At 43.2% G+C, this 144,179-nt stretch overlaps 8 protein-coding genes and 4 pseudogenes across 14 annotated transcripts; 4 read left to right on the top strand and 8 right to left on the bottom strand.

Annotated features, from left to right (window-relative positions):
• The first annotated feature begins 5,473 nt into the window (after nt 1–5,473).
• Nucleotides 5,474–6,422, top strand: LOC140662645 (olfactory receptor 4D1-like). Its single transcript, XM_072886214.1, is given in 2 exon segments — nt 5,474–6,031; nt 6,033–6,422. Coding segments are annotated over 2 exon segments (948 nt in total).
• Nucleotides 6,423–11,020: 4,598 nt separating this feature from the next.
• Nucleotides 11,021–11,968, bottom strand: LOC140662646 (olfactory receptor 4D1-like). Its single transcript, XM_072886215.1, is given in 3 exon segments — nt 11,021–11,152; nt 11,154–11,446; nt 11,449–11,968. Coding segments are annotated over 3 exon segments (945 nt in total).
• Nucleotides 11,969–25,995: 14,027 nt separating this feature from the next.
• Nucleotides 25,996–26,931, top strand: LOC140662598 (olfactory receptor 4M1-like). Its single transcript, XM_072886147.1, has one exon. It carries the CDS (start codon nt 25,996–25,998, stop codon nt 26,929–26,931), a length of 936 nt encoding a protein of 311 aa, XP_072742248.1.
• Nucleotides 26,932–31,985: 5,054 nt separating this feature from the next.
• Nucleotides 31,986–33,169, bottom strand: LOC140662360 (olfactory receptor 4D2-like; annotated as a pseudogene).
• Nucleotides 33,170–37,065: 3,896 nt separating this feature from the next.
• Nucleotides 37,066–58,351, bottom strand: SDR39U1 (short chain dehydrogenase/reductase family 39U member 1). 7 transcript variants are annotated; one of them, XR_012046037.1, is made up of 7 exons: nt 58,316–58,351; nt 57,683–57,789; nt 57,268–57,350; nt 56,509–56,630; nt 55,687–55,830; nt 54,267–55,467; nt 37,066–37,915 (listed from the first exon to the last, which is right to left on the bottom strand). XR_012046037.1 is itself a non-coding variant. In XM_072885496.1 (7 exons), the coding sequence occupies exons 1-7, from the start codon at nt 58,329–58,331 to the stop codon at nt 37,812–37,814; spliced, it is 726 nt and encodes a 241-aa protein (XP_072741597.1). In that variant the 5' UTR covers nt 58,332–58,351; the 3' UTR covers nt 37,066–37,811. The 7 variants fall into 7 exon arrangements, 4 of the variants coding, with proteins under 4 accessions (XP_072741597.1, XP_072741596.1, XP_072741598.1 ...); XM_072885496.1 differs by having other exon boundaries at nt 55,318–55,467; XM_072885495.1 differs by having other exon boundaries at nt 55,303–55,467.
• A 9,374-nt stretch (nt 58,352–67,725) lies between these two features.
• LOC140662647 (olfactory receptor 4D9-like) lies at nt 67,726–68,403 on the top strand (annotated as a pseudogene).
• A 4,642-nt stretch (nt 68,404–73,045) lies between these two features.
• LOC140662648 (olfactory receptor 6B9-like) lies at nt 73,046–78,671 on the bottom strand. Its single transcript, XM_072886217.1, has 3 exons — nt 77,760–78,671; nt 73,465–73,520; nt 73,046–73,151 (listed from the first exon to the last, which is right to left on the bottom strand). The coding sequence occupies exons 1-3, from the start codon at nt 78,669–78,671 to the stop codon at nt 73,046–73,048; spliced, it is 1,074 nt and encodes a 357-aa protein (XP_072742318.1).
• An 8,639-nt stretch (nt 78,672–87,310) lies between these two features.
• On the bottom strand, nt 87,311–88,211 carry LOC140662649 (olfactory receptor 5AP2-like; annotated as a pseudogene).
• Nucleotides 88,212–89,259: 1,048 nt separating this feature from the next.
• On the top strand, nt 89,260–99,683 carry LOC140662650 (olfactory receptor 6B1-like). Its single transcript, XM_072886218.1, has 3 exons — nt 89,260–89,286; nt 91,212–92,163; nt 99,640–99,683. The coding sequence occupies exons 1-3, from the start codon at nt 89,260–89,262 to the stop codon at nt 99,681–99,683; spliced, it is 1,023 nt and encodes a 340-aa protein (XP_072742319.1).
• Nucleotides 99,684–102,576: 2,893 nt separating this feature from the next.
• LOC140662439 (olfactory receptor 9S13-like) lies at nt 102,577–103,512 on the bottom strand. The gene has a single exon (XM_072885886.1). The coding sequence runs from the start codon at nt 103,504–103,506 to the stop codon at nt 102,577–102,579; it is 930 nt and encodes a 309-aa protein (XP_072741987.1). The 5' UTR covers nt 103,507–103,512.
• A 9,518-nt stretch (nt 103,513–113,030) lies between these two features.
• On the bottom strand, nt 113,031–113,966 carry LOC140662651 (olfactory receptor 6Y1-like). Its single transcript, XM_072886219.1, has one exon. The coding sequence runs from the start codon at nt 113,964–113,966 to the stop codon at nt 113,031–113,033; it is 936 nt and encodes a 311-aa protein (XP_072742320.1).
• A 17,938-nt stretch (nt 113,967–131,904) lies between these two features.
• On the bottom strand, nt 131,905–135,039 carry LOC140662652 (olfactory receptor 6B9-like; annotated as a pseudogene).
• Nucleotides 135,040–144,179: the final 9,140 nt, after the last annotated feature.

Consider the following 144,179-nt stretch of genomic DNA (forward strand, 5'->3'; position numbering starts at 1 on the left):
GGAGGTTGAAGTGGTATGCATAACCATTTTCTGTTACTGTACACACAGCAATTTCTTTTTGCCACCCTAAGTTTATTGGTTTTCTGCCACTTTAGCAGGCAGGAGCACTCTTTTCATAATGTACCCAATCCAACACGGCATATAGATGCACTTCAGTCCATTCATGGGTCTCCATGTTCCAGCATGAGTAGCTCATGGGTCATAGTCCTGTCACAGGTTCTACACGCTGTGGTCTGGCTTATCAACTGACTGCTGTCCGTTCAGGGTACATATACCCCTTTGCATGTAGCATCCTCTCCCACCCTCCACCCACCAAAAGTGTATCTCCATCCTGTATTGGCTGCTAGCTCTTATTTTATACATGTTTGACCAGGAACACCACGTGCTTCTCTGAATGTGTAAAGGTTTGGTGTGCAATTCCTGTGTCCCTGACCCACATACACCTGGTTGTTTGCATTGGTTTCAGAGCTGCGTGAATCAGATTTTGACTGACACTTACCTCCTTTCATAGAGGTTCATTACCTCCTCCCATAGAGATCACCCTTGCAGACAACTACAGATTAAACCAATTTATGCCCATTAGAAAGACAGGCTGCTATTCAGAAAGATTTGGATGGGCCAGAGAAATGCTCTGAAAGAAATCTTCGCCAGTTTAAAAACATGCAAACACAGTCTTCTATCTGGGATACAGTAACACTATGTAACAATGCTGGCTTGGGCGTGGGGGGGTGGGGGGGTGGTTAGGGCTACAAATAGTATCCAGCTTTGTAGAAAAAGATCTGTGTGTCCTGGTGCACATTAGCTGTACGTCTACAGTGTGTCCTTGCAGCAAGGAAGTCCAACTGCATTCTGAGCTGTAATAGCGAGAGTAGTGAGCATGTCTAGGGAAGTGATCCTTCTCTTCTGTTCGACACTTGTGGGAGCTCATTGGAGTAATTTCCCCATTTTTGGCCTCCCCATTACAGCATTAGGATGAGGAGCATAAGACACAAATTGTACCATGACAAAACCCAACTCAGTTTAAAAAAAAGACCTTTCTTTTACCAAGAGTGGATAGACATTGGAATAGGAGCCCAGAAAGGCTGTGGCATTGCAACAGAGATACTAAGAGATACTCCAAACTTGACTGGATAGGTCCCTGAGCAATTTGCTTTAAACAGGAGGCTGGACTGGAAACTTCCAGAGGTCCCTTCCTCCTACATGACTCTGTAATTTGCTGATTCTGTAGCTGTGAACTGACAAATGGATTATTTTTTACTAAAGTGCACTTACCATTAATCAGCACAATTAATGAGCCAAAAATTTATTGATTAGCCAGGTTTTACTGGTGACCATGATCCTGGTATCTAAGTCAGTACTGTAGGGAGTCACATAAAGTATTCAGGCTCATGGAGCTTAGCACAGAAGGAGATTTGCTGAGCCTCTTGTGCTTGTGGGATTACCATCTACAGAATAAAATAAACCATGAACTTTTTAATTCATTCCCTTTTGACACAATCCCTAAATCTCCCAAACAATACTGTTCTGGTTTGCTTTTTTTCTTGATCCTGTTAGCAAACCTCACAGGTGTTTCAGAGAGAGGGTCTGAGATTAACAGCTGGCACAGTGCAGTCCTCAGAAAACATAACAGAAAGAAGATTGAGAGGACAAACAACTCTTTTTACAGTATTTTCTCTCCAGGCTTTTCTCCATAGTTTATGTCACAACTTGTCTGGGGAACTTCACCATCGTCATGGTCATCATGACACCATCATGTCATGGGGTTTTATAACCCCATGTACTTTCTGCTGGCCAGCTTGGCCTTTCTAGATGTCAGGGACTCCTCAGCCAATGCTCCCAACTTACTCATGATGACTTTCTCAGACTTGATGAGACTCTGGGTGCAGTAACAGGCTTTAAGTGCCCTGACCTGCCTGTAACATCCTTCTTTGTAATCCTTCTCTGCTGTCTCTTCTCTCCTTTCCCCAAGGGTTTAGCTGCCTGTGTTCAAGGTCAGCACTGATATAATGGGGTTGTTTAACCTTGTATTAATCTGCCGTGAAACATCTAAGTTATGAGAAAGCTGTGGGAAACCTCATCTGGAAACTCCATTCTGCAAATTAGGTCAGGAGTTAAGTGTTTAAGCTTAGGTCACCTTCTTGTTTCTTGCCCTAGCTATGCTGCAGGTATGCTGTGCTTGGCCTTGTATCTGGTTGTTTTTACCTCACCTTAACTACTTGAGTTCCTGGCCTAAATTTCAACCTGCTTCACTACTATGGACTTGTCTAGCTAACACGGGAGTATCATGGCCTTGTTTTGTCCAAGAGCCAAGTTACAGTGCAAACAGGAGCTGAATGACGTCAACAACCTTGGAACAAGAAGTGACAAGAGAACAACGTCTGAAACTGCTGGAATGACGCCACTGTGGACTTTCTGATTGGTGGCCTGCACTGATATCTGCTGTAGTAAATATAGGAGAGTAACATTGCTACAGCATGCAGATGCAGGGCACCTGAGAAGCTTTCACATGTTGGTGCCAACCTGCCACCCAAGAACCCAGTCCTGAGACTGGCTAGAGAGTGTTCATCTTCCTATGGACTTGACTATGCTGGCTCACTGGAACGGTAATTTTGGGAATTCTCAGTTAATTGTGTGTTTGCATATGTGTGTGAGTGTAAAACTTTCCCTCACACAGCTTATCCTTCACTTGGTCCACTTGTCACATTGAGCTTAGTGGTGTCATATTCCCTGGCATCCCTTTCCCTCTGGCAATCACTGGGCTGTTGGCTGACTGGTTACTGTGAATGATTCTGCTCTGCTCTTTTTTTGTGTGTACTGTGGGACTGCTGCCTTTGCTGGTGAGGTGGGCTGCTCCTGTCTGCCTTGCCGTCACTCTCAGCCCCTGGCTTGCCTTCCCTTGTGGACCAGGCAACTATTCCTGCTCCCTGACATCTCTGTTTTCAGGAAACATAGCACACAAACTGTGACCAGCAAATTAAACAGGTATTGCTAGTCAGAGCATCTATGAGCAGAAGTTTATTGTTTCAAATGAAAATCCAAATAGGATAAGCGAGGAATAGATTACTCTAAATTCTTTATTGACACAACCACAGCACAAGCCCAAATTCTCTGGCAATCCGTGATGTGGCTTATGCTGTGGTTTCTCTCCGAGTTGAACATCCAACTCTCCAGGCCAGGGGATGCATACACAAAGAGGAAATGTCCCAGATTCAGGCTTTGTCCATTCCAACCATTCACACAAACTGAGTCAAACCAACTGACTCTGAAAACTTCAGCCCCTAGAAAAGAAAGCAAGCAGCAGCAAGCAAGGCTTATTGTCCATACCATAAAAGAATCTGTCATCTGATCAGTACAGACAGGAACTGAGGTAAAAATGAAACATTTTATGAGGACAAGAAGAGTTCACAGGGATTCTGAGGAAGTGTGGGAGGAGCATAAAGGATGCCTGGAGAAATGCACACCACCTCACATTTTCAGATGGGAGAAATTAAGATTTCACATGTTTTGGGCAGGTAATTGGCACACACAGAGAAAATGGAATGGGCACGAGGAACTTCTGCCTTCTGGTGGGTTGGAAACAGACTTGGTAAATGGCAAAGTATACGAAGGTTTTGGCATGTGAGTCACTGAATTTAAGACAAAGAAAGAAATAGGGGCTAGAGTGCAGGATCCCTGGAGTGAGACTGAATGGCAAAAGGAATCAGAGAGAAGAGAGTCTGATGTGAAAATGAAAGCTCTGAGATGTGACAGGGAGTCCTTACAGACACAGGGGGAACAGGGTGAACTAGAGCAGGTAGGGCAGAATAGAAGACTTTCTTGTCCTGGAATGAGCGCTGGGCACCTAAAGGCTGTCAAAAGTGCCTCTTTGTAGGGTTAGGGGGTAGAATACTGGTCACATATCTTTAGATTACCTGTAGGATAGGAATCCAAATATAAGCTAGCCTTTTGGCTTCATTAGAGTCAGTGGTGAGAAACAGGCACTCCCAGAGCATAGTTTCTCTCATCCTAGGGTAGGTATCAGGACTAGGACAAATTGATCACATTCTGCAGCTGCCATTTCCTCAACCTTGACTTCAACAGGACTGCACAACTAGTTCATGTACAGAGATTTAGGATGCTGAGAGCTGAGGTCGAGAGATGCTGAGAGCTGAGGTCGAGAGAGGTGGAGTCCAATATATCTATCTGAAAGACATTGCAGGTGGGATCCAGGTTCCTAAACAGAAATGTCTAAAGCATGCCATCTGACTTCCAGCTGCCATACCTCAAGGGCATGTGTCACCCATAAATCATATATGAGAGTTGCCAACCCAGTGTAAACGTCTTGGGTATTTTAGGACACCTGAAATTACTTTGAACTTTTACTTTTAGAAAGACAGTCCCACTTTTGTGATTGAGCTAATCATCAAGGTCTGCTTAGAACCAACAACAAGAACTAGACACACTCAGAGGATGACTGAAATAATCTTAATTCAGGTATCTGAGATAAGTAGAATGAAGTGCCTGTGCCTCTATAAGTGAAATGAACTGCAGTCTGCATACCCCGGGTCCTCTCTGAAAGTAAAGTCCAGGGCACACTCCCCTGCAGGATGTGATGAAGAGCCCAGTGGGCCTTGTAACAGCTTCTTTTCTCATTCTTCAGATTGCTTGTCTTACAGTATTGGAGAGAAATTCAAGAAACTAGGCATTCTTTTGCTTGCTGAAATGTTCTTTTTTTTTTCTCCAGATTGCCTCTGTTTGCCCTGAAACAGACATGCCTGCAAAGTAAAGAATGTACAATACATCCTGTTTCCCTTTGGCTAGCACAGGAGTAGCACAGTAAACAGTCCTACATCATAAAATACTCTAAAGTATTTATTTTCTTAATGATTGCCAGAGCAGGAATCCCTTAGTGGCTATAACAAAACCATTTTTGTTCAGATACAGGAAAGTTCGTGTAGATTTCATAGTAGTAACTTTGTTCCTAGCATCTACTTTGATGCTTAGATAGAATGATGTATGAGTGGGTTTTTTGTTTATTTTGTTTTCTCTTTGAAGTCCTTTGTGGAGGAGAGGAATCAGGCAACTCTGAGACTGCAGACAAAGCAGTCCTATGTGGAATAAGGGCTCTTGATGTGTGAATGGAAAAATGGAAATATTAGAGATAGCACAGTTTCACTGAGGAAGGGCCAAAGCCTGCACTGCTGGGGAAACAGAAGTCTATTTATGAAGATAGCAACCAGTTATAAAATTACATTTTAAGGGTATAGATGCAGAGGAGCCAAACTGAAGATAAAAAAACACAGTTCCTAACACTGAGACTACCTCCACTGAACAAAATTTCCACTGTATAGTGCAAGGATATAATGAGGTTTCTAGGATGGGGGTTTCTGAGCCAGGGGAGGGAAAAGATTATCTCTCTTGGTATTGAAAAGCTTACTTTCCTTAGCCTCCCTTCTACATTGTTTCTCTCCTAGGCATGCTCAGATGTTAACGAATGAAGCCACAGAATGTAACCAGTTCTGTGATGGAATTTGTCCTTCTGGGCTTCAACCACAGTCTTAAGATTCAGCAATTCCTCTTCACCGACTTCATAATTGTCTACCTGATGACCTGCTTGGGAAACATCACCATCCTCACCACTATTATCACTGACTACCACTTCCACACATCCATGTACTTCTTCCTGGCCAACTTAGCATTCACAGATATCACCAAATCATCAGTAAATACTCCCATTCTATTGTCAGCTCTCCTCTCCCAGCACAAAACTGTTCCATTCAAGGAATGCATCCTTCACATGTTTTTCTTCCACTTCATTGGTGGTGCTCATAGCTGCCTTCTTGCAGTGAAGGCAGCTGATCGGTATGTGGCTATCCATAAGCCCTTGCAGTACTTGACAATCATGAAAATTATGTGTGTAAGTCTAGCGGCAGGGTCATGGGCAGGTGGATTCATTCACTCTGCAACACAGATTGCTCTGCTTCTCCTTTTACCTTACTGTGGTCCTAACACCCTGAACAATTTCCACTGTGATGTTCCACAAGTACTGAAAGGGGACACTTACTGACATTGACACCTACCTGACGGAGCTGCTGATGGTCTCAAATGGTGGACTGCTCTTCATAGTAATTTTTGTCTTGCTCCTCATTTCATACACTGTAATTTTAGTCAAGATAGGGAGGCAAGTCACTGAAGGAAAGCACAAAGCTTTGCCTACCTGCATAGCCCAGATAATGGCAATAAGCATAACATTCATTTCAGGAATATTCATCTATGCTCGGCCCTTCAAGACATTTGAACTGGACAAAGTGACTTCCATCTTTTTCACTGTGCTTGTTCCAGTGCTGAATCCCATGGTCTACAACCTGAGAAATACTGAAATGAAAGTATCTCCTATCAGGAGACTTGTTTCTAGGGTCATAAGAGATTCTTCCTGGGTTTAAAAATGCATCTTCCTATGCTTTCTCTCTTGCCTATGAGAAGTTTGTTCTTCCTGCCTTATTTGTTTTAAAGAGTCATATATATTTTTCCCCTTTCCATTTTTTCCCAAGTAAGATTTTAGTAGTGTGTGATGACAGTGTTTCCCAAAGAATGTCTGTGCCTCTAATTTGTGCCATTAATAGCCACCTGAAAGCCTTCCTTCAGATATTGAATAATACTTCCACATTTGGATGACTTTATTAAGATACCCAGGAAATTTTTGATTCTCATAAGTATATTGTGACTGATTATCTACTAATTTTTTGTTTACACTTCCTCTTTACTCTGTACAGTTATATTCCAAAGGAGCAATTAATTCAATTTGACAGACTGTATCTGTCTTATTTGTTTGTTCACACTTCGAATGTTATACTCCTGTAGACTGGGTTTGTCTGTATCAGATGAACCACTAAGAAGATAAGATCAGTCTTCTTAAAGCAACTGGGCATGCTTGAGGAGACATGTTTATGGTCTACAGGTTAAGGAACGTGAGGGTTTTAGGGTCACAGAAAAGATCTGGAAGGCCATAGCTCCCTGACATACTGTCAAGACTGCTGGGATGAGTCAGTACCACACAGCTATCACAGAGAAATCACTGAGTTGACTGAAACCAATCCTGTAATCAAGAAGTACAATGAGAAGGACAGAATTATTTTTTTTAAATTATATTTTTTGATCATTGCTTTTCTATCTTAGGTAACCACTCTGAGGCATCTTTACTTTAAAAGTTAGTTCATCTAATTTATATTTCAGTAAAAATTAACTCCGGAAATTTTAAAGATTTTGATCTTTAGGGAGTAACCACAAGTAATATGTTTGTGCATATCCACCAAAAAAAAAAGAGCTTTTATTTTCTTTAGGTTCCACCACATCAACTAGACTCACCAAGAAATTTTAGGTGAATATATCTTATTTATGCTCTCTGTGCCACGACACGTGTCATCTTGACCAGAGTGACAGTTTATGAGGCAATAAGGACACATGAAGATGTCTACTTGTGAGTTAACTCTCTACACTGACATATAGTCAAGGACACTACTGGGTTTTCGTTCCTTTCCTTCTTTAAGATAGGCATTTATTGTCAATTGAGGTACTCCGAAGTCTCTGAGATGTCCAGGTGTGAGAAAATACTTAAAGGAGATCTGCATCCTTCTGAGCTAGCAGTTGAAGACTAGGCTGAAGGCTTATGAGCTGGCAAATGAATCAGACCAATGAGTGCCACTCAGTGTGATCACTGTATTTGATTTCCCAGTTTTTGTTGTAAAATTATAGTTGTTTCTCCTTTGTATTAGAAAAGAATGTTCAAAAATATGAACAATGAGCTCTGCAAAAGGCAACATTTCAAAATAAAGAAAAGCATACAGTGGAAATCGAGTTCATTAAAGAAGATAAAATACTACACTGTTATTGAAAAAGAATAGTGTTCACAAATATATCATTCAGTTAAGTCAAGAATCATCACTGAAATACTGAGGACCTATGGTTTGGTATTCAATTTATCTAATTTTGCAGGTCCAAACTGTAGATAGCTCCACTAGTCATAGAGACTCCCTTTAAAATAAATGTAATGACATAACTATTTCTAGGGTAAGCATCCTAAGGTAAATATTTGAAATGCCTAGAGAAATCCCTTCCAAAAAGTGACTATTTGTCTGCCTTGACTCAGAAAAGCGATATAGAATGACTAGTTCAGGCACAGACATATTAAACTACAGTAGTTTTGAAATTCAGACTGCAGACTCCACAGACCACAGAATCATAGAAGCACAGAAATGTTGGTGACATAGTACCTCTGTAGGTCTCTCATCCAAATCTCCCCCTCAGAGGAATACTGATAATTGAGATTAGATCAGGTCAGCCATGGGCTGTTTAGATGAGTCTTGGAAACTCCAGGGATGGATATCCGACATTCTTGGCAATCTTTTCTAGTGGCATACTACTCTGCTACTGAAAAAGTTCTTCCTAATGTCCAGGCTAAAGTTCCCAAGCCAAAACCTGTGCTCGTTGTCCCCTATTACATTGTCTACCTCTAGCAAGAAGAGTTTGACTCCATCATCTTTGTAACACTTCTTCAAGAAGTTGAAGGCTGCTGTTAGACCTCGCTTAATCTTTTCTTCGTTGGTTTAAACAAACCCAAGTCCTTCAACCTCTCCTGAGAGGTCATGTGATCTAGAACTGTGACAGTCTCAGTAGACTTTTGCTGATATTAACTAGATACCATTTGATTGGTTAGGTTAACCAACCATTGACAGGTTAGACACATATTTCATGCATACATATCTACCTTTAAGCACAGAAATTAAGGAGGATTCAGTTGTGCAAACATAGATATCTCAGTTTCATTTCAGAGGTGTTAAGGTATCCAAGGTATCCAAGACATCCACACAACATTAGCAGATCTGACGCAAAGTCTACTAGAGACTTACTTCTATCTGTAGAGTCTGCTGAAGATTAGGAAAGATAATCTATAGTGCCTAAAATGACATGTTAAGTCATGCTAAGAAAACATCTCGCTCACACCGACATTTCAGACACTGTTGAGTGCTCTATCTGTCCTTGAGCTGTCAGTTCGTTTGAAAAAGAGGACTCCCACAGGTCTTCTGCCACATCAGCCAGGGCCAATTGCACTACATTGATATCCAAGGGTACCTCAAAGAGATTAAGGCACTTACGTATAGGCAATTGAATCCCATTCTAAATGTTTTAATCTAGAGCTAACACCCACACATAAAGTTAAGTGATCTTTCCTGCTGTCCTCAGCTGGGTCTGGTTGGGATGGACTTAATTTTTTTCATAGCAGCTTGCATGGTGCTGTGTTTTGGGAGGGCAAAAATGAGGAAAAAACTCTTGGGTTGAGATAGGCAATAAGTGAAGAAAAACAAGAAAAAAACATGTGATGCAAAAGCAGTCTCTCACCACCAGCAGAACAATGACCAGCCGCTTTCAGAGCAATGGCTACTTTTGAAAAACTCCCTCCAGTTTTATTGCTGAGCATGATGTCATACAGTATGGGATATCCCTTTGGAGAATTTGGGTCAGCTGTCCTGGCTGTGTCTCTTCCCAATATCTTGCCCACCCCAAGCCTACTTGTCGGGGAATGGGGGCAGCATGAGAAACAGAAAAGGCCTTGACACTGTGTAAGAACTGTTCAGCAATAACTATAACACAGGTCTGTCACCAATGATGTTTTGGTCACCAGTCTAAAACATAGCACCATAGGGGTTGCTATGAAGAAAGTTAATTCCATCCCAACCACACCCAATACACCCAATACACCCAATGCAGTCTTAACTCTTGAGAATTTTGTGTTTTGAAGCAATAATTAAATTTTTATATTTTATTAGTAAATTGAAATTCAGTAGAAATATTAGAAGAAAGAAAGAAAGAAAGAAAGAAAGGAAGGAAGGAAGGAAGGAAGGAAGGAAGGAAGGAAGGAAGGAAGGAAGGAAGGAAGGAAGGAAGGAAGGAAGGAAGGAAGGAAGGAAGGAAGGAAGGAAAGAAAGAAAGAAAGAAAGAAAGAAAGAAAGAAAGAAAGAAAGAAAGAAAGAAAGAAAGAAAGAAAGAAAGAAAGAAAGAAAAGAAAGAAAAGAAAGAAAGAAAGAAAAAGAAATGGAGGAAGGGAGGAAGGGAGGAAAGGGAGGGAGGAAGGAAGGAAGGAAGGAAGCAAGCAAGCAAGCAATGCCTTAAGGAGAATTCTTTCTCTCAGTAAAAATAAAACACAGTAAAAATGTGTTTTCTGGCTGACTTCCCACTCCATATCTATCCCATTTACCTTGCAAATATGAATGATGTGACAAAATTGCAAGAATAGGCTGTCCAGGTCTCCATATACTCAATAAGGAATGCTAAATTCTGAGTAAGTCAGTGATGAACCTTTGTCTGTCCTACCTTGGGCTATGTTTGCATCAATTAAGAAATAAAATAACTGGAAATTAACTGAATAAGACCTCTATTCTTGTGCAGTGGACTTGCATTCTATTCACTGCTGCTTTATTTCCTGGAACACATTTTTATTGTAATAATGATAAATGATCAGTATTTCATTGCAATGCATTTATCTGAACAAAGAATATTTCTTATAAGAAAGAGGAAAATTTTAAATAGAATATGTACTTACATTCTTCAAGAAACAATAAAAAATATCTTCATGTATATTGTGAAGTTGTATGATGTTCTGCATTTTTTCACCCAATCATGAATATTGCACATGAAAACATGAAAACCAGAAACATCCATACATAAATTCTCTAGAATATATTAGAAATCAGAAACTTAGAAATTAACTGAACCCTTAGTAGTGTGAGCTGCCATAATAGACAAAAGAAGCCTTTTTGTTGTTGCTATTGCTGTTGATTTTCTTTATAATGCATGTTCACTGTCTTATTAGTCAGCAACCACTTTGGTTCCCAGGAAGTTATTATACTGAGAGACAGCATTGTCATTTCAGTCACATGCTTGTTATTGTTATTTAAATTTCCTTCTTTGTCTAAAGCAAAAGTCAATTATTAAGTTGACAGTATCTGCTTTGTTTTTACATTTCTCTGTAAAAGAAAACAACCACCTAAGAAAAGAAGGACAGCTGTGAATTTCTCATTCTGAAAAAGATGTTGAGTAATCTGTTGATGGCATTCTTCATCTCTGTGTTGCTCAGTGTGTAGATTATGGGATTAAGCATTGGAGTGATGACTGTATAGAGACAACGTGGCCTTGTCCACCACAAGTTTTTTGAATGGACATGCATAGATGAAGATGCAGGGTACAAAATGGATGCTCACAATTGCAACTTGAGCTCCACAAGTGGAAAAGGCTTTGTGCTTCCCCTCTGTGATATGTGTCCTGATTTCGACCAGGATGACAGCATATGACACAATCAGGACAATGAAGATGAGAATTATAAGCAGTCCGCTATTGGACACCATGAGTAGCTCAACCACATAGATATCTGTACAGGCCAGTTTGATTACCTGTGGGACATCACAGTAAAATTGTCTAGAAAATTTGGTCCACAGAATGGCAACTGAATGACCAGTGCTACCTGCACAATAGAATGAACAAACCCCACTAGCCATGCTCCTGCTACCAGCCCTAGGAGAATGTTGTGATTCATAATGTTTAGGTACTGCAAAGGTTTATGGAGAGCCACATACCGATCCAGAGCCATCACTATGAGGAGGATGGCCACAGCACCTCCTGTGAAATGGAAGAAAAACATCTGTGTAATGTGACAACTAGTGGTCTTAACCTCAGACAGCAGGTCCCATAGCATCTTGGGCAGAGTCACTGAGGATTCACTGAGGTCTATGAAGGCTAAATTTCCCAACAAAAAGTACATAGGCTTGTGGACCTGTTGATCTGTGATTACTGTGGTGATGATGGTGACATTTCCAAGCCAAGACATTGCGTAGATTATGAGGGAAGTTGTAAAGAGAATATACTGCAGCATGGTACTTTCAGTAAAACCAACAAGGTAAAATTTTTTCACAGTGGTTGTAGAATTCTTCTGCTCCATTGGTACCCTGTAGCATGCAATCAAAAGAAATAACACTAGGTGAACTAGTTATTACTCATTGACATTTTTATTCAGAAGAGACTACTTGATCTTCTATTGTTATTCATCAAATACAATAGTCCATTGAATTTATTCAGCTCCTTTTCTTGCATAAGTTTGCGCCTGTAGAAATCTTCTTTGCACAAAGTCTTCCAGTATGTACTTGAAAACAGTCAGCCATAAGATTCAGCTCATCTGACTCTAAACAGGAGGATTCAATTCAGAATTTCCACACCTAAATTTACATATCTGCACTCTAGGTGTCTTCATGTAAGCAATGCTTCTAATCTTTGATTATAGTCAAAACAGGTGAGCATAATTTGACTAAATGTAGATGCCCAGTACCTTTTTAGATGTCCATTCATAATCCATCTATAATCCCACTATAGAGCTGAGAGATGTGACACAGCATCTGTGGAAAACCTTTGTATCATGCTCGTCTGGAGCAGCAGCTGGAGTCAGTTGGCATGTATCACCACAAAATCTCATATGGCATTACACATCTGTGTTTAGTCAGCTGACCCATTCTGGGGATTTGTCAATAAAGTCAAGCAAAGACTAGATCATGATGCTCTCCCTAAAATAAACCACAGTCTCAGTTCCAGCACATATTCAGTCTATGGAATGCATTCAACTGGAATTTCCATAGAGATGTCCTGTATCTTCCCTCCTTCCTTCCTTCCTTCCTTCCTTCCACTTCCTCATTTATTCATTCATTCTAATGATTCTCCATGCAACTGCAGACCTACTCAATTTATTTTCCATCTTGTAACATAGCTACCTTTTTAATCACACCAAGAACACCTCAGAAGGGCCAGAGAACTATTTTGATCCTTGCATTTATGTCAGTGGGAAGGCTGAAATGACATACCTAGCAGATTCTGGAGTTTCTTCTTCTCTGAAACTGGACTAGTTCCTTGCCTGTGATATGGATGATGAAGAGCTATTGTGGGAAACCTTCTCTTGGGAAAGCTAGCTTTGAAATCACCAAAGATGACGTGAGGTATGGATTCTTCAGATACAAAAAAGACATTTGTGTTCTAGAGATGTTTGTTATTCCTTGCAGAATTTTTGGGAGGCTCAAATTTCCTGCTGATTGCTAAAAAGATTGTGTTGCAGATAACATTTCACTTTTATGTAACACTTTAGACACTAAAATCAACAATAGTTTATCTTCAAGGAGTTTATAAATATTGTGGAAGCTGCAAAGTATCTGTCCTCAGTGTTAGTTGTTCTTATTGGAAAATCAGAAGTGTTTCTTTGGTCTCCATGCTCAATATAAATATTTATATTTTTATAAATATAAAAACTTGGGTTTTTACCCCCATCTTTAATGATGCAATTTGCCTGTCAATATTTTGATATTTGTAATGCACAAGCCTCACCTTAGCTAGCTGCCTAAGCTGCTTTCACACTGAACACAAGGAAACAATCATTTTCACAGAACAATGTTTTAAATATCTTTTTGGTGTTTACCCCAGAGTAATATGAAATCAAGCTCAGTAAGTATTGCTTTCTCCTCAGACCAAATAATCCCACCTGAGGACTTGTCAAAGATTGCAGAGGTGCAACAGGTAGCTGACTTGCTTAGTAAAACTGTCAGAATTAATATGTGATTGGCTGGTTTAAGGCAACAGGGAAAGGGGTGCATGCCACATAACTTTAAGCCCTTAGCCACTTTAATTAGGGGTGCAGAGGGTGAGCGAGTGAGCAAGTATACAACCAAGCAAGCAAGCAAGGTTGTTCACTGATTTTTTTTTCAGGCAATGAGATCTGTTAGGTAGCACATTTGAATGCAGAGAGAGAGGATTCATCTCACTTACTTAAAAGTATCTGCTTAAAATTTAGTTGACAAGTCTACCTACATTGTCCAGACCCTATCTGTACTCAATGGGATAAGATAGCTATCTGCAAGGAGAATTCACCTTATGACAGTTGTCCAAGACAGGTCAGATGAATCACCACAGCTGCTGACAGAATTTCAAAAAGGGGAGTAACATCCATTTATCAGAGAAGGAATAAGGGGGCTGGAGCTCAGATTTCTCTAGACCTGGTCTAGGAGATGAGCTATTCTTTGTCTAGTGCACAGGACAGCAAATATTTGATCTATCTTGCCTTGAGATTTTTTAATGTTTGTCAACTTAGACAATATCTACAATTTGCCAACTGAATTACCTGTGTGACTTGCCTCCAATGCCTCTTCCCAGGGATTACTCATGCTTCATGATCCAATTCCCTTCTCAGGTGGGATTCTGTGAAGCCTAGTGCAGTTCTGAGGAAAGTTCATTCCACTTTCAGTTTTGTACTGGCAGTAAGGTTGACACCACACAACCTTTGACTCTTTTCCCCAGAAACGATCTTGCAAAGTTATCCCAGCTTTTGCTGCACTCTCCAACGCTCCTAGATGCCCTTGCAATATGCCTTGGACAATGGCACATTTGTATTCAACATCATGTCTGAAACATATTTCGCAGTTGTGGTTCATACACTTTGAGCCAAAAAAATCCCAAAACAATAAACAAGCCAAATTTGAGCATATAACAATAATTATTATGCTTTAAGATGCTATATAGGGCTCAGAGGAAGATCTAGCTTAACTGGAGGTAACATGAATACAGAACAGTGAGCATGAGCTGCACTGCCACATTTGTTTAGAGGGAAAAAAAATAACCCCTTAGGACACATCTTTATGTTAGAGGTAAATACATCATGCTGGATCTGACAGCCCAAGTGAGGTGAGGATGATGTGTCCCTTTCCAGAAGATTTCACCTTGTAGAGTGCTGCATAAATTGCTTATATCCCAAGGTCACATACATGCACCTCCCCTCATATCAGTGAAATTTCCACACATTGGAGAAAATTTCCTCCAAATCACCAAATGTATGAAGGGTTTTAAAGCTTATTCCACATGGAACAGGTACCTTGGCTTGGTTAATAGCCTGGGCCTAACCCTGCAACATTCAAACTACAGTTTCCATATTGAGGTCAAGCAAAAGAAATCTTCACTACCGATGTGGTTATGCTGATCTTTGAAAGCTGTCTCTGTTAGGAAACAGTACAGGTTTCATCTGACTTAGTTAACTAACAGTAAAGGCAGTAAAAATGGGGGGGATGACGTTTTTCAGAATAATGTTCATTTTTTTTAGTTTGCTTATTAAAGAGAAAGTCAATGTAAGTAATCTCAGGATAAAATCATTGCCCGACTTCAGAAACTTCACAACAACTAGTTAACGGCAAAGTGGTTAATTACATTTTGCAATGCTATGTTTGTTTAGACCCCTCCAGGGAATTTATCTTATCTATGTATCATTGGAACCCTTTTTTCTTCATAATTAAAACACTGGAGAACCAGAGTTAAGGAAATTTCATTTAAGCTTCTACTGACTTTGCTTCTGGGAACTGATCTACTTTTACCTCCGTGAAAAGAGTTAGAGAATTAATTTTTTATTGTTTTATTCCTTGAAAAGGCAGGACTGAAAGAAGCCTTTCTTTACAAAAAAGCTTAATTACTCTAATACAATAACAGTAGTGTAATTAGCCTGAATCACTTTAAGGGACATTGCTTTTCAAATGGTTAAAGCTTTTAAATTCATGCCTCTTTTAAAGATGTTTCAGACTGTGCTCCAAGAAGAAAGAGGAATCCAATATCATTCATCCATTTAGAATAAACCTTTTTTATAACTGCTGTAGGGCCCTCCCATCAAACACTATCAGCAACATACTGTGTTCCCTGAATTTATCCCTTCTGCTCCCTGTTTCCATATGCCACACGTGCATGAAAGATACTCCAACAGAAGAGCTGACACAAACAGGAACTGGTGTTGTAGACAGCGAGTCACATCTTCAGCTAGTGTAAATCAGAATTTCACCTCTAGGAAGGAGCACTGATTTTTGATATCTAAGAAACACAGCCATTGATTTTTCTAGAGCCTAGATCACTTACACTTATGCCATCCTGTCTCCTCTATAAAGAAGGGGAGTTCTAGGTAAATTATGCCATTTAGTGGATCACAGTTTCACAGGCTGTAGCCAAAATAGACCAAGGCAGCAGTTTGTGGCTGGATTCATCTCCCGAACCCCAATAGGTGAACTATTGATTCTAACATGCCTAACCTGATTTCACGCTGGTATTAATTTTATATGTTTTTCCTCTGCCTCGAAGAGAAAATCATTGGACTCTGTAGGGGACATTCTCTTCATACATGTAAGGTTGATCCAAACTCCAGCATACAGTATTGAGATCACATGAGGAAGACAGAGAGATTTTGGTGAATATGTAACAGAATGCAATATGGGCATTACCCTTGTGTAGCCCTCCCCAGAACCATCATGGCACAGACCTTGAAAAGGTGGGTATTTTTCATTGGGTGCTGCTGTCCCACAGATAGTCTTAGGCTCTCATAAACTGAGACAGTGCCCATATCTAGTTCCTTAGGTGCCTATCAGGAATTAATTTAAACCAATAGCTTCAGAGTTCATGATAAGCTGTAACAGAGCCAAATTCATGCTATGGAAAAGAGTAAAGAAGAAACACAAGTTGTAAAGGCATTTTGTTGGCTCTTCCCCATCCTTCAAATATTAACGCATATATATGCGTGTATGTATGTGCATCTGTGTATGTGCACACACACAAAAACAAGCACAGCACACTACCTGAAGTAAATAAATGTACTGTATTTCTGATATGTTATATAATGCTTGTAATGAATGCAGTATCACATTTTGGTTTAAAGGGAGGCTTAATAAAAGTAAAAAAAAAAAAAATTTATAAAAGGCAAGGAAGTCAATTTCCTTTTGTTACTGAAGACCATATCTAAAAAATCTTTCACTTACTGTGAATGCATTTTTATGGAAGAATGCATTTTAACTCAAGAATACATTTTAACATTTCTTTCCATTAATTATTTTCAGAAGTGTGTGAGAAATTATATTTAATATCTAATTAGTTATCTTTTTCTGACAATAATTGGTACTGATCTAAATTATATGGTCTTGGGGTAAGAGAATAGATTAATATTTTTCTCAGGTTTCCTGCTAGATAACTTTTCCAATGACTGCACACATCTTCTTCTGATTGTTTTTTTGTCTGTAATTTCTTTGAGTCCATGTATAGGCAGTGCAGAAAGGTTAGTAGAAAAGGGCAATTCTTTCTACCATGTAATATAGAAGAGTTGAAGCATAGCGTGGAGGTGTACATCTCTCTCTACTGAGGTTCTGACTGCTCTCCTGGGATCCAGTTGAACTTAGTAGGATTTAACCTGTTCCAGGCAAACTTTACACCTGTGTGTGCACAACCAACGCCAAGTACATTGAGATCCTGTTCCCATGATTCCTTTTAAATATTAGTACTAGTGTTGGCACTATAATATGGATCAGTAATAATTCACCAGTAATAATTTACATTAATAAGGAAAATGTGTGCTTTTATAAATAGATAACAATGTTTGGCATCCAATCTTAATTGTAGTGGGATATCTGACAAGCTGATTTAAGCTTTTTTTTTTGTCCAGCCTTCTCATAATACCTCATTGTCATCATCATGTTGTTTTTCTTCTATAGGCAGTAGATAAGTAAAGTTTCCTGTGCCACAAAAATATTTCTGGTTTTAAGTACTCCCCTACTATATATAGACACAAAACCTATGTGTAAGTGTGTATATGTATGTATAATACACTTGTTTAATAAGAGATAATGAAATAGTTACAGTTTAAACGTGAATAAAAAAAGAAACAAGTTGGGGACCACTGCTTTACATGTCTGCTGAACAAGTCCTAATGTGTTTGTGGGGATGGGGAGGGAGCTTAAAAAGGCCGGGCGAGCACTGAACAGGGTGGGGGTACATGAAGAAGACTGAACGCGTCTGCAGGGCAAGGGACCAACCCTCTGAGGATAATCAAGAGACCCCCACCTCACGCAAGGAAGAGTTCAGGCCTGAGTCTGATCAAGAGGCTCCCTAACAAGACCTCAGACTAAAAGGAGGACCATGCAGTAATGCATGGGGCATGCATGGGGCAACCCTTGGTCTTAGTGCTGTGCTGCAAGGTACAAGCATCACTGCCCACCCAAATTGAAGGCCAGGAAAAAAAGTGAACTTCACAGGAATACGTACATGGAGACAACAAGGAGTGTTATTCTATTCTAGGGAACACCAGGTGCCCACGAGGGCTCTTCTTTCATCATTGTAGGTGCGGAGGGCCTGGCAGGTTTCAGCGAAAGTGCAGCAAAAGGGAAAGAATAGATTGGTGTTTACCACTACGGGAAGGATGGGGGGAAAGAGTGCTTGAGAGGAGTACGCTTTTATTTTGGCCATGCCAAAGTGGGCCATAAGGCTGTGAAAATTCAAAGATTCGGGGTGTCAAAGAGGGTATTGGATTTTTTTTGTAGATGAAGGGATAGAGACTAGTAAAGTCATCGTAATGTGCCTTTTCATTGAAGGATGTTAGTAGTATAAATAAATGACATAAAGCCTGCTGACAAAAAGAGCACATCTGGGTAGCAGAGGCAATGTACAGTTCCTCACTAAGAACTCTGTGAACTCCCCATCTGACTTTTTTCATAGTGACATCCTCATGCTCCCATATAGACCTGATATTAAATCCTGCTATTGTCATGTGGTCTACCTTTTGCTGTGTCATCTAATAAAAATACCCAAAGACTGCCTGAGTCAGAGGGTTCTTTCTTCTTTTTTTATGGTAGCATTTGTCCATTTGAGCGTCATTGTCTTATAACTCATGATGGAGTAGAATATTTTACTTTTCAGCTGTGAATGTAATCCACTAAGAAAAGGGTGTCAACGATCTCTTTTTCCTCTAGTGATGATGATTTGGGGGAAATTGTGCTACAGTGTTACATTTAAGAAACAACAACCGCTGTGTGGCCATGCAAGTAGAAGCTAGCACACTATGCTGAAAGGCATCTAAGTTACACACATTTACATTTTCATCACCCTCTCTCTCATAGAATGTGAGACAAGTCATCACCATAATCTCATTCACAGAATCACAGAATATCTCAAGTTGGAAGGACCCATAAGGATCATCGAGTCCAACTCCCTGCTCCTCCTGTATGATATGCAAGGCTCCCTCAAAATTTTGGCAATAGTAAAAGACAAAAATCTTCTAACTGATTGTATGTTATAGCAAAAATTTCTCCTCAAGCACCATGCCATTCACCATGTAATATTCTGGTTTTGTATAAGGTTCTACATAATTCTGATTTTTAGCAGTGTTGAAAGAAATGGAAGAAATAATATTTGCAACCCACAAATCCCAGTGCTTGGGGAAAGCTGATTAGTTTCATGGGAAAAAAAAAAATTAAAGCATCTATGAAATACATATTCAGGCTGAGACTCTGTATACATGTACACTTTCCACCTTGGGTGATTAACATGTCCATTCTTTCATTTGGAAGCTATGAAGTAGCCATCATAACCTTTTCCATTATTACAACAATGTTAGCCAGGAGGAAAGTCTGGACAGAACACAGGGGAATTACTTTTTAGGAGATAAATGACCCATTCTAAAAGTTTCCCTATATTCATATTGCTTACATTAACAGTGGGACAATATAAGGAGTTGTGCATACTGACAGCTTCAAGAATAATCTGAAAACAATCACTATGTCCAAACAGCGGGTGTATATGGTCAAAAAATCCATCTACACCACAAACAAAAGTTTTATGTAATGGTACTTGGTCGAGATTAACAAATCTATACTCTTCTACATATCTCCTAACCCCAGACCTCTGGATCTGCCACTCCATCTGCCACACATTTCCATGGAAGCCATAGGCTATGGTCCTCCTCCTCTACCTTCCCTGCTGCATTTGAGGGAAGGGGTAAATCTAGAATTTCAAAATCCCCATCAGGGCTATGGAGTGCCAGAAGTGGCCCTTCCTGGGAAAGATTCATGTTGTGATCTTCTGGAAGCACAGTCTCTTGCTCAGTACAGGAATGCAGTGCCCTGAAAGCCCTGTACATGTGTTTTCTTATTATTCACATTTAAACTTTAATGCTGTCATGGTTTAACCCCAGCTGGCAACCAAGCACCACAGAGCCACTCGCTCACTCCCCCCCACCCCCCACTCCATGGCAGAGAATCAGAAGAGTAAAAGTGAGAAAACTCGTGGGTTGAGATAAAGACAGTTGAATAGGGAAAGCAAAAGCCACGCACAGAAGCAAAGCAAAATAAGGAATTCATTCACCACTTCCCATCGGCAGGCAGGTGTTCAGCCATCTCCAGGAAAGCAGGGCTCCATCACGCATAATGGTTACTTGGGAAGACAAACGCCATCACTCCAAATGTCTTCCCTTTCCTTCTTCTTCCCCCAGCTTTATATGCTGAGCATGACGTCATATAGTATGGAATAGCCCTTTGGTCAGTTGGGGTCAGCTGTCCCAGCTGTGTCCCCTCCCAGCTTCTTGTGCACCCCAAGCCTACTCTCTGGTGGAATGGTGTGAGGAGCAGAAAAGGCCTTGACTCTGTGTAAGCACTGCTCAGCAATAACAAAAACATCCCTGTGTTATCAACACTGTTCTCAGCACAAATCCAAAACATAGCCCCATCCTAGCTACTATGAAGAAAATTAACTCTATCCCAGCCAAAACCAGCACAATTCGTTATCTGTTGTAAACAACTATATTTTTAATTCCCTTTTATGAATATATATATTTAGTTTTAAAAATACATGTGTAAACATATTTGAACACAGATGTAAATGTCTATGTATATGCATGTGCATGCGCATGTCTATATATGTATATCCTGGCCCTAAGAAAATAAGCAACCAATCACAGGGCATTATTTTAAAATCTTATGGGGTATAATAGCATCAAAATCAGCAGCCCTAGAGGCAAGGAGCAGCAGAGTTACTCAGCCATGTGATTGGAAGATGGGCAGGACTTCCATATCAGGTGGGACATGTGACTGTGACTGTGGGGTGGGGTTGGGTTTCCACTGCCAGGTGGTGGCCTGGCACCTGTCACTTCTCATTCTGGATAAAGGTTGTGTTTTGGTTAATCATGCAGAGAGGGCAACTTGTACTGAATTGCTCTCTGTCTTAAAGGAAGTCTCAGAAATCCTAGAAAACAGCTAAATTAATCATTTGACATGTGTTGCTGGTGCAGTATTTGATGCTTCACTATAGAATCACAAAATGAATCTTTAGCATTGTTGGATTATGCTGCTTCTTTAATTTAGCTTCTAACATTGACTTTTTAAAAGTCTGTGTTGAGTTTAATTTTTTGTTAACATTACAAAGGGTTTTAATTAATATACATGTGTATATATATAGTATATAAAGTATACCACACATTAAGTAATAATGTATAAATACACAATGGAATTAATTTCACTTAATTCTAGCCATGTAGATTGTATATCTGTAAGTCTGAGCTGCCCATTCTTTGTAGGCAGTGAAAAGAAATAAACACCTCCCAGTCCTGATTCATCTGACCCCTTGATATTCTGCCAAAACAAATTAAAAGAAACATTTTAGGGAAAGAGAGAGAGAAAGAAAGAAAGAGAGGAAGGGCGGGGAAGTTTTTGAGTTTATTTTACACTTCCTGAAAGTATGTATCTTTGTCAGTGGACTATGGAGAACTCATCCCGAATACTCATAAAATACAGAAAATTAAGTGATCTGGAGAATTCTACATGATGGCTTTCCATCCTGTGCATTCCCAGATGAGAATGTCTACAGAGTATGGGAATTCAGAGGTTGTGGGTTCATTTGTTTCCCAGAAGCAAAGATTACCAGTCATTTAAATGCAGAATTAATCATGAGATTATAAAAAAGTAGGTTGTAAGGTACCTCTAGAGGTCACATGATCCAGGAATAATATATGTTAAAATAAATAATTAATAAATACTAATAAGTAATTATAAATAAAGTCATACACCTTAGAGCTTTTATTAAGACCCCTGGGCATCTGAGCTAGCACTCCAGAACCACAGCTGCTGCCACAATTATCTATCCTTCACCCTTGGAACCAGAAACAACCTGCACACTCTGAAGAGACAAAGAAAGCATTACCTAGAGGATGCAAAGAGACAAAATCTTCTCCATTCTCTGGCACACAACGTTCGCCCTCTGTCATCAGGTAGTGAGTGAAGCAGCTAAGGTCACAGGCAGTCTGGTTGCAGTCTCTAGTGCTAGTGCTGACAATCAGGCAGGAAGACAAATTGCTATGAGTGGGTCTGGCATTTAAAAGAGACAAACCTTTGGTGCATGCACAGCAGTACTAAATACATGGGTGTGTGGGAGAGGATTCATGGCTAGAAGAGCAAGACTTGAGGTCAGAATGATGGACTACCAGCAAGAGATCCTGAAAGGGAGATGCATATTGAAGCTGTTAGCAGGCATTTGTAGGATTTTAAAGCTGGGATTGCAATGAGCTTCAGAAGTACAGAGTCCTGGTGTGGAGTGAAGCTAGATTTGGGTAGCTGAAGAGCTGTTAGTACTTGGGAAGGACTTGGGAAGACAGGGGATAAGAGATGTAGGGATCAGGGAGTTTAGGTCTCAGCTGTCTTGCATTCACACATGATTCAGGGAGGGCTGATAAAACCAATGTCAGTAAGAATAACCTTGAGAGAACTCAGAATCAATAAGGAAGAGAGGTGCCACAGGCAATACTGTACTCATCCCTTAGTACAAGGACCTGAGATGTTGACTGCTCACTTTGCCTGAGGATGAAGGACGCCTGACCTTGAGCTATGGATAACAAGAAGGGTGAGAACTTAACTTCAGGGAAAAGGGACAGATACTTGTTTCTACTAAGTTTATCAGTAAAGATTTCAAACAGAAATTGGGTGTTAGTATTACTGTGATTGGACTAGTAATGAATGATTGTTATATTCTGCTTAGACTGCCAAAACACTAATGAGACTAACAATGAAATTTCTTGGATCGCCACATATTCTTTGATGCCCATGACCAAATTGTGTAGGTAATAGTGGTTAAAAGCCAAGAATCTCACTTCACTTAGATCCACAGGTGGACATCAGTATTGCCTTAAAGAATGTTATGCCACCCTCTGATGAGGATGTTAGCAGATCCAACAAGGGTTTAATCATCATCCTCCTAGCAGCAGATGAAATTTGTTTCTGTAGTAGTTGTACAACCATTTAGGCTCAGAAATTCCCTATCAGTCAGAAATAACCAGGGGATAAATTCAGAGGTTATAGGTATAATTCATCTGTACAAAAATAAAGATACAATTAAAAGTCTGAGCTAGATATATGTAGAGCAGAATTCAAATAGTCAAACATAGCATCTAGTGTCGTTAGAGTGATTCAGATGATCTCAGACATCTCCACCAGATCAGCTGTTGAGACACAGGACACATCCTTCTAGGCCAGACACTAGAGACCAGACAGGTTATTCCGGAGCATGTAAAATTGCACCTGATATCTCTGTTTAGGACCGGGGTTCCATCCCAACACTTCCTAAGAGGAATTGTGTCTTTTTCCTTCCACTCTGTCCCTCAGGTCAATATGTTGACTTATTCAGATGTAGATACCTACACATCAGCAGCTTTGTAAATTGTATAGTATGAACACCCCTACAAATAACTCATTAAAAGATGGCTTCACTGTAGAAAAGACCAGAATGAGTCATCATACTCATAGATTGTGATTCTTGGGTCTCCTGTAAGCTGTTTCTTTTTGAACTAAATCATTTAAAGGACTGAAAAGAGACAAATGAAGAAGTGCATTATGTAGCTTTCCTAGTAAATTTATTTCCAGTAGTGAAGACAAAAATGCAGCAGTGAAAATAGGAAGAAGGAATAGACCTGAGTTCAGAGCAGCCAGTCTTTTTCATTGTGGAATGGAGACTGGGTAAACCACAATCTGCAGCTGAAAATTGGAGAGGATCTGGACTTAGGCAGACTGATAACATCAGGGAAGTAGGTAGAAAAACTGGGAAATATTTACCACGTATTCAAAGTGGTGTGGCAGGAAACGGCAAAGGGTAAGTAACCTTGATTGGTTCTTTGCTGGTTAGGGCTGAACAACCCAGAGAGTAGTAGATACTGACCTATGTGGGAGAGTCATAGATGCAAAGCCATGGAAGTCAGTGCATCCACAGAAGTCTCTGTAACCAAGTAGAGGTGAAGGGAGAGTGCTGTTTCTGTATTAGCTGGATGTGTAGGATACAATATGATACAGGACAGCAGAGTTGAGTGGTAGGTTCCTGCAGGAATCTTTCTGTCATGTGATGAGATGAGAAAGAGACTGGAGCTGACCAAACCACTTAGAGGGAATTTAAAGTGAAGCAAAGAGAAACTCAGATCCAGATGGCTAAGGATTTGCAGCCAGCTGAGAAATTAAATAATGGTCATTTTATACATACATCCAGCACAATGATCCCTTCAGCTGTCCATGAAAGAAAGGAAGAGATGGAGAAAAAAAAGAATGTCAAGAAACTTTTTAATTTCAAGGTGTGACATGAAATTTTGACTTTTGACAAAAACATAAAAAATGACGTAAGGAGTCTTTTTTTCTCTTACTTGTTTTTATCCCTTTCTTACTTTCCTTCCTTTTTTTTTCCCTTTATTCTGAATTTTACTACTTTTTGCCACTTTCTCCTCCTCTCAGTTATTTTTTCCGTTTCCATGGTCAAGGCTGATTTAATTTCTCACTGGTCTCAATAAGGAAACTAAACAAAAACTGTTCTAAAACTAAACAATCCTTACAGGTCTGAGCACTTTCTCCCACTAAAGCATTTTCAGTACGCTTTATTCTCTACCTCAGTATTGCTGGTGAAGTTACTAATGCAGTATTGTGCAGATGCCATCATGCAGACAGACATACCACCTTTGTAGCAAAATGGAAGAAAAGTGTTCAAAAAACCTGGAGACAAAAACTCATAACTTTCTCCTGACCCAAAAGAAGAAAAAGAACTGGGAGGAATGAAAGAACTTAGATAAATGGAAAGACTTTTAAGAGAAATCTGACCAATTTTTACGGTTTTCTTCACGAAGGAGGTGTCGAAATCCACAGTTCCATTCAAAATATATGTAAATGAAATTATGTGATACATTCTATGAAAAAATGTCAGTCTGTTTTCCAGACTGCCGTCACACTGATTCATGGTGGCTTAATTTCATAGAGATATTTAGGTAATTGAGTTTTCTTTATGTTCCCAGTGTTCTGTTGACTTCATTGGAAAATTAGACACTGTTGTGGGATTTCTCTGGAGAAAGGTGAAAGTCTGAATGTGATCTAGACATCCTCAGCTCCCTTGAAAGACAATTGGGGAAAAAAGAAGTATTTTGGAAAATACTCAAACTGATGTATGCTAGAGAAAATTTAGGATGGAATTAGTCATTCCCTGGGATGGTTATACTGACATAATTAAGTATGAAGGGATTTAAAATAGTTTAATTGCAAACAACTTTGCAGATTAATTCACCCGAGGGATTCATAAAGCTTCCTTCAGATGCGAGTGATCTATAATTAGTTTCCTCTTATAATCAGTGGATATGATTTAGGTTAATTGTGTAATTTTAGAGTGCACTTTGTCTAGCTTTGTTTAGCTGTCTACCTTAGAATTAAATCTGTCTACCCTGGAAAGAACTGCTTTTGTCAACTGGTGAGGGAGTAGACGTGACTAGCTCAGATAAAGGCATCTACACCGTAAACCACAAAAATTAGCCTACCCATGGAAGAATGGACTGACACTTTGATCTATATTCCATCCAGGTGCCAGTTCCCAGGCCACAGAGAAAACAAAGAACATCTGATAAAATGTAGACATTCCCAGTTTACATTTTCAGTAAAATGCCCTAGTGGGAATCTATATTACTGGCTTTCAAGTATTTTACCATTAGGAGTTCCCTAAAACTAGGAAATGGGAAAAGGGCATGCATTTTAGGCAATCTAAATATGCCCCATGATGTTCAAACATTTCTGTAGATTTGCACTAGTGTTTGATTTTTTTTTTTTCACGATTACTCTCTGTTTTTCAGGGCTCTGCAGAGTGGAAATGGAGCACAGGAACTATACAGTAGTTACAGAGTTTGTTCTGTTGGGATTGTCCCAAACCCACGAAGTCCAGATGATTCTCTTCTTCTTCTTCCTGCTTTTCTATATGATAGTTCTGCCAGGCAATGTCCTTATCATTCTCACTATTCAGGGGGATTCCCAACTGGGATCACCCATGTATTTTTTCCTGGCCAATTTGGCATTCTTGGACATCTGCTACTGTTCTGTGACCCCACCCAAAATGTTGGCTGACTTTTTCTCACACCGTAAGACCATCTCCTACAGTGCCTGCATGGCCCAGCTTTTCTTCCTCCACTTCCTGGGAGCAGCTGAAGCTTTCTTGCTCATGGTCATGGCCTATGACCGTTATGTAGCCATTTGCAAACCTCTTCACTACACCATGCTTGTGAATAGAGGGGTATGTTGTGTCCTTGTTGGAGCTACATGGGGAGGGGGCTTTGTCCATGGCATCATTCTGTTTGCTCTCAGCATCCACCTCCCCTTATGTGGTCCCAACATCCTGGACAACTTCTTCTGTGATGTCCATCAGCTGGTCAAGTTGGCCTGTGCCAACACCTACATAGTGGAGCTTTTTATGTTTCTCAACAATGGAGTTGTTATACTCATGTGCTTTACCCTTCTCCTAATCTCCTACACTGTCCTGTTACTGAAGCTCCAGACACAGTCCTCCAAGGCAAAGAACAAAGTAGCCTCCACCTGTGTTTCCCACATAATTGTAGTTTTTTTCATGTGTGGCCCAGCTATGTATATCTATGCTTTACCCTTCCAAGCTGTCCCAATGGAAAAAGTTGTTGCTGTTTTCCACACAGTCATCTTCCCCTTGACTAATCCCATGATCTATACCTTGTGTAACAAGGAGATCAAAGGCTCAATGTGGAAGCTGGTCAGCAAGTACATACTTTGGTGTGGAAAATAAAAAAAAAATATTTTGAAGTAAATAAGTGAAAGCTTTTTTATTTTTGTTTTGTTTGTTAATACAATTATCTTAGGAACAACTCCATAGTGTACATTATGTAGCAACGTAATATATATTAAGCAAGCTTCAAATAATTCTCTTCTAATTATCAAAAAGCATTAGGGTGACCCTAAGACCTGTATGGAATTTAGAGAACTATACTGTGTAAAGGAATCAACACAGTTGTGCTATCAAGTTCTACTGTTAATTTCTGTAGAGATACAGAATTTTAACTGGCAGGTGTGAAGCATTTATAGAATCATTAATGAACTTCTGGTCCAGGTACAGATAGACAAAATCAGGTAGCAAGCATGTTAGTTCAAGATTTCAGCTTATACTTGAATCTCTGACTGTTGGTACTGCCTTGCTGTTTGACTCTCATATGACTCCGCCCCTGAATGAGTTAATTGTTTCTCCACAAAGGGAGAAAGTGCAAGTCACTGGATGATCTAGCTTGTAGTCAAGCTTTGCCTTTTCATACAGCATAGGTAGGCCACTGAAATCTGAAGTCAACTATCAAGAAAAAATCAAAGGCCATGCGGACATAGCCTTATGGTAGGCACTAGTGACAGGATTTGTCTATCCAGTGCAGCATCTGAATTAGTCACCTAAGGACGCCTGCATAATCAGTGGGTATTTCGAGCGAGCAATTCAGCTAACCCATTTTTAATGTCTACTTTGGAAAGAAATAAACCTTGCCGTAGACATTTTATCTTGCCCTTAGTACTCACTCTGTAATCTACTTCTCAGTTTGATTCCGAGGTAGAATCATAGAATCACAGAATATCTCAAGTTGGAAAGGACCTATAAGGATCATCGAGTCCAACTCCCTGCTCCTCGCAGGACTACCTAAAACTAAATCATATGACTAAGACTGTCCTCCAGATGCTCCTTGAACTCTGACAGGCTTGGTGCCATGACCACTTCCCTGGGGAGCCTGTTCCAGTGACCGGCCACCCTCTCAGTGAAGAACCTTTTCCTAATGTCCAACCTGAACTTCCCCCGGTGCAGCTTCATTCCATTTATTTGTGTCCTATCGCTGGTCACCAGAGAGAGGAGATCAGCACCTGCCCCTCCACTGCCCACCTTAAGGAAGTTCTGGACGGTGATGAGGTTACCCCTGTGGGATAATTGCTGAGGTGACTTAGCAATTAAACTTATATTCATACTTTTAGGTAAGGCACAGCACTGAAGAAGCTTCCCAGGTGGAATGTGGCTGACATGCAGGGAATCCATTCCACGGAAGTTCCCTAGGCCTGCAACCTTAGATGTTGGTAACGCCAGGGGAACTTGGTGTACTGACTCTAAGAAGGTACTGTTCGGAGGGTGGAGCGGTGTGGAGATGCCGCGGCCAGGCTCTGCGACTATGTAGGAACTTAAAGGTATCATGGAACTGATAAGCTGCATATTTACTACCCTGGGCCAACAGCCTGCCACGTTTTTGACAAAATGCTGTCCTTTTGGTGAACTTTGCTTGTTATAACATCATTATAATACCAAAACACACCTCCATCCCAAAAGCTACCCGCCTCCAAGGTGCGACCACCCCTCACTGAGCTTGCGCTTTGAATTTTCCTAGCTTATACCTTTAAAAGCGAAGCGAGAAAACTTTACACCAATCCTAAACAAAGGTATGTATGACTAGGGTCACTCAAGCTCCACCCGAAAGGTGAAAGATAGTATAAAATGGTTTAGGAGAAAGAGAATGTTAGGGAAGACACCATCGTGTACCACTCTGACGTTTGGGATCAGTTGATGGGCTGAGCCTCTCTTCCCCCCCATCGGGACACCTTTGGGTAAGAGTCGAACACTTGGTTATACCAAGTGCCTCCCCGGGAAACTTAGAAATCTCTATAGAGTCACTTTATTATCTTTTAATGTGTTTGTAGCCGGCAGTGTTACTCATATTCTTGGTATTTGCATGTGCTTTGCAGACAGTGAATTTATCACTGGTAATCCAAAGAATCTGTGTGTCTGTTACTCTAATAAACTGCACTCTTCATTGATCTAGCCGTGGTAGTTCTCCTTGAACATGACCAGACTCTTTACGTGTGGCCATGATAGTTCATGCAACACAACTAGACTGGGGGTGTAAGCACGTTATTTGTGAATCTGTAATCATGAAGTTCAGTACGCTGGACACGACTGGACTTATAACATTGTAAATTAATGCTGTTGCCTTAGCGAAAGCCCCGAGAGGGCTCTGGTTCTGATAAGTGGCTATACACACACTCCTTAGAAAATAAACCGTTGACCAAGTCTGAGACTAAGACTGGACCTAGCCTCACCTAGACTCCTCTCTGAGAAGGAGTTTAGAAAGGAAGGGGGTCCCGTCTGAACCTCGTGACTCAACGGGAGGGTTCCCTCCCCTCCCTCCAGCCACTCCTCAGACTCCTATTTGTAATGGGACAGTAACTCTTAACACAACAACCCCTCAGCCTTCTCTTCTCCAAGCTGAACAAACCAAGTGACCTCAGCCACTCCTCATAAGTCTTACCCTCGAGGCCTTTCACCATCTTGGTCACCCTCCTCTGGACACACTCTAATAGTTTGCTGTCCTTCTTATATTGAGGCGCCCAAAATTGCACACAGTACTTGAGGTGGGGCTGCACCAGTGCAGAGTGAGACAATGACCTCCCTCGACCAGCTAGCTATGCTGTGCTTGATGCACTCCAGGACACAGCTGTCCCTTCTGGCTGCCAGGGCACACTGTTGACTCATATTCAACTTGCCATCAACCCAAACCCCCAGAGCTCTTTCCATGGGGCTGCTCTCCAGTGTCTTGTCCCCCAGTTTTTTGTATAAGCAGGATTACCCTATCACAGGTGGAGAACCCAGCACTTGCTCTTGTTAAATTTCATATGGTTGGTGATTGCCCAGCTCTCTAATCTATCCAGATCTCTCTGTAAGGCCTCTCTATCCTTGAGGGAGTCCACAGATCTTCCTAGTTTAGTATCATTGGCAAACTTAATGTATATTCAATTCCTGCATCCAGATCATTTATAAAACATTGAAGAGCACAGGCCCTAAAATTGAGCTCTGAGGAATCCTGCTGGTGACCGCCTGCCAGCCTGATGTGACCCCATTTACTATAAATCTTTGAGCCTTACCCATCAGCCAATTGCTCACCTATCCGTACAGGGTAGGTGCAGAGTGGACTAACTATGGCTCCACCCACAAAGTCTTCCAATAATAGCCCAGAAGGCATTGCACCCTCACAGATCATAGTGTTCTCAGTCCTTGTGAAACCCTTTCTGTTATGTGCTATACGAATACAAATATAGTTGCACGTGAAGTAGGGTTTTTTTGTTATTTATCCCCTTCCTTAACTGTCCTACCTATCCTCTGGCAAAAGAAAATAAGCACCTTACAAAGAGTGCCTTTTTTCCTCTGTCAAAGGCCACAAGCATCCAGCATCCCCCATCCTGGGAGTCTTCCTCATGACTCGGTAAAGTGTACCCTCCAGTTGTACATCCTTCATTGCCACACAGGACTTTGGCTATTGCATCTGCTCTGTCTCTTCTTGCAATCCTGTTCTGGTTCTCTGGTGCATAGTGCGGTCACCTCATCCCATGACTCCTTCACCTGGCAACTCAGTACCTTGACCATGGCTTGTTTCCCACACATGAAACCACCATCCCTCTTAAACCCAGTAAGAGGCACCTGCACCTGGACAGCAGCATCCCCACTCTGGAATCGTGTCCATGATCAAGCCTTCGATACACTGGGGAAGTTTCTTCAGCTAGGGCTGGCTCCATGATCCTCGCGGATTCTGAGCAGTCTTACAATTTCTGGAGAAAAGTTTCTGTCCCTTTGCACTACTGTCATGTAATTGGCCCTGAAACCAGTCCTTCAGCACTCCTTCAGCAGTGAAAGACAACCAGTCTTTGTCTATGTCATCTAGAGTGATTTACCTCAGCCAATGGACCAGAAGTGTTCACATCCATACTGCTCACAGCTAGCCCCTTTGAGGGGAGTCTGGCTGCACCCACAGTGCACAGAACTTTCATCATCTCTGGCACAGTACCTACTCCATAGGCTCTTTGAGGGGCCTTGTTAGCCTACCATGTGGGGCACGCAGGACACTTCTCTACATTTGAGAGCCAAAGGACTATGCTAATTCTGAGTGCGAGCCTCAGAATAGGTCATTTGTGGGTTAGGTGGCTTGATTCTCAGCAGCACTTTCTGGGGCAGTTCCAGAAACTTCTAAGGTTTCTCCTCCACCCAACATCCTCCTTGAGGTGATGTCAGATATTCCTGCAGAGAGAATCTCCTCTTCTCTTCATCCATCCTGCTCCCCCAGGTCTTTGCCTGGTTCCAGGTGGCCCGGTTTTGGGCCTGACATTTCTTAAAAAACTTTTAAGATCCTCTACAAGGATCTACAAAGAAATTTTAATTTATTTCTAAGGCAGGAAACAGTATGGGAGGTCTATCTCCCACTTGCCACATTTGTCCTTCTATAGAATCATGTTCAAAATGCTTGTTCTGTGTAGAAGGCTCTGTGGATTTGTAGGAGACCATGATCATGTAAGGATTGCTGGGATGAAACTGGAGGATGGGGCAGAGCAAAGAACAGAGGAATGGTGAGGGGATGGAACCTCCATCCCTGGAGCACCCTTAAGTGATCCCTGAGACAATCTTATCCCTCAAACACCTCCATGTCCCTCCATGTCTAACGTGGGACCAGGATGCTCCACTCCAGGAGAGATCCTAATAGCTATACAGTCCACCTGAAGTGAGCATAACAGGGGGAAAAAGGGAGTGCACTAAGCCTACAGCTGACACTACTATAAAGATCCTTTGCAATTATGTGACAAGGAGAAATAAAAATCAAATTTACCAAGCTAGCTTTCAGGTGTGTTAACCTAGAGATGAAACTACACTAGATCGCTAAAAAGAAGTGAGACATGCCGGAGTGGAAGGTCCAGCTGTGATTTCCACAGGAGAGAACAAGGGCATAGTTAGGGCCCCTAGCATGGTCAGTATCCAGGGTGTGCCGTGGTGCTGTCTTTGCAGGTGATTTATTACAGAAAACTCTCATTAGGCCCTACAAATTACATTGTACTGCACACTCCATGGAGGAGAACAAGAAAACATGTGACTGACCTTCCTAAGCTGATGTGAGGGGAATGTTGTCCCCATCTCACATCTAGAAATTTGCTCACTTACTGAAGCAGCAGGAATCTCAGTGGTGAACACAGTTTTCTCATGGAAGCATCAGATCTCTTCTCTTTGGATCTGCTGGCTGGTCTGGTTTCTGTATCCCTCCAGAGAGAAAGATTTTCCCCAGTGTTCTCCTGATGGCCTTTTTCATCTCAGTGTTTCTCAGTGTGTAGACCACTGGGTTTAGCATTGGGGTGACCGCAGTATCACCTCCATTAGCATGGAGGCCACCTTGTCCATAGGGAATTTCTTATAAGACTGAGCATAGATGAAGATGCAGGGGATGAATATCAAGCTTACAATGGTTATCTGGGTTCCACAGGCAGATAGGGCTTTCTGCTTCCCTTCTGTGATGCATGTCCTCTTCAGCAAGATGACAGTATAGGAAGTAATCAAGATTACAAAAAGAATAATGAGAATCACTCCACTATTACAGACCATCTGTAGTTCAGCCATGCAGGTATCAGTGCAGGCCAGTTTTGATGACTTGAGGGACATCACAGTAGAAATTGTCCAGTACATTGGAGCCACAGAATGGTAGCTGGAGAAGAAAACCAGTTTGTACAGTAGAGTGAACAAACCCACTGAACCATGCAATTGCCACCAAACCTGTGCGCTTGTTCCAGTCCATGATAGATAAGTAATGCAGTGGCTTATAGATGGCCACATATCAACCAATTGTCATCCCTACAAGGAAAAACGCCATCACACTAGCAATGAAATGGAAGAACATCTGGAGGAAGCACTCATTGAATGAGATCACTGTATATTGGGTGAGGAGGCCTGACAGCAGTTTGGGAGTATTGACTGACGAATCACTGACATCAAGGAAAGCCAAGTTGGCCAGCAGGAAGTACATGGGTGTGTGGAGCTGGTGATCAGCAGCTACAGTTGCAATTATGGTGAAATTCACCAGGCAGGTTATCACATAGATGAGAAAGAAAATCACATAGAGACAATATTGCAGCTTGTGATTCTGTGTCAGGCCTAACAGAACAAATTCTGTCACAGTGGTGGTGATGTTATTTGATTCCATTCTTTATTCCTGCACCAACAACAGCAATAAAGATGGTTATAAACATGTATTGGAGTATAGAATCATTAAAACATAGAATCATAGAATAATTTAGGTTCGAGTGACTTCTGGAGGTCATCAAGTCTCACAAACTCCACAGACCTGTTCAAGTATATGGCCAGTCTCATGGAAAAAAATAAAGAAACAAACAAAATCCTTTATATTTAGTAAGAATTCAGCATGTTCCAATTAGTGTCTGTTGCCTTTCATCTTGTTGCTGTACACCTCCAGGAAGAGTCTGGCTCCATCTCCTCTCTATCCTCATCTCATCAGCTAGTTATAGAGAGAGATAAGGTCTCCCCTTAACCTTCTCTTCTTAAGGATGAACAAATCCAGTTCTCTCAGCCTCTCCTTGCACGTCATGTGCTCCAGCCCAGTGATTAGTTTGGTGGCCCGCCAAGGAACTCACTCCAGTATATCACTGTCTTTGTTGTCCTGGACTGGACACAGTACTGCAAATGGGATTCAAAAGCATTGAGTAGAGGGGTAAGATCATTTCCCTGGGCTAGCTGGCTAGACCCTTGCTAACAAAGCCCTGGATGTGTATTGCCTTCTTTGCAACATGAACACATTGCCATCTCCTATTCAGCTATTCGTCTACCAGGGTCTTTTTCTGCAAAGCTTCTTCCTAGACAGTCAGCCACTAGACTCTACTGATTGCATAGGACTGTCCTTTCCCAGATGCAAGATGTTATATTTACTTTTGTCAAACTTTATGATGTTCATGCCAGCCTATTTCTCCAAAATGTCCAGGTCCCTACGAATAGCAGCCCTGCTATCCAGCATACTGACTGCTTTCCCTATTTTGATGTCCTCCACAAACTCACTGAGAGAACATTTCATCCCATCATCCAGCTCATTAATGAAGACATTAAACAGTATTGACCACAGTATTTATCCCTGAGGGACACCACTAGTTTATTCTCATCAGCTGCACTTCACACCACTGTTATCCACTTCCTGATTTCAGCAGTCCAGCCAATTTTCCACCCACCTTATCATTCATTTATTCAGCCCATATCCCACCACTTTGGTGATGAGGAGGCTATGGGACACTCAGAGATGGTGTTCAGAACCAGCAAGGTTCTTCCAGGTCTAGGTGCAAGGGCCATAGCTGACCTGGCGTGTTTGGAGGAGGAATTTAAAACAAATGAGTTGCACAGGTGCTTGCTCATTAATTTAAGGGTCCCTGATGTGGGGTCCCAGAATACCCTTTCTTATTTGGTACAGAGTCTGGAATTCAGGGAAGTGCTTAAATTATTAATCTCTGAGAGGATCTTGCCTCTGGGCTGTCTCTGATGCTTGTTCTGTATACAGATATCTCCACTCCCCCAGCCCACTGGCCTCTACCACTGACCCAGTGGCCAGAATGAAGCTGGGAGTTGTTACAGTCTATTTATTAGCAGAGTTTCTTAAACCATGGCCACAACCCCTGGGAATGAACAACATGACTGGGATAAGAAAATGTGAGAGAAACCAGCCTGAGGCCAACAATGGTCAACATGCTGAGGGATGAAAAGTGAAAGAGGCTGGACCACACCTCCCTTCAGAGATGTCACATGTACAACAGGGACAAATACACCCCTGCTCATATCTACAGTCCCTGTTCTGGCAAAGGAGAGAAATCAGGATGTCCTCAGACATACTGTGGGTGTTTATCTCTGAAGCAAGGAGTACCACCACTGCAGCTGTATCTGTTGCTGCAGATACTTACTCAGCAAGTGATAATTAAAGACCTTCATTGGGAACCAACAGCTCAGTTCTTCCAGGGAGTGGGAGAGAGTATTTGCATCTTCCTCAAACAATGCCATACTCAGTCACATCACTCTTTTCAGTCATTGGCACAGTGGTAGAGAGCCCCTATGCTGACTACCTCAGAGCTGAGCCTCTGCACTCTGTCTGCATATGTGCATGCCTATGTAACCATAGACTTGTAGAAGATCAGTTCCTCTCCAGGCTCCCATTATAGTCAACAGAAACAGGCAGAATTTTCTGTTGTCTCTGTGGGTGTAAGGTACAGCTGATCCAAGCTGCTTAGACTTGTCCAAGGATGAGATGAATTGCTCCCAGCAAGTGCTCAGCTCTCTTTCTGGGCTGCAAAGGGAGTCTAAGTATCTAGCTCACATGTGAACTTCTGCAGTGTCTGCAGACCAACTGATGACATATAAGCAGCAGCCATTGGGAACGCCTGTACGAGTGCCCACCTTTTCTCTGCAGATCCTCTCTGGCTGATCATCCACACTGTCTGTGTGCTCAGTGGCCTGCATGTAGGCAACTGGAGTGTCTTAGGGAGCCAAAATCTGTGAGCACATTGAGTGGTTAAGGGTTAGCTCCACTAGGGTTACGGGTATGGCAACACCAGCTCTCTTTGCCTCATTCTGGTCATTGAGTTGGCCAGCAGCCTTGTACACTCCTTGTCTTCTTTCTTACTCCACTCTTCACTTCATTCCTACAGGAACTACCCTTGGCTTCAAGCTCTGAAAGCAAAAGTAAGCTACAAGTCTGCAAACTTCAAACTCATAGGTACTGAAGACGATATTGTTTAATCTCATCATTAATGACCTGGATGATGGGATAGAGTGCATCCTGTGCAAGTTTGTAGCTGGTACAAAGCTGTGAGGAGGGGGTGATAAACCAGATGGTTACGTCACCATTCAGAGGGACCTTGGCAGGCTGGAGAAACAGGTTGACAGGAACCTCATCAAGTACAGCAAAGGGAATTGCAAATTGTTGCACTGGGGAGGAATACCTGATGCACAATACAGGCTGGGGGCCGCCCAGCTGGAAAGCAGCTTTGCAAAGAAGGACCTGGTGTTCCTGGTGAACACTGAGTTGAACATGTGCCAGCAATGTGCCTTCACAATAAAGAGGGCAAACAGCATCTTGGGCTCTGTGAGCAGAAGCTTTGTCAGCAGGTCAAGAGAGGTGATCCTTCCCCTCTACTCAGCACTGGTGAGGCCACGTCTGGAGTGCTGTGTCCAGTTCTGGGCTTCCCAGTACAAGAGAGACATGGACACACTGGAGAGAGTCCAGCAAAGTGTCACAAAGATGATTAAGGGACTAGAGCACCCCTCATGTGGGGAAAGGCTGAAGAACTCAGACAGTTCAGCTTGGAAAAGAGAAGGCTCAGGGGGTTATACCAATGTGCATAAATTTCTGATTGGAAGGAGGAAAAAGATGGAACCAGGCTCTTTTCAGTGGTGCCCTGTGACAAGACGAGGCAATGGGCACTGGTAAATTCCATTCAGGAAATTCCATTTCAACTTAAAAAACCAATCTTTTTTTTGCAGTGCAGAAACATTGAAAAAGGTTTACCAAAGAGCTGGGTAGCCTCTGTTCATGGAAATATTCAAAACATGTCTGGAAACGGTCCTGAGCAACCTCCTCTAGTTGATTCTGCTTTGCCCCTGCCTTGCTATTGTCCTCAGCTCTCAGTTCACCTTTTCTGGCCAAACAGCCTGCCCTCACTGCTCCCTGACATGTAGTCAGCTAGAAGTTTGGGAAGGGGAGCATACTGCAAGAAATGTCACAAGGGAAAAATGACCATCACAGCCAGGAGCTGGCTAAAGCTGTGTGGGCTATATTGGAAAGGCTCTAAGCAATACAGACAGCAATCTCAGTGGGAAGCCTTCAGAAAAAAAAATTGTTGGTCTTCTGTCCTCCCCTCAATTAAAAAATCATTGAATCATTGAGTGGGAAGTCTCCATTATTTTTTTCTTCAACGGAAACTACATTTTTAGTATTTTTATTTATTTAATAAATTATACATACATATAAATTATATTAAATCATATATTAATATAGAACACACACTTAAAATATATTGTATATATATTTATTTCATATACATATGTATTTGAAATATTTTTCATTTTTATGTAGTTCCCCAAAATTGAAAGGCAGGGATTTAAGATTCATTACAGAATAAATATAATTTTTAGCAAGTGAAAATATTTTTAATGCAGTTTTACTATTTGCGATGAATTTGTGTGTATATTTGTGTGCAGTTTGGGTAAGTGTGTGGTATCTCCACACCTAGACATCCTGTTCAACAATGCCAATGCTGGTAATAATAATAAAAACCAATGTTTGTAGGAGAAGTCACTTTCCTGTGAAAAGATTTTTTTCAAATACAAGATGAAAACATGCTTGTTTTTTCTCCATTTTACCCAGGAAATTACTGCCAAGGGATATTTCAGGGGATCTTAACATGCAGAAAACTTGTTTTCTCTTAGAAAAAGTTCTTGTGGTCAAATCATCCCATTTCATTGCAGCAGTAAGTCTACAAATGTATTTCTGACTTTTGTCAGTTCTTCAATGAGATCATTCCGATAAAGAGAGTTTGTTTAATTCTTCTGATGATTAAATACACTGAGTAATTTGTTAGGCCATAGAAATTGCAAGTGTAAGATCTGGAGTTTTTTCTTAATGGCCTGTTGTTTTATTTCCAGGTGGTTAAAATCCCATAGTAGCACAACAAATTTCCCAGCAGCACCTATGTGGGCAGGAGCTGGAAGTCTCCTATGGAGCAGCAACAGAGAACTACAGCTCACAAAACTTACTTCCCTAGAGAATGGGGCACAGTGGGGCGTGACAAAACATGTCATGGGAAATGCAGTGAAGGTAGGTCTTCATTAGGCAATGGAAGCCATAAGTACATCTTCCCCAACACCTTAAGGAAGTGTAGTTTAATCCCAAATAATTCTTCTGCAAAGCAAAATGAAGAATTTCAGTGACTCAATGATAGCAGTGTAGAAAAAGGTCATTTCGTTAATTATAGTCATGATCAGACATTTTTGGCAATACTTAAGACTCTGTGATATACTAGAAAGAAAAGTTTAGACCATTTCAAGTGGGTGTTTAATTTCAGAGCAAAAACTAGTATCACTCTTTCATGTACATTTAGAACAGAATATTTCAGTTGGAAGGGACCTACAATGATTGTCTAGTCCAACTGCCTGACCACTTCAGGGCTGACCAAAAGTTAAACTATATTATTAAGGGCATTGTCCAAATGCCTCTTAAACACTGACAGGCTTGGGGCATCAATCACCTCTCTGGGAAGCTTGTTCCAGGGTTTGAACACCCTCTTGGTAAAGAAATGTTTCCAAATGTCAAGCCTGAACCTCCCCGACACAGCTTTGAACCATTCCCGGGTGTCCTGTCCTTGGATCCCAGGGAGAAGATATCAGCACCTCCCTCTCCACATCTCCTCCTCAGGAAGCCACAGAGAGCAATGAGGTCACCCCTCAGCCTCCTTTTCTCCAAACTAGACAAACACAAAGTCCTTAGCCACTCCTCATAGGACATGCCTTCCAGCCCTTTCACCAGCTTTGTTGCTCTCCTCTGGATGCATTCAAGTACCTTCACATCCTTCTTAAATTGTGGGGCCCAGAACTGCACACAATGCTCAAGATGAGGCCACACCAACTCTCCTTCTGTAGCTAGCTGCTACATCCACTAACTCCTTCAGTACTCTGTGATGAATTCCATCAGGCCCCATGAACTTACGGGCATTCAGCTGATACAACTGGTCCCTTATAATTTCAGTGTCCACAAATGGAAAGTCACTGTTCCCACACTCGTGGTCCTCCAACTCAGGGGATGGGGCAGCCTAAAGTCTATCATTAGTATTAAAGACAGCCTGCTGGACAGCTTATAGCCCTCCATCCCAGCACTCCAGTTGTGGGACTCATTCTACCAAGTCTCACTAACACCAATGACATCCTAGCTCTGGGAATGGACCAATGCTTCCAGTTCATCCTGTTTCTCATACTGCGTGTGTTGGTGTACAAGCATTTCAGGTGTGTTCCTAAACCCTCAGTGCTCCTGGGAGCAGGGTAAATGCTCCCATTAGCATTGCCCACCTTCAGGCAGTACCATGCCAACCCTTGGCTTACCTTCAGCTCTCTTCATGTTATCCCCTTCCCCCTTTGATTCTAGTTTAAAGCCCTCTCAATCAGTCCTGCCAGCTTATGAGCAAAGAAGTGTTTCCCCCATTAGGACAGGTAGATCCCATCAGGCCCCAGCATACCTTGTGTCTTGAAGACTCTTCTGTGGTTATAAAAGCCAAAGTTCTGGCAAAGGCACCAGTCTTGGAGCCAGGTATTGATGACTTGGGTGTGCTTGTTTCTTCTAGTGTCTCTCCCCATTACGGGGAGGATTGAGTAAAACACTGCCTGTGCTCCTGAATCCTTCAGCATTCTTCCCAGGGCCCTGAAATATCTTTCAATTGACCTTGGACTTCTTGTGATGTCAGTACCCAAGTGAAAGAGCAGAAGTAGGTAATAATTTGAAGGCTGTACTAAGCTCATCAGTTGTCTGTTGACATCACTGATTCAGGCCCCAGGGAGGCAGCAAACTTCCCCAAAAAGAGGGTCTGGTCTGTCGATGGGTGCCTCTGTTCTGCCCATGAGGGAGTCACCTATGACCATAACTCTCTGCTGTTTCTTCTCAGTGCTGGTCTTAATACAGCTCTTGATGTGAGGAGTTGGTTGATCTGAACTTGGTGAGAGTACTTGCACAGATTCCTCCTCTTCTGCCTCATCATTTCCTTTGTCTACCATACTCAAAGCCTCATACCTATACTCTAAAGGTAGCTGAAAGGGTAAGGAGGGGTTCCTCTTACTTGCAGGTTCCTGCAGTAACTTGCTTCCACTCCTCCCTATCCCTCATAACACTGCCTTCATCCTGGCACAAAATAGATACTGGACCTACCTCAGTAGTGGCCATACTGAGTTGGCTTGTGCATACGAGAGATGACAGAGCACTGCTCCATTAGTCTATATCACCTTCTCAGACTCTCAGCTGCTCCTCAGTCTGCCACCTCCTGAAGCTCAGCTACCAGGCAGAGCAGTTCATCTACCTGGTCACAGCTCGCACAGGTGTGCTTGTTACCACCCTCCATCTCCCGGAGAAGCCCCAGGCACACTCTGCAGCCTGAAACGTAGGTGGTCACACGCTCTGACAAGAGCTCTGTCTGTGTGGCTGTACTGATTCTACCGGGTGCTAGAAGCTCAGGAGAAACAGAGGACATGGCTTTTTCCTGGAGGGTCACCATGCTGCCACACACCTGCCCACTCTATCATTTCCCACAAATCAGCCAGATTATGACATCATTATGAATTCCAGTCTGCCATAACTAACTTCAGCCTTTAGCTGATCACTACAAATTATGGAAGCGAGGATTCTTATCTCTCCTCAGGAACAGTATTGTCCTACCATTATTAGAGATGAAAACAGCACTGGGAATCGTTCACAGGACAGGCTGCTCAGAAGGCTGTCACTCCCAGCCAGCAGTAAGACTGCAGTCAATGGCAGTAGTCTCCGTAAGTAGCCTAGCAGCTTACACATTTATCCTAAACTGCACCCACATTCATACATACAGCGCTCTCTTTTTTTTTTTAAAGGGGTGGGGACAGGCACATAAGCAACCCAATGCTTTAATTTATTGCGGAGAACTGTGCTGGCTAACTGGGCATTTCCCTGCATGCAGCCCTTGCTGGTATTATTCCTGCCAAACAGCTATCTTTGTTTTCCTTGGTATATTTGCTCAACAATGGTTTCCTAGAGAAGGAAAAAAAAACAGACTTCCTTGCTTAGAAGCTGAATGAAGTAAGACTGAACTAAGTGTTTTGTCTTTCCATCTTTTAAAATCTGTTGAATGTTTTTTAAATATTTAGTAACTCCAAATATGTTTGAAGAAATTAAAAGTAATGCTCCCAAGTAATAATAGTAACGGTTGCTGCCATCTGAGTTATCTGAGGGGTTTTTAAAATTCTCTTGTTTTAGCTTAACATCCAAGAAGTCAATAACAAAGCTTTACACAATTCGGTTAGGAGCAGCTGGAATTCAGGCAGTGTCAGTGCGGTATATTTAACAAGAAGATGCCAGACTGGAAATATTGTTCCTTCATTATTTCTTAGTATTTCAAAGTCTGGTATTCTCTAACTCATACCAGCATGTGAGTTTTCTGAGCACGTCTACAGAAATTTTCCTTTAATATTTGTAAATATTTTGAACTCTTCTTTTTTTACTGATAGCCCACAGTTGATTTTATATAACAACTTCTTGTTCTGAAAAATATACCCCAATTGTTACTACCATCTAAACTGAGATGTGGCTGTTTAAAAACTTGTTTTAGTCTCCTGTCCTTTCCTCCTCCTCCTCTGTCACCTTGCCTTTAGAACTCATCAGCTTCCTAAATTAATGGTTATTTTTAACCCAGAAGAAACAAACAGGAAGGAAAAATATCTGGATTTTGTGAAACAATATGGTGCAGTCTTTTGAAATGTATTTCTTCACTTCATCATTGACTTCCTGAAAATTTGCAATAAAGCCAGAGCACGTGAATACTAATTTTTAAAGGAGTTTACATCTGTACATGGTGCATATTATTCAAAATGAAAACATATAAACTAATGTGTATTATAATAACTTATCTTTCCTGTCCTTTAATATTTTATCTTTACAACTTTTTTAATCAGACCTGTAATACAGCAGTTTCTTTTTTCTGAGATGTCTGTCATGCACAGAACTTCATAGCATACAGAAACATTAAATTAGCAACTAAGCCCCAAATCAGTGTCACATATTTGTTTAATCTGTGTTCGTTAAATGGCCCATTGTATTCCTCTTTCTTATACTGTTGCAGGATACTTTCAAAGGTGTTAAATGCATATGTATTTTCAACTAGGATATTTTGAAAAACAAATTTATTTTGAAAATATTTTTATTGCAATATGCAACATATCTTTAAATTGTCGCAGGAAAACAGGATCAATAATATTTAAATGTACTTTGTTTATGCCAAGTGTCCAGCCATTTATTTTCTCTGACTTAAAATGAAGAGGGGTTTTTTTTATTAATTGCTTAGTATTGACTGATACAGGATATGCTGTAAATCTACTTCTTCTACTGAACAAACTAGAAAATATTTGAAATAATTGATTTTAGGAGTGAAATATCAAAGGAGAGCAAGGGCAAGTCAAACAGTGTATGAAAAGGCTAGCATTATTTAAATGATCTGGAGTATCTGAGGCATCTGTGCGGAGCAGAGGGGTGAACCATGCCCCCAAAAGACCATTGGTCTCTCTTCAAATGGCACCAGCCTTCAGTAACTGAACTGTTTGCAGATGCTCAGCTCACCCCTACACCTGTATATGTGGATGTATATTTGCAGACCTCATGTTAACGCCCTGTGTCATCATACTCCTGCATTACAGATGCCCAAAGACAGGGGATGAATTCCATGGCAAATGCATAATCTTTAAATAGACACACAAGGCATGTGAAGGACAAAGCCCTCTTAAGCCCTGCAGACTTCTGCACTGCTACTAACCTACCTCATATCCACTGAGGCCAAAACTGTCCCTCATGTCATAGTGTAGGTGCCCCATCATAGTGTAGGTGCCCTGGAGCACAAAAATCAGCTTTTCTCTTCACCTTACTCTGCATCCCAGAGGAGTATGGAGCAGTTCCCAAGCTCATTAAGCAGATGGAGCAGCCATGGCAGAGTAGTCACTTCTCCCCTTCTCAAGATGAGAAAATGGAAATAATACCTCTCTCATTTACAGACCCGCTACCCTGGAGCTTGCATTCAGCTGTGCTCTGAAATAAAAGTTCAGTCATTGCTACAGGATTGCTTTATCAGTAAGGCCTTCAGAGAAGTGGTTATTCAAAATGCTTACCAGTGCTGCTGGGTTTAAGCTCTTCTCTGCTCCTTTGCAAAGTACATTTCTTTGGTTATATGATAAAAAGCTGGTCTCCACACACACAAAGGAGCACAGAGGCCCAACAACAGGTAGAGAAACCGCAATAACCTAACCAGAGACATAGACACCCTGACCCAGATCTTCCTAGGTCTGTCCCAGGAAAGCCATCAGCCCCATGCTCTGGGGGTGATACCCATCCCAATGAGTCGGTGGTAGCAGCTTTCTGGGTCACTTTACAGACTGAGGCAGAGTTAACGCCTAGGGGGTACAGGACACATTATGGAATGAAGGGGAAAAGCATCTCAGGATTGTACAAGATTTATTATAAGACGTTTAGGGGAGGAACAACAGGCTGGTCAGTACACTTTTCTGGCCATGCCCTGCGCCTGCTCAGTGCAGTCTCTCCTGTCTTCTTATTAAACTTCATTTCTAACTATTTTCCTGGGTGAGGACTCTCTATTCTGTGTGCATGTGTGCGTACAGGGGCCTGAGTGCAGTAACCGGAGTCATAAGGCCTGTGTGTCCATCGTGCAAGCAAATGGAGCAAGCAAGGCTGTGTAAGTGTGTAAGCAAGTATCCAGGCAGACTAGCAGCTGAGTAAGTGAAGTGATGTGGGAACCAGCTGTGTGTATGAGTAAGACAACTGGAAGAACTGGTTACTGGAGGGACCAGAGGGGGCTAGTTGCTGCAGAGATCCTAAGTTCTGGTGGCCGAGACACCCATTTAGGAGAGAAGGGGCTGCATGGTTGGGTCCCTGAGGTGGTAGTGGCTGACCACTGGATATCAGAGGATGTAGAAATACAAAAACTGTTGCCGAACACCAAATAGTGCAGGGGCAGAGGGTCTCAGAAAGTGCAGAGGTAGAGGGTCTCAGAACCTGGGACAGAAGTTCAGTCTGATCTTTCTCATCTGCTGCATAGATCTTCTTGTCCTCTTCCATGGTCGAAGGAACTCAGCTAGCCCAGTGGGAAAAAGAGGGCAGGGGAAGTTGAGTAAGACCTTGCATGGGATTCAGGTCCTTCAGTCTCTTGTGGCATCCAGCGGGCAGGAGTTTCTTCAGCAAACCTTGCATCTCTCCACCATCATTTCTCACATTTGGCTTAAACCCAGGACCATTTAAAGCCTAGAAGGGTCCCAAACTCCAGCAGCACAGTTGCACATCATCTTGCAGTGACTCTTGCTAACTCCAAGTCAAGCTAAATATGGGAACAGAGCAGTACTTTCACCTGGAACTGCACAGGCAGTGGAAGCAGGGACAGATAACCTGGAAAGAGTATAGGGATGCTGCCTGCTTGTGTAGGGATGGGGTCAGGAAGGCCAAGGCGCAGCTGGAGCTGAACTTGGCAAGGGATGCAAAGAATAACAAGAAGAGCTTCTACAGGTATATCAACCAGAAAAGTTAAAGAAAGCGTACCTCCACTGATGAACAAGAATGATGAGATAGTATCAACAAACGAGGAGAAGGCTGAGGTACTCAACAACTTTTTTGCTTCAGTCTTCTCTGGCAACCGCTCTCCTCACCCCTCCCAAGTCAATGGACAACATGTTGGGGACCAAGGGAGTAAAGCCCCTCCCACTGAAAAGGAAGATCAGGTTCGCGACCACCTGAGGAACCTGAATATATATAAGTCTATGGGACCTGATGAGATGCATCGCAGAGTCCTGAGGGAATTGCCTGATGTAGATGCCAAGCCACTCTCCGTGATATTTGAAAAGTCATGGCAGTCCGGTGAAGGCCTTGGTGACTGGAAGAAGGGAAACATTGTGCCCATTTCTAAAAAGGGTAGAAAGGAGGACCCTGGGAACTACCGACCTGTCAGCCTCACCTCTGTGCCTGGGAAGATCATGGAACAGAGCCTCCTAGAAGCTATGCTAGAGCACATGTATGACAGGGATGTGATTCGAGACTGCCAAGATGGCTTCACCAAGGGCAAGTCCTGCCTGACCAACCTAGTGGCTTTCTACAAGCAAGTTACCACATCAGCGGACAAGGGAAAAGCAATGGATGTCATCTATCTGGACTTCTGTAAAGCCTCTGACACCATCCCCCACAACATCCTTCTCTCTAAATTGGATACGGATTTGATGGGTGGACTGTTCAGTGGATAAGGAATTGGTTGGATGGCCGCATCCAGAGGGTAGCGGTCAACAGCTCAATCTCCAGATGAAGATCAGTGACGAGTGGTATCCCTCAGGGGTCCGTACTGGGACCAGTGCTGTTCAATATTTTCATCAATGACATTGACAGTGAGATGGAGTGCACCCTCAGCAAGTTTGCAGATGACACCAAGCTGAGTGGTGCAGTTGACACGCCAGAAGGACGGGATCTCATCCAGAGGGACCTGGACAAGCTGGAGAAGTAGGCCTGTGTGAACCTCATGAGGTTCAACAAGGCCAAGTGCAGGGTCTTACACCTGGGTCGGGGCAATCCCCAGTTTCAGTACAGGCTGGGGGATGATGTGATCGAGGGCAGCCCTGCGGAAAAGGACTTGGGGGTACTGATGAATGAAAAGCTGCACATGAGCCAACAATGTGCGCTCACAGCCCAGAAGGCCAACCGTATCCTGGGCTGCATCAAAAGAAGCATGGCCAGCAGGTCGAGGGAGGGGATTCTGCCACTGTACTCTGCTCTGGTGAGACCTCAGCTGGAGTACTGCGTCCAGCTCTGGAGCCCTCCACACAAGAAGGACATGGACCTGTTGGAGCGGGTCCAGGGGAGGGCCACAAAAATGATCCGAGAGCTGGAGCACCTCTCCTACGAGGACAGGCCAAGAGAGTTGGGGTTGTTCAGCCTGGAGAAGAGAAGGCTGCAGGGATACCTTATAGCAGCCTTCCAGTACCTAAAGGGGGCCTATAGGAATGACAGGGACAGACTTTTTAGCAAGGCCTCTTGTGACAGGACAAGGAACAATGGTTTTAAACTAAGTAAGGGCAGATTTAGACTGGATTTAAGAAAGAAATTTTTTACAATGTGGGTGGTGAGGCACTGGAACAGGTTGCCCAGAGAGGTAGCGGAGGCCCCATGCCTGGAAACATTCAAGGTCAGGTTGGATGGGGCTCTGAGCAACCTGATCTAGTTAAAGATGTCCCTGCTCTTGCAGGGGGGTTGGACTAGATGACCTGTAAAGGTCCCTTCCAATCCAGAGCATTCTATGTTTCTATGATTCTATGATTCTATGGAGGACTTCAGGACTGACTGCAGCTATTGCCCCATCCTGGCCCTTGGGAGCTCATGTTTCTATGTCATGGCTTTTCTGGGGACCAAAATACCTTCCCTCCGAGTCACTGTGCAGGTCTAAAGATCCTCTTTTCCACCCTTGAGGAGCCCTGCCCTGGTCAGGTCAATACATACACCAGCTTTGTGACTCTTCGTGTTGCAGATGGGTATGAGCTAACTTCAGGCTACAGTCAGATTTCCCTTATGAAGGGTAGCAAAGGACACTAACACCTTTGGGGAAAAAAAAAGGGAAGGAAAGAAAAAGCCCTATCTCACACGAAGGCCACAGTCAGGGCTAATGAGCCTGGACAAGCTGAGTGAGCTCTGGGGAGCTCCACAAGATGCCTTCCATATTTAACAACCATATAGAATCATAGAATCATTTAGTTACAAAAGACCCTTAAGATCATCGACTCCAATCATTAACCTAACACCACCAAGTCCACCGCTGCCTCCAAGTGCCACATCTACACGTCTTTTAAATACCTCCAGTGATGGTGATTCAACCACTTCCTTGGGCAGCCTGTTCCAATGCTTGACAACCCTTTCAGGGAAAAAATTTTTCCTAATATCCAATCTAAACCTCCCCTGGTGCAACTTGACGCTGTCTCCTCTTGTCCTATGGCTTGTTACTTGGGAGAAGAGACCAACACCCATCTCATTACAACCTCCTTTCAGGTAGTTGTAGAGAGCGATAAGGTCTCCCTTCTCCTTTTCTCCAGACTAAACAACCCCACTTCCCTTAGCTGCTCCTCATAGGACTTGTTCTCTAGACCCATCATCAGCTTCATTGCTCTTCTTTGGACATGCTCCAGCACCTCAAGACCTCAATGTCTTTCTCGTAGTGAGGGACCCAAAACTGAACACAGTATTCAAGGTGCGGCCTCACCAGTGCTGAGAACAAAGTGACAATCACTTCCCTAGTCCTGCTGGTCACAGTATTTCTGACACAAGGCAGGATGGGCCTGGCTTGGCCACCTGGGCACACTGCTGGCTCATATTCAGCTGGCTGTTGACCAACACCCCCAGGTCCTTTTCCACCAGGCAGCTTTCCAGACACTCTTCCCCAAGCCTGTAGCGTTGCATGGGGTTGCTGTGACCCAAGTGCAGGACCCAGCACTGAGCCTTGTTGAACCTCATACAATTGGCTTCAGCCCATTGATCCAGCCTGTCCAGATCCCTCTGTAGAGCCTTTCTACCCTCCAGCAGATCAACACTCCCGCACAACTTGGTGCTGTCTGCAAACTTACTGAGGGTGCACTCGATCCCTTCATCCAGATCATTGATAAAGATATTAAACAGAACTGGCCCCAGTACTGAGCCCTGGGGAACACTGCTTGTGACCAGCCACCAACTGGATTTAACTCCATTCACCACAACTCTTTGGGCCTGGCCATCCAGCCAGTTCTTAACCCAGTGAAGAGTACCCATCCACACCATGAGCAGCCAGTTTCTCCAGGAAAATGCTGTGGGAAACAGAGTCAAAGGCTTTACTGAAGTCCAGGTAAAAAACATCCACAGCTCTTCCCTCATCCACTAAGTGAGTCATCTTGCTTAGATGGAGATCAGGTGATCAGGTTTGTCAAGCAGGACCTGTCTTTCCTAAACCCATGTTGACTGCGCCTGATCATTTGGTTGTCCTGTACATGCCATGTGATGGCACTCAAGATGATCTGCTCCATAACCTTCCCCAGCACTGAGGTCACACTGACAGGCCTGTAGTTCCCCAGATCCTCCTTCCAGCCCTTCTTGTAGATGGGCGTCACATTTGCTAACCTCCAGTCAACCGGGAGCTCCCCGGTTAGCCAGGACTGCTGATAAAGCATTGAAAGTGGCTTGGTGAGCACTTCCACCACTCCCTCAGTACCCTTCGGTGGATCCCATCCAGCCCCATAGACTTGTGTGTGTCTAAGTGTAGCAGGGAGCTAACTATTTCCCCTTGGATTATGGGGGCTTCATTCTGCTCCCCGTCCCTGTCTTCCAGCTCAGGGGGCTGGGTACCCCAAGAACAATTGGTATGAATTGCAGTATCTTTTCGTGTTGTGAACATGATGGGTGGGAGGACTCATGAGGCACAGAAAGGGCTCAAACACATAGGTTTTAACAGCAGCAACTTTGCAGAAATTAGGCTTGTCCATTTCTCAACAAAGAAGGGTCACACAGCATTTCACTGTACCTCACAGCCCTCAGTCTCATGGGCTCTGTGCAGAGCTTGTTCATCAATCCCAGAAACAGGGAATAAGTAGTGCAACTCATTGTTAAGGGATGTCAGAAGCAGCCATCACCTCCAGCAGGCCCGGTGCAGGACCCTCCTTCCCAGCCACTGGAGTCCAGCCCAGGGACCTGAAGACTCGGGGTCTCTGCCCAGGCTGAGGGATGTGGCTGCCGCTTTCCTCTTTGCAGGTTCAACCAGCAGCGAAGCCGAGAACCTATCCTGGAGACACACACACGGACACAGACAGAAACATAGACATGGACACAGATGACACTGACATGGCTGGTCACAGTGCCACAGCCAAAGCGCTGCCTTCAACAGCACTCACACACAGGACTCATGTAATGCACAAGCCCAGACAGCCACATCCCCTCCTCTTCTGGGGCTGGCAGAGACAGGAGGTCACTACTGCAGGTATATGCACGACACTGTCAGGCTTCACAAGCATATGACATTTGCAGGTCCCTCGAGCATTGGCACAACCCCTCTGTCTGCCCAGCATCCCTACCTGGACCCCAGCCCTCTGACCCACTCCATGGGTTCCCTACTCACTGGCTGGTCCAGCTTGATGCACCAAACATGCAGCACTCACACACTTGTCCCACAGGCAGCCCACACTCACAGGTATCCCTGGATACCAGCATGGACCCCCTGCCCACCTGATACCCCTGCCTGGACCTGGGGCCTCCTACTCGATGCTGGTCTAGCTTTAAGTTTGCTGGTGAATATACACGCACACCCCATGCACATCTGGTTTGTGGGGGATACAGGCACTCGCCTCCCCCAGTACCCAGCACCAGGCACACAGGCTGTGGTCTGCAGTCCTGTTCCAACTGCCAGCACTGAGCTCCTCACTTGCCTCACTGATGCAGGTCCTTTCTGTAAGGCTATGTGGAAGGAGAGTATCTGCTGCTTCAAGGACTTTCTCAATGCAAAAGAAGGGATAATAAAAAATGGAGAAAGCCATAAAAAAGAACATACAGGGACACAAACCTGACTGACAAGTAAGGGAGGCAGTGATGAGAACCAAACCTGGTCAGTCACACTAATTGATGAGGGCATGTAGGAGTGTGAGAATGTTTAGTCCAGCAAGTTTATCTGATTGGGGACCTCCTCAAATGGGATGATAAGAAAAATGGAGACAATAAACCAAAATGCAGACACAAACCTGACAAAACAAACATGGAAACAATGACAAGAAACAAACCTTGCCACTCATACTAATTGATGGGCTATCAAGAAACCACAGGTACCACTTCCAGGAAGATCAACATGGACATTGCAACTGTTAAGACTGTGAAACAGGGTAGACCCTGGATGCAGACATGGGCTGGAAGGGGTGTGGGAATAGACAGAGCTGTACAAACCCATGAGGGATGTACAGGGGAAGGGGAGACAGGGTGTTGACGGAAAGGGGTATAAAAGGGGCTGGTCTGGTGTAAATTGCAGGTAAAATGGCTTTAGGAGTACAGAAAGAGGAACAAAATATATACCTGTCCACGCTAACCTTCACCAAATACCCATGAATCATGAGGGCAGATTAGTGTGTTACGAAGTATGAAAAAACAGTATCCTGAAATATCGTAACTAATGGCCACAAGGGCCATTTGTCTTACAAGTAATCCTTTGAAGAACCAGAACTTGAAAAGGAAATAACTGGACTGAATGACAGTTGTCCTTGACAGTAGCTTTTCTTTGTCTTCCCTCCCTCCACGTACATAGTCTGCCAATTTCAATTGGGAGTGATGTGCATGTCTCTGTCCATGTGTTTCTGTGAACGTGTGTGTGTGTGCATGTGTGGGTTGAACCAATGCATGCTCCCTACATGCAGGTCTGGGGGAGGAGGGTGTGTGTATGTGGCTGGAGACCACATTGGAGAATTTGGGAACTACATGCTTGTCTGGGATTCCCGCTTCTGATTTACAATTCTTTAAGCTGTGAGAAGGGACATTTGGATTATACTGGGAAATCTATGGGAGGGGCAGTCACAACATGCCCCCAAAATCTCAGAAAATTGTCCCAGTCAAGTCTGAGCCATGGTCACTGGAAATGAAGGGGTACAGGAAGGGAAATGCCAACCTTAATTAGGAAAACAGCAGTGTCTTACAATTTGTGAAAGAATGTGTAACGTGGACTAACATTACAAATGGTGCAGTTAGTTACCACTGGTTCCAAAAACTAAGAATTAAGCCTAGCTGTCTTTGATGCTGCAGTGCAAGTTAGCAGCTGGCACAGAGCTAACCCTGAAGCAGGTCACCAGTGCAGATCACTCAGCTCTGCCAGAATGAGACCAGAACTGCAGGATCCACTCGGCCACAGACATCCCATGACCTGGTGCCTGGAGAGATGCAGCTATCAAAGCCAAACAATTGGACTTGCCTATACGAACTGTTACACTTACAGAGGTGTCACTGATCTCAAGTGCCTCAAGATGTTCATGTTTATTGCCTCTGATGGGGTGGCCAGCAACCGCAGCCCTTGTGCACGCACCTCCACCCCCGGGTTAATGCCCAGAGGAGTCAGGCTCCCGCCCCAATGTGTGCAGCCCACAGGGGGGCCCATTCAGGTTCTATGGGAGTGAGGAGTGGTGCAGCTTCTGCTGGTATTACCAGTCAGTGGGGGAGTGTCATGGGTACATGGAAGGAGTGTGCCTGCTCTTTTCAGGCTATCTGGTCAAAGGAGCCATAAACAAGAACATACAGAGCTAAACCCGATACATGATAAGGGAGGTTGTGATGAGAACAAACCTGATCAGTCAGCCTAATTGGTAAGGATGCGTGGAGAGAGTCTGAGACATTTATTTTTACAGTTGGGAAGTTAAGGCAAGGAAGGGAGACAAACACACAGACTCATAAAACCTGATCAATTAGCATTAACAAAGACAATAACCAGAAACAAACATAGTCAGCAACACTAACTGATGAGCTCTCAAGAAGCTATAGGCAACCAGGACTTTGCAACTGGTAATGATGCAAACCTGAGCGTCCAGGACATTGGATGGAGTCAGTGGGACCGTGCCAGCTGTTGAGGGAATGTGCAGGGGACCACCTAGGGTGGAGCTGGGACCAACAAAGAGGTGGGTAGACAGAAAAGGGGTATAAAAGAGGCTGGTTGGGTGTAAACCTGGGCCAGTCAGTGCTGGTCTGGCTGAGCTCTGTGCTTGATCACCACAGCCTGTCCTGTCTTATTAAATATTTTCATAATTCTCTCTGCATAATCTCACTCTACCCTGTGTGTATGTGTGCTGCAGGGACTAAGTGCCAGCTACTGGGGGATCAGCTTGAGTGGATTTGGTGCAGCCCTGGCCTGTGGTGTGAGCTACTGGAGCCAGTGGGGCCTCACCCTACAGCCACTGCAGCAGTAACTCTGCGTGTCCACAAAACCAGTTACTGGGAGGACCAGCATGAATGAAGGGAGTGAGGGGCTCCGCACCAGCAGCTAGAGTGGGACAGCAGTTCACAGCTTGTGTGCGTGGTGCTGCATACTGGGGGAAGCGAGTGCCTGTATCTCCCACAAACCAGGTGTGCGTGCGGGGTGTGTGTGCACCCACCAGCAAATTTCAAGCTGGACCAGCTGGCAAGTAGGAGGCCTCAAGTCCCGGCAGGGGTATCAGGCGGGCAAGGGGTCCATACTGGCACCTAAGGGTACCTGCAAGTGTGGGGTGCCTTTGGGACGAGTGTGCGAGTGCTGCACATTTGGTGTATCAAGCTGGACCGGCTGGGGAGTAGTGGACCTGTGGGATGGGTCAGAGGGCAAGGGTCCAGGTAGGGGTGCTGGGCAGACAGAGGGGTCATGCTGGTACCTGAGGTACTCATGAGTGCCCATGTCCTTGTGAACCCTGAGGGTGTCATGAGAGTCTGCCAGCCCCAGAGTGGGAAGGGACATGGCTGGCTGTGTTTGTTACACGGGTCCCATGTGTGAGTGCTGCTGATGGCAGTGTCTTGGCTGGGGCAGTCTGTGTGACCAGCCATGTTGTCTGTCTGCGTGTCATTTGTCTGCATGTCATTTGTCTGTGTGGGTGCACGTGCCTCTGACAGGTGCTCAGCTCCAGGGTTGATTGAACCTGCAAATACGAAAGCAGCAGCTGCATCCCTCAGCTTGGGCAGAGACCCTGGGGTACCTGGCCACCAGGCTGGGAGGCCAGTGGCCAGGCAGGAGGGTTCTGGGCCAGGGCTGCTGGAGGCAGCAGCCGCTCTTGACATGTCTTAACAATCATAAGCATTCACCTCTAAAAGAACAGAGAGACTTGCCCCAAGTCAGAGTAAATCTTCAGAGCACATCTGGGGCACTGCAGCTGGCCCAGACACGCTTGCAGAAACACTCTGCTAGCACTGAACACTACAGGGCTGGCTGTACCAGCATTGGGATACCACAAGACCTGTACTTAGGATCACAAAGTCTTACAGACTGGGGGCCAGGGTTTCCCTATGGTCATCAAAAATAGACACTGGTCCAAAATCCAATCTAGATCTCAACTTGCTGTCACCCTAATACGTTTGTTTTCTGGCTCCACAGTAGATAAAGGGGCATGGTGTGTGTGTTTGAATTTATCATGATGGAAAGTCCTAATTGCATCCAGTGTTTTCAGATCCCACACTGATTTAGGTGTCAGAAGCTCATTTAAGTCCTGTGACATATGTTTAAGCCAAACATCATGCAGAGGCAACCCTTCAAAATCCTGAGTTACCCACCCAGGCTGGGAGTTCGAGGCCTTGGAACTCTGCTTAGTGGCAGTCTTTTGTGGGATATGCAACCCTCTTTCAGAATAGCTGTGGGTTGCCAGTGTTTCTCCAGCCATACTTGTCTTTATTTCCAATCACAATCCAAAGCTGTTGCAATCATCAAGGTACATACAGGTACAGAAACAACTTAATTAGGCTAGCTAACCAGCTTGCCTGACAGAAGGATGCTGTAGCCCACAACATCTGGGGAAGCAGACTGAAGTCTGAGGCTCTAAAAAGGTAGCTGGAGTAACTAAAGACGAAGCACTGATGATTGTCCCCACTGGATTGCCCCACAATGAATTGGGCCTGTAACTCAGAGTAAGTCAGCCCACTCTTGAGGACTGGAAACTGAGGCACATGGGAGGAGGAAGGAATTTGCACCTAACTTACAGGCAGCACAGATACAGTTCAAGCAAGCCACCTTTATCTCAGGCAATGTCACTTTCATAGCTATTCCCAAAGTTCCAGCTCACCTGGCTGTACTCACACTGACTGCAAGGACTATCTCCAGTTCCAGCTGGACAGTCCTGCTCTAATTTTCCTGCCCGGAAAGTCAGCAGATTGCCATTCATTCCCCAGTATGGACTAAGCAAAGAGGCAGGTGAGTAGGGAGTCTAGACTCCACCAAGACTGACCCTTCAGCTACTGTGACTATATTAACCTGGCATAAACCAGAAATATGTAGACCACTCTTGTTCTGGATGGTTTATTTCAGGAATAGAGCAGATCTTTTTAACTGCCTGAAGTGCTTTTCAAAACATCTTTCTAGCCCAAAATTACACCACACTCAGAATATTTCTCCAGAAGCAGTGCTATAATGAACTTAGCTGCTCTGTAGATTTCACATCCCACAACCCACTTTGGCATGTGAAAATGGGTTAAGGGAAGCATGTGGATACATTTCCTTACAGTATGAGATGAAATTCCAATATTCTCCACAAGAGAAGAGCTACTGCTTCCCAAGGCAGCCTGGATATTCTCACTGCCCAATCAGTGGGAACCCCCTGAACACAAGTACCACCTCATGGGATGAATAAGGGAAAACCACCTTGTCTGGGATTAGATAACTACAACCAAGGCAATAACTGAAGTGCTCTCTTTAGGCTAAAGCAGGGCCTTGCACTACCTCACACAAAGATGAACCACCCAGTTTCTCCCCAGCACAAGCTCAGATGTAGTCAACACTTACCCAAGGCCTCAAGAGCAGTCCAGGGGCAACAGTCCCACTGTCACCCTTGTCCCTACAGACTGGCAAAGCAGTGTTCTCCTTCATCCCCGCCACAGCACCAGGGTTATGCAACCCTGGAGGGGTGCGATTCTTGGGCCTAGACTCAGCTGGAAGTTCTGACACAGCAACTTGGTATCAGCACAGAGCCAGCACAAGAAAGGAGATGGCAAAGTCTCCAAGCCATCCATATCCAGCACCCTTTGCGCCACCTCAAGATGGATCTTCTCCCACAACCACAACTCCATTCCCTACGAGACTGAGAAAGGCAAAGCAGAAGAGCATAAATAGGTCTCTATATGACCATGGAGGAGAGACATAGGGAAAAACAGGAAGAGGGACTTTCATAGTAACATGGAGGAGAATTACAATACCTGAACACCACTTTCCTGCTGCCACCCCTGTCCCTCAGGGGAGGAGACATTATACCCCCCAGCTGCTCTGCAAGCAGCTCACATGCACACTGTGGAAAAGGGAAGATGGCAGATTCAGCAGTCACAATCCTTAGAGGGGCTTGTGCCCTTCCCCAAAAGCAGGCAACGTGGAGATTGCAGATGACAATAAGAGGGATGACTCCTAAACTGGGGATGCACAAAGGGAGACAGAAGGGTAAAAGATTGCTCACCCTCTCTGTATGGGGATGGAAAAGTAGCAACAGGGGGCATGGCTACCCTCTTTCACCTAGGGGAAGGCATGTGAGTCAGGGAGCTCACAAAAACAGGGTCCAACCCAGCCCAACCAAGGAGTCCTCAAGCCACAATGTCCCTCAGAGCTCCAGACAGGTCAGGGAAGATGAAATGGTAGCCGCTCTCCAGAGTGTGTTTTGGCACCACTCTCTGGCCCTCCAACAGCATGATGGCCCGCTCTGCCCCAAAGACAGCCTGCACAGCCCAAGCAGGCACTGGCAGCAGGGCTGGGCGCCCCAGGGCTGCAGCAAGCTCCTGAGCAAAGGTGCCATTGGAGGTGGCAGGGGAGGATGGAGAGACACCATTGAGGATACCTTGCAGGCACTCACTCTCCAGGGCATGACACACAATCCCAGCCAGGTCCCGAATATGGATCCATGGGAAAGGCTGGAGCCCAGAGCCCAAGGGGCCTCCTAGTCCCAGACGGAAAGGCCAGAGCATTTGAGAGATTGCACCACCACCTCGGCCCAGCACTACCCCTGTGGGGAGAACAGAGTGAGACCAGGACCATCCCCAAAGGACAAAAGCACCCTTCACCCCCAGACCTACATCCAGGAGACAATCCTTAGAGGGCTGGACTAGAACAGCACCCCAAACAAGGAGAGGCACAAGACCTAATGTCCTTCTCCCTCTTCTTCTCCCTCTTGCCCCAGGACCAAAGCAGAGCCACCCTGAACCAGCACAATGCCCCATCTCACCAGATCTCACCACAACGCCACGAGCTGGGCTCCCAGGGATGAGCGCTGCAGCCTCCCAGGAGCTCACCAGGCGTGAGAAGAAGTCAAAATCCCCCCCAGGACTGTCCTCGGTATACTCAGCTGTGAGGCTAGGGCGGTAATAGCCTGCAGGTGTAACAGCAGAAAGGGGGTCAGGGTTAAATCATTACACCAGCCACCTCCCCCTCTCCCAAAATGGACCCTCTTCCTAGCCTCCAGGAGCCCAGAACTCGATCACTCCATCAGGGACATCCTCATATGAACAGCCCAGGGTCTCTTTGATGGCAATGCTGATAAGTTTTGGAACTACCAATGCGCTCTGCAAGTTCAGCAGGATGCACTAATATTCAGGTTGAGCTGGCAGCCCCAAGAACCAAATATAGCAGCAAGCAACACACTGAGCTGGCTGCATAGAAAGGCACTTGCTCTAAAATTGGGCATCACAGACGCTAAACTGTGGCAGCTTTAGACTGTAGCAAGCAGAAATGCAAAGTTGGAGATATGCAGGGGGATTCTGCCGAGGCCCTGCTTAGACAAACTAGTTCTACACAATGCCTAAAGGCTTTCACAAGAAAATGGAGAAAAGGTCCTGTCCTAATGACACCAAGAGAAAGCTTAAGGACGCAAATTCCTCCCCAGCAGTACCAAAAAACTGATCAAGGCTTGCCTAAACACAGTGACACTGATGGCAATAAAGCTGGCATTTCAAGGCAAGACATGTGTCCCCCCAGAAGTCTGTTTCTGTCTGGAAGTATACTTCTCCGAGTAAGCATGAGTCATGCTTTGGCGGGGCCCAAACAATACCTACGCCGGTGACGAGGACCCAAGCACGGGGTGGCTGTTCAGCATCAGCAATGGCTTTGGCCAAGGTCTTGGTGGTCTCAACTCGGCTGCTGATGACTTCCCTGCAGAAGGCATCACCCCATCTGGGAAAGTGAGAGCCACTGATTATACTCCCCACAAGGACATCCCAGGAAACAACAGCACCAAGGGGGGTCCCAACAGACACCTGCTCACAAGCACAGGAGAGGTCACGTGAATTCCCCCCCACCCCAGAGCAGGGGGAGGACATGGGATCTTACTACCTAAATGCACAGGGACTTTGGGAGATGGTGGCTCTCCACTTCCCACAAACGGCTGTGGGTTTTGGACTGGCTTAGGACAATGGTAGCAGAGGAGGTGGACACCAAAGCTGGGTGCGGTGAATTCTTTCCAAGTGCCCACCAGAGGCATTTCCAAAAACACCCTCACAGAAGTCAAACTCTGGTTCCGATTTTGCATTATCTAAATGTGGGCATCCAGTGTCATTTTGGAAATGTGGAACTACTTTGTCTGGCCTCCAACTGTCAATCCAGAAAGGAACCTGTCTTCCAAAGGTCTCCCAGAACTTAACAGGCCCACAGAAATGTTTTGGATACTTGAGGACCCAGATGTCAACAGTTAGGTAACCCAAGTGCTTCCTGGACACCCTGTTTCCTCCCCAGATCCCATCCACATCCTCTGACAACACTGGGATGTCTTGCCTTCACCTTGTCCCAACAGCACTATGGGAGATCAAGTTACCTGCGGAAAGGGTTGAGGACATTTTCACCAGCCAAGTTCACCACAGCGTCGCACAGGGGCAGTCCAGAGTAGGACAACTCTTCCTAGGCAGGGGTAACAGAGATGTCACACACCCAGCCTCCCCTCTGCTCAAGCCTTCCCAACAACCAAGCAAGGTGGGCTCCTAAGAACTCCACCCAGTTCCTTCCTGATGCTGCCTGGAGCACAATCATGAATGGAGGTTTTGCTTCTTGGAGCTACAGCAGTACCCAACCTAATGAATATGACCCATGGAGCACCCAGGAGCCCAAGAGTACATCCACAGGAGCCAGATTCCTCACTGCACATTCACTGTATGCCATGGCAGGCCAGGGCAAGCAGACTTGTTCCTCAGCCCTGATATGTTCTCCCTTCTGTGACCGCTCTCATGTCATACCCAGCTGATCCGATCCTTGCCCCCTTGTCGGGAGATGTGGGTCACTTCATGCCCACGGCTCCGCAGCAACTGGGTCAGGGCTCTGCCCACAAAGCCAGTCCCACCACCTAGAAGAAAGACAGGATATTACAGATTTGCTACCCGGACTGGCATCCCAAGGCCTGCACAGATGCCCCCATTACCATGGCCAGCTTCCCAGGGTACATTACTCTGGGCCCAGACGCCCCTGCCCCCAGCGCCCAGCTCCCCCGCATAGCATCCCAGCCCTGAGGGCCTCCACTCCCCGTGTCCGGGCGCCACGCACCGTTTCCCACCCCCTAGCCCCGGGCGGTAGCGGAGACGGAGCGCTGGCTCCAACCTCTGGCGCCGCACCCTCAATCCAGGCCCGCCTCCCCCACTTCCAAAACTACGTCCCCCTCACAGAGCCCCCGCACGCAGCCGCCGTGCGCAGCACCCTCGGGCCGCCACTCAGAACTGGCTTCCTCCGCCAGGCGGCCTCCCGCGCCCACCCCGCTCCCAGCAGCCACCTGGCTGAAGCCCCCCACCCGCATCAGGGCCTCTGAGCGACAACGTGCACCGCCGCGGGCCCGCCCAGCGGCCTCCGCGCACCGACCCGCCGGGCCCCCCACTCACCCACCAGCACCCGCATCGCTGGGCCGGCTGCGCGTGCGCCAGGTAGCACCGATTAGCGCATGCGCATGCGCCTTCCCCCCGCCCCCCCGCGCACACTGCCTCCCCCCGCCCGTCAGCGGGGAGGGCGCTTAAAGGGCCAGCGCGCCCCAGCGCATTAACCCCTCCAGCGCATTAACCCCTCCAGCGCCAGCGCGCAGGGGACAGGGCGGACGGCAGGCTGGCTCCGGCGGTGGGCCCCCGCCCGCTTAGAAATGTGCTGGAAAACCAGGCCGAAACGAAGCAGGAGAAACAGAGGAATGAGCAAAGCTCGAGGAGCTGCACAGCGGGGCTAGAACCCACTGGGAGAATGCAGTAAAAGGCCAGGGTGGGCAGCTTCTGGTGAAAACACTGAATGAGACACGGGTCGCCTGCTGCACGGAGAGGTGAGAAAGCAACTCGAAGGAATTCATTAAGTCAATCAGTTAATCAGTTAGTTAAAAGAGCTGAAATAAATGCCAATGAAATGTTTTTTTATATTTCTAATCGAAAATTAAGAATTTTGCAGTTGGGAATTAGGCTGGGATTGTTCTTGCTGACCCTAAGCCTCCTTTCCCTCTGGACGCCTTCTTGCACATCTCCTCAGGGTCATGGGAAAAGAAATTATTTCAAAGATGTAATTCTGCCACTGGACTTTAGATGTCTCTTCCAAGATGTGATGAAACACACATTGAAAGACAAGACTTTCCACCTGCAGGCAGATGGGGCAGCCTTTGCTTCACACAAAGCCGCCTGTGTTGTCAGCTGCTGTTACCTTCTGTCCTGCGAAGAGCAGAGAGTGGTACCAGCCTGTAGGCAGGACCTCTATGCATTGGTGGCTGTTCTGAATCAGGGACAAATGCTGGAGATGTTTCTACCCACCTGTCTACAGTTCAGTCCACCTAGTCATCCATCCTCATCTGCACATACACCCATAGCCATTGCTCCGCCTGTCTGTCTGTCTATCCTCCTTCTCCCATACCATGCTCTGTGTGTTCTTATTCCCCCTGCCACTGGCCGTATAAAAGTGTTTAGCAAGTGCCGTGGTTAAGCAAGGAAGGAACTGGTTTTCTAGGAGGAGCTGGCTGGAAATCTAAGAGACTGGGAATTATTTGCACAGGAAGAGGCATCCCTGTGGTTCACAGGATGAAGGGTGGAGATGAACAGCTGGTTTCTGTGTGGCATGTGCTGGCAAGTCAGGTGAGTGAGCTGGAGCTACTCTCCATATGCAGTGTGGCCTGCTCAGGCTCTGTCTGCTGGACAGGTCATGGTGGTGATGTTAGCTGGAGGTGCTGGCAGGCTGTACAAGCATTCTCCTTTTAACTCCTCTATAAAGGGCAGATGGCTGTATCTGGGTGCAGCCTAGTAGGTCCTTCATTGCAAACTGTCAAAAAAAAGCAGTTGTAAGGGACCTTTGGATATGTCTCAAACTTGTGTTTTCCTCCAACCTCCCTCTGTCTCATGGTGTTTCACTGGATAGAACTTCCTAGAAAGACAAAATCCAGCATGCCCTTTCTCACTTCTTCCTCACAACCACACTGTATCCATCTAACAAGATGTGATGGGGAAAGAAACATGCCAGCAGTCAGTCCCAACCTGTAACAGAGCCCCAGCACCAGCACCTGAGGAAGCCTGCTTCTGTCATGGGAGATATGCAGGGGGATTCTGCCGAGGCCCTGCTTAGACAAACTGGTTCTACACGATGCCTAAAGGCTTTCACGGGAAAATGGAGAAAAGGTCCTGTCCTAATGACACCAAGAGAAAGCATGGGGACCCAAAACTACTGCTTAGATACGTCAGAATCATAGAATCACAGAATGGTTTGGGTTGGAAAGGACTGAAAGGGTTAAATCCCTGTCAATCCCTGACTAAGACATAGACTTGCATTTTTTTTAGTTTCACTTGAATCCTTGTTCTCTTTTGTTCTCTTCCCCTGCAAAGATAGTTTTGGTTACCTGCTGAGCAGAGTTGATGGTGAGACATTTCCTGTGACTTCTTACCTGATAGGACTAAGCAGGCCTTGAGCAAGCTCATTAGGCTTCCCAATTAAATCACTGATAACAGGAACTCAGGACGATTGTGCCAAAGATAAGCACCAAAAGAACTAGCTTAAATCGACCCCCTTGTAACATTCCAAGGCCGAAGGACTGATGAGCTAATTCAATGACTATATATGGACAAAGGAAGCCCAAAGTTCAACTACTGGACAACATGAGGAAGACTATGGAAGACCACCGGGAGGGTGAAAAGACCCTAACCCTAATTTTACTGTGCATGCTTGGACTATGTAAATGAATTCTGGGAGCTCATCACCATAAGACTTCCCTTTTCAGGAAATCTGATTAATATGTATGATTTTTCTGTATATGAACTGATGTGTTGTTCTAACCTGGCGGAGCACTTGTGGCAGAGCGATCCCCAGTGCTGCCCAGCGCTGCAATAAAGAATACCTGCTTAATAGTCATCCCGACTACTGAGTTCTGATTTCGGCTTTTCACGGCAACAGGACCTTCAAAGATCACCTTTTTCAACACCCCTGCCTTGGGCAGGGACATCTTTCACTAGATCAGGTTGCTCGAAGCCCCGTCCAACCTGACCTTGAACCTTTCTGATGATGGGGCATCCACAACTTCTCTGGGCAACCTCATCCAGTGTCTCCCACCCTCATTGTAAATAAATTTCTTCCTTATGCCTAATCTAAATCTATATTCTTTCAGTTCAAAACTGTTGCCCCTTGTCCTGTCGCTACAGACCCTGTTAAAAAGTCTTTCTGCCTTGCCTGTAAGCCCCCTGTGTATATTGAAAGGCCGCAATAAAGTCTCCCCAGAGCCTCTCTTCTCCAGGCTGAACAAACACAACTCTCTCAGCCTTTCTTCATAGGAGAAGTGTTCCAGCCCTCAGATCATTTCTGTGGCCCTCCTCTGGACCCGCGCTAACAGGTCCATGTCTTTATTGTATCGGGGTCCCCAGAACTGGATGCAGAACTCCAGGTGGGGTCTCACCAGAGCAGAGTAGAGGGGGAGAATCACCTTCCTCAACCTGTTGGCCATGCTTCTTTTGATGCAGCCCAGGTTACGACTGACTTTCTGGGCTGTAAGTGCACATTGCCAGCTCAATTTTTCATCCACCAGTATCCCCAAGTCCTTCTCTGCAGTTCTGTTCACAATCCATTCATCTCCCAGCCTGTATTGATATTGGAGATTGCTCCAACGCAGGTGCAGGACCTTGCCTTTGGCCTTGTTGAACTTCATGTGCCCAGCTCTTGCTCACCAGATGATTCTGTTAAGTCCTAGGTAGACAAACCAAGCACAGATCTGCACTACAGGACAGGGTTACCTTAAAGGTCTGGGCTGCACCTGACATGCTGCAATGGTCTGAGTGAGCAGAAAAGAAACAAGGAAGCACAGATGAACTCTTCACAATTTCACACCTCGGTAGCACACTTGGAAAGGGAGACCAGACTGTGATGATAACCCAGGTAACGGCAGCTTTATGAAGAAACTCTCAGCAGTTGACCTGAGGTGATGTTACCAATGAAGCCATTGACAGCTTATGTTGCATGTTGCTGTTAGAAAGTGTTAAATAGTGAAAACAATAACCTGCTGGGGAATACACCTGCCTACACTCAACACTGTGCCCAGGGCTGTCCTCACAGTGGAACTACTACATGTAAAGGCCAGCTCGCCCGCCAGGTCTGGACATCTCCAACAGCTGCAGCAAGTGTCTCATTCCCCAGCTAGCTCAATCAGTAGAGTGTGATATTCTTAATCTCAGGTTCAAGTCCCACGTTGGGCGCCAAAAAGGACTGTTGTGGTTTAACCCCACCTGGCAACTAAGCACCACACAGCTGCTCGCTCACTCCCCCCCAGCAGGATGGGGGGAGAAAATGGGAAGGGTAAAAGTGAGAAAACTCATGGCTTTAATAATTTAATAATAATAATAATAATAATAATAATAATAATAATAATAATAATAATAAGTAATGACAAGGAAAATAACAGAGAGAGAAATAAAGTCCAAGAAAGACAAGTGATGCAAATGAAAACAATTGCTCACCACCAACTTATCAATGCCCAGCCAGTCCCTGAGCAGCAGCTAACCTTCCCCCTAGTTTTATTGCTGAGCATGACATCATATGGTGTGGAATATCCCTTTGGTCAGTTGGGGTCAGCTGTCCTGGCTGTGTCCCCTCCCAGTTTCTTGTACACCCCGAGCCTACTCTCTGGTGGAATGGTGTGAGAAGCAGAAAAGGCCTTGACTCTGTGTAAGCACTGCTCAGCAATAACAAAAACATCCCTGTGTTATCAACACTGTTCTCAGCACAAATCCAAAGCATAGCCCTATCCTAGCTACTATGAAGAAAATTAACTCTATCCCAGCTAAAACCAGGATGTTCACACAGGGGGCTTGGAGTGGTGCATGCTCTACACAGACATGTGTTTGTATGAATAAAAGTCAGTATCCACTTGCTATAGTCATCCTGCTTGGTAAACAGGATCTAAAATGTATGCCACTGAGTGGTGATGTTCAGTGCTTGCGGCTACCCCATTTCCAGTTGCTTCAGGACAGCTGTGCTGGGGACACCCTTGGGGCTGGAAACCAGCCCATTTCCAGACCCCTTATGATCCGAGTATGAATCTGGTTTTACACAAGAGGGGAAAGATGAGAATCCATCCCTGGTCGCTTCTTGTTGGGGGAGCCTCTGAGGTTACTGTGGTGTGAAAGCAAATGCCAGTTCTTCAGTATGCATAAATAAGTATTTCTAATGTAGAGTTAATTGGTCCTGCCTGCAGGCAGCCAAGCTAGTTTTGTGCAGACCAAAACTATACTGCAAGCCCTGATGTGGAGACTGGTTGGCACAGCGCTGCAGCTGAAGAAATATGGTCTTGGCATTGCAATTGGCAAGCCATACACTTTGTGTTAGCACTGCAAGCCTCGGGACTTGTCTTGTTCTGCTTGGAGAATGATTCGGTGATTACTACCTAGCTTGTTTTTAGCATTGGCTTTGCTTTGGGCAGTGGAGTGATGCTTATAATACAGTTAATACATTTCTGTAAGGAGTAGATAATAATAACTAATTACTATTCTGTGCAGACTGAATTATCTATGACCCTGGAATAACAATGAAATGAAGAGGAGTGTGTTTGGTTTATGTGGCAAGGTTTTGGTAGCATGGGGGCTGCAGGGTGGCCTTTGTGAGAAGAGACCAGGGGCTGCCCCCATGTCAGTTTCAACTAGCTCCACAACAGACGCACCACTGCCCAAAACTGAGCCCATCAGTGAAGCTGGTGGCACCTCTGTGATAACATATTTAAAAAAGGGTAAAAACACTGCGAAGCAGCTGTGCGAGAGAGGGGTGAGAAAAATGTGAGAGAAACAGCCCTGCAGACACCAAGGTCAGTGAAGAAGGAGGGAGAGGAGGTGCTCCGGGCGCCGGAGCAGAGATTCCCCTGCAGCCCATGGAGAAGACCATGGTGAAGCATGTCTTCCCTCTGCAGCCCATGGAGGGCCATGGTGGAGCAGATACGCACACTGCAGGCCATGGAACCACCATTGGTCAATTACTGTTCGCTAAAGAAATGCAGCCTTGTGAACCACGTAGAACCAGTTTTAGAGGTAGCAAAGAGAATAAAGAACAAGTATCCCACATGTATAGAACACATAACATGGGTTTACAACCAGTGAAGAAAAAGCAATACACAGCAAACATAAAAATATACCCCAGTGTGTTCAAGCTTGAGGAGGGAAAAAAGCCAGCATCAAAGTCATTCTTATCCTGGAAAAAAACTCAGGACACAGGTGACTCCCCTTGCTTACATCTGTGTGCTGCTACTGAGAAGAAACTTCTGGCTTTTTGCTACAATAATCTGTGCAAAATCCACCTGGTTGTGAGAGAAGTTGTCAAACCTGTGCAGGTTATTGCAGGAGAGGGATTAATCTTCCATGCCATGTCCCTCCGCACATGCAATCTGTTGCTTTCAGCCCCTCTGAGTGTAGTGATGGAAGCTGAAGGGAGCAGCAGGGTGCAGCTGCAGCCTTCACCCCATTCACACTGAGCTGCATTGCTCTCCTTCATCCCTCAGTCCTCTGCTGCAGCTTTGCTCTGGGTGTGAGATGCTCTTTTGGCCTAGCAGCCTACTGACAGGACAAGAGGCAATGAGCACAAACTGAAACACAGGAGGCTCCATCTGAACATAAGAAAAAACTTGGGTTTTGTTTTGTTTTTATTTTTTACTTTTGTTTTTGTTTTTTACTTTTGTTTTTCTTTTTTACCAAAATGCATCCGTGTCTACCATCCTCACCTTTTCCATGCCTGGACTGAGGCTTAAATGTAATGAGAAGCAATGAAAGTAATGTCATGTAACATTGGACAGGCTTGGTGGTCAGTGACAAACATGGATGCTCAGTCTGGGGTGATGAATCCTTTCTGAGATGTCCATGGCAGAACTAATCTCACAAAATGTAGATAACTACAAAGTAAATGCATACACCTGGGTCAGGCCCCTGTCTCCCATATAGTCACTGGAGAGCAATAGATGTGATTCACTCCACCCTAAGGTTAACACTTAAAGTAGGACACTCCAGCTTTTCCTCTGGACATGTCTATTTTTCTACATTGACTACTAAGAGAGGTGAAAATGACTCCCTCAGATAATCCCAGCTTTGCTAGACAAAGCAAAATAGGCCTGTATTTCCGAGACATTCGAAGTATAGAAGAAACAATTCCAAAGACCGATTCATCTCATTCTAATGGACTTGGGTTAGATGTAGGACTTGGGAATTGACTTGGGTTAGATGAAACGCTTTCTTGAGATCTTTCCCTTACCATAAGGGAGTCAGACAAGTAACTCAGGCTTAGATATCTGTGTTTAGTAGTCTAAATTTAGGGATGAAATACACCCTAAATCTCTTTGTTTATAGGCATGTGGGATCTGGATTTGTTATTCATCAGGAGAGTGAGCATGGCACCCATCAGACCCACTGTGTAAATGAACAAGAAGGTCCCAGAGAGGATGACCTGCTGAAGAGACACAGCTTTTCAACTATGAGACTGACTTCCTTCCCTAAATAATGGGATTCATGTTTTTTAGCTTAAAAGAGAATAAAACTAACAGTGATGAACGCAGTGAATGTGACTTTGCAGGGAGTCTTTCTATTCTAGGATGATTTGAACTAGAGCTATGTATATAGTGATAAAATAAGTAGTCCCCAGATGTGTTCCCCAACTAAGGCCAGCCAGCATGGTCTGGTCAGATCCATGTAACTGAACTGTAACTTTCAAGTAGAGTATTAATGCCTTTTGGGACTTGGGACTTTTCCCTAGCCTGTGCTAACTCCTGGACAATGCCCAAGAGTAATCTGGGACAGTGTTGCTTGTCAGAGAAAAAACTTGACAGGAGATCATGTACTTGCATAGCCAGTGATGTACAGGAGAGCTCATTATCACTGTGTAATGTACTAGCATAGCTGAGGAGTCCATAGCTGAGTCCTTGCTGGAGGAGAAACCCAGTAAAGGGAGTCTAAACAACTAAGCCAAATGGATATGCTTACTCTGTGTAAAGGTAAGTAATATGAATCCCACCATAATCATATAGACCGGAACTGTCATATTATTGAGCTGTTCCAACTCTTTCACCTAGTGTAAATGTCTCAGCCAGATTTTACATTACATTGCTTGAAACACAACCCAGGAATTCTGGAAGCGTTTTTGGAGGATGGTCAAAAGTTCTCATCACCCTTCTGTGTCCTTACTGTGTTCCTATAAACGTCTGTTTATTGAAGTTACATTTCATTTTCTTTACTTACCTGGATCAAAAAAAAAAAAGCAGTTCAGTAATGTGTGAATAACAGACACAAAACACTGTACAATCCTTTTAATTATTCATTAGGGGACAGAATCCCCAAATGGCAATAGGCCCAAGGAAGCTTTGGTATGTTCAAGAACCAAATTGACCTCAGTACCACAGTGTACGATTTTATAGCTAAGAGGTGAGTTCCCACCTGCTGTTTCTTTTGGAATCTGTTCTGTTTTTCTTCAACATTCCCAAGGTGGTACTTCCCAACTACATCCTCAGTGGCTCATAGACAGCAGCTTTCACAAATGTAATTAATTCAGACAGGTAAGGACACCTTTAATTCACATTTTTACATCTGTATCAAAATGTTGGGCTTTAAGGTCTAAGGTCACTTGTAGGCTTCTTGGATAGTGTAGAGATGCAGGAATCTGCAGAGGATAGTTTACTCCTTCCCAAGCTGAGTGTCTAAAGTACATGGAAGAGCTGGACTCAATTCATTTAACTTAGGGTGTCCACAGTATAGGCATCTTCTTTTGAGCTAGTCATCCTAGGCTTCATTTTCTCTCCTTAGACAGAAATAGGCACTTCTAGGGTGAGAATGAACTGAATCTGTTTGTGGCATCTAGACTAGGAGGAAATTAATTGCTCTCCAGAAGAATCTCAGATCAGAATTCAGCTGCCCATACACAGGTGCCTTGTGCCATTTGAGTTGCTGTTTCAGAGGGCACCTGTCTGCTATGCATTCTGCAACACATTTGCCAGACCTGTATAGATGTCTTGGGTACACCAGTGCATCTGAAATGTCCCTAGGCAGTTAAGTGGGTGTATCAGCCTGACTAGCTGAGATAGACATTTTGTTTTTATATCTTCCCCTTCAAGTTCAAACAAATTCATCATCACTTAGGATATCATATCTCTCTCTCTCTCTCTTTCCTCATCAGGCAGTGAGTGAGATAATGCCTTCCAAAGGAAGAGATTATAAGGTCATTGGATCGCCTTTTGGAGTAGGCAGCATCGTTCATGTTCTAAAGGACAATTCAAAACCTTTCTCAGGTGCCTACAAATATAGATCAAAGGAAATGGAATCGAGACAGTAGGAGGTACATGGCAGAGCCGAGTGGAAGATGCCTTAACCCTTCTCTACTCTGCTTCAACCTAAGAGCTTCTCCTCTGTTCCCCGTAGACACTTTACCTAAGTATGAACCTGAAGTGGAATGCATCTACTTTGACTTACATCAAAGATAATTGTAAGTGGTAGATACTCTCAGATATCTGTATGTTCAGTGGAAGAAAATGATACTTTAGAGGGAAATACATCCCTATGACTGATAATAATAAAGAAGTATAACTCTCAGTTAACCTTAAATGGGCTTAGACAACTAGTTCAGAAACTGGAATTTATTGCTTAGATAACTATAATTAGAAAACTCCTACCTGTGCTGTCCTTACCAGATTACAGGGGCAGCATGAAGAATTTTTCACATTTAAGTCAGAAGACATCATGGTGCTGGAGACAGCTTCTACCCAGTCAGTCCATGTGGCATTTTTCAGCCTGTTTTGAATGCTGTTGTCTCTATGTATGTATTTAGAACTGAAGTAATGGAGGACCAGAATATCACAATCACTGTGACTGAATTTGTTCTCCTGGAATTCACTCAGAGAGTTGGTATTTGGCAATTGCTTTACATTTTCTTCTTCATCATCTACTTAGAAACATGGATGGGAAGTGCAACCATCATCATCACAGCGATCAAAGACCATCAGCTCTGTAAGTCCTAAGTACTTCTTTCTAGCAAACTTGGGTTTCATAGATATCAGTCAGTCATCCATCAATACTCCTGTGTTGTTGTCAGGTCTTCTTTTCCAACACAAGGCTATCTTATTCAGTGACTGTATCCTCGAAATGTTCTTCCATTTGTTGGGTGGTGCTCAAGTCTTTCTGCTTCTCATGATGGCTGCTGACTGATATGTGGCTATCTATGAACCCTTGAGGTACTGCACTATCATGAAACAAGGAGTGCATGTATGGCTGGTAGTGGGCTCATGGCTAGGAGGATTGTGTCACTGTTGTACAGATGGGGCTGCTTCTTCCCTTTGCATTTTGTGGTCCCAATTTGCTAGATAATTTCTTCTGTGACTTCCCACAAGTCATCAAACTGGTCTGCACTGACATATTTAATTGAACTGCTGATGGTCTCTAATGGGGTACTGCTCCTCATTGTGATGTTTGTCATGTTGCTTATTTCCTATATTGTTACCTTAATCAAGATAAGATGATGTTTTAGTGAAGGGAAACAGTGCTTTTTTTACCCCAGTGTATTTTTTCCTTGCCTTATCTTTCATTCCTGTTCTCCCTGTCTTTGTTGGACAGTCTACTATTGTGCTTGTCTGTGTTTCATTGCCATCTCAGGCATAACTGTGCTTCTCTTTTTCTCCTGTTCTGACCTACGTTTCATAAAAAAGTGTCTTCCAAACCAGAAGCGCTATTCGTCTTCCTCTTTCTCACTGGTTGGCAATGTCTTTTGAGAAGCAGTGGACTTTTCCATCCAGAGGAGGTAAGCCAATGGTCAGATCAATGATTATATGGAGAATTAGACAGAAAAAAAATTTCTTTTTCTCTACTGGGACCAACATAATGTATTTTAGGTGTTTGTGAAATAAGTGTGTGGTTTATAAAAAGTACTGTAATATGTGATGTCTGGACACACAGAATTTCTTGCTTGATTGGGGTTTTATTCAAGCTAAGCTCCCTTTTAGTTATATCATAATTTTCGTATTTGTAGAGTCAAAAACAGAAGGTGCCAGTAATTCATGCAAAATCAGCCTGTGTTATTGATTCATCCTAACCAGTAAGTCAGAATATATTGATAGTGTAGATTTATGTAAACAATAATTCAAAAGATAAATTATTTACAAGAAATTGTTCAGGGCAGTTATACAGGATTATGTTTAAAATGCTCAGCAGTTAGGCTATGAATTAGACTAACAGGAAGGTGTTAGAGGAGAAATGCATGAGGAATGAGTGATTAGATGGGTTTTTCCATTATCAAAGGTGATGAAATCAACTCCAAGCAATAAAAAAGTTATAGCCATTTGCCTTTTGTACCTGGTATTGGTAAGATGCTTTAGGAGGAATTCTGAATGCTTGATCATGCATAGGTTCCCCTTTGCTGCTTCCTCGTGACATTTACAAGAATTTTGTCAATTAATCTGTGATAAGATGGATAAGATTTCTTCCTTCAAATGCTGGCCACCATTAGTGATCTTTATGTCACTCTTAATAGAATTATCATGTATAGAGCATGCTGAGCGTCCTCCAGTGTACACATCTAAATATGGATAATCATGTAAGCTTATATAGCCAGTGAAGGCAGTTGGAGAAACGTAGAAGTCCATTTTAAGATGGGCTTAACTGTTCCCTGTAAGTGAATCTGTCCCTCTGTTGACTGCTTAGGGAATGTAGGGCTATTACCTAGGTTGTGGAATCTATATTTTGCCATTCCAGAAGGGCACAGACCTACCATTAATCCTGTCACACTTACCAGCTATGTCTGGTTTTCTTGGGTATTCTAAGACATGTAAAATTGTGTGGACAATACCATTAAGTGTGCTTTGGCTCCTGAAAGTCTTCTGTCCTGTGTTTCAGGTCAGATAAATCTATTTACTTTTCCCAGATTATATCAACTTGTCTTCTGTTAATAATTTGTAAAGGATGCGTAATAGAGGAACTAGAGGATTGGATTCACCTCTTTAAATCTATCCATATACAAGACTGACCTTTGAACAGGTGAACTGGACTCCCTCTGCAATCAATGGAGAGAGAGGTGTGTTAAAGAGTTGATACATATAAGCTATTTTACAAATATATTCAGATTGGAAGGCAATCTGGAGGTGTCTGTTATTTTCCATCCCACTAGATGGAATCTAGAGGATTCTTGTCACCTAGATTCTTAACTCTGGGATAGCTAAGGTTAGATGAGGTCAATGTGATCTGAAGAACTGAAGAATCACCTTGTTTCTTGATTCTCCTGAAGTTTAATCACCATTCAGTTGGATGAGGTCATTAGCAAAAGTCTGCCTGCTTTTTCCTTCCCAAAGTCACTTTTTCTCCTGCTTCTCTTTATTGGATTAAACAGGAGCTTTCTTATTATTTTAAACCCATCACCATACTGTAATCAAAACTTTTACAAATTTCTTTTTGGGAGAATTCATCTCCTTAAATATTTGTCAGACATGTTTTACTTCCTTGGAGTGTTAAAGGTTCCATTAATTTTTAGTCACAGGCGGAAAAAAATCAAAACACACAGAGTAGGATTCCTGTCACTTAAAATATCTACAATGTAGGTACAAGCCTTCAAGTTCATGTAGAAAGAGTCATTTCTAGGGTGAAATATATCACCATCTGAGGTAGACATTTAAAGTAGGTCAAATAAATTGTGGTCTGCTAATGCACCTTCTCTCCTTTGCCTATACAGATTTGTCTAGGCAGCTAGCTCAGTTTGTAACTCCTACATTGTAGATGTCTAACGTTCACCTGAATGTACTGTAACGTTCACCTGAATGTTCACATTCAGACACCTGAATGTAATCTTTAAACTCTCCTTCTCCTGGTTTCACCTGGGATAGAGTTAATTTTCTTCCTAGTAGCTGGTATAGTGCTGTGTTTTGGATTTTAGTATGAGAATAATATTGATAACACACTGATGTTTTGGTTGTTGCTAAGCCAGGTTTACAGTACTCAAGGACTTTCCAGCTTCCCATGCTCTGCCAGGTGCACAAGAAGCTGGCAGGGGGCACAGCCAAGATAATGGATCCAAACTGGCCAAAGGGCTATTCCCTATCATATGATGTCATGCTCAGTATATAAACTGGGAGGAGCTGGCTGGGGGGCAGTGATTACCGCTTGGGAACTGGCTGGGCATCGGTCAGCGGGTAATGAGCGGTTGCATCACTTGGTTTTTTTCTTGGTTTTGTTCCTCTCCCTCTCTGTCTCTCATTGTTTCATTACAATTTATTATTATTAATATTTTTATTTTTATTTTATTTTATTTTATTTTATTTTATTTTATTTTATTTCAATTATTAAACTGTTCTTACCTCAACCCATGAGTTTTCTTACTTTTGTTCTTCCGATTCTCTCGCCCATCCCACTCGGGGGAGGGGAGGGTGAGTGAGTGGCTCTGTGGTGCTGGGTTGCCGATGGGGGCTAAACCACAACAGTTCTTTTTTGGTGCTCAACATAGTACCCAAAGGGTTTGAGATAATAACAGATTAACCAGAGAGTGTTAAGGAATTTAGATCTGTTAACAGTTGCGGGCCACAATATCGATTCATCTGTTGTCGATATTGGTTTACCTGATCTGCACCATGCTCATTCTTTTGCTGTTCATGTTAAAGATCAGTGTTGGTTTTTGCAGTTTGCTGTGCTCTGCTTTAATTGGTGATGTTTTGCCTGTGAGATTTGTTATTAAAACAGTGACCTTAGGTTTGCTTTGGTATCTAAGTTTCAACTGAAACCATTACTGTACGTCGGGCACCACCTTATGGAGATAATTAGCAACTATACTTCTTCCTCTGAGAGGTTTTTTATGGAGGAAATACAGAATGACACCTTTGCTATCTTCTTCGACAATGCTTCCTCCTTCATTACAATAACTTTTCAGTATCTTGAACATCCTTGGGTAGTTAAGATAGATAGATAGATCTATTGGTATTTCTTGGGAATACTGTTTTGGTTTTGTCTAAGGTTAGTAAGCAATTTAAGAATATCATCCAGAGATCTGCCCCAAGGCCGGATAGTTATGAGTGGCAGGGTGTGAGGGACAGCACAAGCAAATGCCTAGGACGGTGGGCGCCTCCTGTGTTTTGGACCTTCACCCCTGAACAAGTGCAGAATCCTGAAAACTTAGTAGAATATTTGGAAAAAGTATGTTGTCACCCTGGCGATTCTAAGGAGGTACAAATCACTGCAGTGTGCTGGGGCCTGGCCCATGCCTACCGAGCCCTGCTCAACACTATTCAGAACCCTCAAGGATCTGGTGACAAAACAACAGACACCATGGCTACTCCAGCCCCCTGCGACAGGCACTGCAGCTGCTCCAGCCCCCCTGCGACAGGCACTGCAGCGGCTCCAGCCCCTGCTGCGACAGGCACTGCGGCTACTCCGGCCCCCCCTGTGACAGGCACTGCGGTCACTCCAGCCCCCTCTGCGACAGGCACTGATGTCACTCCAGCCCCCCTGCGACAGATAATGCAGTTCAACCAGGGAACCAACCTGTGTCAGTATCAGTCGCCCCTATACACAAGAGGAAATCCTGGAAGCGAAAGTCAGCTTGTTTAGAAAGGGAAGATGAAAGAGCAGGGCCATCACAAGGAGAGGAAGAGGAAGAACTTGTGGATGAGCTAGAAACTACCCAATCCCTATCCCTGAGTGAGCTGCGAGATATGCGAAAAGATTTCAGTCGTTGTCCAGGCGAGCACGTTGCCACCTGGCTGCTCCGATGCTGGTATAGCAGGGCCAGTAGCCTGTAATTAGAGGGTAAGGATGCCAAAGAGCTGGGATCCCTTTCTAGGGAAGGGGGCATTGACAAAGCGATTGGAAAAGGGGCACAAGCCCTCAGCCTCTGGAGGCAACACCTGTCAGCTATGAAGGAAAGATATCCCTTCAAGGAAGATGTTGTATATTGCCCTGCCAAATGGACCACCATGGAGAAAGGTATCCAGTAGCTGAGGGAATTAGCCGTGTTGGAGGTGATTTGCGGTGACCTGGACAACGAGCGGTTACCCAAAGATGCAGGTGAGGTCCAGTGCACACAACCCATGTGGCGGAAGTTGGTACGGAATGCACCATTGTCGTGTGCCAACTCATTGGCAATACTGACCTGGAAAGATGGGGAGGGTCCAACAGTGGATGAAGCGGCTACTCAGCCCCAGGAATACGAATATCTCCTCCTCCCTTGTCTCGGTTGTGGAGAAACTGTCCCGGAAGGTCCAGCGACTCAAAGAAGATAGGTCCTACTTTCCACCTGTCCAGATCAGTATCTCAGCTATTAAGAGTCAGTGTTCCTCTGCTCAAGAGAGAGGATATAGAGGGTACACACCACGGGGCACCCTCTGATTTTACCTGCGTGACCATGGAGAGGACATGAGGAAATGGGATGGAAAACCTACCTCGACCCTAGAGGCACGGGTACGTGAGTTGCAAGGAAAAACAATCACACAAAGGGGGTACTTCCAGGAAAATTGCTGCTCCAGTTTCCAGTGGACAGTTCCCCAGACAGAGTGAAAGGGCTGATCTTACTCCTGATTTTAATGAAGGAGCTCCTGACTTGTATATACAAGAAATGGGTAATGAATATTATGACGAGGATTAGGGGGGCCCTGCCTCCAGCCAGGTGGAGGAAAGGGACAACCGGGTTTACTGGACTGTGTGGATTCAATGGCCTGGCACATCAGACCCACAGGAGTATAAGGCTCTAGTAGACACCGGTGCACAGTGTACCCTAATGCCATCAAGCTATAAAGGGGCAGAACCTATCTGTATTTCTGGAGTGACAGGGGGATCCCAACAGCTGACTGTATTGGAGGCCGAAGTGAGCCTAACTGGGAATGAGTGGCAAAAGCACCCCATTGTGACAGGCCCAGAGGCTCCGTGCATCCTTGGCATAGACTACCTCAGGAGAGGGTATTTCAAGGACCCAAAAGGGTACCGGTGGGCTTTTCGTATAGCTGCCTTGGAGATGGAGGAAATTAAACAGCTGCCTACCTTACCCCATCTCTCGAAGGACCCTTCTGTTGTGAGGTTGCTGAGGGTTGAAGAACAACAGGTGCCAATTGCTACCACAACGGTGCACCAGAGGCAATATTGTACCAACCAAGACTCCCTTATTCCCATCCATAAACTGATTCGTCGACTGGAGAGCCAAGGAGTGATCAGTAAGACTCGTTCACCTTTTAACACTCCTACATGGCCAGTGAGAAAGTCTAATGGAGAGTGGAGACTAACAGTAGACTATCGTGGCCTGAATGAAGTCACGTCGCCGCTGAGTGCTGCTGTGCCGGACATGCTGGAACTTCAATACGAACTGGAGTCAAAAGCAGCCAAATGGTATGCTACAACTGATATGGCTAATGCGCCTTTCTCAGTCCCTTTGGCAGCAGAGTGCAGGCCACAGTTTGCTTTCACTTGGAGGGGCGTTCAATAGACTTGGAATCGATGGCCCCAGGGGTGGAAACACAGTCCTACCATTTGCCAGGGACTGATCCAGACGGCACCGGAACAGGGCGAAGCTCCAGAACATCTGCAATACATTGATGACATTATTGTGTGGGGCAATACAGAAGAAGAAGTGTTTGAGAAAGGGAAGAATATAGTCCAAATCCTTCTGAAGGCCCGTTTTGCCATAAAACAAAGTAAGGTCAAGGGACCTGCACAGGAGATCCAGTTTTTAGGAATAAAATGGCAAGATGGACATCGTCAGATCCCAAAGGATGTGATTAACAAAATAACAGCCATGTCTCCACCAACTAGCAGAAAGGAAACAGAAGCTTTCTTAGGCGTTGTGGGTTTTTGGAGAATGCATATTCCAAATTACAGTCCAATCGTAAGCCCTCTCTACCAAGTGACCCGGAAGAAGAACGATTTCAGATGGGGCCCTGAGCAACAACAAGCCTTTGAACAAATTAAACGGGAGATAGTTCATGCAGTAGCCCTTGGGACAGTCCAGGCAGGGCAAGATGTAAAAAATGTGCTCTACACTGCAGCCGGGGAGAATGGCCCTACCTGGAGCCTCTGGCAGAAAGCACCAGGGGAGACTCGAGGTCGACCCCTTGGGCTTTGGAGTCGGGGATACAGAGGATCCAAGGCCTGCTGTACTCCAACTGAAAAAGAGATATTGGCAGCATATGAAGGGGTTCGAGCTGCTTCAGAAGTGGTTGGTACTGAAGCACAGTTCCTGTTGGCACCCCGGCTGCCGGTGCTGGGCTGGATGTTCAAAGGGAGGGTCCCCTCTACACATCGTGCAACTGATGCTACATGGAGTAAGTGGGTTGCACTAATCACACAACAGGCTCGAATAGGAAACCCCAATCACCCAGGAATCTTGGAAGTAATTACAGACTGACCAGAAGGCAACGATTTTTGAATATCACCAGAGGAGGAGGTGACGTGTGCTGAGGAGGCCCCACTGTACAACAAACTACCAAGAAATGAGAAGCAATATGCCCTGTTCACTGATGGGTCCTGTCGTCTTGTCGGAAAACATCGGAGATGGAAAGCTGCTCTGTGGAGTCCTATACGACAAGTTGTAGAAACTGCTGAAGGAGATGGTGAAATGAGCCAATTTGCAGAAGTAAAGGCCATCCAGTTGGATTTAGACATCGCTGAATGAGAAAAGTGGCCAGTGCTCTATCTTTCTACTGACTCATGGATGGTGGCAAATGCCCTGTGGGGGTGGTTACAGCAATGGAAGCAGAACAATTGGCAGCGCAGAGGCAAACCCATCTGGGCTGCATCATTGTGGCAAAATATTGCTGCCCGAGTGGAGAACCTGGTTGTAAAAGTACGTCACGTAGATGCTCACGTACCCAAGAGTCGGGCCACTGAGGAACATCAAAACAACCAGCAGGTGGATCAGGCTGCTAAGACTGAAGTGGCTCAGGTGGATCTGGACTGGCAACATAAGAGTGAATTATTTATAGCTTGGTGGGCCCATGACACCTCAGGCCATCAAGGAAGAGATGCAACATGTAGATGGGCTCATGATCGAGGGGTGGACTTGACCATGGACACTATTGCACAGGTTATCCATGAACGTGAAACATGCACTGCAATTAAGCAAGCCAAGCGGTTAAAGCTTCTGTGGTATGGAGGGCGATGGCTGAAATATAAATATGGGGAGGCCTGGCAGATCGATTATATCACACTCCCACAAACCCGCCAAGGCAAGCGCCATGTGCTTACAATGGTGGAAGCAATCACCGGAGGGCTGGAAACATATCCTGTGCCCCATGCCACTGCCCAGAACACTATCCTGGGCCTTGAAAAGCAAGTCCTATGGCAACATGGAACCCCAGAAAGAATTGAGTCGGACAACGGGACTCATTTTCGAAACAACCTCGTAGACACCTGGGCCACAGAGCATGGCATTGAGCAGGTATGTCACATCCCCTATCATGCACCAGCCTCCGGGAAAATCGAACGATATAATGGACTTTTAAAGACTACACTGAGAGCAATGGGTGGTGGGACATTGGTGGGACCAATGAACTAAATGGTATGATGTTTACTGCTATATAATACTGCATGTCATCAGTTTTATGGTTACTGTACACCGTATCAATGGTATTTCAGTAAGAATCACACAGATTAATGAAGAATGAGCTTTGATGAAACCAAGCAAAGTGCAGCAGTGATGGAACCAGAACTGGCTTTGACATGCAACAGTCCAACACCACACACCATCTCTCCTGCCCTGAAAGACCGTTATGACAGATGGAGCCCAAAGTCATGGACTAAATGAACTCAACGGACATTTTAGAGGGATGGCCCATATACCAAGGGAATGATATCTGTGTGTATATATATCAAAAGACAGGAAAAGGGGTGGTGATTAATTGGAATGTATTGGAAAGGGTAGAACCTGGGCATGACATAGATGGTATAGAATAAGGGGTGGATACTGTCCTGGTTTCACCTGGGATAGAGTTAATTTTCTTCCTAGTAGCTGGTATAGTGCTGTGTTTTGCATTTTAGTATGAGAATAATATTGATAACACACTGATGTTTTAGTTGTTGCTAAGTAAGGTTTACACTAGTCAAGGACTTTTCAGCTTCCCATGCTCTACCAGGTACACAAGAAGCTAGGAGGGGGCACAGCCAGGATAGTTGATCCAAGCTGGCCAAAGGGCTATTCCATACCATATGACGTCATGCTCAGTATATAAACTGGGAGGAGTTGGCCTGGGGGTAGCAGTTGCTGCTCGGTGACAGGCTGGGCATTGGTTGGCGGGTGGTGAGCGGTTGTATCACTGTTTTTTTTCCCCCTGGGTTTTGTTCTTCTCTCGCTCTCTTGTTGTTTTCCTTCTCATTACAATTTATTATTTGTTGTTGTTGTTGTTGTTGTTGTTCTAATTATTAAACTGTTCTTATCTCAACCCACGAGTTTTCTTACTTTTGCTCTTCCGATTCTCTCCCCCATCCCACTCGGTGGGGGAGGGTGAGTGAGCGGCTGTGTGGTACTTAATTGCCGACTGGGGCTAAACCACAAAAGGAAGTTCTTGCCAGTTTAGGGACCTTAGATCTGGATAGAGTTCTGAGACTAATTAAGGCTCATACGGGGCTAGTGAGCAGAGAAACTGGGAGCAGGTTCTGAGACACACAGCTGTCCTTGATTTCATTTTGCCCTGCTGTTAGTCCCTGTCCCCCTGACCTTTCCTCATGGGAGGTGGTGCACATTCCTCTGAACTCTCTCCTTTCTTTCTTCAGGATCCTTCAAATCTCCCAAATCTTAGAGACGAACACTGTATAATGTATTACGACCTGTAGAAATCACTTTTACAGAGTAGAAAGGGAGTTAAATGAATAAAGAAAACCCTAGATTAAACTTCTAGGACAAGATGTCTCTCCAGTATATTGTTTTCCTAAGAGCAATTTTGAATTCCTGGTTCCTTAGGCAATAGATGACCGGGTTGATGATGGGTGTCAGGACAGCGTATACCACAGAAACCAGTTTGTAGGAGCTGAAGGAATCAATAGGCTGGGGCCTGGCATAGATAAACAGGGAGGCTGTATAGAACACTGTGACCACTAAAAGGTGAGAGGCACAGGTAGAGAGGGCCTTGTGACGCCCCTGGGCTGAGGGGATGCCCAAGACAGCAGAGATGATGCACACATAGGAGGCCATAATCACAATGAGTGGTACAAGAAGGATGAGCAGGGCCAGTAGGAAATCCATAAGCTGAGCTACTGATATGTTGGTGCAGGCTAGCTTCAGTAGGGGGGAGACATCACAAAAGAAGTGGTTGATCATGTTGGGCCCACAGTAGGTCTGACGTGAAATGAAGTAAACCTTCCCTGTGGAAATCAGGAAGCCACTCATCCAGGAACCAATGGCCAGACGGGCGCAAAGATTGTGATCCATGATGACTGAGTAATGCAATGGGTTGCAGATGGCCACGTAGCGATCGTAGGCCATGACAGCCAAGAGAGTGCACTCACTGCAGGCCAATGCCAGGAAGAAGAATAGCTGAGCCATGCAGCCTGTGAAGGAGATGCCTTGTCTCTTTGTCACCAAGCTCACAAGCACTTTGGGCACTGTGACGGAGACGTACCAAATCTCCAGAAAGGAAAGATTGCCCAGGAAAACATACATTGGCTTGTGTAGCTGGAGATTTGTCCAAACAAGCACAACAATCATTGCATTTTCTGTCACTGTAAGCACATAAGCCAGGAAGAACATAAAAAAGAGCAGAAGCTTGATTTCCTGTTTACCTGGAAAACCAACCAGAATGAATTCAACCACATGGGTCAGGTTATCTGAGGGCATGCTGAGAATCATACAGAAGCTGCTATAGGCTTTGCAGGAGAAGCAGATGTAGCAGCAGTTTGAATGTCCACTCAAGCTAGCTTGTATGCACAGGCCATGACTTGAAAATCCATGTTTGTAATTAGAGCTGTCTGGATTGAGGAAAAAAAAACAAAAATATTAGTTGCAAGGGGTGATTCATAATGAAAAAAACCAAGCAATGGCAACAACACAGCAACTTCACAAAGTACTATTGAGGCACAAGATGGATTTTCCAAAGTAGACTGCAGGATTTTTGTAGGATCATTTTTGTAAATACAATTAGGATCACACTCACATGACTGTGAGTTACCTTTCTGATCCAGACCTCAAGCATCTCTTGATACTAACACAGCATGATCTGAAACGTGCTAGGTACAGGAAAGGGTGCAATGTTTAGGATTTTTTTTTTTTCCATGATCTATTGGTTTACATAAGTTTTTCACCCAACCTCCACATTTCTCCTCATCCAGAACGCAACCAGCTACTGTTATAACACTATTCTGGACACTGATCTTTAGTGCCTCTGAACTATTAGGGACACAATTAATTAAGCCATCTCACTAAATCTTAAGGTTAGTCATCCTTGTGTAAGTTAGCATCTCCACAGAATGATTAATGTGTTTCCTGTAAATACCTGTGATACCATTTCTAGATGTACTTCTGACTCTCTAACAATAGTTAGTCTTTAAGATTGAGACAGGTACCTGTCTCTGCTTAAATATGGTAGGTGGATCTCCCCATGAATAATCTGGTTATATAGTGAAAAGTCAATGGAGAGACACAAACACTGTTAAGAAGTGAGAATATCTCATAAAGCACGATAGAATGAATGAATCCACCTTCTCGAAGTGTTGGTCTTTCTCCTTTGACTAAAAGAGGACATTCAAATATGCAGTTAACCTTTTCTAAGTAAACAGTGTGGAATTAATCACATTGTGGGTGTTTAAATTGTATATTAGTGATTCAGGTACCTAAACATAAGCATGTTTTGAAATGCTGTAGATACCCTGGCCTTCCAGCTCTCAGTCTAGAAGATGATGTAATTTCCATAGGTTCTGTGTCATATCTGTTAGGAATTTGTGAAACACTCTAGCACATCTTAAATGCTTTCCTGTGGCTGCGTTTAGGCTCTTGAATCCCACCTTCAGTGTCCATATATGAGTCCATGGACACATGTAATGTCTTTTGCGTGCGGTAGTTATTTTGGTCATTCATACAGAGCAAAAAATTAGGACACAGAAACTGCAGGACATTCAGAACCTTCTGGAATGACACCTGCCAGGTGGAGAACAAAGACCCTCTCAAAACATCACTAAGAGCCTATGCATGGACCAGCAAATCAAATCCCTAATTAATACAATCCATGACTCTAAACTGTGATACATCTGGCCTTATATAGGGTTCTAGTTAGGAATGGGTTAAATATTTCTGGACACTGTTATCTATATGGCTTACACTTCCACTTTATTATGTAGAATTATATGACTATAATCAGAGCTTAAACAGCTAGCATTGCATATAAGTTACTCCACTTTAGACACTCATGGTGATATTCAGGCACCTATATAGAGTGAGTGGAACTTTAGCTGCCAGTGGTATCTTAGCCACTCACTTGGAGTTGGCAGATATAACACGGGACCTGCAGAAGATCTGTGTCCTTCCAGAGCAGGACTGAAGGCCATGCAGAATACCACAAAAGGTCTAAAATAGCACTAGAGATGCCTGTGTTTAAGTACCTGAATTCCTCTTCTGTTGCTAGGTATGATTAAGAAGTGAGATAGCAAGGATTGCCTAAAAATACATTTTTGTTGCCATGAGGGATGATGAAGATTATGCCACACAGCTTTTATCTCTTGCTTCTGAAGGGTGTAGAAACTTAAGGGTATAAGAAACTTAGAGGCACTGTGCAGATGTCTTGGATAACCTGCAAAAGGCATTTATTTTTAGTAACTGTATTGAGCCACTAAGACTAGCTACAATGACTCTGACCTATCTTCTGGATGGTTTAAGTGAGGTGACAGAAATCCCATGATTAGACACAACCAACATAAATGCAAAAACTCACCGTTTCACATGCAGATAGCTTGTTAAATCTTACATGCATCTATTATGCTATATTTGTAGTAAACTGCAAGTTTAATCCCTTTCACAAATGTGCTATGAGAGCACACACACACACATTTAGCTATCCATTCATCTATGCTTATACCAACATATCAACACTGTCTAGCTGATAATAATCTTTCTTTCTATGTATGTATTAGATACATGTTTCTAGTATCAGATTTGGGCAGACAGAAAAGGATATGCTGTACTAACAGAGTGTAGATTGAACATACCTACATTATTTCCATGGTAGGAAGACTGTTTTTTCCCATGACTTCTTAATTGTCCACTTTAATATTCTATTGTTCCTCCATATCTCTGTCTATCTATATGCATAGCTATGAAGAGGAATAAAAGCAAAAGTATTTCATACTTTATATGTGAATATAGATAGATATGTGTATGTGTAGGACTGTATGTTCTAGAACTAAATATTTGTGTGCAATATTTCTTAAACAATGTGATTTTTTTTACTTCTCAATTAAAGACATGTGATTACCAAAAAATTACAAGCAATTCTCGTCAGGTTAGTTCAATTTGGGATCAGAAGGTCTGATTCCGTTCCTTAATTAGACAAAACTTTGCCCACTGTATTCAAAAACATTATGGTGCTGATGAACCATCAACCTCTACATAGGAGAAACTGTCAGAGAGATTTGATAACAGCCTGCTCTACTGTAAGTCACAGGCAGGGAAAGTCTCATGTGAGGTCAATTTCAAGGTAGATAAACTTTACTCATAAGAGGAGTTTCACCAAACCAAATATTAAATACAGATTTTAATCAATGAATTCTGCAGAAGATTCCCTCTCCATAGCATGAATCGCCTGAAGTAGACTTTAAAATAATTCAGGTGAATTGTATTCAAAGAGAGGTTGACAGCAGAGACATTAACAATAGAGATAAACTATGGAAAGGGGCTGTGCTGTTGGTATTGATGTAGATACATACACTTAGGGGAAAGTAATCTCATAGTACCCGACTCTGAAGAAGAAGGAAGAAAGGAAATAAGGGAAATGATAAAAAAGTGAAAAAGTAACACGTGGGAAGGCAGGAAGGAAGGAAGAAGGGAAGGAAGGAAGAAAGGAAGGAAGGACTGACAGTGAGAAAAGCTATTTCTATAATAAATGTGCATTAACATAAATGCTAAAACACAAAACACTACTTACTTGAGAGACAAGGGTGAAGATGAACATACCAGCCTATTTTTTTTCGTGATGCTTGTTCTAAATAGCTGATGAAAAGAAAAAGAAATGTCATAGGAAAAATGTCTTAAAGCATGAAAATAGAAATTTGCAGGAAAAAATGAAGTTTCATATTAAAAAAAAAGAAATAGTTTTCTATGGAAGTGAGAGACCAAGAATTAGACAAGGCTAGGAGAGTACTGTTTCCTCTTCTGTTGCATGGGAAAAATAAATCTCTCTCCCTTTAGGGACCAATTTGAGTTCTGTATGTTGAGTTGCTCCTCATTCTCCAACATGAGAGGTAAAAAAAACATTCCTCCTGTGGTCAGTGACACTGCTTTCATTTATTTCAACTAGACCAAAGTTGCAGTACAAGAACCTTTACTTTGGGAACTGATAAGCAAATCAGATCCACACAGAATCTGTGCCACGGGGAAAGCACTAGTTTAAACTTACAATAGGCAGGATTTGGCTCCTCTAGTTATATATTTACATGACCTAGTAATCTACAATTTCCTTTAGCTGTTCTGTTTTGAATGAGTACATTACAATGAGATTGACTACTTCTCAGAATCCATGGACTGTATTTAGTGACTATCCCTTGACTAGAAAGAAAACTACCATGATTAGCCTGGAATACACTAAAGGAGCAAGCGAGATGTCTAAACATGGGCATACAGTAATATTTTATATGGCTTAGGGTATTTGACACTTATGTACAAGACATATGTTAAATTATACTCCTCCTTAGTGGGAGCAGGAAGCCAGGTATGATACTCTGGGGCACCTAAAATATCAATACCTAATGACATACAGGCACATGAATCCTATCCTTACCTTCTATAGACTCATAGAGTAGTTTATGTTGGATGGGACCTCAGGAGATCTGAAGTACTACCTCCTGCTCAAAGTAGGTGCAGTCTAATGAATGCTAAGTTGAAGGGAATAAACACTTCCCTCGATTTACTGGCTATGGTGCGGTTTATACAGCCCAGAATACAGCTGAGCTGCTTTGCTGCCGGGCCACTCTGATGACTGATGTTCAGCTTGCCAAGACTTACCAAGACTACTAGATCCTCTTCTGCAGAGCTTCTACCTAGCCAGTCAGTCCCCTGCTTGTTGTCATTGCCAGGGATTATTCCTTGCCACATGCAGGAATTTGCATTTGTTTACATCCTCGTGGAATTTCATGCAGTTCCTATTGGCCAATTCTTCCAGCCACTCTATGCCCTTGAGTGTCATTCCCCTCCCTCTCCCCCTCCCCCAGTTTGGTGTCATCTGTAAACCTAGTGGGTAAACACTCCTTCACCTCCTCCTGCAGTATTTCAGGGTAGAGTAGACCCATTGACCACTCCAGGTGAGTATGGCCCATTGACTACTACTCTCTGAGCCTGATAATCCAACCAGCCTTTTTATCCATCCAGACTGTAAAGTCATAACTTGGCTACAATACGATGGAAGAGTGTTGAATGTCTTGCTAAAATTAATGTAGATGTCATCTGCTGCTCTTCCTTCATCCACAAATCCAGTGATTTCATGACAGATATAGGTTGGCCAGGAATGATTTACTTTTGGTAAATCTATGATGACTGCTCCCAGTCACCTTCTTCTTCATGTGACCAAAAGTGTGTTCCAAGAATTATTCCATGATTTTCCCAGAAACAGAAGTGAGGAAGTCGAATGGTCTGTAGTTTCTCAGATTGTCCTTTGAAGATGTCCACATTACACCCAAAATGTATTGCAGAAAAGGAAGCAGCCCTATTTTTTGTTCACCTCATCTGCTTGCCAGAGTTGCACTTGCTTGCTATAGAACCTGAAAGTTTATCCTACAGTAAGTCTATGTATACAAGGGTAATTTTAAACAAGTCCAGACAGAGATGTCTGTATTATAAATACCTGCATTGAGATAGATGAACCCCAACTGATGGGTCTTCCCTGGCTTGCTGCCCATTTTACTCAGACTTTTCTCAGACTTTAGAGTAGTGGAGATAACATATGTGTATGAGGTGAATATCACTGCCATGCTGATGGACACAATTAAATTGCCTTTAAAGGGTAGAAATCATAGCAGCTGGGACATGACAAAATAAGTGGTTCATTTAGCCGCCCATACAGAACTGCAGTCTGTAGAATGCTGTTGGCATAGCCACAGGTTTAGGATGCCAATGCAAGCTGATGACATCCTTTTTAACATCTTGGTGAGGTAGAACAGTGGGTTACCAATGGCCATGAAGCAGTCATAAGCTGTGCCCACTATGAGGAAGTACTCTCTGGTGACAAAGAGAGGAAACAACATCAGCTGGGCTAATCAACCACTGTAGGAAATGGCCTGCCCCTCAGCAAAGAAGCAGTCCAAGGAGTGGCAATGGCAGAGTGGCAGAGGTCCCAGATGGAGAGGTTCTTGAGGAAGTAATACATGGTTGTTTGGTAATAGATGAGTGTTTATACGAATGATAACAGTCATGGCATTCTCTCCCAAGAGCATGGTGACATACAGCAGTAGGAAGACCATGAAAGAAAGATCTGCAGTTCTAGCTGATTTTGAACCCCATCAATGCGGACTTAGTCACCACACAGCAATTTTCCATGGCAGGTGCCTGATGAACAAAAGGTAACAGAATAAAGTTGAGTTAATGTTGGAGTTAATTCTGCTTTCTACCTCAAGTGAGAGGTAAAAAGAGCCAAGTATTTATTCATGTAAGTGTGTTCATATAAATTCCTTCATATAAATAATACACACATATATATACACATAATGTATATACCTGTGCATATATATCATGATATGTAAACATAATACATTACTTTCCTTTTTCCATATTATTGCCACAAGTTACATTTATCTGTAGAATTAATAAAAGAAAATAAATAAATAAACCCAAGGAACAAATTTAAATTTCCCCCTTCCACCTTCTCCTTTTCCTTTTTGAAATGGGAACTGGTGAAAGTGGAAAAGATCATAGTAAATGAATAACCAAGCGGAAATTCAGTATAGCTTCTGATCTCTTTTTATTTCCAAAGAAGTTTTAGTTTTGAAAATTTCAATACTGCAATTAAAATGACTCTAACTTCCTTTGAACTCAGATGTACCAATGAAGCCAATTGTTCAGTTAACTCAACCATTCTCGTGATTAAAAGAAAGCAGATTGTCCTTTTTTTTTTATCCAGCCAAATCCAGAGGATTTTTTATCCAGTCATCTTTATTTTATCCAGCCAAATCCAGAGGATTTGGCTTCTGTTGTGTTCTAATTTATGGGGTCATATTTATATTCGTAAGCTCATATTTATATTCATATTCATGATCACCTTAATCTAAGAAAAAACAAATTAACTGAATTTATATAAAGAGAAATAGTGATTTTTTCTTTGTTCTAAGTATATATAGTAAATATTGCTTACTGTATATTATGCATTGTTAACATTCATATCCGAGGCAGCTGCCTAGCTTTTCTGTATGGCTATTAGAGAGAAACAGGCAATTCCACAGAACAGTCATCTAAATAACTAACTTATTAGAAGAGTAGTGATTTTAAGAAGTGTTAAATTTATTGTAGAAGTATTGTACATGACTGCTTCAGATGAAGTAATCTCATAGAATCTAGATGTAAACAGATAATATAAATTTGAACTTTATGTTTCTCAGAATTAAATTTTATTTACCTACCTTCCGTTTCTTAAAAGGGGCCAATAGAGGTGGCAAAATACGAATGTGCAATACCATTTTGGTACCATCCGTCTGACTCCTGCTGCTGCTCAAGAAGGCTAGAGTTCTCTTTTAGGCCCTGTGTCATAGCTGCTAGCCTGTGCAATTTTCTTGGATTTGCTTCTTCCTAGAAATATATTTCAGGGGGAAAAATGAATAAGTCATTAAGTAAATAGAAAAATAAAAATCCATTTTTTCAGCAGTTCATATGGAGAATATCAATATGATTCCTATTGCAAATCCAGGAGAACATTACCCCATAAATTTCAGCAATCTATTTTTGGCTTAGTTAAATGCCCCAAAAATATTTAATGCTCAGATTTTATTTGCTTAGGAATACTAGTCTAACTTGATTTGGTGGAAGATTCATTTGTATCAAACAGTTATACACCCTTAAAATCAGTACAGCATTTAGTGCTACTTCCTATTGTGTTACCTCCAAAAGAACAATCAAAGAAAGAATACATTTTTGGAAAAGCACTTGTGGTGTTCACCAATTGCAATTTCTGGTAACAGAAATAGTTTTTGGCAATTCCTTTCTCTTTCAGTTGTGTATTTGTCATCTTTGCTATTTTTTCTCTCTTCTGCAAGCTCAGTTTTCCAGAACCCAATAGATTAAACTCACTGCAGCTAGACTGCACGGCTTGAAGCTGTACTGGTCTATCCTAGGCCTCGTTTTCCTTTTCTGTGGACCAATTCTCTCTGAAGCATAAAGGAACAGTATAAGCCTAGCATGTGAGCAACAGGGACTTAACTGAAGTGAGATTACTTTTGTTAACTTAGAAAACTAGATGATAGTTTGACTCCCCACTTAAACATACCAAATGTTCCAAACAGAAATCTGGATGAATCAAAGACCTTCAGTAGAGGCACAGTCTCAGATACTGATATTGTACAACCAGGGAGTAATTAAAGAGTAGTAGATATACAAGTACAGAAAAGTCCTTGCACTGGTTCTGCAATTAACAATAAACCCCCAAAATTATTGTTACATCTTTGAAAAAACAAAGTAGTGGAATATTTTACTGCTGTTTGTCATGAAGAAGAGAGAAATGGTATATATAGCTACCTCTCAGAAAAACCACCTGTTGCCTGTAACTGTTGTTGATTTGTTTTTCCATCAAAACCACTGAAGTTCAGATGTTTTCTCTTCTCTCCACCTCCTTTTTTTCTCTATCTCCTCCTGCACCCACAGGCACCATATTAGGTGCCATAAAAGAGATGCAGAGGGACGTAGCAGGAATTGCCCCCTTCTCCTATGTTTCCACATCAAATGAACTGAAAGAAATTGTCGTCTAATGTCTCTTTAGGCTGCAAGCTTCTCAAAATCATCTTTTCATGACAAAGTATCAGCAACCTTCTAGTTGTACTGATGCACTTGTAGTAGTGGTTAAACCTACTTCACTTTCAGAAGTGACTTCAAGAAAACATGCAGCAGTATTTTGCACACTAATTTTGAGGAAAATATGCTTGAAATTATGAGGAAAAATTTCAAAATGAGATGAACAAAGAACTTGAGCTTTGATTAGAAAAATCCATTATGAGACTTTGCTTTGTTCCTCTTTGCTTCTGGCTGCTTCTGAAAATGCTTTCTTTGAAAGCATGTGACTTAATAGGTGTAATCCCTTAGAATAATTTCCTTTCTAGTGTTTTATTCAGGAAATCCTTCACATCTTTGTTCCTCAGGCTAGAGATGATGGGGTTTAACATGAGGACGAAAAGACAGTATGACATAGACACTAATTTGATCTGGTCTGGTGAAGAGGAAACAGAAGGAATGGCATATATTTCGAACGTTGTGCCAAAATACAGTGCTACTGCCATAAAGTGGGAAGCACAAGTAGAGAAGGCTTTTCCCCTGCCTGCCTGAGAAGTGATCCTCACTTCTCGTGGAGATCACTGCATGGTGGAGATAATGTTGCAGTAGGACACCAGTATCACATAGCATAGTGATAATAAAGAAAGAGGAGAAAGAGAACAGCACAATCTTATTGACATAAGTTTCACTGCAGGAGAACTCTAGGAGTGGTAGGAGCTCAGAAAAGTAGTGATCAATCTCGTTGGACCCACAGAAGTTCAGCTGAAAGATTAAAATGGTGTGTACTGCAGTGTTTAAACTGCCACAAAGGCAGGAAACCAGAACCAGCAGGTAACACCCTCTGAGACATGATAGTCTGGTAGAGCAGAGGATTGCAGATAGGGGTGAAGCAGTTGTAAGACATTGTCACAAGAAGAAAGCATTCAGTAGAAACAGAGTCCTCCAAAGAAAAACCGAGTTGCACAGCCATTATAGGAAATGCCTTTGTGCTCTGACCAGGAATTTTGGGGCAACACTGCTGGCATAATAGACATCTATGAAGGCAATATTACCAAAGAAGAAGTACATAGTTGCAGTGTGAAGTTGTGGATTGTTGACGATGATTGTGATCAGTCCCGTATTTCCCACCACAGCTGCAGTATAGATTACCAAGATAAACAAGAAAATGAGAACTTGCACACAGGGGTGGTCCCAGGAGTACAAATTCATCTGGGGAAGTGTGGTTCTCCCCAGTGAGCAGGTGTACAGCTGAAAAATCTGGAGAAGAGAAGTGAAAATGTTACAGGCTGAAGGTGACATGCACAACTGATCTAGTTCCAACATGAGCTAGGGTGCAGAAACAAAAATAGATATGGAAAGCTGAGTTGATGGCCCTCTTCAGATCTAGCCCTATACATCTGTATTTCTTGGAAAGTAGGGCTTCTAGAAGTGCTTGTGTAGAGAAACCTTGGGTCACCAAGATCCCACACTACCTTTAAACTAAAGATAAAAAATGATTCCTTAGCTGTGACCCATCTTCCTCTCAGGAAGAGGGTATAGCAATATCTGCTTCTCTTTCAATCAAAGCATACTGGGATGTTTTTGAGCAGAATGCACTGTTTGCTCCCATTTACCTCCCTTCACATCAAAGAAGGGATTGCCTATGCCCAACAATTTTAACTATCTTGACCAGCTAAGAAAAGAAACAAACACCTCCAGAACGTGTTGGAGTTGGAGCTGGACTGGATCATCTCCAGAGATCCCTTCCAATTTCAATTTAGAGACATTGGAGAGATGGAAAAATACTTTGTAGAAGCCCACCTGAAAACACCCACTTCCCCTTCTTAAATAGCTGAAGGGAGCAGTGTGCTAGATCTTTTACTAATGAAACATGATTTTTGCTGCTAAAAATGGACATCACAATTCCCTTTGTCCCCTTGGACAGGACAAGATCCTTCACACTATCATTATAGGGAAGAAATTATAGTAAAACTCGTACAAAGAGAGCTTGGGGAAAAGTTGCTCTTGCCATGAATGCAGGTGTCTAAGAACAGGTTAAAAAAACTATCAACCCAAAGAAGACATGGCAATGGGCTTAAAGTAGGTGTCTGGAAGAGTCAAATTCTCTCGTAGTGCAATTTTTCTATTTGATTCTAAGTTTAGACACAGTGACCAACAGAGAGAAAGACGGCTCTCTAGTTAGAGATCTGGATGAACTGTGTTTGGGTGTGAGTGTGTGAGAGAGAGACGTAGAGAGATGAATTTTAAACATAGGGAGATGCTCCAAGATGATATTGTTACTGCAGTAAAAGCTAATCTAAGGTGTCCTTGAAGTGGAGGTTGCACATTAAGCAACACAGTGTAACTAATTTCAGATTCCAGAATGAGTGAATGTGAACTTCCTGAAAGTTCCTTTGAGACCACAAATCCCTGATTCAATGCAGCTCAAGAATCTGAGGAATAATTACCCCAGAAGTTGAATCAAAGCAGTGCTACAGAGCCGCGGATGTTCTGGGGTGGAGCATGGGGACATGGAGACATGGGGATTTTACAGCTGATGGCTATCAGAAAGTTCTTTTCAACAGGTTGATCTGCCTTCTTCACAGGAGAGGAGCAGGTCATTACTGAGCATGAATTTTCTGATCATTTGTAGAATCAAATGAATGACCCTCAAGGAGTGCCCATTTCTTATTTTAGATAACAAAACAAGACCTCAGTCTCAGCTGAGGATGTTCACATTGCAAACCACTCAGACTGGTGAATCCCCCCACTAATCCCGTGTCAATACATATCTCAGACACAAGCCAAGTGAACCAAATGATTGTTCAGTCCCCATGCTCCCACCTACAGTTTTTCTTTCCCTTCCGCTCTTTCCTTGTCATCTCTTCTGTCCCTTAGAGCTTGATTTCTCACTACTCTGTCTGTCCAGTTACTGCATTATTTCTTTTTGTGTATTGGTTTGCTTGCTTGGCGAAGGGAGCACTTCCACTTAAAAAGAAATAAACCAAAACAAATAAATATAGAAACAGTGTTTCAAGAAATGTTTCCCAGGGATACAATTTTCAGGAATGTCTTGGAGAATTCTGTTTCTGCTTTTAACTGAAAAGGACTCCCCTAAGTTCCCAGCTTTTTAAGACCCTACTAAGACAGTATTATAATGAAAAATAAAAATAATAAATAGTAAACAGAGACAGCACACCATACTCCAACATACACCAGAGAAAGTTAGAACTGTGCAGAATCCATAGAAAATGGATTACGCAGTTGACTCCAGAGGCTTGTCATCCATCCCTTCACCAGGCACACCTATGTGAGAGGAAGGAAAAGATAAGATCTTGACACTGGGAGACTATGGGAAGACAGGATTCTTGTTGAGCAGGTAGTGGAAGAAAGAGAGGCATTACCTAAGCACACCTCCTCTTTCTTTGGAAATACAAAATAATTTTCTGACCATGTAACTATCACTGATTGAAAAGCTCTTATGTCTACACCTTTCCTCCTGTAGCAAGAAGTGTTATTTCTACTGCACCTGCATGCAATATCCCTCTTAAGAGGCAAGAATTCCTTGGAGAAATTGACAAGTTGCCTCTGGGGGAGAAAACATACTTGTTCCTTAAGGACATTCTCTCAGGGAAGTACCTTAACAGGGAACACGTGATCATGGTGTCTGCAAAGGCTTGCATGGAAATGCATGAAGTCTGCATGGAAATGCATGAAATCTGCAGGAAAAATGCAGGAAAAGGATGAGATAAGGCTGGAGGACTGAGACCATATCAAAGCTTCAGTCATTCCTGCAGCAATGTAGGCTCTGCTTAGCACATCTTACTTTGACTGTGGTGGAAGCCATGAGCAGCCTCATGTGACATCCAGAAGGTTATCACAGGTTAAACCCTTCACAAGGACATGGTTATCTCCTGAGTGCTGCAGCTGCACAGACATCCTAGCTGTGGACTGAAAATTGGGGGTGGGCAGGTAGCGGGAGGGAATTACATTGACCTAATCGACTTACAGAGACATTTGACAATAAGGCACTTAACTTCACAAATCTGAGGATGGCACTTGCTCCAGTAGCCTAGATGTAGGATCTTAGTGATCTTTCAGTTACCTTGGATTTCCTAGCAGGTACAGGACTCCTATCAGTCCTGTTTGACATCCAGCAATGCCAATTGATGTCCCATGTTCCCTAAGTCAAGCCAAAGTGAACATGGCACCTATGTTGTTGTGGTTTAGCGCCAGTTGGCAATTACATACCACACAGCCGCTCGCTCAGCCTCCCCCACCGATAACCTGACCCATGTGGTTGAATTCATTCTGGTTGGTTTTCCAGGTAAACAGGAAATCAAGCTTCTGCTCTTTTTTATGTTCTTCCTGGCTTATGTGCTTACAGTGACAGAAAATGCAATGATTGTTGTGCTTGTTTGGACAAATCTCCAGCTACACAAGCCAATGTATGTTTTCCTGGGCAATCTTTCCTTTCTGGAGATTTGGTACGTCTCCGTCACAGTGCCCAAAGTGCTTGTGAGCTTGGTGACAAAGAGACAAGGCATCTCCTTCACAGGCTGCATGGCTCAGCTATTCTTCTTCCTGGCATTGGCCTGCAGTGAGTGCACTCTCTTGGCTGTCATGGCCTACGATCGCTACGTGGCCATCTGCAACCCATTGCATTACTCAGTCATCATGGATCACAATCTTTGCGCCCGTCTGGCCATTGGTTCCTGGATGAGTGGCTTCCTGATTTCCACAGGGAAGGTTTACTTCATTTCACGTCAGACCTACTGTGGGCCCAACATGATCAACCACTTCTTTTGTGATGTCTCCCCCCTACTGAAGCTAGCCTGCACCAACATATCAGTAGCTCAGCTTATGGATTTCCTACTGGCCCTGCTCATCCTTCTTGTACCACTCATTGTGATTATGGCCTCCTATGTGTGCATCATCTCTGCTGTCTTGGGCATCCCCTCAGCCCAGGGGCGTCACAAGGCCCTCTCTACCTGTGCCTCTCACCTTTTAGTGGTCACAGTGTTCTATACAGCCTCCCTGTTTATCTATGCCAGGCCCCAGCCTATTGATTCCTTCAGCTCCTACAAACTGGTTTCTGTGGTATACGCTGTCCTGACACCCATCATCAACCCGGTCATCTATTGCCTAAGGAACCAGGAATTCAAAATTGCTCTTAGGAAAACAATATACTGGAGAGACATCTTGTCCTAGAAGTTTAATCTAGGGTTTTCTTTATTCATTTAACTCCCTTTCTACTCTGTAAAAGTGATTTCTACAGGTCGTAATACATTATACAGTGTTCGTCTCTAAGATTTGGGAGATTTGAAGGATCCTGAAGAAAGAAAGGAGAGAGTTCAGAGGAATGTGCACCACCTCCCATGAGGAAAGGTCAGGGGGACAGGGACTAACAGCAGGGCAAAATGAAATCAAGGACAGCTGTGTGTCTCAGAACCTGCTCCCAGTTTCTCTGCTCACTAGCCCCGTATGAGCCTTAATTAGTCTCAGAACTCTATCCAGATCTAAGGTCCCTAAACTGGCAAGAACTTCCTTTTGTGGTTTAGCCCCAGTCGGCAATTAAGTACCACACAGCCGCTCACTCACCCTCCCCCACCGAGTGGGATGGGGGAGAGAATCGGAAGAGCAAAAGTAAGAAAACTCGTGGGTTGAGATAAGAACAGTTTAATAATTAGAACAACAACAACAACAACAACAAAAATAATAAATTGTAATGAGAAGGAAAACAACAAGAGAGCGAGAGAAGAACAAAACCCAGGGGGAAAAAAAACAGTGATACAACCGCTCACCACCCGCCAACCAATGCCCAGCCTGTCACCGAGCAGCAACTGCTACCCCCAGGCCAACTCCTCCCAGTTTATATACTGAGCATGACGTCATATGGTATGGAATAGCCCTTTGGCCAGCTTGGATCAACTATCCTGGCTGTGCCCCCTCCTAGCTTCTTGTGTACCTGGTAGAGCATGGGAAGCTGAAAAGTCCTTGACTAGTGTAAACCTTACTTAGCAACAACTAAAACATCAGTGTGTTATCAATATTATTCTCATACTAAAATGCAAAACACAGCACTATACCAGCTACTAGGAAGAAAATTAACTCTATCCCAGGTGAAACCAGGACAGTATCCACCCCTTATTCTATACCATCTATGTCATGCCCAGGTTCTACCCTTTCCAATACATTCCAATTAATCACCACCCCTTTTCCTGTCTTTTGATATATATACACACAGATATCATTCCCTTGGTATATGGGCCATCCCTCTAAAATGTCCGTTGAGTTCATTTAGTCCATGACTTTGGGCTCCATCTGTCATAACGGTCTTTCAGGGCAGGAGAGATGGTGTGTGGTGTTGGACTGTTGCATGTCAAAGCCAGTTCTGGTTCCATCACTGCTGCACTTTGCTTGGTTTCATCAAAGCTCATTCTTCATTAATCTGTGTGATTCTTACTGAAATACCATTGATACGGTGTACAGTAACCATAAAACTGATGACATGCAGTATTATATAGCAGTAAACATCATACCATTTAGTTCATTGGTCCCACCAATGTCCCACCACCCATTGCTCTCAGTGTAGTCTTTAAAAGTCCATTATATCGTTCGATTTTCCCGGAGGCTGGTGCATGATAGGGGATGTGACATACCTGCTCAATGCCATGCTCTGTGGCCCAGGTGTCTACGAGGTTGTTTCGAAAATGAGTCCCGTTGTCCGACTCAATTCTTTCTGGGGTTCCATGTTGCCCTAGGACTTGCTTTTCAAGGCCCAGGATAGTGTTCTGGGCAGTGGCATGGGGCACAGGATATGTTTCCAGCCCTCCGGTGATTGCTTCCACCATTGTAAGCACATGGCGCTTGCCTTGGCGGGTTTGTGGGAGTGTGATATAATCGATCTGCCAGGCCTCCCCATATTTATATTTCAGCCATCGCCCTCCATACCACAGAAGCTTTAACCGCTTGGCTTGCTTAATTGCAGTGCATGTTTCACGTTCATGGATAACCTGTGCAATAGTGTCCATGGTCAAGTCCACCCCTCGATCATGAGCCCATCTACATGTTGCATCTCTTCCTTGATGGCCTGAGGTGTCATGGGCCCACCAAGCTATAAATAATTCACTCTTATGTTGCCAGTCCAGATCCACCTGAGCCACTTCAGTCTTAGCAGCCTGATCCACCTGCTGGTTGTTTTGATGTTCCTCAGTGGCCCGACTCTTGGGTACGTGAGCATCTACGTGACGTACTTTTACAACCAGGTTCTCCACTCGGGCAGCAATATTTTGCCACAATGATGCAGCCCAGATGGGTTTGCCTCTGCGCTGCCAATTGTTCTGCTTCCATTGCTGTAACCACCCCCACAGGGCATTTGCCACCATCCATGAGTCAGTAGAAAGATAGAGCACTGGCCACTTTTCTCATTCAGCGATGTCTAAATCCAACTGGATGGCCTTTACTTCTGCAAATTGGCTCATTTCACCATCTCCTTCAGCAGTTTCTACAACTTGTCGTATAGGACTCCACAGAGCAGCTTTCCATCTCCGATGTTTTGCGACAAGACGACAGGACCCATCAGTGAACAGGGCATATTGCTTCTCCTTTCTTGGTAGTTTGTTGTACAGTGGGGCCTCCTCAGCACACGTCACCTCCTCCTCTGGTGATATTCAAAAATCGTTGCCTTCTGGTCAGTCTGTAATTACTTCCAAGATTCCTGGGTGATTGGGGTTTCCTATTCGAGCCTGTTGTGTGATCAGTGCAACCCACTTACTCCATGTAGCATCAGTTGCACGATGTGTAGAGGGGACCCTCCCTTTGAACATCCAGCCCAGCACCGGCAGCCGGGGTGCCAACAGGAACTGTGCTTCAGTACCAACCACTTCTGAAGCAGCTCGAACCCCTTCATATGCTGCCAATATCTCTTTTTCAGTTGGAGTACAGCAGGCCTTGGATCCTCTGTATCCCCGACTCCAAAGCCCAAGGGGTCGACCTCGAGTCTCCCCTGGTGCTTTCTGCCAGAGGCTCCAGGTAGGGCCATTCTCCCCGGCTGCAGTGTAGAGCACATTTTTTACATCTTGCCCTGCCTGGACTGTCCCAAGGGCTACTGCATGAACTATCTCCCGTTTAATTTGTTCAAAGGCTTGTTGTTGCTCAGGGCCCCATCTGAAATCGTTCTTCTTCCGGGTCACTTGGTAGAGAGGGCTTACGATTGGACTGTAATTTGGAATATGCATTCTCCAAAAACCCACAACGCCTAAGAAAGCTTCTGTTTCCTTTCTGCTAGTTGGTGGAGACATGGCTGTTATTTTGTTAATCACATCCTTTGGGATCTGACGATGTCCATCTTGCCATTTTATTCCTAAAAACTGGATCTCCTGTGCAGGTCCCTTGACCTTACTTTGTTTTATGGCAAAACGGGCCTTCAGAAGGATTTGGACTATATTCTTCCCTTTCTCAAACACTTCTTCTTCTGTATTGCCCCACACAATAATGTCATCAATGTATTGCAGATGTTCTGGAGCTTCGCCCTGTTCCGGTGCCGTCTGGATCAGTCCCTGGCAAATGGTAGGACTGTGTTTCCACCCCTGGGGCCATCGATTCCAAGTCTATTGAACGCCCCTCCAAGTGAAAGCAAACTGTGGCCTGCACTCTGCTGCCAAAGGGACTGAGAAAGGCGCATTAGCCATATCAGTTGTAGCATACCATTTGGCTGCTTTTGACTCCAGTTCGTATTGAAGTTCCAGCATGTCCGGCACAGCAGCACTCAGCGGCGACGTGACTTCATTCAGGCCACGATAGTCTACTGTTAGTCTCCACTCTCCATTAGACTTTCTCACTGGCCATGTAGGAGTGTTAAAAGGTGAACGAGTCTTACTGATCACTCCTTGGCTCTCCAGTCGACGAATCAGTTTATGGATGGGAATAAGGGAGTCTTGGTTGGTACAATATTGCCTCTGGTGCACCGTTGTGGTAGCAATTGGCACCTGTTGTTCTTCAACCCTCAGCAACCTCACAACAGAAGGGTCCTTCGAGAGATGGGGTAAGGTAGGCAGCTGTTTAATTTCCTCCATCTCCAAGGCAGCTATACGAAAAGCCCACCAGTACCCTTTTGGGTCCTTGAAATACCCTCTCCTGAGGTAGTCTATGCCAAGGATGCACGGAGCCTCTGGGCCTGTCACAATGGGGTGCTTTTGCCACTCATTCCCAGTTAGGCTCACTTCGGCCTCCAATACAGTCAGCTGTTGGGATCCCCCTGTCACTCCAGAAATACAGATAGGTTCTGCCCCTTTATAGCTTGATGGCATTAGGGTACACTGTGCACCGGTGTCTACTAGAGCCTTATACTCCTGTGGGTCTGATGTGCCAGGCCATTGAATCCACACAGTCCAGTAAACCCGGTTGTCCCTTTCCTCCACCTGGCTGGAGGCAGGGCCCCCCTAATCCTCGTCATAATATTCATTACCCATTTCTTGTATATACAAGTCAGGAGCTCCTTCATTAAAATCAGGAGTAAGATCAGCCCTTTCACTCTGTCTGGGGAACTGTCCACTGGAAACTGGAGCAGCAATTTTCCTGGAAGTACCCCCTTTGTGTGATTGTTTTTCCTTGCAACTCACGTACCCGTGCCTCTAGGGTCGAGGTAGGTTTTCCATCCCATTTCCTCATGTCCTCTCCATGGTCACGCAGGTAAAATCAGAGGGTGCCCCGTGGTGTGTACCCTCTATATCCTCTCTCTTGAGCAGAGGAACACTGACTCTTAATAGCTGAGATACTGATCTGGACAGGTGGAAAGTAGGACCTATCTTCTTTGAGTCGCTGGACCTTCCGGGACAGTTTCTCCACAACCGAGACAAGGGAGGAGGAGATATTCGTATTCCTGGGGCTGAGTAGCCGCTTCATCCACTGTTGGACCCTCCCCATCTTTCCAGGTCAGTATTGCCAATGAGTTGGCACACGACAATGGTGCATTCCGTACCAACTTCCGCCACATGGGTTGTGTGCACTGGACCTCACCTGCATCTTTGGGTAACCGCTCGTCGTCCAGGTCACCGCAAATCACCTCCAACACGGCTAATTCCCTCAGCTACTGGATACCTTTCTCCATGGTGGTCCATTTGGCAGGGCAATATACAACATCTTCCTTGAAGGGATATCTTTCCTTCATAGCTGACAGGTGTTGCCTCCAGAGGCTGAGGGCTTGTGCCCCTTTTCCAATCGCTTTGTCAATGCCCCCTTCCCTAGAAAGGGATCCCAGCTCTTTGGCATCCTTACCCTCTAATTACAGGCTACTGGCCCCGCTATACCAGCATCGGAGCAGCCAGGTGGCAACGTGCTCGCCTGGACAACGACTGAAATCTTTTCGCATATCTCGCAGCTCACTCAGGGATAGGGATTGGGTAGTTTCTAGCTCATCCACAAGTTCTTCCTCTTCCTCTCCTTGTGATGGCCCTGCTCTTTCATCTTCCCTTTCTAAACAAGCTGACTTTCGCTTCCAGGATTTCCTCTTGTGTATAGGGGCGACTGATACTGACACAGGTTGGTTCCCTGGTTGAACTGCATTATCTGTCGCAGGGGGGCTGGAGTGACATCAGTGCCTGTCGCAGAGGGGGCTGGAGTGACCGCAGTGCCTGTCACAGGGGGGGCCGGAGTAGCCGCAGTGCCTGTCGCAGCAGGGGCTGGAGCCGCTGCAGTGCCTGTCGCAGGGGGGGGCTGGAGCAGCTGCAGTGCCTGTCGCAGGGGGGGCTGGAGTAGCCATGGTGTCTGTTGTTTTGTCACCAGATCCTTGAGGGTTCTGAATAGTGTTGAGCAGGGCTCGGTAGGCATGGGCCAGGCCCCAGCACACTGCAGTGATTTGTACCTCCTTAGAATCGCCAGGGTGACAACATACTTTTTCCAAATATTCTACTAAGTTTTCAGGATTCTGCACTTGTTCAGGGGTGAAGGTCCAAAACACAGGAGGCGCCCACCGTCCTAGGCATTTGCTTGTGCTGTCCCTCACACCCTGCCACTCATAACTATCCGGCCTTGGGGCAGATCTCTGGATGATATTCTTAAATTGCTTACTAACCTTAGACAAAACCAAAACAGTATTCCCAAGAAATACCAATAGATCTATCTATCTATCTTAACTACCCAAGGATGTTCAAGATACTGAAAAGTTATTGTAATGAAGGAGGAAGCATTGTCGAAGAAGATAGCAAAGGTGTCATTCTGTATTTCCTCCATAAAAAACCTCTCAGAGGAAGAAGTATAGTTGCTAATTATCTCCATAAGGTGGTGCCCGACGTACAGTAATGGTTTCAGTTGAAACTTAGATACCAAAGCAAACCTAAGGTCACTGTTTTAATAACAAATCTCACAGGCAAAACATCACCAATTAAAGCAGAGCACAGCAAACTGCAAAAACCAACACTGATCTTTAACATGAACAGCAAAAGAATGAGCATGGTGCAGATCAGGTAAACCAATATCGACAACAGATGAATCGATATTGTGGCCCGCAACTGTTAACAGATCTAAATTCCTTAACACTCTCTGGTTAATCTGTTATTATCTCAAACCCTTTGGGTACTATGTTGAGCACCAAAAAAGAACTGTTGTGGTTTAGCCCCCATCGGCAACCCAGCACCACAGAGCCACTCACTCACCCTCCCCTCCCCCGAGTGGGATGGGCGAGAGAATCGGAAGAACAAAAGTAAGAAAACTCATGGGTTGAGGTAAGAACAGTTTAATAATTGGAACAAAAACAACAACAACAAAATTGTAATTAGAAGAAAAACAACAAGAGAGTGGGAGAGGAACAAAACCCAAGGGAAAAAAAAACTGTGACACAACCACTCACCACCCACCAACCAATGCCCAGCCAGTCCCCGAGCAGTGACCACTACCCCCGGTCCAACACCCCCCAGTTTATATACTGAGCATGACGTCATATGGTATGGAATAGCCCTTTGGCCAGTTTGCATCAACTATCCTGGCTGTGCCCCATCCCAGATTCTCATGCACCCGGCAGAGCATGGGAAGCTGAAAAGTCCTTGACCAGTGTAAACAGCATTTAGCAACAGCCAAAACATCAGCGTGTTATCAATATTATTCTCATACTAAAATGCAAAACACAGCACTATACCAGCTACTAGGAAGATAATTAACTCTATCCCAGATGAAACCAGGACAGTGGAACCTGTTCTAAGCACCTAATGTTTCAGATCTAGTCCATATGATCAGTGAAATTCTGGGAGAAATTTACCAGCCTATAAGCTTTTCCTTCAAGGTGAGCTGAATGTTTACCTTTACTTCATTGAGATATATTGGATGTCTATTATTTGAAATTGCATTCTTGATGTTTCTATATCATGTAGATAACTACATTTCTTTTTCTTAATTCAGTTGTCTTAATTTTATACCTACTTACTCTCCATGTTTTTAAATGTTAGTTTTCTAGTCTACATTCATAATTGAGCTTCTTTTAATAGGCAATGAAAAGGGCAATGATCAAAGGGCTTGAGAACCTGCCCCTGCGGAAAGACTCAAGGAGTTACATCTTTTCTCCCTGGAGAAGAGAAGGCTCAGGGAGGACCTCGTCACAGTATTTAAGAGGTGACAAAGAGGATGGAGGTTCTCTCTTCAGGAGTCACATGGAGAAGAAAAGCGGCAATGGGCACAAGTTGCACTGGGAGAGGTTTTGTCTTGACATAATATAGAAATTTTTTACAGTAAGAACAATCATTATCTGGAACAACCTCCAGAGAGGGGATGTGGTGGAGTCTCCATTTGCTGGAAGTTTTCAAGATGCAATTGGACAGGGTGCTACATAATCTCATCTACGCTCCCTTTCCCATGAAAGGTTGGACCAGATCTTTCAAGGTCCCTCCCAACTTGGGCTATTCTATGATTCTAAGAGTACCTTTACAGGAGAATTCAACCCATCAGAAAAGCTGACTGTTTAAATTGTGTGCTACATATGTATTCCTGGCCATGCATATGTCTTTTCTTTAACTATTAGTGAAAGCTGTACAGTTACATTAGGGAAGGTACATAACTTTTTGGTATATTGAAAAAAGAGAAAAAAGGAAGTGAATCATACATTTCTACTTTAAGCATTTTTAATAAGTCCTTGACTTTAAAGAGGCTGAAGTCTCCCTTCACTGTTTTGACTGAACTTGGAGCTTTGATGTGGTTTTATTCTTTTATTCCCTAACTTCCATATCTCTGTTACTTCATGACAAAGCACCACTATGATGCATTTGCACTGGAATGTTATCTAAAGACAAGACGAATCCTGTGCCTACCCTTCCTGGCCTTCGCAAACTCTAGAGTAATATCTGAGTTTTAATTCTTTAATGAAAGTTCTACATAGGGACTATGAGAGTGTCTTGAAGGAAAGTTCTAGTCAGCATTATAAGGTTTATATCTTCAGATTTGAGGAAAAAAAAAGTCCTCTAGAGTCTAGCAACTGTTTCCAGATACATTTGACGATGGAAGTGACTCACTCTTATGAGAAACTGTCTCTCTCCTTTCACTGTGAAAAGAGTCTTTATGGTGAGGTTGGTTAGATTCATATATCATTTAGATAACTAGAGATAGAGCAGCTGTTTCATGACCACATAGGAGGAACCTGCCTTTGCCAAGCAGACTTCTGATAGATCAAAAGGACACCTTCTGAGTCCTAGTGGAACAATCTGTGAAGTTTCTTTGATACATGACTCTTTTTTTAAGAGAAGTCTCCCTGGTTCATATAATTGTAATACGCAGCAGGTTAAACTCCATCATTTAGCTGCACCAAAGCCCCTTTAGAAGTTTTAACTGCCCTTTTCTTCTGACATTTGAATATATATGTCCCAGCTAAGATCTTACATACTGATTAGCATCCTTCTCCTTCACAGCACTGTGACTTGAAATGGATTAGATACTGTTAACCACTGTTTGGTTTAGACCAACAGCTTAGTATTTGGCTGAGGATCCACCAAAAATGAGATTTCTGAAAATACCAACCTCATAATTTTGACTGAAGTAGTATTTAGGATTTGTGTGTACAATCACTATCTGTATTATTAAATTAAACAGCCTCAAAATTGTCTAAGTAAGTCAAATGGCATAAAATGTGCATAGCACTTAATGTTTTTTAACTACCAAATGTAGTGGTAACTAGAAAGAACCCCTGCCTGAGACTTGTCTATAGCAGGGTGAGCCAAATAGCTTGCTAGAAAATATTAACGTTCAGGTGCAGAGATCTCCATTGTACCTGAACATAGATATCTGAAAGTGGAGCTGCATTCCATCCCAATGTCTTTAAATACACAGTTTACAGATGTTTTCTACTAGTTTAGATCCTTTGGATGACAAGTGTGCACTGAAATTACAATAGTGGCCAGTAGAAAATGCTCATAGAAATACCTATGGTACATGGTCTACACAGAATTATTTTCTCCATCAATTTAGGATGATTATGTTTGCATGGAAATATAGGCATCTGCATTTGAGCATAGATTCCTTTTATATCAAAAGAGAGAAAGAGGTAACTGTGGATAATGATTCATTTATTTTAAAGTGATATTATTTCTTTTGAGTAGGAAGTGAACAAATAATTAATTTAAAGAATTACTTTCTCTGAAAGGTAATTTCTGATTTCTTATTCAGCCCTGGCATTTATCTTTGTTGTAACATAATGAGAACTGAGCAGTCTTCTGGTGGGATAGTACTTACATGATAACTCAAGAGGTCATGCTTCAGACCCTTGATGCAAAAGTTTCAAGTTGGTATTTTTTGAAATGTGCATTTTTTACTAGAATTTTGAACCACTGCAAGCAGCTGTAAAGTTGAACTTAAACATATTATCTTCATACTATGTCAGGTTGTGTTGTTACAAGCTTATCTACCACAGAGAAATAGCTCCCGTCCTGTTACAAACACTCACACAAGCATGCACACAAACACATGGAACCAGAATTTGGCTATATATTACTTTTGTTGTTGATGTTGTTAGAGAGCACTTCAGACACAAGATTTCAATCACCCATCAATGGTTGATGGTTGGAACCCAAGTTTCATTGGTTCCACTCATTTCTAAGAGAAGTGATTAAAAGCAAAATTGAAAAAAAAATAGGTTAAAAAATGAGGAGTCCAGGACAAATAAATCATTCAGTTCACTCTTGATTGGCCTAATTTATCTTTGCGTGTTTACAGTGAGAATGTCTCCGCCTGAACTGGCTGTGTTCCAATGCATAGAAATAAGGTACTGACAGAGTCCTAGTTTTATGTCCTATTTTAGATGTCTATTACACAATTGGATTAATTATGGCTTTAAAATGTTTGTGCCTTCTGAATGGTTATAAAAGGACTCTATATTACAGGTCAGATGGATTGTAAATCCAGTCTAAATCTGGTTAAATGAATCCACACCTTCATCTGATCTAATTCTCCTAGATTTCTTTTTATACCTCCTGCTTTCGTCCATGACACTGATCATCTATAATCACAAAAGACTCTTGAAAGCAAGCCCTGATGTCCCTTGATGTCCCTTGCTTTACATTCTAAACATGTGTCTGTAGTGAATTGGACACTGTAGTGATTATCATCCTTAGTAAAGGTACTAAAAAAATCTTTTCCTTTTTAACTGTTTTTTCAGAGACCCTTTTACCTCCTTGTTTCGGAGGGTGTAGATGAAAGGGTTTAGCATGGGAATAACAATAGTATAGAGGATAGAGATGGTGTTGCTTTTGTCAGGTGAAGATGTGGCCCCAGGCTGAGCATACATGAAGAAAACAGTCCCAAAGAACAAGCTAACAGCCAGCATGTGAGAAGAGCAAGTGGAGAAGGCCTTGCGCCTGCTCTCAGCTGAAGGCATTTGGACAATAGTGATGATTATATAACCATAGGAGATAAAAACCACCAAGGCAGTGCTCACAATAATTGATCCACATAGAGCCAGCATTACTGTTTCATTGACAAGTGTGTCTGAGCAGGAGGCATGCATCACTGCAGGAACATCACAGAAGAAGTGGTTTATTTCCTTGGGCCCACAAAAGGACAAACTGAATGTAAAGCCTGTCTGGATGGTACAATTGATGCAGCCTGACAGATAAGAGCCCACCACCATGAAAACACAAAGTCTTTTATTCATAACAATTTTGTACAGCAGTGGATTGCAGATGGCAGTGAAGCGATCATAAGCCATCACAGCAAGGAAGAAGGCTTCTGTAGTTCCAAAGAGAGAGAAGAAGAACATTTGAGATGCACAGCCATTGTAGGAAATGGTTCTTCTGCCCAGTGAAAGTGTCAGTGCTGCTTTGGGAGTGATGACAGAGGAATAGCAGATGTCCAAGATGGACAAGTTCTCTAGGAAAAAGTACATGGGAGTGTGCAGCTTGGAGTCCATTCTGATGATGAGGATCATGCAGGTATTTCCTACCACAGTGACAATATACATTGTTGAGAAGAGAACAGAGAGAAGGAGTTGCGATCCTGGATGAGATTTGAACCCAACCAAAATGAATTCAGTTACCTTGGTGTGGTTTTCCATGTTTCCTTTCAGATGATGTTCAGATAAGAAATTAGGATCCAGCGGACTTCAGACACTTTGCCTGGAGAAGCAATTAGGAGAATAAGATAAACAATAAGATATAAGAGGCATAAGAAATATGAAAAATAGAGAGACAGATGGAAAACAGTGGCAAATGGATGCATCTATCATATCTGAAGATTTTTCTAATATATTCATTTACAGATGAACCAATTACCCTGTTAGACTCTCTTCAGTGTAAAGAAATACACTGCATGCAGCTCATCCAACCTAGTTTAAAGGTCTACTTTACAATCAATCAAGAAACAGGCATTTCATTCTAGCATTTCATTCTAGAGTTAGTCTAAACAACTATTTCAGATGTAACTGGGCAGAAAAATCTCACCCTAAGATTTCAGCTAACCCCCAAAACACCGCCCTCCCTCAACAAAAGAACAGATGAATATGCCTCTTCATTTAATGCAAAACAATTTTAAAAATATATGAGCCAAGAAATGCATGAAAAAAAGTGTGGGTAACTGTAAAAAAAAAGCCTATTATTAAGAAAAAAGGAAACACTTCTTTACGTGAGAAACTGAGTTTTTTTCTTTGTTAAAAGTACTTGGAACAAAACCCTCAAATGTTGAAATTTGCTAAATAAATTTTGTCTATTAAAATGTTTACTTCACAGAGGACGTTCAAAATAATATTAATTAACACAATATTTCAAGCGACTCCTTTTCAATTATGTGTAGTCATTTTGTTTTCCTCCGTTAGGTGTTATCTCACCTAGGCTTGGATATATATACACTGGATTGATGCTTATATTAGAACTAATAATTTAGATTACCTTTAAATTCTGTGGATAGAAATAAACACTCACACTTTAGAATATTTACCATAGAAGGTATGAATCATGTTGTAGGATTTTCTGTTTCTCTCCATTGACCTAAAGGGAAGTCCAGTCATAACTATCTATTCTGTATGTATAAAGATGTATATAGATGCATAAAGCTGAGTGATATGAATCCCCATCCAGTTACTTTTGTCATTTCCATTAGATACATTATCATAACGCTCATGTACCTAATCTTTTTTAAACACTGGATTAATTTTTAATACATTACTTCAGCCATCTCTTTGTAATCCTTGAAATGTACCCTCAGCTCTGGGTACCCTCAGAAGCCCTATTTACTTCTTCTTTGTTCTTTTTTTGTTCATGTATCTTAGAAAAGGAAATAACTTTGGAGAAAGAACTACTCTGCATAACCTTACTTGTCAAATATTTTGGCTGGTTTCCTTTGCGATTTTTGTGTACAGAGAACCTAAGTTTACACAGTCAAGGTTGAGCATCAAGTCTAAGCCTATTGTCTATAGCGTCTTCTATTTTTAAAGCTTCCTTTATTGTCAAAAGAGAGAAATAGCTGCATCCACAGTGTGATTCTTCTAGTCCTAACATACCTGTTTAAAACATGGGGAAAAACAGTCCCTTAGAGGTATCTATCTTCATTAGAAAAGGAATCAAGCTAGCAAGAAAATGAGAAGAAAAAAGAGATACCTTTATCGATAACAACATAAAGGAAAATTGCAAAATTGTATGTCAGTATGGTCAACCATTTCATGGATGTGAAGTCTTGTCTGACCTAATTGTCCTTATTTTTAAATCTTTACTTTTATTCTGGTTTTATGTGTAACTATCAATGATTTAAATGTAACAGATACAAACTTATGAATTGTTTGTCTCTGTTGATCAAACAGAAAGTCTAGGATGACTAATGTAGACCCATTAAATACTGGCTTCTTGTTAATGGACTTACTTTCCAGAAGAACTGACTGCATTCATAAGCCCTGTTTACTCGTAGAGCTATGGAATCAAAATAAAGACACAACCATTTTTAATCCAGTTCTATCACTAAACTTAGCAAAGCAAAGCTCAGACTTCACAAACCACAATACACATACCTTGTAATATCATGATTAAAGCCAGGCATGTTTTTTGGAATTCAGATTTCTTGAACACATTGCAAAAAACGTTGAGCACTTTTTCTACTCAAATGATTTTTCAATAGTCTCTTGGCAATCAATAGATCACTGGCCTTTCATCTCGCTGGTTATGAGGGCATTCTCCTTAGCATGTTGCTCATATATACTTTAATAGCTGTGCATAAAAACACTAGGGATTCAGCTTCTAGAGTCTTAGATCTTCACAGCAGATATCTGAACCTGAAATGAGCTATTTTTCCCTTGTGCCCTTTGTCTTTCCTTGCAAAAGAAGAGAAACCAAGAAGAAAACCCAAACAATAAAGATAAACTGTAATGCTGCTTCTGTGTTTCTTTTATCCCTACTTTTTTCACTGTTTCTTACATAGAACTCTTCCTGGCCCTTTTAGATTTCTTTCCAATGAGCAAAATACTGTGGTTCTAATCAAAATCCTATTAGCCATTAGAATCTCCTTCCTTCCAGAATACCAAAACAGAAGAGATACCAGTGCCTTTTTCCCAAACAGTGTGCTTCCCTTCCCTAAACAAAACCAAGTTTTCACTAAATGTGCTCTCTTCTCTGACTGGCAGGGAGAGAGTACTCACCTCCTAAAACTTAGACATGTGATTCAGATGGCTGAAACTGAGGGTCCAGCCTCTAAGGGAAAACTGGCCTGGATTCCAACAACCACTCCAGGAAGAAAAAAATATCTCACAACTCCTGTGTGGGTATCTCAGACACCCTAGGACATGCCATTATTTTTCAACAAGCAAACTTGCATTCTTTTTGGCACAGGAGCATCACATTTAGTTACAGTAGACTGTATTAAATTCACTTTGTTTTGAAGGGTGATTTTAAATAAGTCTACATGAAATAGTTGTTTCTCTTCTTGATATAAAAGCTTCCCAAATTTTGTGACTCACAATAGATCAATACCTTCTACAACCAGACTATTTTACTTTTGCATACATTCTCACCATCTTTCAGAGGCAGACAATGAGATTAAGAGAGATGGTAAGTTTCTCAAGAGCTAAGATTGGACTCCCAGTCTTATTTACATTACTTGTGGGAGGTGATTTATTGATAATACTCTAAAGGCACTTAACCTTGAATTTACAAAAGTATTCATTAGGAAAGCTTCCAGAAATAAACTTTTAGATGCAAGAGAGAACTTGCATTCTGTCATGGTTTAACCCCAGCCAGCAACTGAGCACCACACAGCTGCTCACTCACTCCCCCCTGGTGGGATGGGGGAGAGAATCAGAAGAGTAAAAGTGAGAAAACTCGTGGGTTGAGATAAAGACAGTTTAATAAGTAAAGCAAAAACTGCACACGCAAGCAAAGCAAAACAAGGAATTCATTCACTACTTCCCATGGTCAGGCAGGTGTTCAGCCGTCTCCAGGAAAGCAGGGCTCCATCACGCGTAATGGTTACTTGGGAAGACAAACTCCATCACTCCGAACATCCCCCCCTTCCTTCTTCTTCCCCAGCTTTATATACTGAGCATGATGTCATATGGTATGGAATAGCCCTTTGGTCAGTTTGGATCAACTATCCTGGCTGTGTCCCCTCCCAACTTCTTCTGCACCTGGCAGAGCATGGGAAGCTGAAAAGTCCTTGACTAGTGCAGCAACAACTAAAACATCTCTGTATTATCAGCACTGTTTTCATCACAAATCCAAAACATAGCCCCATACCAGCCACTATAAAGAAAATTAACTTTATCTCAGCTGAAACCAGGACACATTCTCAGAAGATTTGTGTCTGTATAATACTTGGCTGTGTTCTCTCCTTCCCTAAGAACACTTAGGGTCCCCTGTTCAATAGGTAATCGATTATTTGTTTCAGGTTATCTAACTACATCATTAATAGTGGATATAAAAAAACCATAACACTAGGGCGATAATCCTCTTCACAGTATATCTGAAAGATTTTATTGACATAATTTCAAAGCAATCGCCTTCAGATCAATGCTTTAAAACCCATCAATGTGTGTATCCAAATCATGGTATCAGAGGAGCTACACACCTTGCAAAATTTAATATTTCAATGGAAACCTCACTACGGAGTACTGAAATGCTATGGTTTTCACTTTATACATGAAAAACTGAAATAAAGGGAGAAATAGGTTAGGTGATCATTGGTGTATAAATTCTAATCTTTAATATACAGTAATAAGAAAAGTGGGCTTCACACTGTACAGATTTTGTCTGGGATAGAGCTAAATTTCTTCATAGTACCTTGTATGGGGCTATGTTTTGGATTTGCGCTGAAAACAGTGTTGATAATACAAAGATGTTTTAGTTGTTGCTGAATAGTGCTTGCACAGTGTCAAGGCCTTTTCTGCTTCTCACAATGTCCCTGCAGTGAGTAGGCTGGAGGTGCACAAGAAGTTGGGAGGTGATACAGCTGGGATAGCTGACCCCAATTGACCAAAGGGATATTCCAGAATCACAGAATCACAGAATCGTATAGGTTGGAAAAGACCTTTAAGATCATCGAGTCCAACCGTAAACCTAACACTACCAAGACCACCACTATACCATGTTCCTAAGCACCTGATCCAAATGTCTTTTAAATACTTCCAGGGATGGTGACTCAACCACTTCCCTGGGCAGCCTGTTCCAATGCTTGATAACCCTTTCAGGGAAGTAAAATTTCCTAATATCCAGTCTAAACCTCCCCTGGTGCAACTTGAGGCCATTTCCTCTCGGCCATATCACTCGTTACCTGGGAGGAGAGACCGACCCCCACCTCTCTACAACCTCCTTTCAGGTAGTTGTAGAGAGCAGAAGATCTCCCCTCAGCCTCCTCTTCTCCAGACTAAACAGTCTCACTTCCCTCAGCCACTCCTCATCAGCCTTGTGCTCTAGACCCTTCACCAGCTTCCTTGCCCTTCTCTGGACATGCTCCAGCACCTCAATGTCTCTCTTGTAGTGAGTGGCCCATAACTGAACACAGTATTCAAGGTGTGGCCTCACCAGTGCTGAGTACAGGGGCACGATCACTTCCCTAGTCCTGCTGGCCACACTATTCCTGATACAAGCCAGGATGCCGTTGGCTTTCTTGGCCACCTGGGCACACTGCTGGCTCATATTCGGGCAGCTGTCAACCAGCACCCCCAGGTCCTTTTCTGCCAGGCAGCTTTCCAGCCACTCTTCCCCAAGCCTGTAGCATTGCATGGGGTTGCTGTGGCCCAAGTGCAGGACCTCGCACTTAGCCTTGTTGAACCTCATACAATTTGCCCCAGCCCATCGATCCAGCCTGTCCAGGTCCCTCTGCAGAGCCTTCCTCCCCTCCAGCAGATCAACACTCCCGCACAACTTGGTGTCATCTGCAAACTTACTGAGGGTACACTTGATCCCTTCGTCCAGATCATTGATAAAGATATTAAACAGGAGTGGTCCCAGCACAGAGCCCTGGGGAACACTGCTTGTGACTGGCCACCAACTGGATTTAACTCCATTCACCACCACTCTTTGGGCCCGGCCATCCAGCCAGTTCTTTACCCAGTGAAGAGTACACCCGTCCAAGCCATGAGCAGCCAGTTTCTCCAGGAGAATGCTGTGGGAAACCGTGTCAAAGGCTTTACGGAAGTCTAGGTAGACAACATCCACAGCCTTTCCCTCATCCACTAGGCGGGTCACCTCGTCGTAGAAGGAGATCAGGTTGGTCAAGCAGGACCTGCCTTTCCTGAACCCATGCTGGCTGGGCTTGATCAGGCCTGTAGTTCCCTGGGTCCTCCTTCCAACCCTTCTTGAAGATGGGCGTCACATTCGCTAATCTCCAGTCAGCAGGGACCTCCCCAGTTAGCCAGGACTGCTGGTAAATGGTGGAAAGGGGCTTGGTGAGCACATCTGCCAGTTCTTTCAGTACTCTTGGGTGGATCTCATCAGGCCCCATCGACTTGTGAGTGTCTAAGTGGTGCAGCAGGTCACTAACCATTTCCCCCTGGATTATGGGGGCTCCATTCTGGTCCCCGTCCCTATCTTCCATCTCCGGGGGCTGGGTACCCAAAGAACAATTGTCCCTGCTATTAAAGACTGAGGCAAAGAAGGCATGAAGTACCTCAGCCTTTTCCTCATCCTTGGTCACTGTGTTCCCTCCCCCGTCTACCAGGGCCTGGAGATTCTCCTTAGCTCTCCTTTTGCTGCTAATGTATTTGAAGAAGTATTTTTTGTTGTCTTTTACAGCAGCAGCCAGATTGAGCTCTAGCTCAGCTTTGGCCCTTCTAATTTTCTCCCTGCACAGCCTTGCTACACCTTTGTAGTCCTCCTGAGTTGCCTGCCCCTTCTTCCAGAGGTCATAGACTCTCCTCTTTTTCCTGGGTTCTAGCCAGAGCTCTCTAGTCAGCCAGGCCAGTCTTCTTCCCCGCCGGCTCGTCTTTCGGCACCTGGGGACAGCCTGCTCTTGTGCCTTTAGGACTTCCTCCTTAAAGAATGTCCAGCCTTCCTGGACTCCTTTGCCCATTAGGGCTGCCTCCCAGGGGACTCTCTCAACCAGTCTCCTAAATAGGCCGAAGTCTGCCCTCTGGAAGTCTAAGGTGGCAGTTCTGCTGACCCCCCTCGCCGCTTCTCCAAAAATCAAAAAACTCTATCATTTCGTGATCGCTCTGCCCAAGACGGCCTCCAACCATCACATGGCTCACAAGTCCTTCTCTGTTCGTGAACAAGAGGTCCAGCGGGGCCCCTTCCCTAGCTGGCTCCCTCACCAGCTGTATCAGGAAGTTATCTGCCACATGCTCCAGGAACCTCCTAGACTGTTTCCTCTGGGCTGTATTGTATTTCCAGCAGACATCCGGTAGGTTGAAGTTCCCCACAAGAACAAGGGCTAGCGATCGTGAGGCTTCTCCCAGCTGCCTATACAATAGTTGGTCAGTCTCCTCATCCTGGTTGGGTGGTCTGTAACAGACTCCCACCACAATATCTGCCTTGTTGGCCTTCCCCCTGATTCTTACCCATAGACACTCCACCCTATCATCACCATCATCGAGCTCTAAACTATCCAGAGACTCCCTTATGTATAGGGCTACCCCACCACCTCTTGGCTATCCCTCCTGAACAGTTTATAGCCATCCATTGCTGCACTCCAGTTGTGCGAGTCATCCCACCACGTTTCCATGATGGCAACCATATCATAGTTTTCCTGATGTACAATGGCTTCCAGCTCCTCCTGCTTGTTGCCCATGCTGCGTGCATTGGTGTAGAGGCACTTCAGCTGGGCTGTCGTCCGTGTTTCCTTCATAGAAGAACACCCCTTGTGTGTTTTGAGGCGTTTCACTGGCGTTTCCCTCTTGGCTCCTATTGCCTCAGTATCCCCTAGTTCAACTCTGTTCGACTTCGGCTGTGCCCCAGCGTACCCCGCACATCTCAGAGACACAGGCTGAGTGCCCTTGCTGGCACCCGCTCCCTCTAACCATGGCATGTCGTGCCTCAGCTTCCCTCGGGCAAGCCTGATATTATCCCTCTCCCCCTTCGGGGGATCCCATACCTTACCATCCCATTCTTGCTCAGCAATAAAAGCTAGGGGAAGGAAGGAAAGGGGGACACTCAGAGTTATGACATTTGTCTTCCCAAGTAACCATTTCACATGATGAAGCTATGCTTTCCTGGAGATGGGTAAACATTTGCCTGCCAATCAGAAGTAGTGAATGGATTCCTTATTTTGCTCTGCTTGTGCGCACAGTTTTTGCTTTACCTATTAAAATGTCTTTATCCCAACCCACGAGTTTTATCACTTTTACCCTTTTAATTCTCTCCCCCATCCCACTGAGGGGGAGTGAGCGAGCAGCAGTTTGGGTCTTAGCTGCCTGCTGGGGTTAAACCACAACTAACACACAAGTCTGATCTAGGCATTAGAGGCTATCTTTAAAATCTATGAGAAGAATAGGCACCTTTGGAGAAGGATTCATAATATCTATATGTTAAAGGCATATGTTAAAGATAAATAGAATAAATATTCTCTGGGGGTGGTAATCCATGTCTATGAAGAATAAAGGATCCTAGGGTAGTTTGCTTAGATGTCTAATTAGACATTAGACTTAGATGTCTAATTTTTAAGTAGTTTTGGAGCAATGCATCCTTATATATCTAACTATCTCTGTGGCTCTTGATTTGAAATGTAAAACTAAAGAACTACTGAATTTTTTTTTTGTTTGGCTCCTTTCGCATGCCATGGTTCATACTGAATTGTATATTCATATTGTATCAGTTAGCTATTTTCTCATAGCAGATTTTCTGCTAATACCTGGAATACAGCCAGCACCTTACATTTGTGGTGATAGCTTCCCAGTGTGGTTAACCTGAAGCTGTTCCTGACACCTCTCCTTAAAATTGTACTCAAGTCCTCAAAATGTCTTCTTTGGATCAGTTGTATCCATGCAACAGTATACACAGAACAAATTCTTCCAGCAAGTGTCTTAAGGTTTCCTCCCTGGAAAGCTAGATGATTCATTAACTGCAAAATCTGAAAAGGCTGTCTGCTCGTACAGAGCATAGAATACCAGAAACCATGGTCTCAATTACAAACTCAAACCCACATTTAACATGGTCATATAGATATGCACTCAGCTGACAGTTTTTTTGTCTTTTTTAATTTGTTTGTTACAGAGTATTAAACATTTTGAATCACTGTGATATTCTGAGCATGGAGTAGATTTCTTAGAGGCACCTTTTTACCTGGAGACACTTCTAGCTGATAATCAGATTTTCTCACAGATAATCAGTATTTAACTCAGATGCATCAGCTGTGTCTCTAGACTTCTTCATATTCAGTGGGAAGACTTAGACTGTAGTCTGTGAGTCAGAGTTTAAGGTCATGACTCCTGCTGGAATACTGTTGGATCCAAGGCTCATGAAGCCTGAAGGAAACATTGAAGTGATCTATCCTGTCAGTTGTGTCTGAATGTCTTCTTGGCGTGAATTATTTGGTGTGTCCTGGGTACAATAAGGTTACTGAGGGTACCAGGGCCCTGGTGTGAACCAGAGACTGAGTCCAAGTGACTGTAATTATACCACAGCGTGAGCTACTCACATTATACTCTCTCTGTTGCTATATTAGAAAAGTTGCCTCCTTCAGAGGATGTTTCATTTTGTCCTAAATCAGGTATCTAAGAAACTTAAGACCACTCATCCTTTTCCACTGCCTATTTCTTTCCAGGGACAATAACAGAATCTCAGGGTAAATAAATGAGATCTAGATATCTGCATTTTACATGCCTTTTACAGTCCCACACGATGTTTTCTGGACCTAGTAATCTATCTAGGGCAAACAAAATCTGGGGTTCAGTTTCTAGCATTGCCAAACCTTTCTTTAAAACTGGAGCAGTCATTCAGCTGAAGACTTTTAAGGTAGGCAGCATAGTATAATAGGGAGAAAACGAGCAAAAAACCCCTCCCAACCCAAAACCATAGATTAAACTTAGATTCACCAGGGTCTAGTTCAATAAATATGGTTACTGGGTGCATGAATAGGAGAGTTTCACTTTGGCATGGATTAAGGTCTGGACCCCCTGACTTTAGTTCATCAGCACTGCCAACTGATCTTCATGAGCAAAGCCCCTTCTTAGGTGTGTCTTGTGCAAGTAAAGGTCTTCCTCAGGGCAAACCTGACTTCTTTGTTTCTAAGACAATATATGAGAGGATTCAGAAGTGGCACAACTACCGTGTACAAGACTGATACCAACTTGTTAGCACTATAGGTATACATGACTTTAGGCTGGGAATAAGTGAAAAGAGTGGTGGAGTAGAACAATATCACTACAGTCAAGTGGGAGCTGCAGGTGGAAAAGGCCTTTTGCCTCCTCTGAGAAGAAGGGATCTTCAACACAGTGAATACGATGCAAATATAGGAGGTGACCACAGTAAATAGAGGCACCATGATGACGATCAGAGCCAAGATGAAGTCCACTAGCTCAGCTGAAGAGGAATCGCTGCAGGAGATATTCAGTAGGGGTGAAATATCACAGAAATAGTGATTGATTTTGTCTACATCACAGAACGAGAGCTGGGCTATAAAGCTCAGTTTGATGGAAGAAGTGATCAAACCACACATCCAACAGCCAGCTGCCAGCTGAGCACAGAACTGATGATTCATGATGAGTGAATATCGGAGAGGTTTGCATATGGCCAAGAAACGATCATAGGCCATAACAGCTAACAGAATATACTCAGTACAAACAAAAGTCACAAAGAAATACAGCTGTGTCATGCACCCCTGGAATGAGATATGTTTGTCTTGAGAGAGGAAATCTATGAGCATCTTTGGCTCAGTGACAGAAACATACCAAATCTCTAAGAAAGACAGATTTCCTAGGAAGAAATACATGGGTTTTTGCAGACTGTGGTTAGTCCGGATGATGAGAATGATAAGAAAATTTTCCAACACAGTTAATAAGTAAGCCAGAAGTAAAGCAGAGAAGAGGAGCCGCTGCAGTTCAGCAGTGGTGGGAAAACCCAGGAGAATGAAATACATGACACTGGTTTCATTCCTTCCACCCATTCGGTAGGGGAAAGATGAACCTTATCCACCTGTAATAAATTAATACAATGAAACCTAAACAGACAGGCTTAAATTCATAGCAATATGTTACACCACCACTCAAGACACTGTAAAAGTTCAGATGCTTTGTTGCTGTGTTTCTAGAAATTAATTGTGTGATATTCACCTACTCAATTCAGAATTTTTCATTGTAGAAATGTAAGCATGCTTTTTACTTTATACTTCATGGAGATAAATAGGCACTACCATTCCTATCTCATCGAAGACACAGGTCTAAACTAAGCCAGATGAATCATGCTATCATATTGTCCATCCAGTACAAAGAAATGTTAGGTTATGAGCTTATAGATAGACATTTACATTGCCAATGTTTTAATTTCTACATCTGTACATTTTTTGTACATACAAGTTATACCATGTATATCCCATGAACCATGAGGCAAATGCGAAGTACCACAATCTGATTTAAAAAACCTCCAAACACACCTGAAAGACCCCATTAGAGGTTTCTGTGGCTAGCTCTGAAGAGGCTTATATCTACATAAAGCTTACTGAGATACATAGCATCCCAGAAACAGCATAATTGCAAGATAATTACAGTTCTGGGTCTGGTTTGTTTGTAGCTAACTCAGATTGTTCCTTCAAAAATAAGAATGCCTCAGCCTGTGCAATTAATAACAAAACCATTCTCAACCTTCTGTAGTGGGAATTTAGAGTGGAATCCACCACCTTAGTTGATCCTGGAGAATATGATCAATAGGGAAGAGACGAAGTGTAGTCCGTTGTGTCAGTTGCATGATTTATACCAACACAGATAAACCGACCACTTTATTTACCTTCAGTGTCTCATGAGATTTGACCTAGAAATTACAGATAGCCTCCCAGTGGAAGCAATCACAGAAAGAGGAGGGATGCTATTGTTTCTTCTGTGATTCCACACAGAGCAGAAGTAAGAAACTCTGAAAATGTCCAAGATTTTGTCTGAGACACTGAACAATGAAATAATGCCAGCTGATGTCTACTGATTTTTATAGGGCAGAGGAAAAACAAACAAACAAAAAAACAAACCCCAAAAGCCCTAAAGCAGAATCATTTACCGAAGGCTAAACTAGAAAAAGGTTTTAGTACCCTAAATCTAAATCCAGAGCCTTAACTGGTAGTCAGTTTTGGAGTAAGTAGTTTCTCCTACACTGGAGTTATTTTTACAACCTTCATGTCTATGAATAGCCATGCTATGTATTTTCTGAATAGTACAGTACAGTACAAATATTAAGTTGAAATAATTCCTCCAATGGTGTGAAAAACCTCTATTAGATAGACTGAATCAATTTCTCGAGTTGCCTGATCTATCTCCATTGATGACATTAACATATGGAAACTCTGTTCAGTACCTGTGTGCCTGATTTAAGTACTCACAGCCATGTACAATAATTATCAACTAAAACCTCAGCTTCAAAATGGAGTTTTATACATATATTTACGTTTAGGTTTATGTTAGATATAGGATTCATTTGTCCCAATTTAAACACCTAATATGTAAATATTTAACACTGACTTCAGCTGCCTAAACACAACAGTCTAGTGCTGTTTGGGATGTTCTCAATTCTTACTGGCTTCAACTTAAAGGAGTCCCAAACAGTAGAGACAAAGGAGTCCAGAAAGTAGTTTCAGTAGGCAGTTCATTTATTTGCTCAGCTGGATAGCTGTTTGGACTCTCTTCATTGTACTGACTTGGATTGTGCTCATACAACTGCAACCAAAACCATCAGCACACACATAAACATGCATATTACATGTATCTGCATCTACATTGTAGACCCCTCTAATTAGGTTAGACTAATCCTGCTCCTATCTTCTAAGGTACAGTGAAAGCCCTGAATCAGGTAAGTATATGTTGCTGTCTAGTGGCATTCTGGATGCCTTATTGTATCCAAATCATCTCTAATGGGCCGGCAAATATGGCAAGACCTACAGAAGACCAATGCCTTTTTGGAGCAGCAACTGGAAACCAAAAAGCATGCTATAAAGCATGTAGCATATATGCAGGACCACAGCAAAGGAAACCTTGTATGGAAATACAGAATTTTCAAAATGGAAAATACAAAGTTCTGTATCTAAGCCAAAATAACCACATATTTCAGTTAGGCTGAGAATCCATTGTGGCAGCCTTGATAAAAAAGACCTGAGAGTTATGGATGCCAAACTGAATAACAAGCAGCAGTCACTCTTATTGTAAATAAGACAAACTCTATTCTGGGCAACCATAAAAGTAGTATGGCTAGCAGATTGAAGGATGTAAAGATTGCCCACTATGCAGCACTCACATAGTCACACCTGGAATTCTGTGTCGAGTTTTGAGCACCCTGGCTCAGGTTGGGCTGCAAGAAATGGAGAGAGTCCAGCAGAGGCCTACCAATATGGCCAACAGTGGTCTAGAGTACAGATACTAAGAATAGGGATAGTCTTGTTTTGTCCGGTGAGGAGAAGGCTAAGAGGTGATCTAATACCAGCCTGCAACAACTCAAGGGGGAGTTACAAGGATGACAAGGTGAACTTCTCCGTTGTGACAGAAAGACTAACATAGGTAAAAGCCACAAACTGTAACTTAGCAGGGTGCATCAGGAGAAACTTTTTTATGCAGAGGGAAATGCAGTGTTTGGCAAGATCATATCCAGAGAGTGGCTAAATCTCTATACCTGTAGGTTTCTGGTTCTGTGATTTCAAGTGGTTCTAGATCCTTATACACAGGCAAAAGAGTTGAAGCCAGAATCCCCACACACATGAAGTTCAAATTAATTGATCTACAAATTACCAGTTATGCTCTCTGCAGTGTCTGAGATGATTGTCATAGCATTGATCTCATCTGGTTTTATATGTGTGTGAGCCGGCACAGGCAGGATGTAGGAACAACCACAAAACCACAGATGAAATGCAAAGAGTAAATTTATTTTCATTACCTCTCCAACTGGGGATTCCCGAAGGAGCACCCAGGCAGAGACACACAAGCAGGAACACAGGCACCGTGGAGCTCAGTCCATGCTAGAGGATCATCGAACCTGCTGGTTTAACCTGTATATCAGGGATTCACGCCGGCATAGTTTACCACTGTGCTTTGATCTTTCCCACAGCAGGGCAGGAATCTCAAGCATGTTCAATAGGGTGCCTCTGAGCCTATCACAGGCCTATGTTATCTAAACACAGATGTTCTACTTGTCAAGCACAGAAGACTAGCAACAATTAGTATGATATATGTGGTTTTCGACATCTCAGCTGCAAGTCACTTGAGCATGTTTACAATCCTTCTTGCCAATCCTCCATTATTTTCCCACATTCCACCTCCTTGCTCAGCGGACCACTGCCACTGGGGCTGGCAAAGCTGGACATGTCCATTTGGGCTTGCAGGGTGTAATGCAGAGTAATTTACAGAGGCATGCAATAAATGCATCTAGGAAAAGGAATAAACATATTTCTACAATAATGCTTTGAAACAGGTGTTCCACTCATCCTGTCAGGGAATTAAACCACTCAGCCAGCCAGGCGCCACCAGTTGATTGTTTCATTTGATGCATTAAGTCCTGGAGATGTTGAATTTCATCATCTATGCTGGCTAATTCATCACTTATGTTGAAGCAACACATGCCTTCATAATCAAAGCAGAGTTCATGGTGTTGAAGGAAGAAATAGTCCACCCCCAACTGATTTTGTAAAGTTCATTGGTGTACAGCCATTACCTACTCAGAAAAAATAGCAATGAGAAACATTAATATCAAAAGCACTTAGCATAGTATAATTCTGTAATACAGTTACTGGGGTTGGCATGCCAGTGAAAAACATTGTCAAAAGATCTGCAGCTGTTAATCTTCTCTTAATACAAAAGGTGGATGAGTTAAGTTACAGTAGAGGCTAACCAAATCCAAGTATTTACATGTTGATCTTATGCAAATGTATCCAGGGCATGTGCTTGTAGTACAAGACTACAAACCACTGTAGAATAATTGCTGGACGTGACTTAGAAATTAAACTTACATTCACACTGTTAGGTAAGGCACAGCATTGAAGAAGCTTCCCAGGTGGAGTGCGGCTGACATGCAGGGAATCCATTCCACAGAAGTTCCCTAGGCCTGCAACCTTAGATGTCGGTAACGCCAGGGGAACCTGGTGTGTTGGCTCTAAGAGGAACTGCTCGGAGGGTGGAGCAGTGTGGAGATACTGCAGACAGGCTCTGTGATAATATGGGTACCTGAAGGTATCATGGAACTGATAAGCTACATATTTACTACCCTGGGCCAACAGCCTGCCATGTTTTTGACAAAATGCTGTCCTTTTGGTGAACTTTGCTCATTATAACATCATTATAATACCAAAACACACCTCCATCCCAAAAGCTACCCACCTGCAAGGTGCAACCACCCCTCACTGAGCTTGTGCTTTGCATTTTTTTAGCTTATACCTTTAAAAGTGAAGCGAGAAAACTTTACACCAATCCTAAACAAAGGTATGTATGACTAGAGTCACTCAAGCTCCACCTGAAAGGTGAAAGATAGTATAAAATATCTTAAGAGAGAGAGAATATTAGGGAAGACGCCATCGTGTATCACTTTGACTTCTGGGATCAGTCCATGGGCTGAGCCTCTCTTCCCCCCCATCAGCACGCCTTTGGGTAAGATTCAAACACTTGGTTATACCAAGTGCCTCCCTGGGAAACTTAGAAATCTCTATAGAGTCGCTTTATTATCTTTTAATGCATTTGTAGCCAGTGGTGTTACTCATACTCTTGGTATTTGCACATGCTTTGCAGACAGTAAATTTATCACCGGTAATCCAAAGAATCTGTGTGTCTGTTGCTCCAATAAACTGCACTCTTCATTAACCTCGCCATGGTAGTTCTCATTGAACACGACCAGACTCTTTAAGTGTGGCCATGATAGTTCATGCAACATGACTAGACTGGGTGTACAGCACGTTATTTGTGAATCCGTAATTGTGAAGTTCCGTACGCTGAACACAACCGAACTTATAAAGTTGTCAAATTAACGCTGTCACCTTAATCCACTTTGCAAAGCTCTTTCAGCCCCCTAAGAGGGCTCTGACAGGCAAACATTGACTCTGATGGGTGGCTACATATACTGTCCTTAGAAAATAAACCGTTGACCAAGTCTGAGACTAAGACTGGACCTAGCCTCACCTAGACTCCTCTCTGAGAAGGAGTTTAGAAAGCAAGGGAGTCCTGTCTGAACCTCATGACTCAATGAGAGGGTTCCCCCCCCGTCAGCCACTCCTCAGACTCCTATGCGACAGTAACTCTTAACGCAACAGAAAAATTGGTGTAGTGGGCAGGATTACCATGGATAAACTGCTGCAAAAATACAAATGTGCCCCTTCCCAGGCTGGGAAGGAGTGAGCTCAAAAATTTTGGAAGGATGAAGAGAAAGTGGTAGAGTGCATTGAGCAGTGTCAGGCTGTGCAAAAGCTTGGAGTGAATAAAGATAAAGGTGTAATTTGTGTGGTGTTAGGAGCCTGTTTGTCTTGTGCTCAGCAAGAAGCTAAGAAAACCCTTGCTCCCAAACTAGTTTCCGATGCGGAATATTCAACTTTACAATCAGAAAATTAGGTGTTGAAGTCATCATTGGCCTTTGAGAGGGAGACAGGAAAAACACTAAGAACCTGAGCTGATAACCTTGTGAGTGAAAATTATAAACTTGTGAGTGAGAATAATAAACTTGTGAGTGAGAATAACAAATTCGTGAGTGAGAATAATAATCTTAAACAATTGCTGGAAAGAGTTAATCAGCTGCTAGATAAAATGCAAACTTCTGCTCCAGTTGAGCAGATTCATAGATGAATGTGTGGTGCAAACCCTGAAATTGGGGATGGTGATCTTTGGTTTGACAGTGATGATGATGAGGTCGAAGGTACCTCCGATTCCGAGCCTCAATTGATTTCCTTACAACCTTTGATTAAAACTGAGACTGCTGTTGATGACGATGACGAAATCCGCACTACTGTGCGAACAATTCCATGGTCACCATTGGTCCAATCTCTGGGTAAAAGAAATAACCCAGCCAGTGAGAATTGCCTAGCTGGAAAACCCCCAGTCCACAAGGAAAGTGCACCTTCTGCACCAGGCCTTATTGACAAGGCGGAATCTCAATAAAAAATCTTCCACCCCCGGGGAGGGCAGTGAGCCACCCTGCTCGGCGGGTATTAGCAATTCAATGTCTCTCTGATGAATACTCTGACCCTATCATTGCCATTCCCGTTGGACCCCGAAAAATATTGGTAAACTTTCTTATTGACACCGGGGCCCAAATGTCAGTAATTACCCATGAAACAGCACAAACTCTGGGCATAAAACCTGGCTGACGCAGGGTTAAATTCACAGGAATTGAAAAGGAATGCGCCACCGAAAAATATTCACCCTGGTTGCCAGAAGAACGAAGATTAACCAGGGTAGAGGCATTAGCCGGTGCTGCGTATACTAACATTCTAGGATTTGACATACTGCGTGGGTGAATGTGGAAACTCCCAGGTGGAACTGTGTGGAGTTTTGCAAGAGGTAAAAAGGAATCAGGCATGGTGAAATTGAGTCTGTTACAAACACCTGTACCCTTACCCCCCTCTAAAATCACTAATGTTTGGCAATATCTGTCTCCAGCAGCAGCGCTTATGGGGATTGATGGGGTGGTAACGGAACAGGAAGAAAGAGGCATCATTAAAAGGATTAATTCGCCTTACAATTCACCGGTGTGGCCAGTAAAGAAACCAACAGGGCAATGGTGTTTTACAGTGGACTACTGACAGTTAAATGCTAACACTGCACCTTTGACTGCCGCAGTTCCAAACATGGCAGAAATAGTGACACTGATACAGGGAGTTGCCAGTCCCTGGATGGCTGCCTTGGCATGAAAAGTACACTGGATTAGCACCCAGTGGATCTCACCCTCTTTTTAACCCTGCCGGTTAAATACAACTGAGCACGTTTGTTTCCTTCTTGTGTTCACAGGAATCCTGAAAGAAGAAGACTGTGATTGAAGGAGATGTCTGCAAAATGTGGCAAGAGGAGTTGTACTGGAATCAAAGTATACTTTAAATTCAGCAGCATTTTGCAGACAACTCCTTTGATGTGTAGCCAGAAAAACCCAGAATGGCCATGGTCCCGAGCCCACATTAAATACAATGGAATTATTGGAACACGTCCCATCAAAGAAAATTTAAATTTAGCTACTGTAATTATGCATGATTCCCATGTGTTCTCAAAACAGGAGTGGAGCTGGGATAACAGATGGCTTCCAATACTGAAGGGAAAAGCAGGAGAATAAATCCAGGTAGGGTGTAGAATGATCAACGGATCAACCCATGAAAAGGTCACATTCATTATAATATCCAACATTTCCAGAAATCCAATAGCAGCAAAGTCTTCTATCACTGACGAGTGAGATTGTTGGTATAGCTTTACACTGGTGGGACCCACTATTGTGGCTTGTGTATGACAACAACACCATACAGGGCCAGGGCTGTCAAAGCAACACTGTACAGGGCTGTCATTCTGGTTCAAAATAGATATGACTGAACCTGATCCAACTACACCACCTGACCTAACCTCACCCACTCCACTTGACACACTGCAATATGGAGTTAGGAATGTACCCATTCTCACCACGATATCTCACAATGACCCTTGGGACCATGCATTGTCACGATATAGTGCAAGCATTGGAACACAACAAAACAGAAGGAACATAAATCTCTCCGCTCTAGTTATGCATGGAAATGAAGTATACTCAAGAGATGAATGGAGTTGGAATGACTCTCTTCGGATGGCCAGACTTCAAGCCATTCCAGGGCAGACAATACAAATTAGCTGCCGAGTAACTAATGGGCCTACTTACTATAGGTCGACTGAAATTAAAACAGTCTATACTGACTCTTCCAGACCTGAAAATTATAAGGCTGAGTGTTACAAAATAACAGAACCAAATTCAGACTGCTGGTACAATCTTACCTTTACCAAACCTATAATTGTGTACTGCCTTTGGGGTTACTGAGGCACCGAATTACTATTTGAATTTATGATTGATGCAGCTACATCTGGCCAGTTGCAAAGGATAAGGAACCTCTGTCCCCACAAATGTCTGAAAATGTATCGACTTGGCCTCCCATTAGTCTAACTGCTTTCATCTTCAACACAGGCCCTTACATAATTAAAAATACAGGTCAGCAACAAGTGCTGTTTAATCCATCATACTCCCTCAAACGGGTGGAATTAGCAATGCAGACTAATATCTCTGCAATTAAACCTACCTGTTCACCATTCCTGGGTACATCTGATGCAGGATGGTCAGCATGGTTACATAAATGCACTCTCATCTCCCCAAAACCATCAAATAGAGATGTGACTGGTGTCTTAGGAACAGGACTGGGAGTCTTAAACAGCATAGATGCTGAAGTATTTGCTAATAAATTAGCCACAGTAACCAGTGACTTAAATGCCTTGAAACACCCTTTACAATCTTCTCTTTCAGCTCTGGGAGCTAACCAATGGCTCTTATCAGATATATTGCCTCCGTGGGGAGAGGTAAATGAGAAAGACCACCAGTTGATTGTGGATGCATTTGGTGTGACCCAAAACAATGTTTCTTTAGCTCTTAGTTGCATCCAAGCTCAACTGTGGATGCAATCTATAGTAGCTGCAATTATACAGGAAGGTGAGAAAGGCACCCTGCTCACTGAAATTCAAAAGGTAATTTGGGATAATGCAACTAAATTTGAGAAGGAATTCCAATCCTGGTGGTATCCAGTTAATTTCTACTACAACCCTACTGACAGCAAAGCCACAGCTTTTGTCTTAACAATACGCAATGCTTCAGTATACACCATATACCCAATCATTGCATTGCGGTTGAATCACAATGGAACTATACTCTATCCATTAGAACATAGAGTATGGGCCCAACAAAATGGGAACAAATGGCGAACTATTGATGTAAATGCATTTTTTGTACGGGAACAACAAGGATTTATTTGTGAGAGTAACACCCTCAAAGCCCAAGACATTTGTCTTGACACTGAACAAAATATTTGTCATTTTGAAATACAACCAGATGAAGCCCCTGAAACTGTACTTGTATAAGTAATCACTCGAATATTTGTGTTTGTAATTTTACCAAAATTATGGGATGCGACTTCAATTATTCAGCTCCTGTCACAACTCACCAACTGCTGCATGCTAACTGTACACCGTATCAAGACTTATTACCTGCCCCTATTGGAATGAACCTTACATTGGTGAGAAAACTACTACAACATGATGACGTGAATCAACTGCTGGAATGCATCCAAAATAATGGACATAAGACATTAGTCCCCGTCCACCATGACACCGAAGAGATACCTCACATCTTAGAACAAATGAAGCAGGATGGAGGAAACTATTGGTGGGACACTTTGCTAGGTTGGTTGCTGACTGCAACCGCAATTCTCAATAAGATGCTTCATTCGGTTGTTGTTCTGCTAATGCTCACTGTGTTATGCTTCATTCTAACCATCGCACTCTATGTTAAACTTTGGATTATGGTGAAGTGGTTGTCTCATCAAATATCCCCACAAGATGTATACGTACTTGATAATCCTCACCACGAGAACGTATGTGATACGCGCAAGGCATTCCAAATATCTTGAGCTGTTGTGAAGCTTGAGTGACTATAGTCATGGGGTGGATTATGTGGAATAATTGCTGGAGGTGACTTACTTAGAAATTAAACTTATATTCACACTTTTAGGTAAGGCCATTGAAGAAGGTTCCCAGGTGGAGTGCAGCTGACATGCAAGGAATCCATTCCACGGAAGTTCCTTAGGCCTGCAACCTTACATGTCGGCAATGCCAGGGGAACTTGGTGTGTTGGCTCTCAGAGGAACTGCTCGGAGGGTGGAGAGAATTTCAGTGAAAGCCCTGAGAGGGCTCTGACAGGCAAACGTTGACTGATGAGTGGCTACATATACAGTCCTTAGAAAATAAACCGTTGACCAAGTCTGAGACTAAGACTGGACTTAGCCGCACCTAGACTCCTCTCTGAGAAGGAGTTTAGAAAGCAGGGAGGTCCTGTCTGAACCTTGTGACTGAATGGGTGGGTTCCCCCCCAGCCACTCCTCAGACTCCTACATGACAGTAACTCTTAACGCAACAAGCACGACAAGCCAACTTGTGATAGGGGAGGAAAACAGGAGTGTCATCTCCTTCTATTAATACATACACTGTTGCTCCAGCTCCTTCAGCTAATATTACTCTGGGTTTGATAACCAGAGTGGGGTAATTGCCCACACGGATTGGAGAGCTACGGATTGTGCTTTTTCAGATTGAACTTCAATTTGATGTTGGGTTCGTGACACCAATAACACTGTTCCAATGCTATCTCCTCTAGATAAGGAACAGGTATTCATCAAGGATACCTGAAATACAAGAACTTGAGAATCTGATATCAACAAACGATGTAAAATAAGAGGAGAAGCTGGGGTACAGAACCATAAAGCATTCTCAGGGGGTTCTTGTATGAACCTTCATGTCTAGACTAATAGGTTGTGGCTCTGCCCCACCATGCCCCTCCCCTCACGGTGGTGCCCTCATGCCAGCGGCAGCCCTTGCTGCACCACGAGCGAAAGAGACATGGCCGCCCCCCCTGGACAGCATGGCAGAGGACTGGGTGGAATGTCCCGCCCTGGGGCCTGGCTGGCAGCAGTGGGAGGCTTTCTGAAATCCGGGGCCACCTGCGGCTGCACCAACACCTACTACCCAAGCCCCATGGGGGAGGAGTTCCGCAGCAAGATCAAGCTGAGCCGGTTCCTCGGCCCCAGCCACAACCACAGCAACTTCAACTTCAAGCATGGGCTGGAGCGCTCTGCCCCCCCCAAGGCCAGGAAGGGCCCTAAAACTACCCACTAACTTGTGAGAAGAATCCGATGCCGCTTTCCATGGCAACCCATGCATAGCCATTTCAGTTGTCTGGGCGGTAACCACCAACCCGGGTATTCAGCCCCCTGAGCTGGAAGACAGGGATGGAGAGTAGGATAAACCCCCCATAATCCAGGAGGAAGCAGTTAATGACCTGCTACACTACCTTGACACTCACAAGTCTATGGGGCTGGATGGGATCCACCCAAGAGTACTGAGGGAGCTGGTGGAGGAGCTTGCCAAGCCACTTGGCAAATGATAGCTTGCCAAACCATCATTTATCAGCAGTCCTGGTTAACAGGGGAGGTCCCAGACAACTGCAGGTTTGCCAATGTGACACCCATCTACCAGAAGGGCTGGAAGGAGGATCTGGGGAACTACAGGCCTGTCAGCCTGACCTTGGTACTGGGGAAAATTATGGAGAAGCTCATCCTGAGTGTGCTCAACAGGCATGTGCAGGCCAACCAGGGGATCAGGCCCAGCCAGCATGGGTTCATGAAAGGCAGGTCCTGCTTGACCAACCTGATCTCCTTCTATGACCAGGTGACCCACCTAGTGGATGAGGGAAAGGCTGTAGATGTTATCTACCTGGACTTTAGTAAAGCCTTTGAATGCTGTCTCCCACAGTATTCTCCTAGAGAATCTGGTAGCTTATTGCTTAGGTGGGTGTACTCTTAGCTGGGTAAAAAACTGTCTGGATGGCTGGGCCTGAAGAGTGGTGGTGAACGGAGTTTACTCCAGTTGGCAGCTGGTCACAAGCAATGTTCCCCAGGGCTCAGTTTTGGGGCCAGTCTTCTTTAATATCTTTATCAATGATCGCGATGAGGGGATTGTGTGCGTCCTCAGTAAGTTTGCAGATGACACCAAATTGGGCAGGAGTGTTGATCTGCTTGAGGGTAGGAAGGCTCTACAGAGGGATCTGGATAGGCTGGATCGATGGGCTGAGGTTAATGGTATGAGGTTTAACAAGGCCAAGTGTTGGGTCCTGCACTTGGGTCACAACAACCCCATGCAATGCTCCAGGCTTGGGGAAGTGTGACGGTGTGCTTCCCCTGCCCCCGACCTTTATCTCCTGTAACCCTGCTTAGGTGATAACCACCAGCGGTGATTGTAATGGATGCATCTGGTCATGATGGCTGCATCAGCTCAAAGTGAATTCAGGAGACAGATAACAACACAATAGCCTAGGGCTATTGTGCAACGCGCCCACCGAAGAAATTAAAAGCTGTGGTCGGCATGCAAATATGACTATGGGTCAATCATCTTATCCCCATAAATAGTGAGCAGCCCAAGAGCCCTTTGAGCTCTCCTGCACGGCAGCGGGCTGCACGCCAGGATCTCCCCTTGAGCAGGGACGCCTCTCAAGGTTACTCCTCGAGGTTGAGAGATTCCTTGCCGCAACAGATCCTCGGTAAGTGACTAACAGCATGCTAAACTTTGAAATCTTAGCTAAGTGATATAAAGGATTGATTGCGCATATATAATCCTTTAGATATAAACCGTTGACCAAGTCTGGGACTAGGACTGGATCTAGCCGCACCTAGACTCCTCTCTGAGAAGGAGTTTAGAAAGCAAGGGGATCCTTCCGAACCTCATGACTCAACGGGAGGGTCTCCCTGACAGTTTTGTCTGACCCTGTCCTCTATGCAGTAAATAATCAAGTGTGCCTCACTATCGAATCTTGTTAAAACACTGTCGCATTGAACTTTGTTAACTCCCTATTCTGTATCAATAAACTATATTTTTACTTCTCTCTTACGAGTGAAGTGCACGCTCACTCCATCCGCGACAGGAAGAGTGGCTGGAAAGCTGCCTGGCAGAAAAGGACCTGGGGGTGCTGGTTGACAGCCGGCTGAACATGAGCTGGCAGTGTGCCCAGGTGGCCAAGAAAGCCAACAGCATCCTGGCTTGTATCAGGAATGGTGTGGCCAGCAGGACTAGGGAAGTGATCATCCCCCTGTACTCGGCACTGGTGAGGCCGCACCTCAAATACTGTGTTCAGTTTTAGGCCCCTCACTACAAGAGAGACATTGAGGTGCTGGAGCATGTCCAGAGAAGGGCAACGAAGGTGGTGAAGGGTCTAGAGAACAAGTCATATGAGGAGTGGCTGAGGGAAGTGAGACTGTTTAGTCTGGAGAAGAGGAGGCTGAGGGGAGATCTTATTGCTCTCTACAACTACCTGAAAGGTTGTAGTGAGGTGGGCGTCAGTCTTCTCCGAAGTAACTAGCGATAGGACGAGAGGAAATGCCCTCAAGTTGTGTCAGGGGAGGTTTAGATTGGATATTAGGAAAAATTTCTTTACTGAAAGGGTACTTCAGCATTGGAACGGGCTGTCCAAAGAGGTAGTAGAGTCATCATCCCTGGAGGACTTCAGAAAATGTGTAGATGTGGCACTTTGGGACATGGTTTAGTAGGCATGGAGGCGTTGGGTTGACGGTTGGACTAGATGATCCTAGAGGTCTTTTCCAACCTTAATGATTCTATGATTCTATGATTCTGTCATTCTATGGTTCTATCTATTTCAGGTCATGCTTCCAGCAGAGCCAGCGTATCCAGGAATGTGGCCACAGGAGTCTAGTGCTCAGTACTGGGCCATCCCGGAATACGAGGAGTCACCATCATGGCCTCCCCAGTCCCTGACTTTTTTGCCAGCCATGGCATGGCTGTTCCTGGATCCTGCCGACTACACCAAATGTGTGAGCTGGCACAGGCAGGACACAAGAACAACCACAAAACCACAGATGAAATGTGGAGTAAATTTATTTTCATTACCTCGCCAACCAGGGGATCCCTGAATCAGTACCTGGGCAGAGGTACACAAGCAGGAACACAGGCACTGCAGAGCTCAGTCCATGCTAGAGGATCACCAAAACTGCTGGTTTTGCCTGTGCTAACAGACATCGTTTACTGCTGTGCTTTGATCTTTCCCACAGCAGAGCAGGAATCTCAAGCATGTTCGATAGGGTGCCTCTGAGCCTATCGCAGGCCTATGTTATCTAAACACAGATGTTCTACTTGTCAAGTACAGAAGACTAAACAATGATTAGTATGATATATGTGTTTTTCAGCACCTCAGCTGCAAGTCACATGAGTGTGTTTACTATCCTCCTCGCCAATCTTCCGTTATTTTCCCACAATCTGTCTGCAGTGTAGACAACTTCATAAAAGCAGCTTGCCCTGTTTTACCTTTACAGTCAGTGAGGGCAACTAAGCACTTCTGGAGAATAAACTGCTTTTAAAGCAGATGCCTGCCTCATGATGAGAGGAATTTCCCTCTGTAAGTACCTTATGACCTGGACTATATATGACCTGGACTATAAAGGGAACAGAGAGCAGCTGGGTTTGACTCAGTTTATGTAATATTTGCCTTCTACACTGGGCTGAATAAAAAAAAAAATCTTAAAGCCCCTTGTAAGCAAGCCAAAAGGAAACATCATTTTATTTAAACTGGGTAGGTTACCATCTGTCTTCTGCTGAATACATCTAGGATTCACAAAATAAGAGACATGCATACAGCATATCTAGTAAACCAATAATCACACTACATCACAAGGAAGAAGAGGAGACAATAACCATCTTCGCATGACAAACTTCCAGTGGTAGAACAGGATTTCTTCTTTCTACGTAGCTCTTCATTAGTGAGAGAAGACTCTGTTTCTTGTCTTTATTCTGATTCATGTTTAAACATACAGATACTGACTATGTGTGCAAATTAGTGGGGTGCATTGCAAACCTCTCTGCAGTAGCCAATTTATTTGGTTATTCTGAACTTCTCCCTGTTTTGTGTGTGCTAACTTAAATCTCAAGATTCATTTCTAGATGGGTTTTTGTTACCTGAGCATTGGGTGTCCACTGCCACTTTATGTTCCCAGGGCTATCTATCTCAGACATTATATGGTCCCAGCAAAGTTAAAAGTTTATTAAAGGGACCTGTTCCCTATTTGAGTGGCTGCTGGTAGCCAGATGAGATATTCCAAGAATTTAAAACACCGATAGCTGTCTATGTTGAGATAAACTCATCTGTTCCCTTTATGTCAGAACTACTTCTCATCTGTGTTTGAGCTAGCTATCTCAATTTGTGTAATAGACAAAAGGCATGTATACACTAGATCTAGACAGTAAGTCAGCTTCTACGTACAGTTCACCGGATTTGTTTTAGGTGTCTGCTTAAGACCATAGCATAACATGATGCTGTGGCAGATCAAAGACCTACTGGGATAATGACGAAATATATGTGCCTGAGCATTAACGCTGTTTCTTATATCATCATAACCAGAACATCTTTTAAATGAGAATAGTCCATCAGTCCTAGAATAAAGATAATTATCCAAACCATGTAAATAATTCCTACATCTTCTTTAAATTTTCATCTAACATGAAATAAATAATTAACTAAAGAAATAATCCTTACTCTGATACTATGTTTGTCAATCGGTTTCACACAGAACATGTACATATGACAGTAAACCACATAACTACAAGTATCCATGGCAAAATCAATGACTGAGGAACATCTCAAATGAGATTTCCCCACACACATTGTGTTAGGTGCCTACAGTAATAAGACTGACAGACAGAAGACCTTCTGGATAACTGCACCTTCTCACTCAAGAAGTTGAGGTTGAGCATCTCAGCTAGATAACTTTGTTGATGTACTTGTTAATGTGTGAATCTTATCAGTTTCAGATGTCTACCATAAGGAAAGGGTTAAATGCACCATAGAAGTTCCCCTCACTTCTCTCCATTGACAAAAAAAACCAACAAAAAACAAACACACCACCAAAAACCAGTTAGCTTACATGTCGACTTCTACACTGGAGAACTGTGATTTAGCTAGGTAAATATAAACTACTAAAAGGAAGGTGCTTATCTCTCAATCATTCTAGAGTTCTTTTCTGTCTTCAGAGGAAAAAAAAGAAGATAAAAAAGAAAAAAGTAGTCCTATGATGTCATTTGTCTTACCTTTATTCCATGTCTACCATATGATGAGAAAAACTACATCCTAGCTCTCAGCTGGCCATATCCCATAGGTGTCCACTGTAGTGGAGGAAATGGGCAGCTGAGCAGCTACGGACGACATTTCATTCCACCTCTCAAAGGAGGTGTCTTGTCTGAGTTGCCTTAGTGACTGTAAAGGAAGTGTGGGTATTCAGACCAAATACCAAAAGTTGAGGAAAAAGATGAAATAACTTCATCTTAGCACCATCACTCATCTGGTGACTTTGGTATTCTGATGTAATAGATGACATTTATTTTCTTTGCTTACTTTTTGCTAATTATGTTATGTTTATTTAAGTAAGGACTGTCTTGTTTAGGAAAAGCTCTGTGACAGCCGGTATGTTGGGGAGGATTCCTCTTGACATGGAACTCAGGTGAGGGCAGTAAAGAGAGAGAAGTTTCCACACAGCTAAATGACCCATGGACAAGAAAGGAAAAGAAGGGGACATGAAAAAAAAAAACAAAGGGACACCTTGCAGCATAACAAAGGTTGTGAAAATGCAGAGAAGAGCAGGGAGTAAACACATAGTCTAGCCTCTGATACTGGGGACAGAAGGACTTCCTATGAAGAAAGACAGGACAGTGGCCTGAAACCAACACTAGAAAAGAGATCCTCCTGCAAAGATACTGTCTCCTACAGTGAAAGGACATGTTTATAAACACATTGTACTTCTATTTAATGCAGATTATTTTGAGACTTTTTCTATTAAGAAAAGCTCATAGACGTTACGTATTTTGCAACAAGGTCTGTCATTTAAGTGTAAAAAGCCTGCTGTTCTTTTGGAGTGCTTAGTAAGTCCAGACAACAAAACAATGATGGGGGAAGATACCTGATTCTAAGGCAGTGAAAGGGGAGTATCAGGAAGTTCCCTGGGGTGAAAGATATTGAAAGATACTGAGAGAGGGCTGCTGACTTACAAGGTGTCATGTACTAAGGATGTAGTTACCATATAAGGTTGCAAAATCAGCAAAACCAAAGCAAATGTGAAAAAAATAAAATTAAGATGACTTGTTTATCTGGAGGAAGAAAAGGGATTATGCGGGGTAGCAAACAATATCATTAGGGTTGTTCTGTGATCCATGCTGAGCAGTCCTGTACTTAATCAGTATAGCTTGGTGTAGGACAGTAAACCTGTTATTCTGATCATATCATGTGTTTGACTTGATTTCACTGTCAAAGATCTGGGGTGATTTCTCTAGTGCTGGTGAGAGAACTCCCAAAAGGAACAGAGAACAAACTGAGCTTTCTAACAGACTGCCTCTGGTTCAGATGGGCCATGTGAGGCTAGAATTAAAACCACAAGCCTTCATACATATTCTGTTCTATGACCTTCCCTAGTCCGAGGATAGGGAGAAGATGAGGATTTTAGGTGCAGAAACGTCTGTGACCACCTGTATACATAAAGCAGAGCAGCTTCATCCTCTGTGGCTGGAGTACACCTTGAAGGTGCCACTTGGCATTTAAAAAGAATTGGAAGTGAACACTAAGGAGTTCACAGTGAACACTAACAGTCAAATTACAAGTGTGGAGCAGATAAGTGATATGCGTGAATGCAGCTGTCTTCTTGGGAGATACATGAGTAGTTAAAAGCTTGTGGAATTAATTGATCCTGAGTCTATAACTCCTGCAATGCAATGCAGGTAAAGCCTGACCATTCTAAAAGGAATGAGTGATGAACAGTATGAAATCTAGGCATTCTGGACCACCTAGCAAGAAGAACAGAATTACCATCTACAATATTTAAGAGTCAAATGTTGTCAAATAGTCAAAATAAAGATAAACTTTTTATTAAACAAATTTTAAAATAAATTTTGACTTCACTTAAAAAGAGAGGACTGTATCTGAGGGTGTGGAATCATAGCATCATAGAATTGTTGAGGTTGGAAGGGCTGGGCAAGCTTGGCAGTTGCATTGGGTCTACATGCAAAGGTTTTGGTAGTGGGGGGGGCCTGCAGGGTGGCTTTTGTAAGAAAAGACCAGGGGCTGCCCCCATGTCAAACAGAGCCAGTTTCAGCGAGCTCCAAAACAGACCCACCGCTGCCCAAAACTGAGCCAATCAGCGAAGCTGGTGGCACCCCTGTGATAGTGTATTTGAGAAAGGGTAAAAACACTGTGTGGCAGATTTGAGAGAGAGGAGTGAGAGAAACAGCCCTGCAGACACCAAGGTCAGTGAAGAAGCAGGGGGAGGAGGTGCTCCATGCACTGGAGCAGAGATTCCCCTGCAACCCATAGAGAAGACCATGGCGAAGTGTGTTGCCCCCTGCAGCCCATGGAGGACCGTGGTGGAACAGGTAACTACACTGCAGCCCATGGAGGACCCCAGGCGGCAGCAGGTGGAGGTGCCCTGAAGGAATCTGCAGCCCATGGAGAGCCTGTGCTGTAGTTGGCTCCTGGCAGGAACTGCAGCCAGTGGGGGACCCATGCTGGAGCAGTTTGTGAAGAACTGTATCCAGTGGGAGGGACCCCATGCTAGAGCAGGGGAAAAGTATGAGGAAGGAGCAGCACAGTCAGTATTATGAACTGACTGCAACCCCATTCTCCAACCTGCAGCAGCACTTGGGAAGCAGGAGGTAGAAGAGTCAGAAATTAAGAAGTGAAGTTGAGTTTGGGAAGAGGAGAGGTAGAGGGAAGGTGTTTTTAGTTTTGCTTTTGTTTCTCACCATCCTATTCTATTTTTAAGTGGTAATAAATTAAATTAATTTTCCCTAAGTTGAGTCTGCTTTGCCCAGGATGGTAACTGGTAAATGATCTCCCTGTCCTTTATCTCAACCTATGAACCTTTTAATCTTATTTTCTCCCCCTGTCTTGCTGAGGAGGGGGAGTGAGAGAATGGTTTGGTGGGCATCTGGCAGCCAGCCAAGGTTAAGCCACCACACCAATCTCTCCAAATCATCCTCTGAACTGAGGCACTGGAAAGCAGCAAATCTTTCTAGATAGCCATTCAGGTTGTCAGGTCAGGACTCTATGCCCAACAGAGGGGACTCTCCCTATTACTGTGACTTGCCACATCCTTCTGGTACTGCTGTGTGGTTCAGGCTCAGATGGCACTGATTCTTCATTGGATAGAGCATTCAGCCACCTGTCTACTTCGAGAAGAAGAGCCTTCCTCCTCTTGCCAGAAGTCACAAGCTTCCAGCCTTTACTGTCATGATGCTTCCATTACCCAATCTGATATGGATTCACTATGGCTCTCCCTCCTTCTGTACAGTTGGGGGTTCATGCTCTTGTATCTGCAGGGTCTCAGAAGATCCAGTCAATTGATTTTATCATCATCTCTGATATCATACAGTCTGCTGACCTCCTCCCATAGCTCCTTAACTTGTTGACAAAGATCCTCAATCAGCATACACCTCTGACAGACACAAACATCATCTTCCAGCTTCAACAAGAGACAATAGGAATTCCCTGAGACCTGAAGTGCTGCATGTCTCAGGGAGTGAGTCCCTTTCAAAGGGAGTCCCTTTGAATCTTAAATCTGAGTTTAGACCTCAGATCTCAAATCCCTCAAAGTGAGTCCCTTTGAATCTCAAATCTGAGCTGACACCTTTTTTCCCAGAGGTAATTGCTTCAGGTTTTTCCTTGCTTCAGGGCTAGGGAGATACCATTTTGACAGCTTCAGGACTAGGGAGATATAATTTTGACAACATATTTGCATAATTTATAGCTATCTGGCCTTGCTCCTTCTGTCTTTATGTAGATAACTCTACTCCTAAAGTTAGGATAGCTCTCACCCTAAGCTAGACAAAATGGGAATGGTTTCCTCATGTATTCAGTGAAGGAATGTAAGGTCCTCCAGAGAAAAATTTAGATAATCTTGCCTAACTTTGTCTTTCTGTATGAACTTTTATCTGTTGATTATACAGGAGATCTGACTGCTAAAGCAAAGCTAAGGGCATCTCCCCTGCCCTTAAAACAACATTTAACCTCGTCTTTCCTTAAAACAAGTTATTGGTGGGACTTAAAATGACAGAAGATCATGCATAAGACTGTTTCACTCATATCAGTTGGTACTCTGTAATTCCCAAATTTCAAGAAAAAAATGTTTGGACTATCTTGCTTCAGCTTCTGAAGCACAAACCAGAGCTTTTCATGAAGTGATTTAATCATAAAATCCAATTATTTCTGTATGGTTTTCTAACCTATAAAATCTCTTTAATTAGTCATTAAACCTGCTAATGTTTCTGCAAGGAAAATCTTTTTCTGAACAGGATCTTTTGGAGAGCATCCTTGATTTCCGGGTTCCTCAGGCAATAAATGATGGGATTGAAGAGAGGAACAACAACAGCGTAGAGAGCAGACACGATTTTGTTTGTGTCATGAAGTGGAAGTGTTTTGGGCCTCACATAGATGAAAATGCTTGTCGCATAGAAGACAATGACCACTATAAGGTGGGAGGCACAGGCGGAGAAGGCTTTTTGGCAACCTTGTACAGATGAAATATGAAGGACAGTGAAGATGATACAGGTATAGGATAGAACTACTGTGGAGAGAGGCATCAGGAGAATAAATAAGGCAGCCACAAAATCCATAAGAGCAGCTCTTTCCATATCTGTGCAGGCTACGTTCAAGAGAGGAGAAACATCACAGAAGAAATGGTTGATTATATTGGGTCCACAGTATGTTAGCCGAGAGATAAAAAATACTTTGCATCCAGAAATTCAGAAACCAGTCAACCAAGATCCCATAGTAAGGTAGACACAGACAGTGTATCTCATGATAGTAGAGTAATGGAAAGGCTTGCAAATGGCAACATAGTGATCATATGCCATGACAGCCAGGAGGAGACACTCAGTGTTGCCCAAGCTGAGGAAGAAGTACAGCTGTGTCATGCACCCCATGAAGGAGATTTGCTTTGTCACTGACACAAAGCTCAGCATTGTCTTGGGAAGTGTGACCGTTACATACCAGATCTCCAGGAAGGACAAATTACTCAGAAAGAAATACATGGGGGAGTGAAGGTTATAGCTTGTCCAGAGAGTCAGGATGATGATAATATTTTCTGCTAAAACTAAGAGATATAGAGTGAGAAATATTGCAAAGAAGAGCATCTGCAAGTGAGGATCAATGGGAAATCCAAGGAGAATGAATTCTTTGACCACGCTGTGATTGCTCACCTCCATGTCTCCCATCTACCTCTCTAAAAACAATGACATCAATCGCTTATTTTAGTGATTATAATACATTAGAATACCTTTATCTCTCTATCGTTATACAGTTGTTTTATATCTCTTTCACACTGCAGTCAAATTTGTATTAGTGTTGATACTGCTGTAAATACTAGTTTTATTAATTATTAAAGTATTCAAAGACATGGTATTTAGAACAAAATAACAATAATTCTGAATTCTCTGAGTGACATAATGTCTAACTTCTCCTTGACCTTCTAGAGGGAATTATCTGTTATTATGTCTAGTAATTTTCTAAATCATACAATGAACTTATTTGTGAATTTGTGAACAGTTGCCAGAAAATCAGTCACCATAGATACTTCTTAAAATAACAAAATATTGTCATCACCAATAGCAGTATTTACATAATCATCGCCAATGCATTATTATTTTGTAAAGGTGAAACTTTAAAAAGGTCAGAATTCAAACTGTAACTTTAACATAATTAAAATAATACACATAATAAAGCTTTTAAGATCCATAGCACATGTGTCCAGAAATTGTGGTCTTAATCCAAAATCCAATTTGAAAACTCCTTACGTTGTCTCACATTTTCAAAGAATTTTGAGAAATTTGCCAGATTGTTCTCATTTGTATAGTATATTCCAGTTCTTGTATAAGCAGGGTTCAAGCCTGAATAACTAATGAGTGTTGGAGTCCTCTTTCCTATGATAAGGGCAAGATTCAGTTGGATACACATAGATATGTAGTACCATTTAAGAAACCCCGGAATATCTGAGCTGTCCAAATGGGTATGAAGGATATGACACAAGACTTACAGTAGCCCTGTGCACTTCTGGAATAGCAGCTGGAGGCCAGGCAGAATAGCTAAGAGCTAAGTCTTGTTTCAGGCAATTGAATCGTGTGTTGAGGGATATCACTTGCCCATAAATAGTTGCCTACTACCAGTTGAGATACCACGTGGTACTGGAATTATCAGTTCATTTCAGGTAGACATAACTGAGGATCTATAGGGGACCTCTGCCCTTTTGAAATGACAGCTGGAGCCTGGGCAGGATATTTCTGGGCATCGCAAAAGCAGACAACATATTCAAGTCCATTTTGTTACATTAAATTGGTATCTTGACTTTCTTGTGAATACTGATGTAATCCTTTTCACTAAGAGTAGAAGTTCACAGACTTACAGACTGATTCAGTTGTCTAAATATAGTTATTTACTGTTATTTGAGATAGCCTAGGCTATCAAATATATGCCTCATCATGACCTTCTGAAACAATATTTGGAGGATATCATCTAGGATATCTCAAAGAGTACTAGACACCTACACTTAGGTAATTGAATCTTAACTCCTATTTCACAATTCTACATATAGACACAAAAATTAGGAATCCTTAATCTGACAGCTGAATCACATCACTGCTGTCTAATCAATGGGGAAAAAGAGACACCAGCAAAGTTAAATTCAGATGACATACTACGTATCTGGATGAGCAACCCTGAGGTTCTTTTGTGTTTTTCCTCAATTAACTATAAGAAAGCCAGGGTTGGATTTCCCAAACTTTAATTTCTAAAGTCTTTGAAGCACAATTTTTTTTGTTAATGAAATAAAATCATACAAGTAATAACATGAATAATGTCTTGAAAAAGGTTTCAAAACTCCCTATTCTTGTAGTGTACTATATTAACATTAACAATGCATTAAGTTCTTAAGTGCCTGACTATAGAGGCCCACAGGAGTGTCTTTCATAAGTGTAGGTCCTTTTTCTTAGTTATTATTTGAATGAATCATTATATTTCAGAGGGGAAGGGAAGGGAAGGGAAGGGAAGGGAAGGGAAGGGAAGGGAAGGGAAGGGAAGGGAAGGGAAGGGAAGGGAAGGGAAGGGAAGGGAAGGGAAGGGAAGGGAAGGGAAGGGAAGGGAAGGGAAGGGAAGGGAAGGGAAGGGAAGGGAAGGGAAGGGAAGGGAAGGGAAGGGAAGGGAAGGGAAGGGAAGGGAGTCTGACAAAAAGTATAAAAGATACTGCTTGAAAGATACTGTTGAAAGATACTGCTTCACTTTTTTTTCTTTGCACGAAAATTCACAGAGGTTCTGTGACAAGTAATATTTACTGTGTGGCACCTCACTAAAAAGATTCTATTAAAACACCACCTTTTCTGTAATTGTTTTCTTTTGCTAGCTTTATTAGCTAATTGTTGTGGTTTAGCCCCTGTTGGCAATTAAGTACCACACAGCCGCTCGCTCACCCTCCCTGCCCCCAGTGGGATGGGGGAGAGAATCGGAAGAGCAAAAGTAAGAAAACTCATGGGTTGAGATAAGAACAGTTTAATAATTGGAACAAAATAATAACAACAACAACAACAATAATGAACATTGTAATGAGAAGGAAAACAATGAGAGAGAGGAACAAAACCCAAGGGAAAAAAAACAAAACAGTGATACAACCACTCACCACCTGCCGACCAATGCCCAGCCACTCCCCAAGCAGCGACCGCTACCCCCTGGCCAACTGCCCCCAGTTTATATACTTAGCATGATGTCATATAGTAGGGAATAGCCCTTTGGCCAGTTTGGATCAACTATCAAGGCTGTGCCCCCTCCCAGTTTCTCATGCGCCTGGCAGAGCATGGGAAGCTGAAAAGTTCTTGACCCGTGTAAACACAACTTAGCAACAGCCAAAACATCAGTGTGTTATCAATATTATTCTCATACTAAAATCCAAAACACAGCACTATACCAGCTACTACAAAGAAAATTAACTCTATCCCAGATGAAACCAGGACACTAATATACTACTCAGCAGACTTAAAGAAAGTGTTATTAATATTTATGATAAGAAATACTAGATTAGTAAATACTTATATTTCACTTACAAATTTGAATCCTTATACCAACATTGAATGGACTGTTTGAAGTTCAGAGAGACTGTGCTGCAACATTTATTTATTATTTCTTCACTTTCATGAAGACTTCATCTGTACATTTAGTTTGTTCTTCCAAAGGGACCAATCAAAGAAACAAATTATTTCTTCTCTCTGGCAATAATATTTGTCATTGAGCTTAAAAAAAATACCTCAACGCTGAAAACAGAAGGTCTGGTAATATTCCAGTAGCCAGAAATAGATTAAGCAAATAGGCAGCATTACTGATTTTGATGAATTATTTTTTTCAAAGGGTTGTGACTAAAACTGTTGATGAGATTGCTGAACAAGGCGTACACCTGCTCATTAAACAGATCTTCTCAAAGGCTTCTCTTCTAATCATTGTGAGGCATATAACAAAAAGGTCTGTCATAATCAGCAGAGAAAAAGGGATTTGGGGCTTCACACTCTATTGGTAGGATTTGTCTTTGTCATACCTGACACTGCAGGTGTGACAAGGAAAATACTCATTATTTTCCTTGACATAAAGACCTGTCATGAGGTTGTACCTGTATAAGCTAGTTGTCTTAACAGTGGAGAGAAATAAGCATTGGGTAGGATTTAGCTTATCCCAAAGAAAACAGTTAAGACACAAATTACTTGAATTGTGCTCTAGAAGGGATTGACCTATTACAAAATGATCTTGTACAATTAGCTCAAATGGAGATAATTGTTAGTACTATTAGTGCTGGATGAGATGAATCCCAACCCTGTACAGATTTTCCTAAATTCAGAAGCTTAGCTGAGCTGCCTAGCTAAGAATTTAGTCACTGATCTTCTTATGTGTCAGCAATGAGAAATTGACGTCTTTATAGGTCATTCATTCTGCTCATTATTAGCTACTTCTATACTTCTAAAGTGATTGATTCCCAAAAAAACAGGCCAAGGGGTGCAGAGGGATTTACATTCATTTTGCTCAAGACTAATCCTCCTTAGAATGAAATGTCCAGGACAATTCTGCATAGCATTTCATCTAGATCTCCTCTTAAACCTCTCTGATGCCCTGAGGATCTCAGAAGAAGTCCTTCCTTGTTATTGCCTTTCTTTTCCCCCACCTCAAGTTGCCTGAAATAATTACAGAATTGTATTTCATCCAACCAGTATATTGTTTCTTATAGCATGATGTGAGTAGTATGCATTGTACATCATAGGGATATGTGAGGGTATCAAATCTGCTGGTATAGGGCTGGAATTCAAACTAGTATAATGGAGACCAAACCAGTATATTTTCATTTATATTGCCTAAAAGGAGGGAGCTTTTACATATATAATCCCTAGATCTGTAAATGTTTAGATCACTCCAAAAGGTTGTCCAGATATGAATAAACATACATGCAGTGTCTTGGGATCACACTTGGGAATCACAACTTGGGAATGAAGTGGTGGTAAAGTTATTGATAATGTAGAGTCATCCTTAAATACTTCTGTTAGAATAACCTGTATCATTTCAGAAGAGAGTGGTTTTTTTCCACAAGCACTCTAGAGACAGCCCAGATGAATGACTGTATTCTCACAAAAGGAATTAAGCAGATGTTAGAACAATTTGCATTATATACCAAGAGGTTAATTTTATTTTTAACAATATCCTGAATATTGAAGAGACCTGGCCTTGGATTCAGTTCATCTATGTAGATGTAGATGTCTACATCTCAGAAAATCATTTAGATTCCCTTTGCACTCAAGTAGACAGAGAGAGGCACCACCAAAATGTGATTCATCTGTTCTGTTTTGTTCTGTCTTGTCTATAATATGTAACTACTTTAGGATGAGATGGAGTATGTCCAGGAGTATGTCCTGGAAATAATTTTTTCTCTTCAGCAGCTACAAAGTGAACCTAGAATCAGTAGTTCAGACTAAGACAGTGAGAATTCATCACGTTTAATTTTAGTAGAGTAGATACATACTTAAATGCCTGGAGCCCAATACACCCAAGTTTATATCAGAAATCTCTGTGAGGCTGCCGTATAATACAAGACCTTTAGAAGATGCATATCTTCCTAGCTTGACAGCTGCAGGCCAACAAATTACCCAAGATCATCCAAAGCAACACTAGTCACTTGAGTCCCATTCTAGGTATCTACAGTAGAGGTGGACATGTGGTGGACATGTGGTGGACACGTGGTGGTCTCAGTGCCTGTCATAGTCAGCTGAAGCCTGGTCAGTGCCATCAGTGGAGTCTATAGAGTCATTCATCTCATCAAAAAGTAGATGTCTGTTTTGGACTCACTCATTTCAGTTTCCCAAACTGGTACTCTTTGAGATTCCTGATAATACCTGGGACTTCCATATGAAATTGGAAGATTTGATATACAACCTAGACGATGCCTATACCCTTGTGGAGTGCATTGGGATGATCTACTGTATCTCAAATGACATGAAATTCCTATTTGTAAGCAACTAAATTAGCTACTACATTTGTTCAGATGAATAATTCTTTAAACTTCATTGATTATTGATCATATCTCCACTGACTATAATGAAAATTTAGACTTGTAGTTGTGATGATGACAGATAAATTTGCTAACATCTACTGCAAGATTTAATTGTATAAATGTTACTTTCTAGTGTCTTATATGTCTCTGTCTCAAAACATTTTCATAGGACTGGCAGAAATCACTGTACCTTTCTTCAACTGGAGCTGGAGTTTTCTCTCAAAATAAAGATGACACTAGATGACTATGCAACTTAGTCCTGTCCCTAAAATTAGGTAGATGAATCTCACAAAGGAAATCTGAGTTCATTTCATGGCTCTAGCCACATGGTAATTTCAATACTGACTGATCTTCACTATAGATATAGTATCTAATACTGTATCACCTAATATACTAAATTTAGGGAAAAACAAAGGTCAAGACACATGAAAGATCCTTCACACAACTATTCTGCCATATATTAAAGCTGAAATTTTATTTGTGGAATTCTCCTCAAATAACTTTAGCAATCCAAAAGTTCCTGAGTCATGTCAAAGCTAGTTGTCCCTCCTTTCATAATTAATGAAGAAACAGAATTACCTCCAGAAGATGTGTTCCCCAAACCACCTAAAACATCTTGCCTAAGAAATGAGCCATCCTTCATATCTGGCTATTTGTATCCTCTGCTTACTAGTGACTCAGGGTGAAACAGCTAATTTTAATGGTTAAAACTGAGCAAGAGGAATCTCATGTCATAAGACAGCAGTATAAGACAAGGATAAATGTGATGTTAATGTCCCTGCTTTTCTTTGTTGACTAATTTAAGCTCAAGCCTTTGTATACCTAATTTAACTCAAATAACTAGATAACTGCAGTACATGAGGTAAATCATTCAATTCCTGTTGCTATGGATACTGGTTCTCTTTCCCTACCCTTTCCACCTGAACCCATATTCTCTTACTTCTTTCTACCCAACCTGAAGAAATCTCCACTCCTGGAGTGGAGATACCATACTCCTATGGTATTTTCTTCATCTGATAACCATAATGTTTCATTTTCATTATTTCCTTTGTTTGTCTTCACCTGTACACACATGAATTAGTGGTGACCAGTTAATTAACTTAAGTTTTTCTCCTCTTCATTCAAACCAAAGATCTCCATTATAGTCTTGTAATACCGTTTTTCAGGTTGCAAATGAGATACAAAGAAAGAAACAGCTTGACTAGCAAAACAATTAGAGAGTCAAGGAAATGATGAATTCTGAATTCAGCAACTTCTTTCTTGGACTGCGTTTGCAAAAAATCTTGTATCAACCAATAACATTCAGTTTTCAGCTGCCTGTATAATAATATGGGAGGGGAAGGGTCCAGGGAAGGCCTGAGCACTCAGAAATATGGACCTGGAGATTCAAAAATTTACCTGTTCTGTAAAATGAGACCCTTTGTGTTCTGATAGCAGGATCAGAGATAACATTGGTCTGTTACTTGATGAGGTCAGTCACGTCACAAATAGGGATGTAGATAAAGCAGAGATGTTTAAAGCCTTCTTCACCTCTGTCTTCAACACCAATGATGGGCCCTGGGACCCCCAGAGCCCCTTGCTGGAAGACGATGACTGTGGGGGTGATAAACTCCCAGCTGACTCTGAACTTGTTTGAGACTTGCTGCTCCAGCTGGATGCACATAAGTCTATGGGGTCCAATGGGATTCATCCCAGCGTACTGAAAGAGCTGGCCAATGTTATTGCGGGACTTCTCTTCATTATTTTTCAATGGTCTTGGGAGTCTGGAGAGGTCCCAGACTACTGGAAGCTAGCAAATGTTGTCCCAGTTTTCAAGAAGGGTAAGAAGGAAGACCCTAGTAATTACAGGCCTGTCAGTCTCACTTCAGTGCCTGGTAAAATTACAGAGAAGGTTATTCTAGGAGTTATTGAAAAACACTTGAGTGACAACGCAGTCATTGGTCATAGCCAGCACGGGTTCACGAGGGGAAATTCCTGCTTAACCAACTTAATTTCCTTTTATGACAGGTCACCCATCTAGTTTACCAAGGGAAGCCAGTAGATGTGGTGGGTTTGGATTTTAGCAAAGCTTTTGATACTGTCTCTCACAGTACCCTTCTGGACAAAATGTCCAGCACACAGCTAGACAAGTCCATAATACGTTGGGTGAGCAATTGGTTGATGGGTCGGGCTCAAAGGGTCATAGTAAATGGGCCTACATCAGGCTGGTGGCCAGTTACCAGTAGGGTTCCCTAGGGCTCAATTTTAGGGTTCCCCAGTGCTCTTTAATGTTTTTATAAATTATCTGGACACAGAAATCTTTCAGCTTGACTATGCCCTTAGGTTACACCATCATGCAATGCAGGTACATGCAATAAGTGTTTTCCTCTACATAGCTACTCCCTGTAGGCACATATAGTCTAACCTCCATTATCAAACTACCATGCTTTTTGTGATTCAGTGACTGCAAAATGGACACCTAACCCAATTCAGCTCCCTGTAAAAAACATATGTGTAAAGTTTCACATTCTGTGTGCACATTACACTTCATCATCCCCAGATCTTTGCTACACTTTCTCTGGCTATAGTCACGAAGACACGTCAAGACAGAACAGAGCTCCATTGTCACACTGAGATTATAGTGCAAATTCTCCTGGAAACCATACAGAGGCATAGGAAAGACAAAAAGATAGTTGTGAGCAGTCATCATGGATTTACCAAAAGGCAAATCATGCCTGACTAATCTGATAGTTGCCTATGATGGGATGACTAGTTCCTTGAATGAGCTGAGCTCAGTGGATTATTTTTACCTTAGCTTTAAGAAAACTTTCACCATAGCCTGTCATTGGAAAGATGGGTCTCAGATAGGTGAATTATAAATTGGCTGAAAAACTGACTAGACTGCAGAATTCAGCAGGTGGTGATAAACAGTACAAAGTTCAACTGGCAACCAGTATCATTCCTCAGGAACTGGTCTTGTGGCTGAAACTTTAGTGTTTTCACTGAAAATCTGGACAATTGCATGCAAGGAACCCTCAGCTAGTTCACAGGTTATACAAAATTAGGGAGAGTTTTGAATATGTTGCATGGCACAGCTGCTATTCAGAGGGACCTCAACAGTCTAGGGAAATGGGCTGACAGGAACCTCATGAAGTTCAGCAGAGAAAAATGCAACGTCCTGCATCTGGAAAAAACCCCAAACCCTCATGCAACAAGACAGGCTGGTGCCTGACTGACTATGAAACAACCTCCCAGAAAAGCATCTGGGGATCCTGGTTGACAGCAAACTGAACAGGAGTCAGTAGTGTGCCCTTACAGCAAAGGCAACCAACCGCATCATGGGCTGCATTTCTAAGACAGTAGCCAGTGGGATGGTGGAAGAGATTCTTCTCCTCTGTTAAACACTTGCAGGACCCCAGTCTGCAGTATTGTGTCCAGTCTAAGGTTCCCCAGAACAAAAAAAGACAGTGACACATGGAGTGGAGTGAGTCTAGTGAAGGACCACCAAGCTGGCTAAGGGTCTGGAGAAGAAGACATACAGGGAGAGGCTGAGAGAGAAGGGCTTGTTTATCCTTAAGAAGTCAAGGCCCAGGGGAGTTCTGATTGTCTACAACTCCCTAGCTGGGGGGAGGGGGCAGGGGTAGAGAAGTTGGAGCTACCTGCCTGGAGGTACTCAGTGGCAGGACTAGAGGCAATAGAGAACAATTTGGAACACAGGAAATTCCTATTAGATATAAGGAAATTCTGTTTTCACTGTAAGGATGGAACTTGGGCCCAGATTGGTGGTGGAATCCCTGATGAGATATTCAT

The sequence above is a fragment of the Ciconia boyciana genome, chromosome 22 (genome assembly GCF_034638445.1).
Source record: "Ciconia boyciana chromosome 22, ASM3463844v1, whole genome shotgun sequence".
Taxonomy (NCBI): domain Eukaryota; kingdom Metazoa; phylum Chordata; class Aves; order Ciconiiformes; family Ciconiidae; genus Ciconia; species Ciconia boyciana.

Coding starts and splice junctions, on each gene's coding strand:
- LOC140662650 (XM_072886218.1), top strand. CDS start 89,260: ATGCTCCAAGATGATATTGTTACTGCA. Junction 89,287..91,211: donor AAGATGATATTGTTACTGCA/GTAAAAGCTAAT, acceptor GTTGTGGTTTAG/CGCCAGTTGGCAATTACATA. Junction 92,164..99,639: donor CAAAATTGCTCTTAGGAAAA/CAATATACTGGA, acceptor GAAGAAAAGCGG/CAATGGGCACAAGTTGCACT.
- LOC140662439 (XM_072885886.1), bottom strand. CDS start 103,506: ATGGAAAACCACACCAAGGTAACTGAATTCATTTTGGTTGGGTTCAAA.
- LOC140662598 (XM_072886147.1), top strand. CDS start 25,996: ATGGAGCACAGGAACTATACAGTAGTTACAGAGTTTGTTCTGTTGGGA.
- SDR39U1 (XM_072885494.1), bottom strand. Junction 57,351..57,682: donor GCAAGGATCGGATCAGCTGG/GTATGACATGAG, acceptor ACCCCTGCCTAG/GAAGAGTTGTCCTACTCTGG. Junction 55,468..55,686: donor TGGCGTTGTGGTGAGATCTG/GTGAGATGGGGC, acceptor TTCTCCCCACAG/GGGTAGTGCTGGGCCGAGGT.
- LOC140662648 (XM_072886217.1), bottom strand. CDS start 78,671: ATGCCCTCAGATAACCTGACCCATGTGGTTGAATTCATTCTGGTTGGT. Junction 73,521..77,759: donor AAATTGCTCTTAGGAAAACA/ATATACTGGAGA, acceptor CCTTTCCTCCAC/CTGGCTGGAGGCAGGGCCCC. Junction 73,152..73,464: donor ATATTCATTACCCATTTCTT/GTATATACAAGT, acceptor TGATCTGGACAG/GTGGAAAGTAGGACCTATCT.
- LOC140662651 (XM_072886219.1), bottom strand. CDS start 113,966: ATGGGTGGAAGGAATGAAACCAGTGTCATGTATTTCATTCTCCTGGGT.